This window comes from Mytilus trossulus, chromosome 4 (genome assembly GCF_036588685.1).
Source record: "Mytilus trossulus isolate FHL-02 chromosome 4, PNRI_Mtr1.1.1.hap1, whole genome shotgun sequence".
Lineage (NCBI taxonomy): Eukaryota > Metazoa > Mollusca > Bivalvia > Mytilida > Mytilidae > Mytilus > Mytilus trossulus.
The window spans coordinates 11,618,721-11,762,038 of record NC_086376.1 but is presented as its reverse complement, the minus strand read 5'-3'; the positions used below and the strand labels follow the sequence as shown (position 1 = coordinate 11,762,038).

General features: G+C 31.5%; 8 protein-coding genes across 14 annotated transcripts; 6 read left to right on the top strand and 2 right to left on the bottom strand.

Moving 5' to 3' along the window:
• Nucleotides 1-6,524: 6,524 nt before the first annotated feature.
• On the top strand, nt 6,525-14,811 carry LOC134714689 (methyltransferase-like protein 25B). Its single transcript, XM_063576166.1, has 10 exons — nt 6,525-6,657; nt 8,255-8,370; nt 8,840-9,125; nt 9,643-9,803; nt 10,588-10,621; nt 11,543-11,940; nt 12,500-12,624; nt 13,200-13,332; nt 14,063-14,250; nt 14,643-14,811. The coding sequence occupies exons 1-10, from the start codon at nt 6,547-6,549 to the stop codon at nt 14,717-14,719; spliced, it is 1,629 nt and encodes a 542-aa protein (XP_063432236.1). The 5' UTR covers nt 6,525-6,546; the 3' UTR covers nt 14,720-14,811.
• Nucleotides 14,812-21,190: 6,379 nt separating this feature from the next.
• Nucleotides 21,191-34,319, top strand: LOC134714688 (cytoplasmic dynein 2 intermediate chain 2-like). Its single transcript, XM_063576165.1, has 12 exons — nt 21,191-21,309; nt 23,792-23,876; nt 24,099-24,237; nt 27,022-27,101; nt 27,683-27,735; nt 28,868-29,049; nt 29,369-29,511; nt 30,325-30,404; nt 31,540-31,724; nt 32,580-32,737; nt 33,263-33,471; nt 34,117-34,319. The coding sequence occupies exons 1-12, from the start codon at nt 21,251-21,253 to the stop codon at nt 34,247-34,249; spliced, it is 1,506 nt and encodes a 501-aa protein (XP_063432235.1). The 5' UTR covers nt 21,191-21,250; the 3' UTR covers nt 34,250-34,319.
• A 2,246-nt stretch (nt 34,320-36,565) lies between these two features.
• Nucleotides 36,566-42,080, top strand: LOC134714687 (mucin-2-like). The gene is made up of 3 exons (XM_063576164.1): nt 36,566-36,695; nt 39,014-39,209; nt 40,192-42,080. Exons 2-3 carry the CDS (start codon nt 39,015-39,017, stop codon nt 41,695-41,697), a joined length of 1,701 nt encoding a protein of 566 aa, XP_063432234.1. The 5' UTR covers nt 36,566-36,695; nt 39,014; the 3' UTR covers nt 41,698-42,080.
• A 6,140-nt stretch (nt 42,081-48,220) lies between these two features.
• LOC134714686 (uncharacterized) lies at nt 48,221-58,233 on the top strand. 4 transcript variants are annotated; one of them, XM_063576163.1, is made up of 6 exons: nt 48,221-48,497; nt 49,622-49,877; nt 50,555-52,259; nt 55,062-55,143; nt 55,722-55,923; nt 57,299-58,233. In XM_063576163.1, exons 2-3 carry the CDS (start codon nt 49,623-49,625, stop codon nt 51,284-51,286), a joined length of 987 nt encoding a protein of 328 aa, XP_063432233.1. In that variant the 5' UTR covers nt 48,221-48,497; nt 49,622; the 3' UTR covers nt 51,287-52,259; nt 55,062-55,143; nt 55,722-55,923; nt 57,299-58,233. The 4 variants fall into 4 exon arrangements, with proteins under 4 accessions (XP_063432233.1, XP_063432231.1, XP_063432230.1 ...); XM_063576161.1 differs by having other exon boundaries at nt 48,223-48,509; XM_063576160.1 differs by lacking the exon at nt 48,221-48,497 and adding an exon at nt 49,366-49,399 and having other exon boundaries at nt 50,555-52,254.
• A 10,781-nt stretch (nt 58,234-69,014) lies between these two features.
• Nucleotides 69,015-78,829, bottom strand: LOC134714685 (E3 ubiquitin-protein ligase RMND5A-like). The gene is made up of 9 exons (XM_063576158.1): nt 78,601-78,829; nt 77,781-77,926; nt 77,147-77,284; nt 76,091-76,191; nt 75,402-75,568; nt 73,926-74,091; nt 73,117-73,219; nt 72,262-72,416; nt 69,015-71,644 (listed from the first exon to the last, which is right to left on the bottom strand). The coding sequence occupies exons 1-9, from the start codon at nt 78,734-78,736 to the stop codon at nt 71,581-71,583; spliced, it is 1,176 nt and encodes a 391-aa protein (XP_063432228.1). The 5' UTR covers nt 78,737-78,829; the 3' UTR covers nt 69,015-71,580.
• Nucleotides 78,830-83,303: 4,474 nt separating this feature from the next.
• LOC134714684 (fatty acid desaturase 6-like) lies at nt 83,304-85,984 on the top strand. The gene has a single exon (XM_063576157.1). It carries the CDS (start codon nt 83,387-83,389, stop codon nt 84,458-84,460), a length of 1,074 nt encoding a protein of 357 aa, XP_063432227.1. The 5' UTR covers nt 83,304-83,386; the 3' UTR covers nt 84,461-85,984.
• A 1,412-nt stretch (nt 85,985-87,396) lies between these two features.
• LOC134714683 (U5 small nuclear ribonucleoprotein 200 kDa helicase-like) lies at nt 87,397-129,075 on the bottom strand. The gene is made up of 44 exons (XM_063576156.1): nt 128,871-129,075; nt 126,040-126,203; nt 122,379-122,550; nt 121,832-122,021; nt 120,734-120,792; nt 120,169-120,267; nt 119,699-119,854; nt 118,921-119,020; nt 118,386-118,603; nt 117,552-117,672; nt 116,835-116,890; nt 116,327-116,464; nt 114,973-115,128; nt 112,975-113,145; nt 111,648-111,706; nt 110,855-111,113; nt 110,280-110,429; nt 109,720-109,781; nt 109,277-109,457; nt 108,744-108,848; nt 108,116-108,218; nt 106,976-107,307; nt 106,263-106,343; nt 105,890-106,080; nt 105,257-105,554; nt 104,424-104,494; nt 104,069-104,169; nt 103,537-103,710; nt 102,905-103,065; nt 102,344-102,442; nt 101,935-102,063; nt 101,423-101,614; nt 100,959-101,213; nt 100,351-100,553; nt 99,868-99,941; nt 99,013-99,089; nt 98,475-98,699; nt 97,620-97,707; nt 97,108-97,229; nt 96,551-96,694; nt 95,155-95,331; nt 94,591-94,751; nt 93,312-93,393; nt 87,397-88,594 (listed from the first exon to the last, which is right to left on the bottom strand). The coding sequence occupies exons 1-44, from the start codon at nt 128,913-128,915 to the stop codon at nt 88,349-88,351; spliced, it is 6,447 nt and encodes a 2,148-aa protein (XP_063432226.1). The 5' UTR covers nt 128,916-129,075; the 3' UTR covers nt 87,397-88,348.
• Nucleotides 129,076-129,250: 175 nt separating this feature from the next.
• Nucleotides 129,251-141,378, top strand: LOC134714682 (tetratricopeptide repeat protein 1-like). Of its 4 annotated transcripts, none has more exons than XM_063576152.1 (7): nt 129,264-129,341; nt 134,268-134,369; nt 135,073-135,503; nt 136,982-137,155; nt 137,756-137,941; nt 138,427-138,481; nt 139,647-141,378. In XM_063576152.1, the coding sequence occupies exons 3-7, from the start codon at nt 135,171-135,173 to the stop codon at nt 139,772-139,774; spliced, it is 876 nt and encodes a 291-aa protein (XP_063432222.1). In that variant the 5' UTR covers nt 129,264-129,341; nt 134,268-134,369; nt 135,073-135,170; the 3' UTR covers nt 139,775-141,378. The 4 variants fall into 4 exon arrangements, with proteins under 4 accessions (XP_063432221.1, XP_063432222.1, XP_063432224.1 ...); XM_063576154.1 differs by having other exon boundaries at nt 129,268-129,341; nt 135,062-135,503; XM_063576151.1 differs by lacking the exon at nt 134,268-134,369 and having other exon boundaries at nt 129,251-129,341.
• Nucleotides 141,379-143,318: the final 1,940 nt, after the last annotated feature.

Sequence of the window (143,318 nt, the reverse complement as noted above, 5' to 3'; positions counted from 1 at the left end):
AAAATAAATCACATATCCCTCTAGCATTTACTTATTGTAACATTCATGATTGGTAATAAGAAAATAGTTTTTTCCTTCAAATAATTTTGAAATTCTCTGCCGCAACTAGAGACTACTACGGGTGTTTAGAACTATTCAGATTTCTTGATGATTTTTGTTGTGGTAAAACTACTTTCAAAACGCGTTTGTTTTTCTGTGTTGGTGTAATACTATGATTGGAAAGGGCCATACTCTTTACTTATAGTATATTTTTGTTGCTGTGATGTGCAAGTACCCGGCCACGGCCGATCTATGTTTTTTATATGTATTTCTATTTGTATCCATCTGATGATTTAAGCCTTTTTGAATTGATTTTATAGTTCGTTCTTATGCTGTACTGCAACGTTACACCACTGTCCCATGTTAGGTTAGGGTATAGATCCCGCTAACATGTTTCACCACGCCACATTATGTATGTATGTGCCTGTCCCAAGTATTAACGGAGCCTGTAATTCAGAGGTTGTCGTTAATTTGTTGCTGTGTATGTATTTCTTTTTCTCTTTGCCAATGTGACAACTCTCTCCACAAGAGACCAAATGACACAGAAATTAACAATTATAGGTCACCGTACGACCTTCAACAATGAGGAAAGCCCATACCGCATAATCCGCTTTAAAAGGTCCCGAAATGACAATGTAAATCAAATCAAACGAGAAAACTAACGGCTTAATTTAGTTCAGAAAATGAACAAAAAACAAATATGTAACACATAAACAAACGACAACCACGGAATTACAGGTTCCTGATTAGGGACAGGCACATATACACAGAACTATATTATAGCAACTATTCCATTGAACTTGAAATAATGGTACCTAGACAAACCGAAAGTGAAGTCGATTTGAAACTAAACTTTCATAAAAAAACAAATTACTTCAATTTTCTCTATGGGAACATATGAGTCTTTTGTATCATCATGCATACAGCACACGTCTATGGAGTATATATCTCCAAGTTATAAGAATATACCTTAGATTTCGTCTCCAAGCATGCTTTTCTTAATAAAGAGTTGTTGCTTACAATGAAGCTACTTAACCTAGGGTTCTTCTTAGTAAAGTTGAAATCACCTTTATAAACTGACGCCAACATTATTTAGTTGACCAATAGTTTGTGAAACATCACCGAATGCGACTTTGTACTAGTCAATCGATCTGTTGTTGTATTTTATTTACTTTGCTGATTGAAAAGAGTTACGATGGATCTGAATGTTTATCACTTTGCTATTTTGTTTAGCGTGGTGTGTGTGTTCTCTTTGAACTATTAAATCATCAACATAAACATGTACCAAACAATTAAGTGTTGTATATGTATTATTTCAAAGAGAACAAGGTTTGCAAGCTTGTCTTGGTCGCTCAAGTTAATTCTGAACTGTACTATGGAAGTAGATTCATAAAAATGATCAGTGTCACAAATACTAAACTTATACCATTCAGATCATCCTGTGTTTTTAACCTAAATAAGCTATAAAATATTGCTAAGACTCGTCCACCTACGAGATGATTAACTGGTGTGTTAAGAAGTTGATATATGGCCTTCTTCAAGTATGGTATAAATCATACCTGCAGCCAAGGACGTATATCTTTGTTATTGTTTTGGTTTCTTGTTGGGTTTTTTTTTTGGGGGGGGGGGGGGGCTTATAGTTTTTTTTTAAATTAACCCTGTAGCTTAACAGTTTGTAATATATGCATGCATTCTTCAAACACCTTTTTCCGATATTGAATTTTGAACGCAAAATATAAAAAGAGGTATTATAGCTAGGTTAATTGTTCAAAATAGTCCAACACAAACAAACTGACAAAATGTGAATATATAAAATATGATAAATGTTTGATTAAAAAAAGAAAAGCCAGGGGCATGTTGACCGAAAGCGTCCTATGCACTATCCTGAGACATATCGCAGGAGACGATTTAAGATAGACTGTCCAAAGACATGCATGAGCATGTACATAGAAGACCTAGGATGTACTTATCGCTATCTTTTAAAATGCTGGTGTGGAAGTAAATTGCAGAATAAAAATTCATAAATTAAGATAAAAATTTTAGTTCTTTGTGTACAATTTGGAAATTAGTATGGCGTTCATTATCACTGAACTAGTATATATTTGTTTAGGGGCCAGCTGAAGGACGCCTCCGGGTGCGGGAATTTCTCGCTACATTGAAGACCTGTTGGTGACCTTCTGCTGTTGTTTTTTTATTTGGTCGGGTTGTTGTCTCTTTGACACATTCCCCATTTCCATTCTCAATTTTATTTTTATACATGTGTATATATAATAATCATATTTTTAAATGATGACGAATAATGTAAGTATTAGCAGTATTATATTTATAGGTTTCATAACGAGTGAGAATTAGATATCGCTTGATATCAACTCGAGTTATTTAATTTCAATATAATAATAAACGAGCCTGTGGCGAGTTTGTTATTACTATTTAAATTAAATAAAGAGAGTTGATATCAAACGATATCTAATTCTCCCGAGTTGTGAAACCTATTTCTCTTATGGTAAACATGCTTTTTGTGCTTAATAAAAAAAATCCGCGAAACGTCGACCCAGTCGCTTGAACATAACTGCATTGTGACGTCATATGTCCTGTTCGTCGTCAATCTTCAACATAAGACTTTTTGAAACATTTTGTACGCTTCAGAATGTAATAATATTTGAATAAGAATATATAATAAGGTGAAAAGTGTGCGCATTTTCTATATTATTGAAGAAATCGCTTATCTCCGTTGCAATGGAGGAAATGTACATCATTGTGACCTTTAACTGTCAACAATGACCTAAAGAATAGCCAATGAAAATGCCGCAATATCGTTTCAGGAGGTTTCGTTGGCCAATCAAATTAACGCATTTTTCGTATCACTTTTTCGTATCACACTCCGGACAGTGTGATACGAGAATTATCTATTCATTCGAGAAATAGATAACAGGCCCCAACCATAAGAGAAAATGATTTAAAAAGTAGTAATATCATGATTTTACATTATTTTAAAATTATAGGAAACAGCAAAAATACAGCAAATTTTTTTTCACTTTTCAAGAGTCCAATAGGCAAATCTCGTGAATATTATAAATACTAATATGTTAAACTATTTCTGTATTGCCACGAATGAATGTGAACAAAAGGAGGAATCCTACCTATTCAGATGCACAACAACAAACTCTCTTGATAAAGAGAAAAAGTCTAAATGATATAAAGAGAAAAAGTATAAATGATATAAAGAGAAAAAGTATAGAAAAAGTATAAATGATTGTTTTCATTAGTTGTTATTGGTTTTGATCTAGCTGTCAGTAAATGCGAGTTCTCTTAGATCTGTGGTAAGTGGGTTTTTTCAGGGTTGGGTTTTTTTTTTTGGGGGGGGGGGGGGGGGGGGTGAACAAATATGCGTCCACGTCCACTATGTTTTTTTGTGAGATGTGTTTCTCATGATATGTATCCATCTGATGAAATATGCCTTTTACAACTATTTGTATAGTTTGTTCTTATGTTGTTTTGTTACACAACTGTACCATGTTAGGAGAGTGCTCATCGGCATTTTTAATCCTGACACATTCTTTATATATGTTCCAAGTCAGGAGCCTGTAGATCAGTGGTTGTCGCTGGTTCATGTTTGTAATATTTATTTTTTCTGAAACTGTTTTGTGATGAATAAGGCCGTTAGTTTTCTCATTTGAATTGTTTTATAGTTGTATAGCCCACCATGTAGTACGGATACCCACAATAATATACTCTCAGTACCATACATTTCTCGAATGTGACTATATTTTAATTTTGACATTACTTTAAAATCGTGAACTCTTAAATTATTCTTCGTTTTGTCAAGTGTTTTTCGCTGATAACCCGCGTTCACTCGGATTTAGAATGCCCGAGATCATGCAGTAAACAATTTTTGTAATGAAAATTCTCTAGAATAAGTAGTTATTTTTTTCTTAATTATAGTTTCTGTGTATTGATCCAGTACTCTCTTGAACTGCGACTACTCATTAGCAGATGGGGGTCCAAGGATTTGATTCCCCTTTTTAGTTCACCTGGCCCAAAGGGCCAAGTAAGCTTTTCCAATCCCTTTGCGTCCGTCGTCTGTCGTCGTCCGTCGTCGTTAACTTTTACAAAAATCTTCTCCTCTGAAACTACTGGGCCAAATTTAACCAAACTTGGCCACAATCATCATTGTGGTATCTAGTTGAAAAAATGTGTGGCGTGACCCGGTCAACCAACCAAGATGGCCGCCACGGCTAAAAATAGAACATAGGGGTAAAATGCAGTTTTTGGGTTATAACTCTAAAACCAAAGCATTCAAGGGGTAAAATTGTTTATCAGGTCAAGATCTATCTGCCCTGAAATTTTCAGATGAACCGGCCAATCCGTTGTTGGGCTGCTGCTCCTCAATTGGTAATTTTAAGGAAATTTTGCTGTTTTTGGTTATTATCTTGAATATTATTATAGAAAGAGATAAACTGTTAACAGCAATAATGTTCAGCAAAGTAAGATCTACAAATAAGTCAAATTGACCGAAATGGTCAGTTGATCCCCTTAGGAGTTATTGCCCTTTATAGTCAATTTTTAACAATTTTTCGTACTTCTAAGTAATCTTTTACAAAAATCTTCTCCTCTGAAACTGTGTGGCCAAATCAAACCAAACTTGGCCACAATCATCATTTGGGTATATAGTTTTAAAAATGTTTGGCGTGACCTGGTCAACCAACCAAGATGGCCGCCACGGCTAAAAATAGAATATAGGGGTAAAATTCAGTTTTTGGCTTATAACTCAAAAACCAAAGCATTTAAAGCAAATTTGACATGATGTAAAATTGTTTAACAGGTCAAGAGCTATCTGCCTTGAAAATTTTAGATGAATCGGAAAACCCTTTGTTGGGTTGCTGCCCCTGAATTGGTAATTTTAAGGAAATTTTGCTGTTTTTGGTTATTATCTTGAATATTATTATAGATAGAGATAAACTGTAAACAGCAATAATGTTCAGCAAAGTAAGATCTACAAATTAGTCGAAGTGACCGAAATGGTCAGTTGACCCCTTTAGGGGTTATTGCCCTTTATAGTCAATTTTTAACCATTTTTCGTAAATCTTAGTAATTTTTTACAAAAATCTTCTCCTCTGAAACAACTTGGCCAAATAAAACCAAACTTAACCACAATCATCATTGGGGTATTAAGTATAAAAGTGTGTGGCGTGACCCGGCCAACCAACCAAGATGGCCGCAACAGCTAAAAAAAGAACATAGGGGTAAGATGCAGTTTTTGGCTTATAACTCAAAAACCAAAGCATTTAGAGCAAATCTGACATGCAGTAAAATTGATTATCAGGTCAAGAGCTATCTGCCCTGAAATTTTCAGATGAATCGGACAACCTGTTGTTGGGTTGCTGCCCTGAATTGGTAATTTTAAGGAAATTTTGTTGTTTTTGGTTATTATCTTGAATATTATTATAGAAAGAGATAAACTGTAAACAACAATGATGTTCAGCAAAGTAAGATTAACAAATAAGTCAACATGACTGTAATGGTCAGTTGACCCCTTTAGGAGTTATTGCCCTTTATAGTCAATTTTTAATCATTTTTCGTACTTCTTAGTAATCTTTTACAAAAATCGTCTACTCTGAAACTACGTGGCCAAATCAAACCAAACTTGGCCACAATCTTCATTTGGGTATATAGTTTTAAAAATATGTGGCGTGACCTGGTCAACCAATCAAGATGACCGCCACGGCTAAAAATAGAATATAGGGGTAAAATTCAGTTTTTGACTTATAACTCAAAAACCAAAGCGTTTAGAGCAAATTTGACATGATGTAAATTTGTTTAACAGGTCAAAATTTACCTGCCTTGAAATTTACTTTATTCTGAAGCAATACAGCTTATAGAATATACAATTTTACAATAGTTTTTTAATGCATCAGTGAAATATATATTATAGATAGAGATAAACTGTAAAAAACAATAAATGTCGGCAAAGTAAGATCTACAAATAAGTCAAGTGACAGAAATTGTCAGTTGGTCCCTCTATGAGTTATTACCCTTTATAGTCAACTTTTAACAATTTTTTTTTAAATCTTAGTAATCTTTTACAAAAATCTTCTCCTCTGAACTACTGGGCCAAGTTAATTATAGATAGAGATAATTGTAAGCAGAAAGAATGTTAAATTAAAATGTACAAACGCATTATATACTTATTTTATATTTATATTTATGTCACGAAACGTTTCTTGGTGTTTAGAAGAATTTGATTCTAACCTGAAACTAAAATAGGCATACAATTCGAGACCTTCCTTTAAAATTTGGATGTCCTATTTAAATGTATTGGAACTTGCCGTACGTATACCCTCAACTTGTGAATTTTACGTTGAGTCAGACAAGGTTTTTGAAAAGCAAACAGTTGGTGCGCATATGTTAAAGATATATGAAAACCTCCGAAAGACACCAAATGTAATCTTGGCTCTTCTGTATAGAGATAAAAGAACAATATTTTCTCTAGGGTTTTCATGCATTGATATGGAGTTTGTTTGCTGCAACAATAATTCTGTTGAAAGTCTTCAAAGTTTTCACACGAATGCTATAAACTTCATAGCACTCTACAAAACAGTTGTCGATGCCTATGTTTCTGTAATTATCTTCCTAGTGTAACCATATTTTGACCCCCCCTTTTTGTAACAGATGTTTTCATGAATATATGAGTATTTCAATGCAATTTCTTTTATCTTTCACTTGTAGGTACTTAGGGATGGATGGCATGCCAAATCAGTTAACAAATGATTTGTGTATTGAAAATTCTTTACAATATAAAGTAGGGGGTCTAAGTAGATCATAGCAGAGGGTAAATAGTACATGTCTCTGATAGTCTAGCTGCGGAACCGTAGCTCTTAGGTCCTTATATTATTTTTTGACTATTTGCAGACCATCCGCAAATAGTCAAAAAATAACATAAGGACCGAAGTGCTACGGTTCCGCAGCTACTGACATGACTGATAGTACCAAGTATTTATTTACTACACAAATCCTTGATAGTACTAAATACTGAATTATTGTTAATTATGTACATGAACCACCCCCAAAACAATGTAAATAATTGAAAAAAAGGATTCTAAAACAGGGATTTTCAAAGAAAAAAAGGGGGACGGCTAAAACTATTCATCTTGTCCCCAAGTTATAAGTTGCCAAGTACTTTTGGTTTCAGTTAATCTTTCTGTAAATGCTAGCTAATATGACACATCAAGGAGTATGACAACTCTGCCATACTGTCAATAAGTAAATTTATACTTTTATTTAAAATAGAATCACTATGATGGGGTAGAGATTCCCTTTTATATAAAACAAATTACTTTGGACAAGGCACTATATAAAACAAGTTACTTTGGACAAAGCACTATATAAAACAAGTTACTTTGGACAAAGCACTTCATTTGCAAATTTATGCAGACCGATGTAAAGGATAATTTTTAGTATGCAAAATATGATATTTAATCTTTAAAAAAATGGCACAAACTCTATAATAAATTTGTCTGACAGTTTAAGATGACTTATAGACAATCTGAGTAACTTACATGTATTGGCAGACTAGATAAATTTTAAAATAATTATGCAATTAAATTAGAACTAAACATGATCGAAAAGCGTATAATAAATTGTGAACTCAACGACAAAAAATAAAACAGATTCAGCTTCAACTTCATTTTTTGAGGGCTTAAATATAATAAATTGATAACATCTAAGTACTAAAATGTTGTAAATTAGGAATCACATTGAACAAATTAATTTAATTTTATTAATATTTTTTTATGCAAATTTGCTTTCATGTACTTTTACATTGTAAAGGATACTGAAATATATCATTTAATCATTAAACAGTCCTAACTGTCTTTCAATACTTTGTCTTGGTTGACAATATTGTTTCCCAGTTGATGTTATACATGACCCCAGTTTAATACAATGTTTTGAAAAGTAATTTATTTAATAAAAAATGTATTTAAACAATTATTTTCATGGATATGGTATCATACCAATTTTTGGATTGAAGAAAACTTTCCTTATTATGGATATTTGATTTTGTGGTTTTGAATAGATGTCTGAAAACAACATTTCAGATTTTTTTTCATTTTTTTACCATTCAAATTCGTTGTCAGATGCGTATCCTTATTCCAAATTGCATAAACCAGTAACTATTGGAGAAGTGGATACAAAAAAATGTTAATCTATTTTTCAGAATTTTTTTGTTGAAGACCATTGGAAGAAACTACCAAGTTCATGGAAAGATATCTTGTGTTGTATGGAAACAGATGAATTGTCAGATCTTTTATCAGTTACTTCTAAGCATTGCAGGTAAAAACACAAACATTAGATGTTCAAAAATTCCTTTAGAATGAGGTTGAAATTATCAGTATGATTCAGCAGGAAGGCCATCATAAGTCGAGAAATATGTTTTCCATTCTCTAAATTTATATTGCCTCAATGCAACCAAATGTTATGAAACTTATACACAATACATATAACCACAAAACACAGATCAACTGTGAATATTGGCGGTGTCACTTTTACCTATCTAGAGTTACATGTATGCCTCTTTACAAATGGCAAAAATGCTGAATATTTTGTTTCAATTCTCTAAATTAAATTTGCCTCAACCAAATATTATAAATCTTATGAGTCTTGTTCAGTACAAAATATGCCTTTAACAACAAAACACAGATCCAAATTAAATTTCAGTATTATCTGTGTCCCATGGACACATTTCCCATTTATATTATTTTACAGAATTGTATTTTAATATCAATTCTTCTTTATTTTCCAGAAAAGTATTACCTCTCAGCCTTCTTAGCTTCAAATCCTGTACACAAGCATACTCATTAGGTCGCTCACCTGTCAATCTAGACAAAATAAAGCAAACATTCAAAGATAATGGTAGATGTGATGTCATGGAATCAGGTCAGAATATTCCAGTACCAGTTCAGTTGGAGGTACCAGATTCTATGAAGTCTAAACACAGTGTCCAGGATGGACAGTATCTCCAAATGAATCAATGTTTTCGTAAACATATCAAACCAAAGAAACAACATGAAATTCTCCAGCTGGGAAAGGTAAAAATGTTTGAATTAGTTCAGAGTAATGATTTGCTTAAACTTTGATTTATCTTTTTCTATTTAAATATTTTTTGGCTTTTTCAATGTCATAATCATAAAAGAATAATTAACATGTAATGTTATCATTTGTGGTAACATTGGAAACGTGACAAATAGCATGATATATGAGTGTAATGCACATGCATTCCTCATGTTTCCATTGCAACCTTAGTTTATTTTGCTATACATGTAGATTAAATACTAGTGTAAATAACTGTGTAAAAAACTTCTTATATCTAAAGATAGATAAGACAAAACAAATAGGATGCTTATTTAAACCTAATTTAACAGATATTTTTTTTTAATGAACAGTTTTGTGGTTTTGAAAAAGCCATCATTGATTTACCACCTTTTCTGTAATAATAGTAAATTATCTTTTGTTCTCCATTCACCCATTTTCTAATGTAGTACAATACTTCTGATTATCTTCTAATGTCATTCAGATAATACAATTAAACATTATTTTGATTTCAAGCTGATTTCTCTTCTAAGTCAAGCATCTGGTAGTAAACATGTTGTAGATGTTGGAGCAGGTCAAGGTCACCTGTCACGAATATTGACCTTTGGTCACAGTCTGAAGGTCACAACAGTAGAAGCATCAGGATGTCATGCTTCAAAGGCTGCAAAATTTGACAAGTAAGCTTTCTTATTGATAGAAAAGATAAAATAGCTTGTGCATATAAATTTATTATACTTTTTTGAATATGCAACAAACATTTTGGTTTGTTAAATTTTGTCTTGAAAACAAATTTCCAACATGAAAGCAAAAATACTGTTTTACTTTAAAAAAAAATTAGAATTTATAAAAAACACTTTCAATTTTATAATATAATGTTTTTTTTCTTTTCTATTTTAAGTTTATGTGGCTGTTTCATGATCATGATAACCATCATAGAACTATTTATTATAATGTTTGGTCTCTATAGGGTAATTGAAGAAAAAGTTTATATTGGTGTTAAATACTTACATGCCAAGTTTGTTTGTTGAATGCATCAAGACTAGACAGATGCAAAGAATGGTTTCTTATTTGAATTTTTCTTAAATTGGTAATTTATTTTTTATGGCCCCTCCTGCAGCAGAGATGGCATTAAATGTACCTTGCAATTGCCTCTCTTATTACCTATGTGTCCTGAAATTTTCTAACTATAGTTTGCTTCAACAAAATGTTATGAAACTTATACTTTTTGTAGAATAGCTATATAGATCTCAAGCATCTTTAACTACAAAAATAGACATCAGTCATAGCTCCTTATGGAGAATTATCTCATTGGCAATCATACCACATCTTCTTTTTTTATAATCAAGTCATACATATACCATATAAGAGTGCCTTGTCTAAATATCATGTATAATTGTATGTATAATGGAAGATTCCAATTAGATTGAAGCATTGTTACCCTGTATTTCCTTTATTTTCTAGGGATATGTCTTATACTATTAGGTCTCATTTAAAGGTATGTAAATTTATGTATACTTACATGATCTTTCGTTTTATACGTAAAATTGGAATTTTAAAATATTTTTGTATTCAGCTTCACAGAGATTTTATTGGCCTCCAAAAAAGTGTCTTTTTATCCCCAGTTTTAAATTATTTATCCCATATAACATATGTCCCCCTCTTCAGACATGCATCATATTTGGTTGTTTCTTTGTAGGAAGTCTATTTATGCATATGAGATCATATATGAAATGAAAATATTGAAATTATATCCACACCACTCATCTTTAATAATTTGAGAAACCTTTCTTACTTAACAAGAACCACTAGGGATATGTATGAGCACTCTCAAACATGTTTAACCCCATTACATACTAAATTTGCATAAAGAAAAAAAAATATCTTTTCAAAACTTAATTGTTAAACCAAAGGTTCCAAATTTGCTTTTACCTTTTTTGCATTTAAGGTGGTACCTAACACTACAGGGAGATAACTCTGTAAAGTCAGCTGAACGTTTTAATTACGTTGTGTTGTAAAAGGAATATTAAGCTTCTCAATGATCAAAATTGATGTTTGTCAAACTGCTATATAACCAGTGTAATTTTTCTGACAAAACGATTGGTTCAAAATTTTTCATTTTTTTATATTTTTGTTAAAGGGTCAAAGTAAGTACTTTGATAAAATTTTATGAAAATTAAACGAGCCAAAGTAATTTTAGTCCAAGTGTTGGGTACCACCTTAAATAAGAATTTAGATTGATTGATTGCTTGTTGGTTGCTTAATGTCCAGTGGCAAATATATCATGCATGTTCAAGATGATAAGAATTTAGAAAGTCTTGAGATATTAAAAGTTTAAAAGGTTTCCTGTCAATAAAGTACTGGAAGGAAACCTCAGAATCTCATAATAATCTAGTGATGACTTCTTGTGTTATTGCAGAGAAAGTTGAAAGAAAGCAAGACGATAGACACTACTGATGAAAGATGTGCTGTTGACAACATTTCTCTACCTAATCATGTGACTTGTATGATCCAACCAAATACCACACCAGGCGATTTCCTTCAAGTCATCAACTCTGAGACCAGTATTTCAAATGATGATAATCTGTGTCAGTGCCCAAATCATGGCCCAGATGATTCTCTTTTCCGACAGCAAACATGTATAAAATGTAATAAGAAAAGAGAGATTTCACATTTGGACAAAAGGTTGCTATTGACAGGGTTACATGCCTGTGGAGACTTAACTCCTACTATCTTAAGAGTATATGCCAGATGTGATGATATCCGAGGAGTGGCATCAGTTGGATGTTGTTATATGAAAATGTCCACAAAAGAAAGGTATAACTAAAAAATAACATTTACTCTTTTTTAACATTTACTTATTTGAATTGAATCTAATAGTTTTCAAATTTACTTGAGACAACTTTACATTTGCAGTGATGATTTTTATGTCCTATTTATGGGCATTATGTTTTCTGGGCTGTGCTTCTGTCCGTCTGTTCGTCCGTCTGTTTGTTCGTACGTCTTCGTCTCGCTTCAGGTTAAAGTTTTGGTTAAAGTTTTTATTCGAGGTAGTTTTTGATGAAGTTGAAGTCCAATCAACTTGAAAGTTAGTACACATGTTCCCTATGATATAATCTTTCTAATTTAAAGCCAAATTAGATATTTTCCCCCATTTTCACAGTCCACTGAACATACAAAAAGATAGTGCGGATGGGACATCCGTGTACTGGGGACACATTCTTGTTTTCAAATTTGTTACTACCATGTTAGATGTTTTATATGTTCATTGAGAAACAGTCCTTCAAATGGTTTATTTTGTCTTGAAAGATTTTTTTTACAGTTTGAATAGCTAATGTTTTACTTCTAACTAAATCATGATGTATATTTTTTGTAGTGCCAGTGAAGATGTAGGTTATCCTATGAGCATATTTGTATCAGAATTACCAGATCATCAGCTGACCTATGAAGCAAGAGAAATGGCCTGTCATTCTTTAGATGTCTACAGACAGAGGTTGTTAGGTATGTTGTCCAAGATAAAATTATTTTTCTAGATTTTTAAAATTATCGTTATGAATTCCAAGAAATTACTTCTTAGGTTGGTTTAGAGAGGTGGGGTATGTTTTAAAGTTTCTAAAATACACATTAAGCCTTTCAACCAGAGAAATAGAAAATGTTCTATCCATGATCTAGGCTTGTTTATAATTTTTTGCTTTTTTTCATAGGTACTTTATATTGTAAAAATTATCAGCCTATTGCTAGTTACATGCAAAGATTTCTAAAATTTTGCTTCTCTAACCACAAATTAATTGGTAGCATTGAAATTAAATTGATCAGAGTACTGTGTTAAAGTTATAAAATATAAAAATTAAAAAAATTGAGAATGGAAATGGGGAATGTGTGAAAGAGACAACAACCCAACCAAAGAGTAGTAAACAGCCAAAGGCCACCAATGGGTCTTCCAATGAGAAACCAATTACACTTAACTCAATGTTAAATACTTCTTGTAACTATTTAGAAAAATATGTTTTTTTTTATTTAGCATTATTTTAGTTATCTAGAAACCAACATAATGTAAGCTCTGTGTCTGTTTTCAGATAATCCACCTAATTTAAAGTTGCACTGTTATAGAGCTTTGCTTCAGGAACTAGTTCTTCATAAAAGACCTGACTTTGTGTTTGGTGCTACTAAGCTTACCATAAAGAAAGCAGAACAAATAGGATTTGAAAGGTAAGAATTTGATTGATAAGCTAGCCTACAATAATGAAAGAAATGTCTCAACCACTAAACCTGACATTGATAATAAGGTTTTGAGTTTTTAAGGGGGATCGTGGGTCTAAATCTTTTAATTTAATATAGGATTTCTCTATATTTTTCTATAAGTGAACTTTATCTTATACTTAATAGATTATTGAAATAAAAAAATATGCCTTCAAAAGAAGCATACTTTGTTGTTAATGTCCTTTTTTTCTGTTGATCTAATAGAAATAGCGGTTATATTGATATAAAAAAGAACTAAATTACAGAAATCGCTTAATTTTTACAATTATTTAGTTGATGTACAGCTTCTTCGAAATCAACAATAAAAAAAAAATATAGGTCACCGATGAGTTTTAAAAGCTATTTCAATTTTAATGTAAAAAAATGGCATTTTTGCACCAAAGGGAGATAATTTGGAGCTTTTTCAAGGCCATCTACATATTAAGTCACATGGGGCCAACAGGAATTGATTTTTTGGAATGACTTTTGCACCATATGATAAAGTAACAACTACTTAAGGTAATAAATAAAATTTGTAATGAAAAATTAATGTTTAATTTTTTTCTGAAAATCTTATACCTGCAAGCCTCCTTAAGTAGCTTAGATCATGTAAATATCATTGATATGTTGAGAATATTTAATTGGTTTATGATAAATCATAGAATAATCTTCATAAATAATATACCATTTAATATTTCAGATATGCCAAAATTGCATTAGATAAGCTTGGATTAGACAGTGAAATTGATTCAGACATATTAAAAACACTGCTTTGTAAATTATCAAACTGGAAAGATGTGGTAGCTTTTTATACAATTAGATTGGCTCTAGCACCTGTGGTAGAAACTGTTATTCTGTTGGATAGGATGTTTTACCTCAAAGAACAAGGTTGGTAGATTGGCATTAGTTGTGTGGTTCACATTTCAATTTCATCTTTCCTCAAACAAATTGATCTTACATGATTCAAAATGTTAATTTGTGGTAAGACAGTAATCATATGTGGATCTAGTCTAATATTTTGGTTTGCCCAAACCCTACCCAAGGTTAAGACAGTGGGTATGTAGGTAGGCATTTTCTTTTTTTCTTTTTTTTTCCTAAAGAAATTGAAGTATCAGTTGTTAATTAGTCTTCATACCTATCTGAGTAAAAAAAAATCTTCAAATCAGGACAACAAAAGAATTTGAGTAGGCAGCTTTTTTCTGGGTAGGTAGGGTTTGGGCAAACAAACCTATTTTTTTTATGGCCCAACATGCTTATATTTATATTATCTTTTATTTCAGGTATTTCTAGCTATTTGATTCCAGTATTTGATCCAAGTCTTTCACCAAGGAATTTCGCATTGGTAGCTTACAAGTGACATATACATTTTATATGATAAAAGTAAAAATGTAACGAGAAAGACAGGATTCTTTGGATATTATTTATAATAAAAGATAAGATTTTAGGAAAGTGGATTGATATTTTAACTCAGTTACAGATAAAATCTATATTTATATATATATAAACAAAGAAAAAGAAATATTGACAGTACAATTCAAACCTCCCCTGGCCTGCCTCATCTATATATAAAAAAAGGATGTAGAAACAACAAAGAAAAAACAAATGGTCTAAATAACATGAATTAGAACCTGCATAGTGTTATGCATATACAGGTACAAGCCACGAAGTGTACACACCATAAGGACATGTTTGTTTAAAGTTTGTATGCGTTTAAAATTTATCAATCTTTATAAATTTTAATACTAATTGATGAACAAAGCTTTTTATAATTTGCAGAATATCTGATAATTTGAAATTGTAAGAAATATGGATGAAAATTCCAAGATACAATTTTTTTTGAAAATTTGTATTGGTATTATTTATTATTTATTGTTCAGAAATACTGATGCCCAATAGTAAGTTTGTGGATAACCAATGAGACATGCAGCATCCCCACAATAACATAAGCAAAAGGGCATCTTACATAAAGTCAACAATATGACATTATAACATAATAAAACTACTGATAATGTTCCTGTCTTTGAACATGCAAGATGAATATGTGGCAAGTTTTATTTTGTTTCTGAGATGTCAACCTTTAACAATGAACTAGATAACAGCTACATATTTATCAACTAAAAAATACAAAATACAAACAAAAGAATGATAAAGAGTATGTTATGTATTGTATAAAATTTTAAGAATGCTGGCAGGTACTGAAAGACAAAGTTCATAGTTTTTAAAATATTTACCTTATGATTTGAAATCATGCTTTCGGCAAGCTTCTTTTTGTGGCTGCATGTCATAGATTTTATACAGCAACATCATAATAAGTACAAGAAGACACACTCTGGATAAATTTAGAGAACAAAGCTATACAGTAGTCTATGGATGCTTACCTTCTACATCATTTCGTCTCGGCTGGAGGAGATTTTTATCATTGACAATCATGTCACATCTGCTATTTGATATTAACATACTTTCAATTGAGAAAAACAAGGAAACATTTATGTCTTACTTCCAACTAAAAATAAGAAAATTCATCTGTATCCAAAAAAATAGTACCACACTCAGGGTTAAAACAATAATAGTATAGACATCAGAGTTACTGTGAGTAATGTCCCTTGCTAACTCCATGATTTGCTTAGAAAAATTTCATAAACAATTTGTACCAAAAAGCAAATAGAAGTAGCATTACCATATAATATAGTTAAGATTAAGAGAAATTTCATTAAATTATGATTTGGTGTTCAGGACAAGTCGATACAAATGTGTACTAAAGTGTGCAGATATAAGAAATTCCGTAGCCATGCATGTCATCCTGTAGTATACCCTAAAAATCATTCTGATAAAGGAATGAAATTAGAAGTGCAGAAGTACAGGATGTGCATGATTCAGGAGCAGTTGGTAATACAAAAGTGGGACAGAAGTAAAAACTAACTTACTGATGGACAACAGACTATCTTAAGAAAAAAGGGGGAGAATATAATAACATTAATCCAAGTCTTCAAGTTAAGCCATAAAAGAAACAAGTAAAGGACTTTGTGAATAACGTTACTATAAATTGTAAGATGTGAAATACCACATTTCATAAAACTTCCTGCAGGTGAAATCATGCTTCCATGTTGGCCTCAGCTGTTTTGTGTTCTTTGGTTAGGTTTTTGTCTCTTTGACACATTCCCTATTTCCATTCTCAATTTGATCCCACAAAAATGCAATAATGAGAACTTGTCTATCTGCAGGTTTATACTTTATTTAAATGGATTACCACTTGCTACATTTTCGATTTAGGATATTCTTTTTTATATGTGCATAAACTGAAATGATTAACAAGCTGTAACCTTTACATCTGAAAATTTGAATGTCTTCAAAACTATTGTGAAAAACCCATAGACTGTAGCTTTGTATTCATTGAAAAAAGATGAGTTTACCCAATAATTATATATAAATAAGCCTTGAGTTGGAATTGTTACATGACTGGTCATTCATTTTAAAATTTGATTGTGGCAAATATTTCATGTATATATAGTGTAAAAACATATTGAACATTAAAGTAGTTCACTGCAAATTTGTCTGACCGTAAGAAAGACTGGAAAGAGGCTCCCGAATGTTGGATTAAGACAGAAATGTTGCCATGCAACAGGCCATATATAACCTGGATGTGGGTTGTTACTATTTCAGACTGCCGCAACAAATATTTGCAGGTCCATGTAGCATAACTTCTTCAGCTTGCAATTCACTGTTGTGATAGTTGAAAATGGTTTAATGTTGTGAGAGTGTATAAATCCTCTTTTATCCCTCAAACATCTTTAAAATTTAAGCACATCAGAGTTTACAGTTCGTTTTTGATGGCGAACATTAACCGTTTAAGAGTTTTGATTTGTGTTGCGTTATCTATAGTCTCTTAGACTAATTTACTTTTATTTCTTTATCTCACACATGTCTTCGTTTTTGGTGTAAAGGTTGCATGAAATGCAATCAAAACCGTACTTGCCACTGGCTTGATTCTTATATAAATCAGTTCTCCTCACTGTCATTGGCAGCAATTATATTTAGCGATGTGAGTACGATAATACGAGAAATAAGACGAGTGTCACATGTGGAGAAGTATCTGCTTACCCCTCCGGAACATCTGAGATCATCCCCATTCTGTGGAGTTCAAGTAGTTCAGTCTTTCTGTGTTGTGTTTTGTATACTGTAGTTCGTCTTCTTGTCGTTTTTGTTTGTCAGCTTGTCATCGTGGACTATGAGTTTGGATATCCTTTGAATCTTAATTCCACCTCTTTTTTACATCTTTATTAAGATATAATCATTCTCCATGTCAAGCAAATTGAAAGTATTAGTTATATATGCGTAGATATTAAAGGTACAGAATGCAGGATATGCGTGTGTAAAACGATACTTGTCAAGAAAAGCATTGTATTTCATTAAGTTGTCCATAGTGTACGAAACTATCCGTTGTAAAGATAATTTAAACTACAAATATGGACAAAGGAAGATAACATCAAGTTGTTGCCTAAATAAGTTCATGGCGTAATACAATACAATGTTTATTTTAGCCTGAGTTCATAACTGATTCTTTCTTGTCGTTCTAGCTCGCTTGCTCATTTTTTCCCTGTTAATATCGACTATAAATCTGACCATTATGATTCCTTTGAAATCTTATCTCTTTCATTCACAATATAAATTACTCAAAAAATATTTCATTTTGCACTTTCGTTTTTTTTCTTCTGTACTATATAACTAATTGCATTTTTGTCAAGTTCCATTTAAACTTTATGAGAAGCAAAATGAGGCAAAAGTTGCATAAAAGACAATCAAAATCCGTAAGTCAAAAATAAACCGACAACACCATATGGCAAAAATTGAAAAGTAAAACAAAAATCTACACATCTAAAGGCAAAGAAACACAAAAAAACGAGTTGTCACTGGTGCTATGGAAAAGTAAGCAGCTTCTCTTTCGCCCTCAAGGTGGCAGGAAAATTGGTATTGCAAAGAAGACTAAGGACTGGATTGCGGCTACACCTTGAAAGTAAACCATATCATTAGTCATCAGTCACGCAAATATTCCATAACGACCAAACAACAAACCACATTGCATGACGTTAGTAAAACTTTCGAAGGGATGTGTTGACTTCAATTTAACCAATAGGAACCCTTTGCTCAATCGTTTTCGTGGTGGCAGAAACTGAACTATTGTGATAGGAAACCCAGTTTAAGCTGTCGAATATTCGTATCATCTGGGATTTTTCCTCCATATGAAGGTGCTACTGGAATTATTGCTTAAGGAAAATGATGAGTTTACAATTGGAAATAAACCCATCATATGTAGCCTTAAAATTTTGTATGCGCGTTCCGTTTGCAAAACACTCAGCAGTGACACTCGAATAAAAAAAGTAAAACTGAGGGCCAAACAAGATAAGAAGAGTTTTAGACGAAAAGCTTTAAGGTCCCAAAATTTCAAAAGGCTTTGCCAAACTCCGTTGATGTAATCTATTCATGGGGCAGATAATTCTCAGTATTTCGAAAAATTTAAAGTAATTTGTAAACATATAAGTTATAAATTATGACCATATCAATTCATGTCAACACATAACTGACTTTACTGGATTGGTGATACCTTTGGGGAGGAAACCTCCACCAACAAGGACATCGATCAAGTTAAAAATTGAAATATTCTTTTTTGTTCTAAAGTTTAAATGTTCTAAGCCGAACTTTATTGTTGATTCCTAGATGTAATTCAGACAATAAGATAGTTAAATGATGGTGTGACTGTCCTTGATTTCAAGTCAGTCGACGGAATGTATACGTTGACATTGTCACAAATTTAAATTGTCAAGTCGAACATAGGAAACAAAATTCTATAAACTTTCAATAATCCGGGATACATATATATTATATATATATCGTTGATTATCATCCATTTTGATAGATAATGATGATCAAATGGTTTCATACCTGTATAGGAAATTATAAGATATAATCATAGTATCGCATGCCTCTCCTCTTTAATGTTATTACATCTTAGCCGTTAGTGGCCTTTTAATTCAAAACGATACCATTTCTTAAGATGTTTAGCCAAAATCCAATTTAAATGAATGTTATTTCAAAATTATAATAAACAGATTGGACCACGGAGCTTTTTCAAGCAGTGCAAATTTTTTTGAAGATTATAGTCATTATACGTCGATAAAACACTTTCGTGGTGATAGAATGAATCTTAATTGGATTTCGAAATAAAACACGAAACGCCGGAAACCTCTTATTTTAAATGTGCTTCTAATAAATTGAAATAAAAATGTGTGGCACTTCACCGCACTGCACTCACATTTTTGCTACAAAACAGAGGCAATTTAACATTTTTAACCGTTTTGAATCCGAGCATCACTGATGAGTCTTTTGTAGACAAAACGCCATCCTGGTGTCTGATGAGTTTATTTACCGTAGGCTGTTCCTTCCTTTATAAAAAAAAAAAAAGGACTCAATGAGCCATCTCTCAAGTAAAGAGTTTTTATCAGTCTAAATAGTGACTAGGCATACGATACAGTTACAGGGGAGGTAAGTGACGTTGCTAACGTAAAATGTTATTTTCGCGACGTCAAACTGTGACTTATCGGGAAAAGATGCATTAATCGACTGATTTTTATCATTCAAACTCATTTAATTTGAAAACGAGTTCATAGACCCCTATTTTTAAAAACGGCAATTTGTTTCATTTCGCAGAGATTATGTGACCCCAATTTTATAAAACTGTTAATAGAGGATTTTTTTTTATTTTGATAAACATGCAACCAAAATGACGTGTTTTCCTAAATTCATGAACATTTGATAAATGTGAGTTATTTATTAAGGATACTAACAAAATACAGAAATTAACGATTATTTAACCAAAAACCATTTGTGTTTATCTTTTTATAACAAAAAAGTAATGTCGTTCTTTCGAAAAAGAAATTACGGCCACAAATCTGAATTTTGAGCAAATATACAAAATTTCGACCTCTTTTTACTCAAAAAGTAGCACATGAAGGTATATGTTTTTATTACATATTTGATTTAATCAGGTAACAAATAGCCTATATGCAAATTTTCGTGAACTTGTAAATACAGGATCAAAACTGTATCGTATGCCCTTAATTGACTCAGACAAAAAAAAACAATAACCCTATTGAAGTCAAATGATTGTTCTAAAGTCAAAATTGACATCAAGATATGTAGCCTAACTAGTCATGAGTCCGTTAAAGTTATAAGAAACCTCAAATTAAAAAAAAAGCATATGTTTTTTATAACTCAATGGATACTTTTCATTATAAAAATTATGTACGATATTTTTTTCTGAAGAATATTCTTTAATTTGTTCAAATTAAGAAGAAATTTACCTTATTTTAATTGTTTCCGACATATTTTCCGTATGTAAATTGACCTCCGTCAGTCCGTGTGACCCATCTCGTAAAAATCCGGTGATCGCAAATGACGCATAGATGTCACCTTAAAATAAACTATTATCTGATTGTACATATAAAACACGTGCTCAATATCCATACTTTTTTGTTGATTGTTGACAAACAGGTGACAATCGTTAAACTTCGGCTTCAAAACACGAACTTAAATTATACCTGCCATATTTTCACAACAACACTGTCTGACCGATTGAAAAAAATGACGATTATACGAGATTTATGCCAAAAAAAGGATAAAGACTATTGTGTAAGTTTAGAATGATGTTTGTATGCATTGGTTCAATTATTTGAATAACATTTTTTTCCACCGGTCACTCGTTTATTATGACTTTAAACGCACAATTCGCACGTTGTTGTGCTCTTGTATTTTAATTTGAGATTTGGTATATAGACATACCATTAAATAGCAATCTGTCTGTGAGTCCATCGTCAATATAAACAAACTGAAAAATATGTTTTCTGATCAAACATCTGAATGTGTTTCATTCCCGTCTTCATGGAAGAGGGAAAGGTATTTGTGGTAGCAAAGTTAAATACACTCATTCCGTCTGATTCGGTATCGCATGAACATTCTAAAGACATTTTAAAGTCTTTATTTTCTAAATTGTGGACAAAATAATGCTTTAGTCTTTACCAAAATGATTTGTTCTTTCAAAATTTACATTTTGCAGCTTTTATGGGGTAAATCCCCTGCAAATAGTGACAGTTGGCAGGTATGAGAACACCTTTAAATATCCAAATTACTTCAGATTAAACATGAAACGTATCCTTCTTGAAGGCTAATCAAGTCATATTAAAAAAAGGGGGCGGGCTTCCAACCATATGTCCTGATTCAAAGGGGGTCTCATTGGGGGCTGCTGAACCAATATCCTGCTTACTGTTTTGTCAGATTCCCATATCCCACATGCACTATAATGTACGTATGCAATTCTCATTATTTTTTATATTCCTGTGTTGCGCTCATAATTTGCCACTAGACTTCATTTCCTATTTTCACGACACAATAATTTGACTTTCACGTGTCACACTTACAAAAAGTCAACAGTCTTGCGTCATGATTAGACCCCAATGAGACTCACTTCAAATGCATTGATCGCCCAATAAAAAAGGAGGTCCAGGCCAACCTTAAAAATATGTTTGTTTGCAGTTTTCCGACTGTACCTTCAGACTGAAGGGTCGGTAGGTAGGAAAAATATTTTATTTTATCAGCCAAAATACATTTTAAACAAGCAGTTACACTAAACCAAGTTTCTTGTGAAGATAAAAAAAACCATTCTAAAACAACAAACACTGGACATGCTGAAACCCAACATCAAATGAACAGGCATTTTCAGAAAAAAAACTTTTTAACCAAAACTGAAACTTTAACATAGTGTCATTATCCAATTTATGACATAACATATGGTATAATTATTAAATACTGGAACACTTATAAACAAGGAATGTCATTATGACTAGAACTGTTTTAAAGAAATATATTCAGACATGTATGCTTCTTGACTAGAATGTTTTCATGAGTAGAGTATTTTCATCAGAAAAATGTATATATTATAGATTTATAAGACAATTATTAAAGTGTATTTTTAATTAAAAAAAAATAACCATTGAATCTTCCTTAATTTAAAAAAAAGTATTAAGACATCCGACTGTTTTCATATTTCTAACAACATTTAATTATATGTGATAAGGTTATATTTTTGCCAGGCTTTAATGAAAACCAAAGAAATCTAAAGTTTGGGGTGAAATCCACAGCATCTCATTAAAAGTAAATGGTCTGTACTGAAATGTTTTAATGCATAAAAAAAATTGACAGCATAGCTCCTGAGGACATGTTTTAATTGAATTCACACAGGCCACACAGTTTGGGTATATTTAATATTGTAAGAAAGAGAATAGTTGCAATGAGTGGGACAGCCCCCCTTATCCTAAAGGAGCATACTCATTGCAATCAAAGATAGATTTAATATAGAGAGAGTATATTTATTTTACAAGCTAACTATTCATTTTCTCTACATCTTTGTGTAGTTAGGGTTGCTTCTTATTGATTTGGCATGATCTGTATCCATTAACATTTCAAATGAGCCCTTCCTCCGTACAGGCATGTTTACAGATATCCATGAATGATGAAGATTTAAGTCACGGAGGAGTGGTTTCATCTTTGTCGTCTTCATGATTTGTCGAAAATATGCCATACTTCAAGCTGCTGTCGAATTATTTAACCACTGAAATTGGTTCCATAAAGTCAGGCTCCACAGATTCTGTACCCGATTTGTTTGAGACAGAATGGTTATCGTGTCAGTTATGAATATCCTCTGCATCATCGTCAATGATATCATCACACATCATTACATGTGCCTGAATCTGTATAAATAGTTTACTAATAAACTTTTTTGTTTGTTATTTGTCTTAAAATTGACACGAGACGACAGCGTAAAGTACTCCTCCGTGACTTCATGGATACCTGTAAACAATTTCCATGTGCTTATCATTCAATGGTCACATGAATGCTTGACGGGAAGCTAAGAAAAACCGAACTTGAAATGCGTAATTGACCCAGACTTTAAATCTTTTCCAGAGAGGACCCAAAGTTCCGGATCGCGTCAATAGAGGTATTAAAAAAAAATTCTTCAAATTTAAAGCAATAAAATTTTCACAGTCAGGAGGATTTTCAAGGGTCGGTCGGTAAACTGCAAACAAACAATATTTTAATTTAAGCCCCAATCCCTGGATCTGTCACTGCTTCTCTAGTGAGACCTAGGTTATTACTTATTGATTAAAACATAAACAGCACAGGCACTTGTTTCTATCCTTTGGCAGATCCACTATCAACGTACATGTATATTTATGTATGTAGTGGATTTTCCCATGGATAGAAATAAGTGCCTGTGATGAACACAAACCCTATATATGGTGTTTATACCTGTAAAGAGGGTAGTCCAAATAAATATGACTATTGATTGTTGCATTCATTTTCCTTCATATTTCAATTGTAGATCCCTAGCTAACAGTGGTTGTCAGACAGGAGATTTAATTACAGAGGAAGTTGCAGTTCAATCTAGGAAATATAGAGATCAAAAGGTACATTTATGGTCCCAAAACATGTTTACATGTATACATGTACATGTATAAACTGGATTGCTGTTTTTTTAACCTTCAATTAATTTCAATGTAATGTGCAGATTATAATGTATATTACAAGGGTAAATATAAACAGGATTGAAATGAAATATCACTTGCTGGTTAAAGTAAGGAAATTTAATAAATGTTTGTACCTTTAATTATGGTTTTCATTAACATTAGGTTCAAACAGATGAAGAAAAAGACAAAGGGTTCCGTTTGGCAGATGACAGATCAGGAAACCTAGCAGATTTTCTTGCTAGAGTGGAACCATATTTATCCAAATGCCTGAACAAAAATTTGAGAAGTCATGCCTTTGATGGTGTGTACAAATAGGAAATTATGTCTTGAGTGGTTAAAATTACACCTCTATCTATATATATAGCTAGGAGTGGTTTTTATATGGCATACACCTTGTCTCTCTGTTCTTTTTTTTTCTAACAAAATATTCTCCTCATTTTTCACCTAAAGTATTACAGAGCCAAATAATTTCATAATTGATCACCATATATTTAGCATGACAATTCATGCAATTGCTTCTTCATCTTGAAAAGATAATGAGAAGTTGTATGATTCATTGATTGACAATGAGACAGCTGTCAACAATATCCCAAAGGAAAAGGATATATACAAATTAAGATTTCTATATATTACCTACCATTACCAAAAACATGCATTGTATGTTTTGCATGTTTTTATTTGCTAGTTTGCTTTATAATTATATATACAATAGATTGATCTGATACATAGTTTCATTAACAATCAAAGAAATATGTAAGGAAATCACAATTTGTGTTCAAATACATAAAAACTCAGATTTTTTTCCATAGAAAAAAACAAAAGAAACAGTTTGTTTTGGGGATACGATTGCTTATGCCCTCATGTCAACCGTTTTTTTCTAAATATTAAGGAACATTTCAGATTCTTATGATTTTTGTTGAGCCTTCGACTTTAGTCGAAAAAGCGAGACATAGCGATCCTACATTCCGTCGGCGTCGTCGGCGGCGGCATCCACAAATATTCACTCTGTGGTTAAAGTTTTTAAAATTTTAATAACTTTCTTAAACTGTACTGGATTTCTACCAAACTTGGACAGAAGCTTGTTTATGATCATAAGATAGTATCCAGAAGTAAATTTTGTAAAAATAAAATTTCATTTTTTCAGTATTTTACTTATAAATGGACTTAGTTTTTCTGCCGGGAAACATCACATTCACTCTGTGGTTAAAGTTTTTGAAATTTGAATAACTTTCTTAAACTATCCTGGGTTTTTACCAAATTTGGACAGAAGCTTGTTTATGATCATGAGAAAGTATCCAGAGGTAAATTTTGTAAAAATAAATTTCCATTTTTTCCGTATTTTACTTATAAATGGACTTAGTTTTTCTGCTGGGGAAACATTACATTAACTCTGTGGTTAAAGTTTTTGAAATTTTAATAACTTTCTTAAACTATACTTGATTTCTACCAAACTTGGACAGAAGCTTGTTTATGATCATAACATAGTATCCAGAAGTAAATTTTGTAAAATAAATTTCTATTTTTTCAGTATTTTACTTTTAAATGGACTTAGATTTTCTGCCAGGAAACAACACATTCACTCTGTGGTTAAAGTTTTAAATTTTTTTGATAACTTTCCTATACCATTTTGGATTTGTACCAAACTTGGACAGAAGCTTTTTAATGATCAAAAGCTAGTATCTAGAAGGAAATTTTGTTAAAATTTTGTACCTGTGGATCTGTTTTTTACTTATAAATGGACTTAGTTTTTATGCCCCACCTATGATAGTAGAGGGGCATTATGTTTTCTGGTCTCTGCGTCTGTTCGTCCGTTCGTCCATCCGTCCTTTCGGGTGTCTGTCCCGCTTCAGGTTAAAGTTTTTGGTCAAGGTAGTTTTTGATGAAGTTGAAGTCCAATCAACTTTAAACTTAGTACACATGTTCCCTATGATATGATCTTTCTAATTTTAATGCCAAATTAGAGTTTTATCCCAATGTCACGGTCCACTGAACATAGAAAATGAAAGTGCGAGTGGGGCATTCGTGTACTGAGGACACATTCTTGTTCTTCCAGTTAACATTACATACAGTCTGCAGTTAAAGTTTTTAAAACATTTATTAGATTCATAAACTATCTTGGATTTTTACCAAACTTGGACAGAAGCTTTTTACGATCAAAAGATAGTATCAACAGGAATATTTTTATTGATTTTTTTCCTCATTTTGTTGAGCCTGTGATTAACAGCAAAAGTAGGCGAGACACTGGGTTCCGGGGAACCCTTATGAATTTTCTTATTTTAAAAGGTAAAAAAAAAAAAAATTGATCTTGAACAACTTTTCATAATGTTCTTCTCATAATCTTCATGTTTGATATTTCCCTTGACTTATATGCGTGTTTTTAACAACACAGAAAATCAGAATTAGACAGTATTTATATTTAGTGTTTTTATAAATTTAGAAACATGTTAGAGGGAATTCCCTAGTTTTGAAAAAATGTGAGAGCTCTCTGAATTCTAATAAATCTATTTCTGTCATATAAGAACTGAAGTGGAGTTTTTTCTTATATGTCACCGTTATGAAACTGATATTTAATATTGTACTTCCATGTCGTAAATTATATTTTACATATGCAGTTGAATTAGTTTTGAAAATAATACTATCCAGCTATACATGTGTCAATGAAAACAATTGCAATCGTATCCCTAAGGCCTCAGAGCAATCTGCTCTTTAATTCCTGTGGTTTTATTATGTATACACTCGTGGTGTAGTTTAAAACAATAATCATTAAATCTAACCTATTTTAATGGGTCTTTGGTCTGACTTTATATATTTGTAAAATTGTTCTTTTTAATAATGAATAACACTGTTTATCCAAAATCATTATATGATTAAAACGAGAAGTACTGTATTTATCAATGAAACAATATTCAATCATAAAAAAAACAACCCACAAGACATGTAGACATGGTAGAGGTACAATATTATCTTCAAAAAAGACAAAAAATCTCCAATATGTCAAAATTAAAATCATGTAACGAATAAAGAATAATTGAACAAATTGATCAGAGAGAGAGACTATCAGTTTATTTATCTTTTGATTTTGTAGAATATAATGTAGTATGGGATGAAGATAATGCCTCTGTAAGCTGTATACGTAAACTGGAAAATGCTCAGTTTGAAGGACAGGTAATCATTAATTTTGAATAGAAAAAATGTATAATACCACTTTATTGGGAGAAAAAACCCATCTTGTAATAAAATTATACAATTATTGTCTGTTCATGACATTAAAGAAATCTTTGTAAATACCTTTGTTTAGCTGATCAATAAGAATTGTTATTCATAATACAATGCTCACATTTCAATATTTATACAATGTATCATTTGTCATCCTCCACTGATGATTCAATGATTCAAACTGTTTGTAATTGTAAAACACACATGTTATCAATCTGATGCTTTGGTACTTATATGTGTAAATTCTATAAGCTATATTGCTTTTTAATGAATGACTATTATTATGACAACTCCTTTATGAATTGCACATATAATACAATGTATAATCTATGAAATGTGTCTCTTTTCTATTGTTTTGACTAGAATGGTTTTAAGACAATTTCTCATCAAATTACTTTTTTGTAACAAGGTTTTTAGTATGGATATTATTTAAGCGCCTAAAGAATTTTTTGTTATTCCTGTTTGAACAATTTGGCAAAATTTAGTTTTCTTCTACTTTTGAGATAATAGATTTCTGATTTGATTTCTAGTTGCAGATAACAGGATTATCATGGAACTCCACAGGTGCAGTGATAGCTGCAGCGTATCCTTTAATAGATTAAATATGGAACAAATGAAAAGCTAAACAGAAGAAGCAATAAAAAAATTAAACATCAGGTAATCTCCATGAATATTTAAAAAAGAACATGTGGTATGATTGCCAATGAGACAACTGTCCACAAGAGACCAAAATGACACAGACATAAACAACTATAGGTCACTGTACGGTTTAACAATGAGCAAAGCCCATACCGCATAGTTAGCTATAAAAGGCCCCGATAAGTTGATAAGGTTACAATTATAATACTTGATAAAATGGAATCAGTTACACTTTTTGCCATTCTGATACTAATAATTTTGGAAGATTGGATTGTTCATTTCCATTTGATTAAGTTAAAACCCAGAATGTGAACCTCCCTTTACTATGTTTCTTTGCGAAAAATAAATACTCATTCATTCATTTATTCACATCTTTATTTCCTCTATTAAGATATTCAATGCATACTCCCTATTAATTAAAAGACAGTTAAAACAACAGTTTTTTTCAGTTTGACAGATTTTTAATAAACTTGTTTAAATACAATATGACACATTATTTATGAATTAGAGTTGTCTCCCATTCTATAAATATTTCAGTTCTGTAGTATGACTGTTGTCAGAAAGAGATTTATAGTGTTCACATTTACCATGAGCATTGATATTTGAAATATGTTTTTTCTTCATGGCAAATTGGTGTATGTTTTTGTGGTTTGCTTATTTGGGCTGTAAATTATATTTTTTTTACCACATGCCAAACTTTGCCGGTTAATAAAACTTTTAATTATCTACCTGCATAACAGAGTACAGTTAACAAAGAGAAAAAACTCTAGTTTGGTAATAGTGTGTTTTCCATGAACATTGTCAGTAAACCTTGAACATCTATGAATCAATTGTAATTGTAAATGGCCCCTGTGGGTGTATGATTGAATAATTAAATATTTAATTTGATTCTGGTATTAATCATCATAATTTTATTTATCCTGGGGTGAACAAGGGTAGGGTGTTATTTACACTGAGTTAATTAACCAATCAGATGGCAGTTTTTTAGCTGCATGAAAAATAAAAACTCATATTGCATGAATGTGACAAACCAACAGCTTTCAATTCTAAGTATTAAAGACCTTAACTACAGAAAGATATGGTCGTTATGACCATGAAGACTGGTGTACACACAAAACAGCTTTATGTACCTGGAATTTAGAGAGACGGACCATTGATGAAAATAAACCAGATACAATACTGGAGTTGTCATGTTGTTTAATGTGTGTAGCTTTTCATCCTACTAACCCTGCAGTTATAGCTGGAGGAAATTTTGATGGTAAGTTAACATTTTTAAAGATATTGAAATAAGTTCACATGTCAATCTTTGTAAATATCTTTTTGAATTTTCAGGAGTCAAATAATACCTATTATCAGAACTCAGCCTACATGTCACTTTATGAAAGAAAACAAAGCATGCTCACATTATTGAAGGCTGTACAGTCACCTATTATTGATAATATCTGTGTCATTTGAACATCCAATACTTGTCTCATTACCAATCATATGATACTACATCATCTTACACTAATATTGCTTTCTGATTTGTTACAAAGCTAGAATTGATAATAAAGTGTTAGTTTTGAAATTTTAAACAGGTGCAGTATTATTATGGGATTTAAGTAAAGAAGATGACATGTTACTAGCAACCTCAGAGACAGGAGAGGATTCACATCAGGAACCAGTTTCTAAAGTCATATGGGTACCAGATACAACCACATCAAAAAAGAACAAATTTATGGTAAATTGTTTTTTAAATACATTTGATTTACATTACTATCATAAAGTCAAAGAAATTGCATACTTAAAAAGTATGAAACAAAACATGACTGAATATTAATAGATAAGGAAAAACAAAGTTACTTTGGTATTTATGTCTATGACTTAAATATGGGTTCTTTTAATAATAACATTTAAAAATATAAGTTAACAAAGATCATCCACCATCAAATTTTGTGTTAAAGAAAAACTATTATCTTAACTCCATGTATTGTGAATATTATTTTGTTGTATTTTTATGGGGTGGGGGAGGGGGAGGAAGCATAATACTTGAAGCATTTGGAATTTCAAAATGTAAAAAAGAAAAGAATGATACTTGATAATAGAACTTTTTGCTGACCATTTTTCTTAAAGGGTGTTTCATGATTAATTCCTGTTGACATAATTGCAGGCATAATGACAGGACCAGAACCTATTAACAATAATTACAATAGGTAGATTCTTCAAAGTTAGGCGACAGTAAATTTTAACTTCCAATGAAAAACAATGGAATATTATATTTTTTTTCAGTTTTTATTTTGGAAAATTAAGTGTTCACCACCAAAACCGGTTTGGCCACAACATAAAAATTTCAAGTTTGTTTACAATTTTCACAGTGTGTATATACATGCAGATATGTTATTGTATGTTTAAATGAACATGTGTTCCCATAGTTGAGGACTTTATTCATTATATGTTGAAAAGTTTAGATTTATGAAGTGTCCTATATTTGAATTTAGTGGAAACTTAATACAACCATAATGATGTTAAATTTTACATTGTTGATTTTTTTCAGTTGATGAGTGTCAGTGGTGATGGAAAAATGTTGGTATGGAAATATGACAGAAAAACAAAGAAATTTGAGCTAAATAATGGGTGTGTAGTTATGATTTGCAATACATTTTTAATTTTGATTGACAACTGGTCCGAGAACACAATTAATTCATAGTGCATTTCTTTTAGAACATAAATGAAAATTAAAAAAATCCCACCTGCGCTTTCTTAATGAAACTTTTACAGTGTGTTGTACTACTTTTGGGACAAATTATATCAAAATTATGGAAAACTTCATCGTCTCTAACTCAAAATATGGACAATTTTATCTTTAGGGCGTCTTGAAATCTTTTGACAGCTTCGGAAGTGCTATTTTTCAACCTTTTTCACCTGGACCAAATCACTACTTTCCTTTAAAATTCTGGACCCAAATTTTTTTACAGTGTAATTTAACCCCCCTTCTTATAATTTGAAGCATTAAACATGTAGAAATAAATTTGGAAGGGGTTTAAAAATTAATGGCAAGTAACCCACTGTTAACACTAGGGACTATATTTGTGAACAACGAAAATCAAGGGACGACAATGGTGGTCTCGGACCAACTAAATACAAAAATGAAATTACTGGGCAATTACCAGTGTTTTTTTTTTATCAGAAATTGAGTTTTTTCTGGAACATTCTCTTACAGCAAATGTGGTTGGAAATATTGTTGCAACATAAGTTAGGATTAACACAATAGAGACAAGAAGGTACCGATACCTGAATAAAATAAAAGTTAGGAGATAGCAATTGTCAAATAGACAACTATCCAGCAATATAATGAAACAAATTTTATGCATATCAACTGCATTTGCTGTATGGTTCGATTATTTTAAGTATTGTTTCAAGTTTTAGTTTTGCTTCCAGTTGTTATCAGTAACTAAAGTTGAGATAGAGTCTTGCTAAAAATTATATATACAGCATTCCAATGGGGATTCCTATGGCTACACACTGTGTATCAAAAAAAGTTGGATCATTTAATTTCTCATCCAGATAAATTGATCTGAAGAAGAAGCCAGAATGTTGGATAAACCATCAACCTTCAGTGGAAAAACATATTCTTGCTTGTGACCCTATTGTTTTCATGCTATAAAGCAGAGATATTCAGATCTTGAAATGATTTGACTGTTAGTTTTGAGTAGCAATAACTTACTGATATATATTTTAATGTGTTCAACTTGTGTTATTTCTATTGTAGGTTTATTTTGATGTCATCAAGTTTACCTAAGGAGTTAAAGAAGACGAGAAACATGAGAGGAGATAAAGAAGTTGGCGTGACAAGTGTGTCATTTAATTGTGAAAATAAAGAAAGTTTTATAGTAGGATCTGAACCTGGTGCCTTGTTCAAATGTTCAATGAATGCACACGGGGAACCAGCAGGAAGTAAGAAAACAATAAATTTATGGTTATTTTGCTCCAAGGAAGGTCATTCCTATTTTTATTGTGACATGATATCTTTTTAATTTTGTCTTGAGGTAAACCTTCTGTCTCACAAACCAATACGCCATCTTCTATTCATATGATAATTTTTACATCTCTGTGATATATCCTTGCTGTCAACAAGTCCCTCTATTAATGCCAGCAATGTGAACAGCTTCATAATTTGTTATAACACCAAACAATTAAACAAAAATGTATATGATTATATTAAATTCAAACAAAAGTATACATATTTATACCCAAAACTAGTTCTTATTTGAGCTATTCATGAAAAAATTTCTGTAGAGATACTTCCCTTACCTCACAGAACAAAAAGTAACATTTGGCATGTGCTCAGTGTTCATCAAGCACAATTTAGGTTTGTTATATTGATGAAAGTATGAAGGACATTTGTCATTTGAAAGCTAAACTGTCTCTTTTTTCTTTTAAAGGAATGATACAATACAATACAATATTTTATTAGCACAAATGCATTTACAATAAATGGTAATGATCGAATGGATAAACAATTTGCAATACATGGGAGTAAAATACAAACAATTATATATATGTATATATATATGTGAATAAATGAATAAAGGTATAATGAAAATCTATTGCAATAGATTACTTATTGCATTTAAACAATTTATTACCAAAGAGGAAGATAATTTTAGTGCTACTACATAGTGATTAAATCTTAGTTTATATATATTTAATTATAGTGGATTGGGAAATTAGTTATTACAATATCAAATATCAATTTGTGAGTGCGAGTGTCTTAGCAATATTATATGAGATAAAATCTTCTAATTACAGGTCATGTTGTTTCATCTGTCCCTTTGCGATCACCTGTCACATTTACATATAATCCACATTATGGTCCAGTTTATTCAGCAGAGTTTTCACCCTTCCATAGGAATGCCTTCCTCACATCAGCAATGGACCAAACTATAAGACTCTATACAATGTTACAGGTATGTCAGTTATAAACGTAACCAATGTATATCAATAAGGAATTGAATCAGTGCCAGCAAAATGTATTGTTTGTGCTTAAAATGATTTGATTGCTTATAATAGAGTAAGTTTAGTTTATGTCTTGCCTGCAACAAAAGTGGAAGAAGAATGTTACTCTGGCAGCCCACCAAACTGCAATATGTCAAATGTATAAAAAGTAATCATTAGTAATACAGATTCATTTGTTTCAATAGATTGTACTAAATAAGACTATCTAAAAATGGACATTCATATACTATAAAGTATGTAATTGATCATTGTTGAAGTTCGTACATTGACCTGTAGTACAATACATCCTTGTTCTTTGGTCTTTGATGGATAGTTGTCTCATAAGCAATCAGACACCGTCTATTTATTTATATATATACTGTTAAGGACATTTTCTAATGAAAAAGATCATTTCAAATAAAGCTTTATGAAACTCTTCAGTTTAGAGAATCAAAAAATAGTTATAACTTCCATAAAATTTTCTGTTATCATTATAGAAACCACCTGTTTTAACAATAGAACCAGGAGAAGGTTTTGTGTTCTCAGCAAAATGGTCACCAGTAAGACCTACTCTACTAGCAGCTACAACAGAAACTGGTTACCTGTTAATATATGATCTTAAAGGAGACCAGACAGTTCCTGTGTTAAAATTAGAAGCTAGTACCAAAAAATTACCTGTTTATACATGTCAATTTAATATGAACCAGTAAGTTTTTAATATATTCAAAATCTTGTCCTTTTGAATACAAAAATGTATCATTCATGTCATTTCATGATACAATGTACATTCAGATGGTGATCTGCAATATGGAAATTGTCAATGTCTATTAATTTTCATATAAATAACATAGTTGTCAAGGTTAACATAGGTTGTTTTTTTCTGAGAAATTTTTCTACAAAAATGAAAAAGGATTATCATACATGAAAAAACATATATTTTTGGTCAAATTCTGCCTTCTCATTTACCGTTTTCCAGACATAACAAATAGGATTAGAGATATGTATATGACTCAGCAGACGTCAGTTTATTGCAGCTGTAATATCTAGAGACCTGCATTTCTCTATCTGTGGCTTCAGGATAGAGGATTAATTAAGTTCAATGTCAAAACAATTAATGTAAGCAAATTAAAAGATGTTATATAATGTCTAAACCCTAAAGGGAAAATGATTACAAGCAGTGTGTGATTTCTCTTTAAATTCAAAGTGCATAAAAAGAATATAAAAAAAAATCAACACAATATTTTTCTTTTTTTATGTCTGTTGTATTCCAGAAAAAAAGTCTTTATAACACAGTACATTGATTGCTAGAACTTTTTATCATAATGCTTAAGTTTTTATATTTTTGTTTTAGGCCTCAGTTGTTAGCTACAGGTGATGGTAGTGGTACAATTCATGTGTTCAGATTGAGTGAAGATTTAAAGTCACCACAAGCTAGAGAAATGGACATATTAAACAATCTTGTTGACATAGCTGTAGAACAATAGTTACATATACATATCTATCTTTTTCCAACTGTGATCTATTATTTATACAAATAAATCTTGTCAAAATGTAGTTCTTTGTTAAACAGTATTTTTATGCCCACTCCATATGTTTTTTCGTTCAGTGTGTCCTTTCATTTGTTGGTTCGTCTGTCTGTCACACTTCAGGTTAAAGTTTTTGGTCAATGTAGTTTTTGCTAAAGTTGAAGTCCAATTAACTTGAAACTTAATACACATGTTTCTTATGATATGATCTTTCTAATTTTGTATTCTTAAAAATGAATTTGATTTTATAAATGTAAAGAATTCTTTACAAAAATCTTGAACAGCTAATAATATAAGTTCACGATAGCATTTAGGACAAAAATCATCCAATACTAAATTTTGGATTTTAGCCTATCAGTTGAAAATCAGAAAAAAATAACCAAAAACAAAACAAAATCCAAGGCAAAACAGGTTATGTTCTTCTCATAAATGTTATGATGGTATGATACTAAACCCCTATCAGGATGGATTGTGCCTGATGTTCATATGATGAAATCATAATCTTTCAGTCAGTTTAATTGAAGTCTAGAGCTAGCATGTCAGTTAACTGCTAGCAGTCTGTTGTTATTTATGTATTATTGTCATTTTATTTATTTTCTTTGGTTACATCGTCTGACATCAGACTCGGACTTCTCTTGAACTGAATTTTAATGTGCGTATTGTTATGCGTTTACTTTTCTACATTGGCTAGATGTATAGGGGGAGGGTTGAGATCTCACAAACCTGTTTAACCCCGCCGCATTTTTGCGCCTGTTCCAAGTCGGGAGCCTCTGGCCTTTGTTAGTCTTGTATTATTTTAATTTTAGTTTCTTGTGTACAATTTTGAAATTAGTATGGCGTTCATTATCACTGAACTTGTATATATTTGTTTAAGGGCTAGCTGAAGGAAAGCTCGACATAGGGATAGTGATCCGGCTATGGCGGTGGCGGCGGCGTTAGCTAACTTCTTAATAGCTTTATATTTTAGAAGGTAGAAGACCTGGACGCTTCATACTTTGTATATAGATGCCCCATGTTACGTTCTTTCCGTCAGTCACATGTCCAATGTCCTTGACCTCATTTTCATGGTTCAGTGACTACTTGAAAAAAAAGTTCAGATTTTTTGTAATGTTAAATTCTCTCTTATTATAAGTAATTGGATAACTATATTTGGTATGTACCTACATTGCAAGGTCCTCATGCCAGTCAGACAGTTTTTACTTGACCTTGACCTCATTTCATGGATCAGTGAACAAGGTTAAGTTTTGGTGGTGGACCATATTTCAGATACTACATGCAAAAGGTCTAGTATATTCGGTGTATGAAAGGACTGTAAGGTGAACATAACCAACTGACAGGTGCCATCTGACCTTGACCCCATTTTAATGGTGCAGCGGTTCAAGTTTTTGTGTTTTGATCTGTTTTTCTTATACTGTATGCAATAATTCTACTATATGTTGTGTATGGAATGACTGTAAGGTGACTTGTCTAGCTGGCAGATGTTCTCTAACCAGAAAATCAAATGGTTGCTGCCTTAGGACTTTCAACATAATATCAATGATTAGTAAAAAAGACAAGACAATTCAGTGTGTGCACTCTTGTATTTAGAAAAAAATCGAGATTGTAAACATGGAACGGATTGCAGAAATATCTTGAAATATTGGTGAAATAATGTTTTAACCTCACATGACAGTATTGAAACATACCACATCACCTTAAACAGATATGAATACAATCACACAAAAGAAAACTATTAATTTTATTATTTTGTTTGATCAAAGTAAGTTGTAAGTTTTATTACTTGAAATTAACTGAAACGAACACTTATTATATTAACACTCTGATTAATCAAAAGACCATGTAAATAAATCATTGTTTTAGTTTTATACGATAATGTGGTAGTGTAGTTTATAGAGTAGAGAAGACAATCGCCAACGAAGACAACCTGACCTCCAAAGGAATTTGATTATCCTTTTTGTAAAGCTATTGGAGTTAGATTTACTAAAAATAGCCCATGTATTTGTTGTTCCCTTGAAAGGCTTACGGATCATTTTAGATGGCATGGTGAAAATATTACTTCTAAGCTTTTCCCGTTTGATTTGATTCCATGGTACAAAAATCTAGTCGAAGGCTATGGAAATGAAATTTGTAACATATGTAAGATTCTTCACGGTTCATTCTTGACCAGCTATAGATCAATTATTTGCACCTCGCGCTATGAAGTATTAACGACAATGACAACCGTGTCCAAATTTACACTGGAGTCTGTCACATAAACCGTAATTACATCATGATTAATGTAAAACCAGGTTATGTTTACCTGTAAAAGGTGTGAAAACAAAGATGAGGAGAAGATGTATAATAAATGACCATGTCAACCAAGAACAAGAAATAACAACTAAAACATAGGTGAAGAATTTTACAGGTAAGACCATTTTTCATTTTTCCCTTTAAATATAAATCACGTGATATTAAAATGAATATTAACCTCTATATTCTCTTGCCTCCAAGATACTTTTACATGTTGTATGTCGTTCGAAGACATTTATAATAGATAGGATCAAAAGATTGGCTGTAATATGCAAATTAAGTAACAGCTGGTATATGTTAAGCTTAGCTATGTTCTGTGCCTCGAAAACTGTGTTTCAATTAGAGCTTTGACTTATCAAAAAAAGGATTTTTAAAATCATATTTTATTCAGAGCTAGGGTCCGAGATTTTAACCGATGTCTACAAGACAAATGTCATGAGATTTTGCTAGAATGGAGAAACAAGCACATAGAATTGAAATGACAGTCACCCATGTGTGGGTTTTATTTGGATAAAAATTATCTGAAGACTTGCACACACACACACACACAAAAAAAAGTTTTTTTTAGTGAATTATATAGATTACAGCTTCAAAGCATTATTATTATTGGACACATACATGAGGGTTTGGATGGGGTTAAATGATTAAAGAATAATGCCCTAAAAAAATGAAGATTAGAGAATAATGAGCCAAAAAATAGAAGATTAGAGAATAAAAGGGTAAATTTTTGGAAGATTAGAGAAAAAAGGGGTTAATTTTTTAAAGATTAGAGAAAAATGGGGTGAAAATTAAATGTTTACAGAATAACAGACCCCCCATCCATACCCTCATACATATAGTTGATCATAGTTGTATGTTCCAGTATCGCCAATTAATCTGACTAGAATTAATCCGAAGAAGCCGCTTTAAAGAGTAGCACCGCTAATTTCTGTTATAAATTTACGTCTCAATATTAGAAGCTAAAACAAATTTTTACAATCTCCAAAATCGAACACACGGAAACTAGTTGTATAGGTTAATTTAAAGAAAATAAATGCCAAAATATGTAGTAGTGCGATATCTTAAAACTCTTCAGAGATGTCAGGCTATAATTTAGAACGCCAAAAACACTGGTTTCGTCTACATATACAGACTATATGTGGCTCTCCAATAAAAAAAAAAGATGGAAGGTTAAACCAAATTTGAACTACAATTAAAAAATGTAGTTAAAATTAAATTCAAAAGCCCAAAACTTATACTTTAAAGAACATTTTCAATGTCGACCATATTTAAAAGATTATTTATTTTTGCCCATTTGACATTTTTTCTGCATTTCCGAAACACGTTAACTGAATACAAACTGAAGAAAAAGTTTGTTTGATTTTCATTTTTACAACAAATTTCTTTTTCTGAATAAGAATTGGATACTTTTTATCAGCAGCAAAAAAATATGGTAGAAACTTGAGTGAATTTTGAAAAAGTGATGTGATTATCATCCACTGTCTGAAATCTTAAAAGAAAGAAAGACATTTACATGAGCGAGTGCAAATAAGACATAAGAAGCTTTTTTTAGATTCAAAACTATTTATTTCTTGTTTCATTTAGTATATGTATTTTCGACGTATGATTTACACATTCCGTTTGGACATGGATAAAATAATTTTGGTAAAAACAAGTATAAGGATTTGTAACATACATGCCAGTAACCAACATAATACGTAGGTAAAAATAAAGATAACTGTTTGATATGTGTATTGACAAAGTAAAAAAACAATAGCTCTTTATTATAAGTGCCAACGGGTATCATGATCTGGGATAGTACTAAAATGCGACATGGATTATATACAATTTATTGAAATCAATTACAAACATATGAAAAAGTCTTCTTTCATCTCCATAAAAATGTGAATTAGTTTTTATGGCCTGTTTGTCAAATAAAATACTATAAAAGTCACTCAAAAGTCGCAATTTACATTAAAATACTTTTCGTGTCAAAGGGGCTATTTTAAAAATCAGTACGTGTTCATAAGTAAATGTTTACATGGAAACAAATAAAACTCCTAATTTGGTTATTGCTCAAAGGTCCAAATCTAAATAGGCTTTTAAGCGGACAGTCAACAAAACATACATATGATAAAGTAAAATGTCTACGCACCTACTTTTTCCACGTCCATAATAATATTTATTAATTATGAGAAACAACTAAAATGACTTTCATACATAAACCATTTCAATACATTAGTATAACTAAAGACTTATGTCAGAAAAGAGACTAGACTCGCCAGATTTTGTAAGAAAGGAAGTGAAAAATATTTTCTAGATTTTTTAGGATTTTAGATTTGTATGTGACTAGCAATGCTGATTTTAGAATTAACAAATGAATTCAAAATATGTACATATTTAGTAGGATATTATAAAAAAAGAAATAATTAACAATTTTGTTTTGTTATTTAGAATGAAGTGGTTGACATTGAGTGTGATATTGGCTATTCCAACCGTTCACTGTTTTTACGGAGAGTTTATTGAGTTTGTGGAAGATTTACCATTACAATACCAAACAGGAGAATGCAAGTTTACCTCGAATGAATATTACAGACCAGGTGAACTAGGAATCCAGGTACTCTTGGATAAGCAAGTATTAGACTTCTATGTAAGTATGACTAAAAGCATATAAACCATGTCGAATTTTATATACTAGTCGATTTTGTTTTCTTGATTTTTTTTTGGATTTTTTTTTATATATGAACGATAAGGACAAACATTTGGGACAGTAAAAACACGTTACGATACATATGAAGAAAACCAAGCGAGTAGCATGATATGTATAAAAGTTATCACAAAAACGATCGAAGGAAAAATTCACAAAATAGCGATAAATATAAATACAAACCACACAACCCAAGCGTCATTATATGTAAATGCAAACCACCAGTATATTTACATATAAAAACAAAAACGAATGTGTGGTAAACGCATTTTACACCACAATAAATGAAGAAACATGTACTTCTAGCAACATAAATCAGATCAGTTGTGCCATTTAGAGTAATTACGTGCATGCCGGGTTAGCAGTCCCCCATCAATGAAATTGACTCCCAGATTGGAGGCCGATTTAAACCTTAAAACAAGGAAAGGGATACATGGTATGCAAGGTTCCCATTTACATAAGGGGGATACTTTGTTTTATCAGAATATCTATCATTCTTTTAAAGAACTGTATTTTTTTTAACAAAGAAAAAAATCGGAACCCCTTTGTTATTTTTACCGTCGGGGTTATCGATACAAATCCAGTTGTCTTAGAAGGCTGTACAGCTGGTGGGCGGGGTTAAAATTCCATCATTGTGATCATAAATTAATTCATTAAATAAGTGGAGTCGATCCTTAAAAAGGGAATGCTACAGCTAAATTTTCGTCAATCTTGAATGCGGCAAAGGGGTTTCCAACCATCGGTACCCATGGAATTCAGTGCATGAACTGATGATATCGAAGTACTCGGTGTTCATAATTGCCAATCAATTAATTTGTCACACTGCTAATCTACATCAGAAAGAATAATAATTAAAAAAAATACTATATTTTGAAAGAATCGACATTCCATTAATGTTTTAAACGTACATTTTCTTCTTTTCTAGACATTGGGTTATTTCAAATATGGAACAGAATATAAAGGATTTCTACAGAATTTAATAAATATTAAACATGTCTATCCTGGGAATAATATAATAAGATATGCGACAAGTTATTTCGGTAGAAGATATCTGCATGCGAAATGTTTTGCAACACCATTTTACTCTCATCCAAATACAACACCGATACCAACTACCTCGACTAAACCAACAACAAAATTAACAACCAGCACAACTACACCGGTAACAACTACAAGCAAACCTATCACAACAAAATCGACAACTACTTCAGCTATCACCAAACCGACAACTACTACAACAACAAAACCGACCACTACTTCTACTGCTACTACCACACAGCTGACAACAACTACGACTGAGCCGACAACAACGGAACCGACTACTACAACCACTGAGCCAACAACGACTACTACAGAGCCGACAACAACAACAACAACGGAACCGACTTCTATGACAACTACTACAGAGCCGACAACCAGAACTACAACAACGGAACCGACCACTACTTCTGAGCAAACAACAACTACCAAGCCAACAACTACAACAACTGAGCCGACAACAACTATAGCAACTGAACCGACAACAACTACAACAACAGAACCGACCACGATAACAACAACAGAACCGACCACGATAACAACGAAACCGACAACTACAACAACGGACCAGACCACTACAACAACAACGGAACCGACTACTACAACAACTGAGCAGACAACAATTACAACAACAGAACTGACAACAACTACAACAACGAAACCGACCACTACAGCAATGGAACCGACAACCACAACAACAATGGAACCGACAACCACAAAAACAACGGAACCGACCACTACAACAAACGAATCGACTACTACAACAACTGATGAGACAACAATTACAACAACAGAACTGACAACAACTACAACAACGAAACCGACCACTACAACAACAGAACCGACTACTAAAACAACTGACCAGACAACAATTACAACAAAAGAACTGACAACAACTACAACAACGAAACCGACCACTACAGCAATGGAACCGACAACCACAACAACAATGGAACCGACAACCACAAAAACAACGGAACCGACCACTACAACAACGAAACCGACAACTACAACAACGAAACCGACAACTACAGCAACGATCCCGACCACTACAACAACAACTGAGCCGACAACAACTACAACAATAGAATCTACAACATCTGAACCGACAACAACTACAACAACGGAACCGACAATCGCAACAACAACGAAACCGACCACTACAACAGCTGAACCGACAACAACTACGACAACGAAACCGACAACAACTACAACAACGAAACCGACAACAACTACAACCACTGAGCCGACAACATCTACTACACCAACACAGACACAACCCACAACAACAACAAAATCTACCACAACAACCGAATTGACAATTACTTCGACTACTGACCCTACAACACCAACTTTGCCAACAAGAAAACCACCACCAGAACCAGCACGATGAGACAACAATAGTTTAACAGAAAACAAACCTCTATGCTTCAGGTTTTTGTAAGATATCAATGTACATTTGATAGTGTTCAAAAGCGAAATCAAATTATGCAAAACAAGGGAATATGTGAGAGTTGTCATGTTGTTGTCTGCTTTATTTTATATGTGATATGTCTTTCAATTAAAATCTTATTTTGATAATAACATTTAAGTCACCATTAAATCTATTTCAAGAAAATGCAGAGCGCTTGCTTTAGCGTGTTTACAAAAGACAGTATTATATAAGCAAACATAAAATATATTATATACATTATACAATGCATTTTCAACTGTGCATGCTAAGCGCAACTACATTGTGTGTAGCTTTGTTGGTCGAACGAACACAAAACGCGTTGTCAATACTTGAATTTTGTTTATACAGTGGAATATCAAATAAACGATAACTAAAGAAAATTCACTCTCCTTATAGTTGGCACGGTAGTATTTGTATTCCAGAATTTAAGTTGCTCTTTTGTGAACCTAAGTCAATGTATCTGAACAGTGTGATTGGACAAAAAATACAGTATCAACTGAACACACTTTCCCAACCTGAGGGATGAATCAGGTGTAAAAAAAATATGAAATAACTTTACAAACAGATGAAAATGAATTTTTGAGATTTTTTTTTAAATTGTGTATTCACTGCATGAAAAAGCCCTGTAACACTAGTGGCCTTAGATTTTAAAAAATAGCAAAAAAGAAAACGGTCATGATACACATTCAAATTCATTTCTGAATAGAAAAAAAAGAAGTACTCCAGTTAACTGTGAATGCAGATTTTTTTTTGCAGTGTTAGAAAGTAGTGATAATTATAAAAAAAAAAGCTATCAGTATCCCTTATGGCCTAGGTAATACTACCGTGCCACCTATAATAGAGTCGAGAAAATCAATAATAAAACAATGCTGGTTTCGATTCTGATCAAAAGTTATTGCCAAAAAATATACGATAATTAGCATGTCCCAGAAAGGCCTTACTTTAAAACGTTATAAGAAAATATAAGGATTTTCAGTAAAACCAAATATATGTTCGAAGATAAAACACGAATAGTAATTCTAGGTTTATCTTCGAAAAACAAAAAATCACAAAAATACCGAACTCTGAGGAAAATTCAAAACGGAAACTCCTTAATCAAATGGCAAAATGAAAATACACCAAACGAATGGACAACAACTGACATGCCGGGATGCAAAGGTACAGAGCCACGTCAAAAAGGCAAATGGACAAAGCATATAAGAAAAAATGAAAGATAAGTATACAAAAATATAAAAGAAAAAAACACAATAACGGTATGTACATGTACACAGCCATGTCATATGTAACAAAGAAACACACAAAAAAAACATATAGACAAAGCATATAAGCAACATTGAAAGATAAGAATACAGAAATTATCATAGAACAATAGCATAATGACGAGATGTATAATCCCAAAGCCACGTCATAAGCATACAGAAAAAAACATATACGGAAAAAATGAAAGACGAATACAAATATCATAGAACAATAACACAATGACGGGATGAATAAGTACAGAATCACGCCAAATGAATACCCCAAAGAACAGACAAAACAGTAAAAGTATTATTCATTAAGACAAATATATAAGAATACTATAACATGTTAACGATAACCAAATTCAGTATTCAGAATATAAAGACAATTGTGTATTATTTGTGAAGTTGATACGGAATATTTAGCAACAATGTATTGGTACCTTCCGGTGAACTTTTTAGGAATAGGTCTAGAGGTTCTTTCACATAAGCCTGGTTCACCAACGTTCTGCCCAGACACTGGTGACGTTTTATGAAGTCTGAATAGTTGCTGCATGCTCTTGAATACCAAACTAGTTGGGAAATGTATATCCCATATGCAGGTGAAGTTGGTATATTGCTTCTAAGGTGGGGAAAATTGAAAATTAAAATCGTTCGTTTGTCAAAGATTCTGGAGTCGATTTCATTAAAAAGGCTTACGACTAAGATTGGTCTTAAGTCATGAAGAAATGAGTATACTAACGATCAATTTAATTTCTAGTTTTGATATATATTAATGCAATCAGAAAAGTTTGGGCTGTTAATGGAAAGAACATAATCAATATACCGTTATCTGAAAATGGGGGGGGGGGGAATGACCAGGACTGGGTTGCATAAGTTGAACGTTTTGTAAAAGATAAGTGATACTTAACTTCTTAAATATCAATTAGATCATTTTATCTTATTGTTTTAACAAATGTCTGAAGGAACCCGATTCATATGAAAATAAAAAGAGGTCGGCAAGGAGAGGCGGCATAAATCGTTCCCATAGGAATGCCGACAATTTGTGGGAAAAGTTCAACAAAAATGTTGCCAATAAGAAACTCCAGCATACTGATAACTTTTTATGAGCGTCACTGATGAGTCTTATGTAGACGAAACGCGCATCTAGCGTGCTAAATTATAATCTTGGTACCTTTAATAATTATTTACACCACTTAGTCGATGCCACTGCTGTTGGACGTTTTGTCCCCGAGGGTATTACCATCCCAGTAGTCAGCACTTCGGTGTTGACATGAATATCAATTATGTGGCCAATTTTATAAATTTCCTCTTTCCAAAACTTTGATTTTTTTCGGAAAAAAAATAATTTCTGAATCATTTATACGGTTTCCAAATTTCACTTGTGACCAATCCTTCAATATAGTCTAGCAATCTGCTTCACGAAAAGGGGTTTTGACTGACTAATGTTCTTGTTTTACCTAGTTTGGATAAGAAGCTTAGGAAAACTGTGTTGTCTTATGCAAATGTTAGATTTGTCCATGTCATTAAAAGGGGAATGGTTTTACACATCTAAAAAAAAGGGTAATGAGCTACCGGTATCTTAAAAATCGATTTCTTCATGTATTTGTAATACAGTTCTTATAGCTTATACTCAGTTATAGCCCTTTATAGTCATATACATCTACGAATAAAGACATTGCTCACCAAACTGGTATCTATGACCAGTTTATTTCAGTTTGGATTCAATTGAGCTTTTTTCTAAGTTTATGGTTGTAATTGTTTATTTTACAAAACCACTGCACATATAAAATAAATCCTAAATTTAGAAAACGTTCTTAAACGACAGTGGTGCAATTTCTTCATGTCCTCTTTCCGTTTCTAATTTCCTCTCGTAAAGGTATCAAATTTTATCGATAATTTTGTGATAATGGTTTAATCTGTATATAAAAAAATATATTTTCAAGTTTGATCAAATCAAAATATATTTATTTAAAAGATGTTGTTTTCATGTCAGTTTAGGGCTTATGATATAAATGATGGTCATACTTATAAAAAAAATTCATAAGTGCGATTAATGTTAAGGTACAACTAAAATCGCCAAAAGGCATCTTTATTGGAAATATTGATTTCTAAATGCCATTGTGTGTGTGTGTGTGTGTGTGTGTTGGTGCGTGTGTGTGTTGGTGTGTGTGTGTGTGTGTTTTTTTTTTTTTTTCTTTCTTTTTTTTTTTTTTTTATCAAAAATTGAAATACCAAATCAGATATCAAATAAAGGCAACAGTAGTATACCGCTGTTCAAAACTCATAAATCCATGGACAAAAAACAAAATCGGGGTAACAAACCAAAACCGAGCGAAACGCATTAAATATAAGAGGAGAACAACGACACAACACCGAAACGCAACAAACACAGAAACGGACCAAGCATCAGACAAAACACCACGAGAATAACAAATATAACATGAAAACGAACTTTTATATGAATTCTTATCAAAAGGGATTTATATCTTTTATCTTTTTGTGTTCCGTTTGGTCCTATCCCAGAATAAGATAGACCAGTTGCTTTCTATGTGTCTTCATTAATTGTTAATCTTTCCTGTTAAGTTCATTTTATGTAATATCCTTTTGGCATGACACGGTACTTTTGCATCCTGCAACTGTGTTGTTGTGCTGCGGCCATTTTTTGTATTCTTGTCATTTGCTTATATGCTTTGTTAATATGCCATTTTAAAAAAAATCTTTGTTGAAATACTGTGATTAAGATCATACTACAATGTAGACTGCTGTACCATAATTTCTAAATGTTTACCTAGTTTTTTCCTAGTTTGTCTGTTTTGTTCACATATCGTTGTCAATATGATGAAGTTTTATGCGATTGTCATACAAGTGTATGGTTAAGCTAGCTATGAAGAAAATCCAAATTGTCTGCATAGTTAAGGAAATGTACGTACCAAGTCAGAAATATGACAGTTGTTTCAATTCAATTGATGTGTTTGATCTTTTGCTTTTTCTATTTGATAAGAGACTCTGATTTTCCTTGGAATTCGGTATTTTTGTAATTCTACTGGTTTGTACCTCCCAATTTACAACATTATGTTGCTTTTAAGAAATTTAACACCACCAACTTATACTACTGCCCCAGTTGTACATTTCAACAATCAAATTCGGTAATGCCCTAGCCAAACAATTTTGAAAATCAAACCGTTTACACATGAAATCGAATGCTGATAAAGATCAGTATTATTTGTTATATAAATTAAACAAACAACTTTGCAGGAAGCTGGTCGTATGGGCCGTGGGAAAATTTCATTAATAGTTTAGGTTGTTAAGCATCATATGATTTTTTTAGAACATAAAACAAGCTATTATTTCAATTTTACATAAATGAAAATAAAACACCATTGAAATGCTAAAAAGAAAAACGTAAGAAACAAAATGCATTGTCAATATGTAATAAATCAAAGTGGTGAAATAAACTCATTATATACTAGTATAACAGGATTGAAATTTGGTGATTACGCCAGACGCGTGTTTTGTCTACACAAGACTCATCAGTGACGCTCGAAACTAAACAAATTTAAAAAGGCTAAATAAAGAACGAAGCTGAAGAGCATAGGGGACCAACAATTTCTAAAAGCTTTGCTTTGCAAATTCAGCTAAGGTCATCAATTCCTGAGGTAGAAAAGCCTTATTATTTAAAAAAAATTCAACATTAATTTATAATCATGACCATAACAACTATAGCAAGGATAAGTCATGTCAACACAGAAGTGCTCACTACTGGGCTGGTGATAAACTGGGGATATACAAAAACTCCACCAGCAATGGCATCGACTCGCCGGGTGGTTGTAAATAAAATTAAAAAAATTGTTTACGTCAGACTTGCGTTTCGTCTATAAAAGACTCATCAGTGACGCTCGAAATTTAACAAATTTAAAAATGCCAATTAAAGAACGAGGTTGAAGAGCATTGGGGACCAAAAATTCCTAAAAGCTTTGCCAAATTTAGCTTAGGTAATATATTATAGAAAAGCCTTATTATTTAAAAAAAAAATCAAAGTTTTGTTATTTTAACAGTTAATTTATAATTATGATCATATCAATGATAATTCATGTTAACAGAGCAGTGCTAAAAAGCATTGGGAACCAAAAATTTCTAAAAGCTTTGCCAAATACAGCTAAAGTAATCTACTCCTGAAGTAGAAAAGCCTTATTATTTGAAAAAATCAAAGTCGTGTTTACAGTTAATTTATAATTTTGATCATTTAAATGATAAATCAAGTGATGACTACTGGGCTGGTGATACCCTCGGGGAGTATAAACTCCTCCAGCAGTGGCATCGAATGGCACAGTACTGGCATGCACAACACCTTTGTCGATAACTTAATAATGTATTGCAATAAGCAGCTAATGAAAAAAGACCAACATATACAGTTACGTCTGTCATATCACATCCAGAAAATGACACTGAAAATCGATATTCGTTTCTTGTTTCGGTTCATGTAGATCATTCTTTAGTTATCTATGTTGTGTTTAGACTGTCGGTAAGATAATCATTACATAGAGTGTTCCGCTCTCATCCCATGTGGAATTTAATTACCCCATATATCGTATTAGGTCACTAGCACACAATATACTAATAATAGTAGTTTACGAATTCCTACCACGAAAACAAATTGCAATACCTCCAGACTGATTATCTTTCCCCCGCACACCGTTCCTCCTTTACAAATGTAAACGGACAAACAATTGAGTAATGACCCCATATATATTTTATGATATAATTTTATAAATACCATGATGATATTATTTCTATAGACCCTTTAGTATTGAGAGTCAATAGATCACTGAACAGATTGTGTGTTACATTTAAATATAAATGATAATAAACAGTTCTAAGGCTTAGTTCGCTAACCTACTGAAAGAAGATGTTTTAATTAATTATTCAATTTATGAGTCATATTTAAGGAAAAATTATTCTGTCAAAAAACTAAACTTTTACAAATGACAATTTCTACAAAGAAGTGTTACTTCTATCCCACTTGTAAGCAAGGCTTCATCTTTAAAAGGGTTCCGCAATATGATTTATGTATTTGTATTCTGAAAGCATGTGTCAGGGATATCCGCTTTACACTATGCTTTTCAGTACAAGTTTATTTACGTTTTTATATATTATTTATTTATTTGTCACGTTGACTAAATGCATTACGAAATTTTTATGAAAGATGACGCGGTTTGGTTTAAATAGGAAAGTGGAGGTCTGCAATTCACGTCACCTTTCTCCAGGTATCCAAGTTTATTTACCTTTCTATTTATATGAGTTACATATGACAATGTAAGCTTACTGATCCGGAAGACCTAGAGGCCAATGTGTATTGGACTGATAAATGATTTGAGGTGATGGAATTTACCCGTATAAAGGAGCGTAACAAAAGAAAGTGACATAATAAATTTGAGGAAGAATAGGCTATTACTACTAAAGTTCAGACACAACAAAAAAGGTATTCACGAAACACTGGAGGTAAGAAGCTCGGTAAGTCCTGGTTAATGCATATAAATATATTTCTGTTTCTTCTAGTACTTTGTTAGTTTGTGACTTAATGATGCGTTTGAATAATAATAATAATGATAACTGATAATTATGATTAATAATTAATAATAAAAATAATAAAAATAATAATAATGATAATTATATTATTAATAATAATAATAATAAAAAAACAATATAATAATAATAATAATAATAATAATAATAATAATAATAATAATTATAATAATAATAATAAAAATAATAATAATAATAATAATAATAATAATAATAATAATAATAATAATAATAATAATAATAATAATAATAATAATAATGTAATTTTCATTATTTTTTTATTATTTATTCCAACTTTTTGTATATCCTATTTACCCCCAGCAAAATAAGTTGAAAAATTATTCGTCTAGGCTTTACAAATTTTACTGAGTTGTAAAGCGACACACCGTCCAGGGATGCTGCGATGTTCAGTGGCATTCTTTGTGTCTTATTGATTTTTTAAATTATATCATTTAACTTATTTTTTATTGGTTCATTTTGAGTTATCTTTGGTTAGAGAATTACTCTCAAATTGTTTCCGAATACCTATATGTTAGTATTTTGCATGCATTGACCACACGATTTTCTTTGGTATGTGTATGTCATAGCACAAAATATCGTCTTTCATCTACCCCGTTAATTTCCATTTTCGTTTGAAAGTAATATGGTGCTTAATGCTCGAGGTCAAGTTGTATCTTGACCATCTAATAACCTTTTTATCAGATGGTCATTACAGATTCATGCCATGAGCATTATATTTAATATAAGTAACAGGTGCAATCTAAGATTTTTATTTATCTGGATAGCCATTGCAGGTTATGTAGATGGTAAAGCAATATGTAAGTTACAACATTCCAGTATAAGTTCTGATTGATAACTATGATATACAATGTCGGCATGGCACTATATATTACTAAGATTATCAAAATGTGTCGCCCATTATATTGAAATAGAACTTTTAAACTTTTAAAAGTTATTGTTTATGTAAACTGGTTTAACTATGCATAACAATAACAGATAGTGTTGTTTTTCTATTAACAAAATGACATTTATTTTTGTAGGATGGATTTAAAGCACGTGATATTTTTGGTTTTCTTGATTGTACCTGCTGTGTCTGATTCTATCTTCGATGATTGGTTTGATTTTGATTTCGATTCCAGTGAAGAAGTAAATGACTTTTACCCAGTCATAGATGATGACTTATGGCCTACTATGAGATATTCGACAGGAGTATGTTATTTCAGGTTGGATCAAACCTATCATCCCAGAGAATTTGTGGCAACTATTAAATTGGATTCGATGACGTTGGATATGACGGTACGTAATTTTACTGAATCATCTGTAAAATGTAAAATCCCAAAATTACCTTACTCCGAGGAAGATTCAAAACGATGAGTCCCTATTCAAATTGCAAAATAAAAACGTAAACACATCAAACGAATGGATAACAACTGTGTCTCTTGTGTAGAGTTGTCTCATTGGCGGTCATACCAAATCTTTTAATGTTTAAATTAAGAGCACAGCACACGAACATACGCAAACTGTGAAAATCAGTTAATAAAAACTCTGCAAATCGTACAAAAAAAATCTGAATATCAATCAGCACACATTAACGAAGTATAAAGACTAAGTTTACATAAGTATCAATCAACAACATGCTTTCACGACTGACTAGCTAAACAGACATATTTAGATATCTTTTAATGTAATCAAAACGAAATCAATGCTTAAGCGATAAAGACACTATTTCAAAACTCTGTGGTTCTCTCTGGATACAAGGGCTCTGATTAAAAACAAAATCTTGTCGCTATTAAATAGCCTATGTATCTTAAGAAGTGTGAACACCAGCATACATATATGTAAACTAGTAAACTAGTTTTCTGGAATATTTTACATGTGTTAAAGAGAAATAAATAAACCGGAATGTTGATAAATAAGTCTTATTAATTGATATCAAAATAATTGTGTTTATGGTATTGTGGCTTTTTTTTCAGGCAAAAAATTATCAAACTTTCAACCGAGATGCTCTTGGAATGGAATACAAGTTAACAAATTTGCGAACTCAGTACAAGGGATTTCGATGTGTAAGATTTAAAATTTCGCATTTTGGATGGAGAGTTCCAAATTATTGGTGTTATATGTCAACTGGACCAACAAATCTACCTCCAACTACACCATCATTGACATCAACATCAACTTCACCACCATTGACATCAACATCAACTTCACCACCATTGACATCAACACCAACTTCACCACCATTGACATCAACATCAACTTCACCACCTGTAACATCAACATCGACTAAATCCACTTCAAAATCATCTACACCAGTTCCAACAACGACGTCAACTACTCAACCATCCACAACAACAGAGCCAACTACACAACCTTCATCATCGACATCAACAACGACGACGACGTCGGCAACAACAACAATCAATACGACGCCATCATATAGTTCATCAACAGTTACAACAGTGGTAACACCTACAATCCCACCGACAACTTTACCAACAACCACTATTGAACCAATAAAAACAACTTCAACAAGGACAACAACACCCGTGTCAAGTACTTCAACTACACATAAACCATCACCAACCACAACTATGTCCATCACTTCAACAACACAGAAAACATCTCCAACCACGCTGAGGACTTCAACTACAACTTCAACAAAGGTTACATTACCAACAAGACCACCACCACCAGAGCCAGCATAATGCCATTGAAATGATTTATTGCAAACATGTTTTGTTGTAGCTCAAAGCAGAAAATTGTACGTCAGTTGGTGTTTCTTACAACTAAGATTCTGATGAAACTGAGTAAATACATTATGAGTTGTACAATGACTACAATGAAAAATAGCTGGAACTGTTTATACGATCTAGCCTTATCTTTGTGCATGATATGGTGATATATCAGCGAGTCAAAGACTGCGTGTATGCTTTTAGTTGAAACCGTGTATTTTATGTGTATTTTACAAAGACTATCAGAAGATACCATGATTTATAGTTAATTCTTGTTTATACGAATATCCATGCACATGTGATCAAAACCATATTTCATATTTCTTTTGCTGTAAAGAAGAAAAAAAGGATATATAAAATTCGTCTTTTATATGCATTTCACTCTTTAACCTTTTTAAGAGGTTTTATTATATTTACATACTTTATTGTAATGTTTTTGTATGTACGCATTTGTTGTAAGTAAAAAAGGCCTTATGTCTCATACCACATATAATATAAGATTGCACATAGTTTGTTGTGTTTTTTACATTCCTATTGAAATAAAACATTAAATCGATTATTATATACAGTGTTTGTCTAGTTAAACATATACATTGTTTGTATATTATTTATTGGTGGGTATATTGTAGATTTGTTACTTGTTCTGGCGTTTGTTTACAACACTCTGAATTACAAGATTTTTTGTGATCTTTTACGTAATACATAAAAAGCTGAATTAGATTGTTGTCAAAATTAACTTGTATTGGCTGTAAAGTCATTAACTTTTACGATCATCCGTATTGAAGTAATGCACATGATATACACTCTTTTTATGGTCAGTCTTTAATAAAGTGTGTGGTCCGGTAGGATGGAGTGCTCGACAGTTGACCGCTTTAACTTTAAGTTTTATTCGCATTTATGACTGCAGTATCCATTGGACAGCAATTCACATAGTTAAACAAGTATAGTAAATATTGCCAATATTTGTCGACAACTTATGATATATATGATCTTTTTTAAAATTGCAATTTAAATTTACATGATTTTATTACTAAAAATTTTAAAAGGAAAAATCTATTTTATTGTTAGAAATAGGAATCATATAATGTAAACGTCATTCTGTTTCTTAATTTCTATAAACAAATTACAAAAAGAAAAAAAAGACAATAAAGGTGAAATTTACCAACTGGTTTAACGCTAAACATTATTTTGTAAATTGCTTATGATTCACTAAACCATTTTATGTATTTGTCCCTGTTTTGTATCTAAAAATATGAGTAAGAGTTTAGAGTTTAATAAAACAAAACACAAGTCGTGTTCTAATACACCTAAATTGGCTCAATTGGTTATTTTTAAACATTCGGGTCGACGTCTTATAAGGGTAATTTTCTTGGAATTCACACAGACTCTAAGTTTATAACGGATTCTAATTACACACGCTGTTCATCAACAAGGGTGTACTGCAAAATCTTCACCAGGAGGGGAGAAATGACTGATATCAAAATTACACAAGCTTTCTGGTCGCTAATCTCATTGATTAACCGTTAGGTGCATGTGTCTCAACTAACAAGAGAACCCGGGGTCGCTCCGTTCGGAGGTCTGGTATGTTTTACTTGATTAGTATGTTCGAAATGGATTCAGGATATCGGAACATCGGTAATATAATCAGTTGCCTTATGAAATTATTTCCAGAAGCACCATGCTGTCATGAATACGGATTTATAAGTTGAGACCAATAGTAATATGTGCAAGATATTCTTTATATAATATGATGATAAAGTTAACTGTCTTAACAAATAGGTTTAAATTGACCATAAATGTACACATATTAACATACCAAACAAATCACATCATACCGTACACATCAAAATATTATTTATGTGTCCAGCAATAAATTACAAAATCAAAGCATGTCATAGAATAAAGGGAAGTCGTGTTATGATACATGACCCTAGATAAGGGTTAGTGTGTTGTGGGTCAAGATAGTACTATCCGCGTGCATAGGTTCATGTTACATGTATCCCAAAAAACACGTCATGTATTTAAAATCTGAAATCATTATAAAATTATCGGTTCAAGTGAGTCTTTTTTTTTTTTTTTTTGTGCGATTTTTTTTAGACTTTATAACCAGTCTTCATAGATACTTTTGGGAACTATCGAAATTGAATTACTTTTATATAACTTAACTATAATTTAATGAGCTGTTCTGATTTTTTGTTTTGAACTCATGTTAATGTTTCGTCCTCTTATTGTTTTTCTTCATAGTTTTGACTAATACAATATAATACAACATACGGTATATCTACTCGTTTATAATACAATAAAAAAATGTAAAAAGCCACGTCAACGTAAATTATTACAAAAATTTCAATACGAATATAATTTAAGAAACAATCCCTACCCCGGCCCTTAATCACACACAAGAAAAGAGAAGCATGGCAAGTTTGAAGGAGTAATTTCGGTAAGGGCCATATTTGGCCCCAATTATAAAGTTCATAGTTAAAAGACAATGAATGTTTTAAGTTGCCTTCAAAAGATAGTACTATCCGCGTGCATAGGTTCATGTAACATGTATCCCAAAAAACACGTCATGTATTTAAAATCGGAAATCATTATAAAATTATCGGTTCAAGTGAGTCTTCTTCTTTAAATTTTTGTGCGATTTTTTTTAACTTTATAACCAGTCTTCATAGATACTTTTGGGAACTATCGAAATTGAATTACTTTTATATAACTTAACTATAATTTAATAAGCAGTTCTGATTTTTTGTTTTGAACTCATGTTAATGTTTCGTCCTCTTATTGTTTTTCTTCATAGTTTTGACTAATACAATATAATACAACATACGGTATATCTACGCGTTTATAATACAATAAAAAAATGTAAAAAGCCACGTCAACGTAAATTATTACAAAAAATTCAATACGAATATAATTTAAGAAACAATCCCTACCCCGGCCCTTAATCACACACAAGAAAAGAGAAGCATGGCAAGTTTAAAGGAGTAATTTCGGTAAGGGCCATATTTGGCCCCAATTATAAAGTTCATAGTTAAAAGACAATGAATGTTTTAAGTTGCCTTCAAGACATGTTAGAAAGTTAAACAGAACTGTTTTTGTCAAAGTTTAATTCTAACACGTTGATTTTTATATCCAAAAAAGTTCATGATAAGGGATTTTGGTGAAATTTGACAAAATCAGCTAGATTTCAACCAAATAAAGTACCAGGAAACATAGAGCGCAGGCGTCGACAAGCTTAAGATTCAAATAAAACATGTGAAATGTCTTCACAAACATTATTTTAAAAGATCTTTGTTGTCGACGTATGCGCTCTATGTTTCCTGTCTAATAATCTATGGAAATTTACCCATTTTCATTGACTTTTCGTGAAAAATCAATAAGAGTACAACTTGTGACGTCATAATGAAACGCAGAAACGTAAAATTTTCAACAAAATGGTTTATATCCTAGCTAGTCAATGTATTAGCTATAATTTATCATAATATTGGTCGATAAATCCGAATTTGAAATTTACGCTAAAAAAGTGGGCCATTTTATGACCTTATCGAACATACTCCTTTGTTCTTTTGTAGTTCTTCGATATACCTATAGAAAAACAAATATCGAGTATGAAAAATAATGGTCTGATTTTTGCCGCATATTTGTCAAAGTTCCAAAACTGAGATATGCTCAGCAGATGAATGTCATCTAAGTCAAGTGTGTCATTTTTGATAAATGTTGTTAAAAAGTCCATTTTACCTGTATAAAGGTGTGATTAGTGGGATGAGGATAACAAGTCATGGTACCATAGTCATAAAAACCACGGAGGTAAGAGGTGGACATCATATAAGGTAAGGTGGAATTGTATGATAAATCAACAACATAATACATGGTCATTTCAATAAAGAGTAAATAATTTAATTTTCAACAGTATTGATTTTCTAGATCACTAAAGTTTGAATTTTTAATACATACGACTAATTTTGAAATGTTTTGCACTAGTTAACAAATGAATCCCAAATTTTGGTGATTTCTTTTTAGATTATATTCAAAACATCATAGTGTGTAAACATCATTTGGACTATTCCACAAAACCTAATTGTCCAGTTCAGCTGTAGAGTGATGAAAAAAAAAATATACATTGTTGTTATAGGTAATTTTACATCAAATGACTATGAGGGAAAGGGAATTGAAGAAGACGAAGTGCTTATAATTTTTATTTAAATAACCAACAAGTCATACAGCCGAAATGTGCATGATTGAAAACGACTTTTATGCATATTCACAACAAGGATGTGCATAAATCAAGGTCTACATTATTGTTCATATAATCATAGATAATTTAGATGCATAGTGTTGTGGTTATGATTATTTAGTACAAATATATAGAACGGTTTGCATGTCAAAATTTTTCTATTTTTATTTTCAGAATGAATATCAAATATGTGTTGTTACTTCTTGTAAGTTTCGTGTCTGGGAGTTTCGGATTTATTGGTGAAATGTTAGATTCTATAGAGGATATACCAGTACGATTTGTCTCAGGAACATGCTTTTTATTATTACATAAAACATATGATCCTGGAGAATTTGAGATGCGTATTCGGTTGAATAAACCCACCATCGATCTTTATGTAAGTATATACTGGATTTTGAGCGTTCCTGGAGAAGGTAAATCCAGATAAGCGCACGCAATGATTAACCATTAATCAAAATTGATAACTGTAATACACAGTATTGAACTGTGAAGCTGAATAAATGATATAATGACAAAACTGTTTACATACCTGATAAAAAGCTATAAATATCCATCTAGACTAATTTAAGCATTTTATTTAATGAATGTTGATTAAAAAGATTAGTATTCAATGTACAACAGAGATAGATTATTATGTGCAAGCTTCCATTGGTAACTTCATTTTGCTGAAATACAATTTAATGTATTCACTAATTTTCCTTAATAAATCGTTTTATTCACATACATGTTAAACAAAAAATACTTCCTATCCTATGATAAATTTGAGTAATTAATTTACATGTCATTTGAGTATGGTCCATTAGATTTTACGACTAAGGTTTACCACAAATATGGTTACTGGTCTGGTTTAGTGACCTCGAATTGATGTAGGCCAGTGTAAGCGTTACAACTCATAATGTGTTTTTTTCTCTTTTAAATTGCTAAATATGTAAATACATACAAATTCCAACACATGGCATTTGTTTCATTTCTATATATAATCGATTGTATCTTCCAGTACCTCAAACGGACTAAAAAAAATCACCGGGTTTTGTTTTATTTTACTTTTTAAAAGAGAGGCAGTAAAGATTTAAAAAACGCAAAATTAAGAGAGAGATTTTAAATTCTAGTAAAACGATACAATCATTGACGAGTGATTATTAGCGCTAATGCAACTTTCCCTTATAATCAATATTGAATATAAATGTCTTATGCTTTTTTAGTCATATCATTTTTATTATTATTAATACACTTTGACAAGTCACTTCAATCTAAAGATTTATTACAAATGCCCTAATTTGAAAGCTTTAAGCTGACTTATTGTGTATATAAATACATATTTTCGTGTTAGAAGTATACTTGGTGTGTCATTTACCTTGTAGCCTTCTTATTAATAACATGTCTATATGAAATTGTTTTCTGTGATGCTTTTAACCTTTCTTTAATAAAATCTCAACTTTCTGTCATTGTTTTAGCTTATACTTAATTCAACATCAGGAACTCGTGATGCTATATAGACACGTTCCGTATCAAGGTTATGTCTGTAAATAATATGGCAAACAGATTTAGTAATGTTTTACCATTAATTTATCATTATTATTGACAAACATTATGATCGTCATAGTCGAAATATCTGATCTATTACAAATGTTGAAAAAAGCTATGCGACAGTGAAGTCCTATGTTACTTAACTTATTTTAACAGTTTCTTTTGTAGTCGTAGTATATATTAAGATTCGTTTCGATATTTAAAGTTAACTATTTATTTTTCAGTCTTCAGACTTCTACTCGTTTGATAGGCAGTATCATGGTATGACATACCGGATAATAAACTTAATACCTTTGAAATCAGGACTTGCTAGCGTTAGATTTACTGTTGGCTATTTTGGATCTCGTTATCATAGTCCACGCTCTTGGTGTGAAAGAATAACACCTGTACCAACTCCTACCCCTAGGCCAACCCCCACAAGCACAACACCAGTGTCAGTCACAACAACGGACCGAGCGACAACAACAACGTTATATACACCAAGTTTTACTACAAGTACAGTATCGCAATCAACTACACCAACCATAACAGTTCCAGTACCTACTACACCAATCGGACAAGACACAACATCTACTACTCAATACACAACGTCTACCGCTCAAGACACCACGTCTACTGCCCAAGACACGACGTCTACTGCTCAAGACACCACGTCTTCTGCCCAAGACACCACGTCTACTGCCCAAGACACCACGTCTACGCCTCAAAGTACAACTCTACCTATTATCACAACCACTTCTTTCGGTACCTCAACTCTTGGTACAGCGCCACCACGCCCAACTCCGGCTTGAGCTTTCAACCATTCATTTGGAGTTTCTGTGACTTTTAGTCCTTGTCAGCACAGGAGGATAGATGTCGCTACAAAACAGCCACGGTGGTGTAATGATAATATACTTTAGTTGAGATCATTTCACGTCTAATTTCGTGTTATGTTTTGCCATCACTGAGCTATTATATTCAAAGCCTTTTTTTAACAATATGGCAGATGTGTGCTTTATTTGATAAATATATTGTAACCAGAAAGTTAGGCAGCTATAAAATATTTCAGTTAAGATCATGTCACATCATATGTCATTGTTTCATCAGCTATATTATTTTTAAAACGTTTTACAATGATTGCCGAATTTCATTATACTTAATAAATGAATTATGATCCTCATATTGTTTTCAAATGCGTGATCTCTTTTCCTTTTTCAGATAAATTGTTATATATAAGGAATACGATTACATGTCCACGTCTGAGTTCATGCGATTCCCTCCGTTTTTGTTATTACTTTATTGATATCTTTTAATTGTTTTAAGAGATTTTAACATCGGTTAACTATTGTTGCCCACAATTAAACGATAAATAAACACACACACACACATCAATAACCATAACTGGTCTTGGGTGCTTCGAAAACTTGATTTAAAGTCGGTAAGAAGTCAAATGCGGAAAGGCACAAATTTGTTGAGAAACATTGTAGCAATGATAAATTGCACAATATGAACGCAACACAATTACAAAAAAAGACATCTAGAATTCATTTATAAATACAGTATGTGGGGATTTTGTGTCATTAACCGATACACCATATCTTTTCTTTTCCATTATATCATTTAGACGAGTTCGTCTCTAGTGATTTTAGAGGCCGTGGCTTGGTGTATATATATTTTTTTAAATAGATTATGGCGTATTCATTCTTGTAATAATTTCTTTTATTTGTGCTTTTTAATTTTGGTAAGTTTGAAAATGGTATGTAGTTCCACCGAATAATGATCGATACATTTGTAAAGTTATTTTAAAACTATAGTCCTGGTACCTGTGATAACTATTTACAACACTGGGTCGAAGCCACTGCTGGTTGACGTTTCGTCCCCGAGGGCATCACCAGCCCAGTAGTCAACACTTCGGGGTTGACCTGAATATCAATAATGAGGTCATTTTTACAAATTTTCTTTTTACCAAAATTTGAATTTTCGAAAAACTAAGTATTTTCTAATCCCAGGCAAAGATTACCTTAGCCGTATTTGACACAGCTTTTTGGAATTTTGGATCCTCAATGCTCTAAATTTATACTTGTTTGGCTTTATAAATATTTTGATATGAGCGTCACTTATGAGTCTTATGTAGACGAAACGCGCGTCTGGCGTGCAAAATTATAGTCCTGGTACCTTTGATAACTATTATATTTTTCTTGGTGTGCCTCGTGACTGTCATACTTTTGTATTATACGACGTTTCTGTAAAAAGTAAAATAAAAAATACTGAACCCCGAAGAAATTTCAAAAAAGAGTCACTAATTAAATAACAAACCAAAAATCAAAAGCTAAAATACATCAAAGGAATGAATAATAACCGTCATATTCCTGACTTGGTACAGGCATTTTCTTATGTAGAAATGGGTGAATTAAACCTGGTTTCATCATGTATGGTGATATTGTCCGCTATTTATGATGGTAATAGCTTTTTTTTTCAGATATTTATATATTATTCATAGTTTGTTATTATTATCACGCAGCTCTGATCTTCACGATTAGCAGATTAGCGCGGCATCTAGAATAGAATTTTGCTTAACGAAAGTCAAGTTTTTGCACCATGCATTTAGATTTTCCTGTGCATGCAGTGATGTTTTGACGTTAATTGATACCAAACATTCTTTTTTTCCATTCAGACAATGGTTGATTCGCGTATACTAGAAGGTTAAGTAACATACAAAAACTTCAAACCTTAACTATTTGGTCGCTGTTATCAAAATCTAACTATATCAATGGGATACATTTATAAATTATTGTACTGTTTAAAACAAAATACAAACTTGCTATTAGTGGAACCTTAATGAGGCGGTCGACTTTACTTCTTTTCCGAAACAATAATTTTTGTCATACAAATTAGTTTTTTTTTCGATATAAGTGTTATTATGAACAGAAACTGTGCTGTAGCAAATTAAACTATGTATCACTGATGGTTTAAAGTATGCATAGTTTTTAATTACTGTTTCATTATAAGCATCAATTGCAAGTTTCTAAGCTGTTTAAAAATAATTTCTATAAGCTAATGTTAAATTTACTGTTCAAACATCTTTCAACTGTGAGAAACTAGATCCTGATTCTCGTATATATGTAAATATATAGGTAATGACTGAATGCTGATTTTATTATCGACAAGAATTCAGAATTTATGAAGTTTTTTTAAGATAATAATTTTGATGAGGTCTGACTATACCTTTAAGTGAAAAGGAAACGCATTTAGGAAACTGGATAATGTACCATAGGAACCATAGTTAAACATGAGTTGTTCTTTTTCTGTAAAACAGGTCTATATTAAATTCTGTGCACCCATGAATTATCATTGATATGGTCGTTTTTAAAAATTTACCGTTGACAACATTTTTGATTGTTTTAAATACTAAGGCTTTTCTACCTCAGGAATAGATTACCTTAGCTGTATATGGCAAAACTTTTAGGAATGTTGGTCCTCAATGCCCTTTAACTTCGTACTTTATTTAATCTTTTAAACTTTTTTGGGTACGAGCATCACTGATGATTCTTTTATTGACTAAACGCGCGTCTGGCGTAAGTACAAAATTCTATCCTGGTATCTATGATGAGTTTATTTACAACCACTGGGTCGATGCTCGTGGAGTTTTAATTCTTCGAGCGTATCACCAGCCAAAAATTATCATTGATATGGTCATTTTTATAAATTAACTGTTAGCAAAACTTTTGAATATTTGAAATACTAAGCCTTTTCTACCTTAGGAAAAGATTCCAGAGTTGTATTTGGCAAAACTTTAAGGAATTTTGGTTCTTAATGTTCTTTAACTTCGTACTTTATTTGGCCATTTAAACTTTTTGGATGCGAGCATCACTAGTGAGTCTTTTGTAGACGAAACTGGCGTCCGGCGTAAGTACAAAAATTTAATCCGGGCCTTGCAGTCATAAAAAAATCGAGTCTGTTTTTTGTACTCATACTCCAAAATCAACCAATCAAATTGTTGGATTTCATGTTTCGAGCATGATTTTTGTGCTCCGAGCAGTGAGCAAAGTTTTATGACTTCAACCCCTGGTATCTATGATGAGTTTTTTTAGAAGCCGACGTATCATTTCATCTTTTTTTTTTTTAAATAATGAAATAACACCAAAAACAATTTCAGAAGGAAATTAGAAATTAGAATGATCAAATATTGTGCATGTCACCCTATGTGTGGTTATTTCAAATAAAGCAGTTTTTGGTATACATGTATATATGAACTTGGCAACCACACAACTACGTCAAATTTCATTTATATATGTATTACTGTATCGGGTCTGCAAATTATCCTTCAGTTACAATAAACTGTCCAATTCAAGTGAAATGTGTTCAACTATTTTTTCTTTGTTGTAAACAAGATGAAACTCAGTGCAAGTTAACAGAAGGTACATGTCTTTCTATAAAAAGTAATTTTCCAAGCAGCAAAAGCAGATTTCCTTTGAAACATGATTTAAAGTAGTCTTGTCTCATTAAAAACAATAAAGAAAACAAATTATGTTTACCTTCTCCAATTTGTTACTTTACTAGCTGTGAGGTAAGAGTCTAAAATAAATTGAAGACTATAATCTTGTTTTATCTATTATACATTGCATGGAAACATATTTCGTACTTGAAGAGGTATGCAGTATGTTTGAATTGGTCATTTATTTTTTGTTTAATATACTGTTGTTATAAAAATCAACACGTCAGTAAAAAAAATGTGAATCAGGACTATATTTAAAAAGGAATGATTATGATCGTCGATGAAATGAAAAAAAAAAATGTTATAAAAAAAGAGAAACAGTTCTGTTGATGAACTCTATTTCTAATGTTTAATCCGCATTTTACTTTTGTAAACTTTAAAAATATATGCATCAAATGGAAAGTAAACAATTTTATTCAGAAGAAACTATTCTGCGATGAATCCTTATTGAGTTTAATGGAATTTTTCAAAAAGCAAGAACAAAGTAACCAACCATTCAAACAAAAGAAACAAACCAAACCAACCAAACGAAACAAACATACAAAGACGAATACTATTATATCATTAAACTCATAATACATTACAGAATTACAGAATGTGTTTGAGGTTAACTTTTCTATTGATTGTATTCTGTATACCAATAACAAATGGTTTTACTGCTGAGTCATTGGAGTCTATGGCGGAACAACATCTCCAGTTTGTTGCAGGAAGTTGTATATTTCATTTCGATTCATCGCATAAACCTGGAGAACTACATGTGGTTGTCAAAACAGACAGACCTACGTTAGATTTATATGTATGTACCTCTCAATTCTTTCTAAAATAAACAACAGGGACTCGGTTAGCAGATTAAAATTTTGTAAATCAATGGGTTTTTTTTGTTTGTTTTTTTTTCTTTCTATTTGTTTTACTTTATTAACGTATTTGACGAAGCCATCTATATTTCTTTGTTTTTTCTAGCAATGTGCAGTTTACTATCCATATCCGTATACTGAATCCTACACAGCTACTTTTGCATAGGTACTATTTCTGTACTTGAAAATCTGTAGTACTGGAAATTTACTTGTAATATTTAGTACTATTTCTTTACTTTAAAATTATGGTAATATTTAGGTACTTGTATTTTCTAGTACTTAGTTTGTACTCAAAATATTGGTACAAAAATGTTCCCAACAATGATCACAGTATTCCATGTTTGAACATCATAACTTCATGCGATTTGAAAAAGACAAACGTTCAAAATGCTGAAAATGTACCGTGCAACCAAAAATCTGTAGTACTTAAATTTCAAGTACAAGTCAAGTATGTAAAGTACAGGTACTTAAATATTACAATAATTTGTAATAACACAATAGTACTGAATATTAAAAGTAGATTTCCAGTACTACAGATTTGTGGTACATGAATAGTACATAAATAGTACCTATGCAAAAATGGCTGTGTAGGATTTTTTCAGTATACGGATATTGATAGTAAACTGCACATTACTAAAAAACACAGAAATATCGATGGCTTCGTCAAATACGTTAATAAAGTAATACAAATAGACAGGAAATACTACAATAAATATAAAAAAACATTGATTTACAAAATTTTAATCTGCTAATCGAGTCCCTGTGGTAATTTCCAGTCAAATAGTTATTTCAATTAAAATATATACTAACGCCAAAATCACGTTTGTTATTTTTACACACACCTGAAGCGTTCATGACCAGATGAAACATTTAAGCAGTAAATTGTGATATAATGAGATAATTAAATAATGACACAAGTCACATTGTTAACCAACATAATAAATCTATATTTTGTTTGTTTTTATTGTGATTTATGTCATTACTCTACAACATTTCAATATCAAAATAAAAAACACAAACTATTTGAAAGACAGGAAAAACGTTGATCAAGGGCTTTCGCCTAATCAGATAATTGAAACAATTTTGTTCCTTATGGTCAAATGGTAGAACAGATGAAAATATATTTTCAGTGGACTAATTCGCATAATTGTCAGATGACCTTGGTATATTTCATAGTGTTCGTTCTTTTCTGATGTGAAACCACAGATGCCTGTGTGTGAAACTATTGCTCAACGCTTGATGATAGAGACATACGTACTAGTCCAAGTACATTAAATAAAGGCAACAGTAGTATACCGCTGTTCAAAACTCGTAAATCTATGGACAAAAACAAAATTAGGGTAACAAACTAAAACTGAGGAAACTGTTTATGTCATCTTAGTTTATTTAATTTATTTAGAAAATACATCATGTGATGACAAGTCTGATAGATGCAAGGAGTATTGAGCCAATACCGGGATTTTATCCCATTATAAAGTCAGGTGACCTTGGTCTCTGACCATGCATCAATAGGGGTTCAATCTAGCATATGCAAAACCATTCACAAAGTGTTACAAATGAGGATGATCTTGAGAAAGATGCTTTAAATGTTTAGGTTTGTTCACATCTGTTTGGGTCAAGGGCGTTAGACATCAAACCAATATTATACTATAGATCTAGACCTTGTATCTATATAGTGTCATAGATCAAACCAATCTTATACTATAGATCTAGACCTTGTATCTATATAGTGTCATAGATCAAACCAATCTTATACTATAGATCTAGACCTTGTATCTATATAGTGTCATAGATCAAACCAATCTTATACTATAGATCTAGACCTTGTATCTATATAGTGTCATAGATCAAACCAATCTTATACTATAAATCTAGACCTTGTATCTATATAGTGTCATAGATCAAACCAATCTTATACTATAGATCTAGACCTTGTATCTATATAGTGTCATAGATCAAACCAATCTTATACTATAGATCTAGACCTTGTATCTATATAGTGTCATAGATCAAACCAATCTTATACTATAGATCTAGACCTTGTATCTATATAGTGTCATAGATCAAACCAATCTTATACTATAGATCTAGACCTTGTATCTATATAGTGTCATAGATCAAACCAATCTTATACTATAGATCTAGACCTTGTATCTATATAGTGTCATAGATCAAACCAATCTTATACTATAAATCTAGACCTTGTATCTATATAGTGTCATAGATCAAACCAATCTTATACTATAGATCTAGACCTTGTATCTATATAGTGTCATAGATCAAACCAATCTTATACTATAGATCTAGACCTTGTATCTATATAGTGTCATAGATCAAACCAATCTTATACTATAGATCTAGACCTTGTATCTATATAGTGTCATAGATCAAACCAATCTTATACTATAGATCTAGACCTTGTATCTATATAGTGTCATAGATCAAATTTATTCGTTCAGTGTATGACTACTTGTTTTTGGTCGAGTTGTACCATTTCAATGGATATTTTATAGTGTGTTTTTCTATATTGTAATGTTACACTACTTGTTCTTGTCAGGGTGAAGGTTGTTGCCTGTTAAAACGTTTAAACCTCCTGCATTTATTTTTACACCTGTCCTAATCCAAAAACATTAGCTTATTGTTCAGTGGTTGTCGTTTGTTGATTTGGTTTATAAGTATTTCTCGTTTTTTTTAATGGACTTTGATCCGTTGGTTTTCCTATTTAAAGTGATTCACACTGGTCATTTTGGGGTCCTTATAGTTTTACATGTTTATTGTATATAACATCTTTTTAACTCTTTTACTCTCCCATTTTTCAGTCTAAGAATTATGTGTCCCTTGGGAGGATATTCTATGGAATGTCATATATAATAGTTAACCTGAAACCAGTTAGACCTGGAAAAGGAACAGTGAAATTCACCATTGCATATTATGGTCATCAACTTTACAGTCCAAGAGCCTGGTGTGAGAAAATAACAGAACAAAAACAAGAACCTGTTACAACTTCTGCATCTGTCATGCTATCCCCAGGTCCAACTAGACCAGATCTGTCTTGAAGAAAACATTTAACAATGTCCAATATTTTACATAATATTGCATGTATATCTAAAATTGATATATATATATATAAGGATATTAAGTCTATAATTCACGTTATTCCTAATTTTAGCAATAGTAAATCAATACAGTTCTGATGTCACCATGTTGTTGTTGTTTTGTATCTTTCTTCCAATGTCTAGAGAACTAACATTATGGTATTATGTCTTGTGAAAGAGAAATATCAGAAGTCTTATTAATAACCTTTATTCTATCTTACAACTGTTAGGAGCGTTATTAATAAAAAACAAAAAACTGTCTGCAGGTCAAACAGACCATTTTAGCTTTTTTTGCATATTCATTGAATTGCATAAAGACTCACTGTATGGGAAATAATATATTACCCTGTCTAAACTTCTTTGACTTCTAGCAAATATTGAAATAAATCTTTTTTATCGTTGAGTATATTGTCTTTCCTTAAATCAAAATCATTAGATGATTTTTTTCGAAATTAACAAGTCAAATAAAGTTAACATCCTCTTCTACAGTACCAATTACCTGGTAGAAAAATGTGTATAAAACTAAACAATTCAACTGTTTGGCTTAGATACTTTAGAAATTGTATGCTCTCAATATTTCATTATGTTGGTTTGAGATGCCTTTGCTATTTTATTTTTTTGGCTAGAAGTATTTATATTATATGATCTGATTTACAAAAGGACACTTTATGAAGTAACTTCGTGGATCAAACAATAAATCTACCAAGAGTTACAGTCAGCAATGAGACAGTTACATGAACATTAAAAATCTTTCAACGACTCTCCGTAGACAAAAAGAAGACTACTGGATTAGACAATTGGGAACTGCAACACCGTATGGCTGCAATGACAAAATTGATGGTATAGGTATTCTATCAAGTCCTTCGTGTAACTCGGTGAATGTGATGAATATTTTCAACTCGACTCCCCGACGTAGACGTAGTCATGGCCATCGTCATTATACATCACCCTCTCTGCATGGTGTCACTATTAATGACTTGCTGCCATGCATACAAAAACCGTTAGGTATTCATCACATTCGCACGAAACTTTATTCATTACCCCTTTCAAAACTTCATTCTCTGTTCAATTCATGTTTGGAATCCACTGTTACAAACCCTCATTCAAACCAATACAAACTACAAGCTATAATTTCGGATATTGCTAGTCACAGACTTTTCAAGCCAGTTCGCATTGGAAAAGATGAAAAAGAGAAAAGATCTTTTCTAAATCTTTCCTTTGCCAACAAAGGTCTCGATGGCGTCAACCTAGGCAATATCCTTCATCATAAATTAGTTCAATCGAAAATACCTCCTTATTTCAAAGACCAGTCTGTACCAATTATTTCTTATACCTATACCAAACCTATTGCAACTAAAATTTTCAATTACAAACGCGTTTTGCAGGATCTCGATATTGACGACTTCGTCTAAACCTCCTGATTGCACTTGTGCTAGTTCCCAATTCACATAAAATCCTGCTGGTCACGTTATTACCGGAGACCTTAACATTGTTAATAACATTCTCTACGAAACGTTTTATCGAAAGGTCCGAAATATCGTAAGCCTAAATCCATCAATTGGAAATACAACTTTAAAATTCTGATGGATTCAGTCGAGGATTATGCCAGGCAATGGGCTAAGCGCGAGAAGGAAGACGTAGACACTCTATCCGAATGGATTAAGGCAGTGAGGTCGTTAATACAAATCAGAATTAAGAAACTGAATGGGTCCATCAATGCCCATGCTACGTCAATCTTCAAAGATCCAAATATTGCTAAACACCTATCTGACCTCCATGATAAATATGTTGTTGTCCCCGCAGACAAAGCCCCAAATAACATTGTTTTTTTTCTGTAAAAGTCATTACATTAATTGCTTGATAAACGAATTAGGTATAGACAATTCACTTGGAAACCCAACATATACCCTCACGACACTTACCAAAGAGGAAATCCTGGTATTTCAACCAAAGATGAAGAACTGGATCTTCCATCACTGTATTGGATACCTAAACTACATAAGTGTCCTTACAAACAACGGTATATTGCTGGGTCTTCCAAGTGCTCCACGAACCCCCTTTCTAAATTATTAACATCCATCTTATCAGCAATCAAAGACGGGCTTCAAAGTTATTGTGAAACTGCTTATTCCAGAGGTGGCGTCAATCAGATGTGGATACTTAAAAATTCCAAAGATCTCTTAGAGTACATACAATCTAACTCTCTTTCATCTTGTAACAGTATTAAAACATTTGACTTTTCTACTCTTTACACAAGTATTCCACATTCCAAACTAAAAGACAAATTAAAAGAGTTGGTATTACTTTGCTTCATAAAAAGAATGGCCAACGTAGATACAAGTATCTTGTCTTAGGGAGGGATAAATCCTACTTTGTAAAGAATCACTCTGATTCAAACAAAAAATTCTCTGAAACCGATATTATCAAGATGCTTGATTTCTTGATTGACAACATATTTGTTACGTTCGGAGGACGTGTTTTTCAACAGACTGTCGGCATCCCAATGGGAACAAACTGTGCCCCTCTACTTGCTGACTTGTTTCTTTATTATTATGAGGCTGACTTCATGCAGGAACTTCTTAGGAAGAAGGATAAGAAGTTAGCAATATCCTTTAACTCTACTTTCCGCTATATAGATGACGTTCTTTCACTAAACAATTCAAAATTTGGTGACTATGTGGATCGCATCTATCCCATCGAATTGGAGATAAAGGATACTACAGATACAGTTAAGTCGTCTTCATATCTTGACTTACATCTAGAAATTGACAATGAGGGTCGGTTGAAGACAAAACTTTACGACAAAAGAGATGATTTCAGCTTTCCAATTGTGAACTTTCCATTTCTAAGTAGCAACATTCCAGCAGCACCTGCATACGGGGTATATATCTCCCAATTGATACGATATTCCCGTGCTTGCGTTTCCTATCATGATTTTCTTGATAGAGGGTTACTGCTCACAAGGAAGCTATTAAACCAAGAGTTCCAAATGGTGAAGTTGAAATCATCCCTTCGTAAATTTTACGGACGCCATCACGAGTTGGTTGACCATTATGGAATAACCCTTTCACAAATGATATCGGATATGTTCCTAACGTCGTAACTACAATCCCCTTCCCTTTCATGAATTTGACCTACCGTATTAGACTATTTACCGGATTTGTAATCACATAAGCAACACGAGGGGTGCCGCATGTGGAGCAGGATCTGCTTACCCTCCGGAGCACCTGAGATCACCCCTAGTTTTTGGTGGGGTTCGTGTTGTTTATTCTTTAGTTTTCTATGTTATGTCATGTGTACTATTGTTTTTCTGTTTGTCTTTTTCATTTTTAGCCATGGCATTGTCAGTTTGTTTTAGATTTACGAGTTTGACTGTCCCTTTGGTATCTTTCGTCCCTCTTTTAAAAACAAATGCTCAGAAACATAAAATTGACAGATTTTATAGTAAATACTTAAGCTTACATAATATGCTTAAATACTCAAAAAGAAGAGCATTTATAATATAAATAAACACATATACTTTAGGACAGGTTTATTCAAATGAATTCACAACTATATATTGTTTGTTTTGTCTATAAATTAAAAAAAATACACATCATAAACAAACTTGTATATGTTTTATTCCTGCCAGTCCCTGATTAAAAAGTTGCATTGTGTTTTGATGTCAATTATGAAAAAAAGACATCACAAGTTATAGTAAATCAGTAATGAATAATGGATCACATTGTGGAAGCAATAGTGAATCATTGATGGATAATGGATCATAGTTAGGTGATTCATAAGCCATACTAATTCATGGATAATTAATCACACTTTAGTGATTCACAAGCCAAACTAAATCATTGATGGATAATGGACCACACTGGGGTGACTCACAAGTCATTGTTAATCATTAATGGATAATGGTGACACACAAGCCATAGTGAATCATTGATAAATAATGAATCACACTTTGGTGATTCATAAGCCATATTAAACTATTGATAGATTACGGATAACACAATCATGATTTACAAGCCAAACAAACCATTGATGAATAATGGATCACAAAACTCTTATTCACAAGCCATGGTAAAACATTTATGAATAATGATTCACACTGTAGTGATTCACAAGCCATAGAAAATCATTGGTGGCTAATAGATCATAGTTATGATTCACCAGCTTAAGTGAATCATTGTTGAATAATGGACCACACTGGTATGGAAGCAGTAAGAATATAAGACAAGGACATCTGACCAAGTTAAAACAAACAACACACTTGAACTGAAATCAAGCTGTTTTTATTTATTTAGTTTACTGAATTCCATGATGCCTGAACTTTACAGTTTTTCTTAAATATTCTTTAACATGTGGAATATGTAAAGGCAAATTATATGGACAGTTTATCAGAAGTTAAAGGTCAGATTTCCATGATTTAGCAGTTAAGCATGGGTTGCTACCAAATGAAATGTTTTTTGCATAATATGCTTATGTGAAGACCACATGTGAATAATGATAAAGAAGGGGGGATATTAATATCTGAACTACAAGGCATTAAGTCAATATAACTTTTAAACGTCTTCTTACATTAACACATGATGATGTAATTTAACTTCAAGTCAAATCAAAGACAATGATTACTGGTTTATGCTGGAAAATTGTTCCAATTAAATTATTATAGAAAATGTTAAAACTCATGAAAATACATAACTCTGTGTTTACTTAAGTAAAGTAAATTTCTTAACAGTGCCTTAATTGATATCCGCAGTGAAACCCATACCTTATAAAAAGTTTTTTTCTCACCAAAATAATTCACAAACGCTTATGAGAACACAGCTGCTTGACCTTAGAAATAAGGGAATATTTTCTCAATGAAAAAGGAAAAACTCATTTTGAAGTATGTCAGAAAATGTCATGAATAACCAAGTCATCTGATTAATAATATTGTAATATTTTACCAAACCTTTCTATACAAGAAAATATGAACTTTAAGTAGTTTATTTTTTTGAATGAAAGTTTAACCTTCAGACCTGCTGATGGTTCTACATAATGCCATTCTATAATGTCTAAAACAACAAATGATTGAGTGCAGTAGTTTATTTTTCACTAGTGAAATCTTGATGAAGCTACATGTACTCTTTTTCATATAAAAGCTTCTAAATACCACAATAAAAAGTTATCAAAGGTACCAGGATTATCATTTAGTACGCCAGACGTGCATTTCCTCTGCATAAGAATAAACTATTCAAATCATGTTTTAAGACTTACCATCACTATCTATACCATGGTTGATATGGACGAAGATATTTATGGCTTCACAATCTAAGATTGTGCACATTTTCCACACAATTTCTATAATTTTAAATGCATTAAAACTATAAAAGCCTAAAAAGGGTGAGAGAAACAATTTAACACTGTCACCAATGCAAGGCTTGTAAATCTCAGTAAAAATCCTTGGCTGCCTGAGATTTACCAAACTCTTTACAGTGTCAGGTTCATAATTTCTTACAACAAAATGACTTTTTAAAAGTTATCTTAGTGTTTTGTGGAAAATTAGAAGATCCCTGTGTCAATTGAAGGTTTTATTTTTTACAAATTGCCTTCAATGTATGTAATGTCATATACAGAAATTAAAAACATATTATAAACAAGAAAAGCATTGCTTGTTGAATATAAATTAACAAATAATTCCACATATAATAATTACAATATGTAATAAATATATCCAGATTGTATTTTCATACAAACATTAAAGTAATATTTTCCCCTTGTTCAAATAACTACAGGTGATATTTTACTTGCAGCTTGGTTGAGGGCAAGTGATGTTATTTCTAGGAATCCACTGTGTAATTATATATTCTTGCATTAAAACTCCTGAATACAAATGTCATTATGACATATGATTTCCAATAGAAAAGTCTGTCATTTGTATTATACTGTACTTTTTTTCAGCAGGTACAACTCATAAATATTCAACATGTGAAATGTTAATCAAGCTTCCAACAAAAAAGATGCCACTGCAGGGTTTGTCCATACTTCCTGATTTTCATTATACCAAACGATAAAGTCTGTATTGGTTGCCAAGAGCATACACACAGTGACTAGAAATACACTTGTCGAGCATCTGAAGGTGATTGCTCCACAGGACAGTAAGGACATTTCACCCTAAAATGTATTGATAAATATATTACTTCCTCTTTTTCTCTTTAGTTGAATGCAATCTTTCTCTTGGGTTGCAATTTGTATTTAAATATTTACACATTCATACTAATCAATTGAAAAATAATAATATTTCTGTGTTCCTTGTTAAACATCAAGTTTTTTTTCTTTTCTTACATTCAGATACTCTTCTACATGTTTTGTTCTTTTTAATACAGGGCATAATTATATGATGTCATATAGGAAAAGCTATTAAAAGGGAAGTAAGCGATGATCTGTTAATGCACAGTGTTTGTGTTTTTACTGATTAAAAAGCCAAATTATTAAAGTTGAATAACTAATAATATCATTGAGAATGTACTACTTAGAAACACATGTAAACCAAGTAACATTATGTATCATTCAGGATATTTTTACTAAGATCCAAAGGAAATTCACTGCAAGAACCTATCAGTCAGGATGTTATTAAACAGAACCTTTGGAAAGTAACAGAACAGGAGCTATCATAAGGTTGTACTTACTTAGAACCAATGGGAAGTCAAAAACAGAACCTATCATTTAGTATGTACTGACATAGAACCACTGAAGTCACAGAACATGATCTATGATAAGATTGTACGTACTTAGAACCACTGGAGAGTTTGGTTAAAGCATCTTTTGATATCACATGACCACATATTAGTCTCATTGGCGGATTGGTATCTGTACTCTGTTGACGTAGAATTGGACAGGCAAATACGGAATGGTATCGGAAATCAGTTCCCAAATCTATCTCAACCTGTCAATACAATATATATCAAGCTATTCTTCAGATAAACATGAAAAGAACAGTTTAATTTTCTCAAATAATATAAATACATTGTTACAATTGTACATACACAAAAATACTTGTGGTTTTCCCGTTTGAATGGTTTTACACTAGTAATTTTGGGGCCCTTTATAGCTTGTTGTTCGGTGTGAGCCAAGGCTCCGTGTTGAAGACCGTACTTTAACCTATAATGGTTTACTTTTTAAACTGTTATTTGGATGGAGAGTTGTCTCATTGGCACTCACACCACATCTTTCTATATCTATTATAAAAAAATAATCTGAATCAAGTCGTCAATTCCTTTTTGTGATTTGTATTAAAAAATATTCTCTTTTTTTTTCTCTTGTTGTTTCCTTTTCTTTTATCAAAGCCAAATAAAAACTATAAATAACTTCAAATTCAGTAGAATATAAACAAAATGTGTGGTATGTGGTATTGTTTCCTTCATTTTTTTTTACCCATAAAATAAGATTGCAAATTCATTTATGACTCTCTTTATCGACTTTAATAAAACACTGCACAAATAAATAAAGATAACTTTACTGCATGTGTTATTACATAGTAAGAGAGATAACATTGATTTAATAAACAATCAAATTAACAACCATATAGAACATTTTTGGCTTTTTTGATGTTTTTAGATACATTTTTAATCATTAAATCTACAAACCGGCAGTTCATCTTTATTACTCCATACACCTGACACTTGTCTTTGCTGCATCACTTGTTTTATATTCAACAATGGTGGCAGAGCAATACAACCTGCTTTAATGCTGAAATATAGCAAATTATCATTACACAACCTGGTTTAATGCTGAAATATAATAATGTATTTACTGCAGCAACATAGAGCTGTAACACTGTAAATTCTCATTCCTTTTCACACTTTATTTTGAACAAATACTTATAAATGCAATGTCAGAAAGCCTTCTCTGGGTGATATCGTTTCATCGATTAAACCTCTATAGAACTTTTGGAGTTAAAAATCATCATAGTTGAAAGACTTTTACAGACACCTGAATTACTCCATTGATTTTGATAGCTTGTTGAGGGAATATTTTAAAATGTAAACCCTTAACATTGTGTAGGTGTTAAGTGGTAATTGAGGTGTGTGCTTAATTGCTAAAAATCACTAGACACTAAAAATATCCAAAGACTTCTAGAAATAAGACAAAGGATACAGATTCTTTATCTTATTACTGTGGATTCATTTTTATTCGTTGGGATATCAATTTTCATGGGTTTCGTGGGTACAGCTGAACTACAAATTCAAATGTTAACAAATAACATATTAATATGGCCGGGTTATTGTCTCTTTTTTCAATTTTAATAATAGGCTTTGTAAACAGAGATTAGCAAAACCATGAAATCAAAAACATCCATGAATATGCAAGTTCTGAACAATCCCAAAAAAATGGTACCCATAAAAATAAATGAATCCATAGTATTGTTTTTTATGATGATTACTCATAATCATACCTGACACTTAATGGACTCTCCATGGACATGCCCATCAAGGTACATGCATCTCTTGTAAAAATATCACAGATTTCATCCCAGTATATGGTAGAGAGAAGATGGCTATACGATGAATTCTGTATTCCATGTCTTAGAAATAACAAACTTCCCATCAATATCTGTATATCTGTAATATAAGAGGTCAAGGATTGAAAAGTTTATGGCCAACAATTGGCTAGAGCATTAACTTATGTGAAATTTTAAAGCAAATTGTTCCAAAAGAAATACAGTAATGAGATGGGATCATGAAAAGTTAAAAGTATGCATTAAAAATTGTAGAAATTTAATTAAACTCTAGAACTATTCTTATTAACATGTTAAACAATGTTGAGCTACACTGCCAACTAGAAAAACTTATATGCTGGCCTGATGGACAGACATACAAATATACAGACAGACAGACAGACGGAGTACAAACCTAAGATCCCCTTCTAATTCTTTGGTTAGGAACTAATAAAAGCAGGTTTGTGTAAATAATTTTCAGTTCGTTAATTGGCAAATTATCTTTTTAATTTACATTAATTGCAAGTTCTTGAAAAAGTCTGTATATTCATTCTTAAGATTTTAGCTAAGCTTGTAAGTTTTTCAAAGTTACAGATAATTGTGTTGGTGAAAGGGGATGTACAAATTGAATTACGAGGGGAGATAACACATAATTTTTTTGGAACAAGTGAGCTCCAAAAATGTTACTTTTTTTCTGAAATTGCCCCTAAAAGCCAAGTGCAGTGACAAAATAGTATCTTTTTATTTTCCAAAAGTATTTAATCAAATTCAATCAACAACTTTTAATATAATAGTTTACATATGCTACATTCCATTTTATAATTCTCACATAATATGAGAACTTTGACATCATATAACCAGTAGCTTAAGGGGGTAGACCTTGGTCCAGGGAGATAACTCTTTAATTCAGTGATGCGTTTGTAATAGTCAAGTTTTATTAATGTATTTTAAGCATTTACCTGAAACAGATTGAAAATAATCTATGTATCCTAGAAGCTTATAACGTATTTATGAAAATGGCTGACACAAACGTACTGATGATTTTAAGAGTTGTTTCCCTTAACCTAGGACTACCACCTTAAAAGCAAGTCTAATACCTCTTATTATGGTCTTATGGAAAGCAAGGAAAAAAACTACTTAACAGCAAAGTATAAAAAAGTCTATCATATTTTGTTTACACTCCAATAAAACAACAAAATTCATTACAAATTTATAATGATGAAAGAATGGTGGTCAGATCAAGTGATTAATAATGTATAAACCTTTGAGAAATCCTCTATTTTTTGTATCACAATTTTTTTTTCGACTCCAGTCAATTTCTTTTTATTTTTTGGGCTTGTTGGTTTATCTTATTGATGAAAAGCCTATGTCTCTTTTTTTCATTGCAAATAATATATATATATTAATTACTATGAAGTACATGTGAAGCAATACCTCTAGCATGCTGATCTGCAAACTTTTCAAAATTTTTAGAATAATAAAGTGCAGCTAGTTGTGCTGAAGGTCCTTCTTTTATCAAGTTTATAAACTTTAATCTGTGCAGCTTAAATTCCAATGAACTGTTCATTTCCCTCAATTTAACTGCATGAGTATGTGCCCAACTGAAATACAAAAGTTAATATAATAAGCAGTTCACATAAAAATTTAAACAATTCTGCTTGTTTCATTTTTTTTTTTATATTAATCTTTTTTTCAATAAAAAGAGAAAACATATAAGTGGAGATAACTCTAACTTTCCATTAGGTTTTTTATTCTGCTTTCTGAAATAATATCAATTGGAATCTTTTCATTAAAGTTTGTCTTTATTTTCATTTTATATTTGCCTTTCTTTTAGTTCACACTAAACCGGTACACATGTATACAAATGTAACTGACTTAGCTGTTGCCACAACAAATATATTTTTACTCTGCTTATTTCAACTATTTTGTTCAATATATTTAAAACTACCTATAACTTTGAAATACTTATAGCTTAGTTATTCCAAAATCATATGTCTCATTTATTCCAAAATTATATGTAAATTGTACTTTTTTATATAACTGTTGAATTTCTCTGATCAATTTTTTTCCATACATTCTGGAATGTTCCACTGGAATGTTTTATTCAACCTGACTAGACTTACCATAGTGCTGGATCAAGATCATTCATTCTTAAGGCACCAAGTATTCTGTGTAATTCCATAAATGGTTCTTTCTTATCTTCAGCAATGGCAAGGTCAGCATCCTATTAAAAAATAAGATAAAATAAATAAATAATAATCTATTTTATTATTGTTTCACTTATTGATTGACCTACATATTATGCAATATTTCATTTTGTATTCTTATTTCTCATTTGCTTCCACAATCTAATTTTAAATCCATACTGAATTGAACTAAACCTCGTAAATGATCAATCAATGTTTTTCTAAAGAAGAATATCTTAACTGCACCCATACTTAACTAGTTAATAAAATTGATTTTTTGTTGTTGTTTTTTTCTGTTTTATAACAGTATATGCATATGTGTTTTTATATGAAATGGATGTCTGCAACATATTTCAATTTCTCGTGTTTCACTGTTACGCTGGACAAAATGCTTAGTTTTATAAAAGTTTGTGTTCTGAATGATAAAAAGGAGTGATTTACACATTCATTGAGGTTTACTGGGTTACGCTGGACAAAAAGCTTAGTTTTATAAAAGTTAGTGTTCTGAATGATAAAAAGGATTTACACAATCATTGAGGTTTACTGGGTTACGCTGGACAAAAAGCTTAGTTTTATGAAAGTTTGTGTTCTGAATGATAAAAAGGATTTACACAATCATTGAGGTTTACTGGACTTGACTCTTTTGACTTAAAAGCCTCAAATATTTCAATTCTTCATTCTTATAATATATTGTTTTAGACTATTTTTCTTATAAATAATATTTTTAGACAACTGTAGCATTGCATGTATAAACATACTATTGTTCATTAATCTGTATTTTCCTAAATGATATAATTTTTTGCAGTGAAAGTTAACATTTTTTAAACATAATTTCTTTATCTTTATGAAACTGTTAAATAAGTGTACAGATGTTATCAGTTGTCATCACCTAAACTAGAGCTTTAAAATCTAAAATATTAGAATTGGTTAAAGAATTAAGGTGGTGACAACTATCAAAATCTACTCACTCAAGGATAACATATCAATAAATACCTCAACAATAGAGTCAGCCACATCTAACATTCCTTGCCTCATGAAATGTTCACATACAACTTCATTTAATAACATAGCTTTCTCTTGACCCTCAAATGCTCTATCAACTATCACTGATGAGAAGTCATTTACAAAGTTCTGAAATTAAAGGGAATACTTATTAACTTGATACAATGTAATTAAGTGTACATATTACTTAAATGATTGTCTAAGGTGACTTTGTTTGTATGTAATTGAACATTTTAGAAATTACATGAAGAAGGTGCACATGGGACAAAGTTGAAGCCTATGCTTGCATATAACTTAATAAAGAGACATACATCTGTAAAAGTAAAAGTAATATACCCAAATTTGAAATTGATCTAAGTTTAGTGATCATTAGCATTGTGTACTAGTTTCATAATATTAGGTTGAGGGAAACTATGTCATTAAAGATGTACACTTTGCAGAGTTCGCAAATTTTTTTTTCCTGGTGGTCCTTGAAGAAAATCTGCTGGTCTTCACTATTAACTCTATTGAAAAATACAAAAATTGTGCCAGTCCTATGCAAAATTTTGGTGGTAAAATCCTGATCATGAGGACCACCACATTTTGCGAACTCTGACATTTTGTCTAGAACACATTTATAAAATACCCTGTCCACAGATTTTCCAACTTTTGAGACAGTACTGTGAAGATCTTTGTGCTCCTGGCCATATCTTGACACAGCTTCTTTAAGCCTTCTTAAAGTCTGGATTAGAATCAGTGATTGTGTGGCTGTCAACTCATGGTCTTCAGGTCCTTTCAAAATTAAAAACAAAGGTCATTTCAAAATGCTTACAAAAATACATTTTTTCAAATACATTGTAGCAGTAAATCTTTGATTAATAATTTGTAATGTAGGGATCTAATTAGGTCCCTTTTTAACAAGATAAAGGGATTACTTTAAATATCCCAAAAGAATATAATTATATGCATAATTACAGACAAAACATGAGCTCTGGTGAGCTCTTTAACCGACTATCACATAAAAAATCATGCAGCATCATGCTTCTTCTTCTTCTTGTCTCCGTATAACTTTAAGCATCCTTTATAAGATCACCACCATGAGTTATGATGTATAAAGGAAGCATTTAAAGCCTGTATCGGAACAGATTAATGTGAGCATTTGCCTACCCAATTCCCCAGCCAGGCTGTGACGGGTCTTATTACCAGAAAGTTTACCTTCCCTAAGCATAATACAATATCACAAAATAAAAATACAACATGCAAATACCGGCCTGCAAATACTACCAAATAAAAATGAAAAAACATGCAATTGTAAATGTGATGTAAGCTAACTGCTCTCTTTGATAAGAATTCTTTCAAAGCATTTCTTATCTGATAAATAAGCTTTATTCAGAGTAGGAAAATTATTCAAACAGAGACAACATAAGCTCCTAATGAGCTTTTTACGGACATAAACTCAAGCACACCTTCGTTCAGTTCTCTTTGAATGCTCTGAATGGAGTTCGTCAGTTCATCTAAGTTATTCGCATAATGTTGGTTTAAACCTGTAAATTTTTCAAGAACTTTGTTGACTTCTTTTTCAACAGCTTGGCAAGCATCCATACTGTCAATTATCAAACACAAGTTTAATAGAAAAACACCAATCAGAAATATTTTCCTTTCTTTGTTGTCATTTTATCGTCACCGGAAATACGAAATGAAGGTCAAGGTTATTAAAAATCTAAGTTAATACCAACAACTATTGTTTTATGGATAGCAAGAACGGACTGTCTGTTATTTACAGAACTTTTCCTGGAGCCGATGCAGACAATAAATAATTAAACTGATGGTGGAAATTAGCTACAAATAAATTTTAGGAATCGTATTATAAAAAAGAGTGGTTCTAGATAAATTTCAATATGAAAATCCCACAAACTATATGTCAGTGACCCCTTTATAACTCAGCTTTTTAAAAGAATTCTATGATAATACTTCAATAGTTTGTAAAATTTTGAAAAGTTAAGCATAAGTGCAAAATTTAATTGGCCTTTTATTCAAGAAAACCTAGAGGTATTGAAAAATATTGCTATTTATATAAAATAAATGTTTGGAACTGAGAAAACTATCAATATAGTATAGATATTGTTTCATTAAACACTTTGAGATTATTAATGATATATATATATTGTTATGCCTTTTTATGTATATGGCTCTGATCTGGTTATAGATTAACATATAAAAAAATAGTTAAATTCATTTTTATGATTTGAGTCAACATTATTGTAACAGTTATAAAAATCATTGTAATACATTGCTTTGCTCTTCATGGGCCCTTTAATTGGAATAAAAATATCTTATCTTGTAGTCATGATCACAGGGTCATACTTTTTTAAAGGTAATTCTGATCTATGTATGTCTAATACGGGAGAATTTTGCTCTCTACTTTATTTGATAATTTTCTAGAAAAAAAATCAATGCAAGAAAATATTGAATTCAAAAGAACCGCTACCACCGGAAGTTTTAAAAATTATAAATAGAATAATTACATGTATTACTGTCTGTGATAGAATTCCTGCTTAAATGATGAAACATAATTAATCTGTTTTTGTGTCACAGCTAACAGATCTTATCATCTTCGCTAGCCAAGTCGGTTACGATCCACTCCCGCTCTGATCAATTGACCAAAGGAGACATAAGTAACTCCAATTTATAAAAAGAAATCCCTTAATAAGGGCACTAGCTATAATCAAATTCTCATATTTGATTTATATAACAATGTTAAAAATTTCAAATTCCAAATAATAAAAAGTCTAAAATAAACAATACACCGGGCATGGCCTCGACTATTATGTATCTAATCAGAAATTGACAAATGTAATTGTTTATCAAATTTTTGTTCAGGAATACATTCAAAAAGATATAACGAAAACAAAACGATGAAATGTAATCCATTACTGAGGTCAATTAAAAGAAGTTAAGACGATGGAACAGATTAAAGCTTAATGCATTAAAATGTATTTTAACTCAATTATACCTATGAGACATACATATATACCAGCGCTGCAGCTGATTACTTACCTGGGTATTCAGTGTATAACAGGATACATAAAAATAGCTTGGTTTCCGTTGTAGTAACAATTGTTGTAATATACGTTTATAATGTCTTTAAAAAAAAAGACTAAGGTGTCAACTCTTCTGGTGCGTAGAATCAGGACTATGGCTCTAGAAACAATTCTGTTGCTCTTTATGTTTGAAAAGTCTTCTAAAAAATAATCTACAAAATAGTCTATCCTTTTTTTAAACTGAGTTTTACTACGCGTATTGCTGTATGTTTGTTCTTTTCTATATTGGCTAGAGGTATAGGGAGGAGGAGATATCTTAAAAAACATGTTTAACCCCGCCGCATTTTTGCGCCTGTCCCAAATCAAGAGCATATTGCCGGCTTTGTTAGTCTTGTATGATTTTTTTTATTTGACTTTATTTTATATATTTCGAAGTTTTGTGTTACGTCCATTCTCATTAAACAAGTATATACATTTTTTAGCGGCCAGCTGAAGCATGCATCCGTGTGCTGGATTTTCTCACTGTATTGAAGACCCAGTGGTAGACTTCAGCTGTATTTTGCTCTTTGGTCGGGTTGTTGTGTCTTTGACACACTCACTGATCTTGACGTACAAGATGTCTGCATGTGTATTTTTATTTACGAATTAGTTCCTTGTACCGATGATAAAATTTAGCAAATGTTTTGACTAGTTTGTGATATCGAAAATCCTATTGTAATAATTTTTCAGTAGTACATAGATTTCTTTCGCTAAATTCTAATACGTTGTTTCTAACATGAGCGAATCGTACAAGTTGGGATTTAAAAACATTATATTAAAGTTGGGACGAGGGGGACGACACCATCAGATGATCTTAAAATGGATAGGTAACAATAAAAATCATCTCTTTTATCGTCAACTTTGGTATTAAGATTCCCGTTATTTATATACATATCAAGATCCAGAAAAGGGCAGTGTTCATTCATTAGCTTTATTTAAAGTTAATTCAACAGGATAAATCTCTTTAATATACATACTGAATTCGTCATTATTGAGAGCAATTGTATATTCCAAATATCTAAAAGTATTATTTAATTTTTGCATCAGATGTTGTTTTAATGGGTCTATGCTGATTTTAGTCATAATTTGTAACTCATAACAATACAGAAACAATATAAACGATAAACGATATACATGCAAAAGTTAGGCATTTTTTAAGTGTTATATGTTGACAAATTGTGATCTGAAACTATTATGTAAAATGATTTTTTTTACAAAATGCAATGCCTTTGAAAGTGATGAACAACTCGGCGAGCACTTTATTCTACGAGAATAACTGAATTCAACGGCAGGTATTTAAAGAGCTAAAACATTTGAAAATTAATTTTACTGAAATGTTGACCGCATGGCTCGAGGGCTGATATTGACCGAGGGCTGATAATACATGCGATATGAAAAATGACATGTTATGATCTTTTTATCATATGCTTCAACACGGTAAAGAAAAATTAACAGATTCATGTGTTGATCCTTTTACGTGGTTCCCGAGGTTTAAAGAGTTAAGGGCATACGATACAGTTACAGGGAAGGCAGTGACGTTGCTAACGTAATTTGTTATTTTCGCGACGTCAAACTGTGACATATCGGGAAAAGATGCATTTTTCGACTGATTTTTATCATTCAAACTGATTTAATTTGAAAACGAGTTCATGGACCCCTATTTTTCAAAACGGCATTTTGTTTCATTTTGCAGGGAGATTATGTGACCCAAATTTTATAAAACTGTAAATAGAGGATTTTTTTTTAATTTTGATAAACATGCAGTAATAAATGACGTTTTTTCCTCAAATCATGAACATTTGATAAATATGAGTTATTTCTGAATAAAAAATTGCATATTTTTTTGCATATTTATAAAATATAGAAATTACCGATTATTCAACCAAAAAAAAATTGTGTTTATCTTTTATAACAAAAAAGTTATGTCTTTCTTTCCAAAAAGAAATTACGGACACAAATCTGAATTTTGAGCAAATATACCAAATTTCGACCTAATTTGACTCAAAAAGTAGCACATGAAGGTATATTTTTTATTACATATTTAAATTAATCAGGTAAAAAATAGCCTATATGCAAATTTTTATGAACTTGTAAATACAGGATCAAAACTGTATCGTATGCCCTTAAAACGTTCACGGACGTCGGACCCAAAATTTGCCCCGGATACATTCAATATGAAATCTTTCTATCATATGCCTCAACAGAAAAAAAAAACAGTTTCATATGAACGAATCCACAAAAAAATAATTCAACAATATACATGTACATAATTATAAACATTGTTTGGAAAAGTCATTATTTTAAAAGAAACTTTCTAAATTATGTTTCAGAAAGAAAAAATAATGCATTTATTTAATAATTTGTTTGTTTGTTTGTTTTTAATTATATTTTTCTTTATCATTTTACACAATATACTTTCCAGTTTTCAAATAATTGTTTTGTACACTACTTTGAAATGTTTTTCACTAAAAACGTAGCATTGAGGTGTATTTTCCGGAATTGCCCGAGTATCACCGGAATGCCATGTGATAACGTTACGGAAGGGCATGTGATAACAATCGAAGCATGTGATAAACTTTTCATATCAGCCCGCTAAGCACCAATTCGAAAAATATGAAATTAACGTCAATTTAATGCTATTATCATACGGTAAAAATTATATGTTATTTAGTCTAAGTAAATGATAAATGTAAATAGCACACAACTTTAAACTTTGATATAGTTTTAAAATTCACAATTCGCATTTGTTGTATCACACATAAATAAAACTCTTAAATTTTAGCACCTCTACCAATAAGAATTATCCTTGATTACAAGTTGGAGGCACAGCTCCTATGTATAATTGAGGATCATACCTGTTCAGAACAGAACAGAAGAAAATCTGAACACATGAACAACAATTTATATTCTACATTCTGTAAATAAATAATATTAAATGTAGGTACTGATGTTAAAACATTAAAAGATGTTGCTATAAATTAAACTAAAGATATGACTCAAGTTAAAAGTCCTAGAACGTCCGTTCTTAGTTGGTTTCCATTAGCCTTTTTTTCGGTGATAGGTTATATATCTGTTGTTATCAACCATCATCACATGACTAGAAATTGATTGATGTATCAGCTGTCCCTTAATTTATTACTACTGCCGGGAGATTTCTTGCCATTCGTTCAAAATGTCTAAAAGTAGACCCAAAGCTAGCAAGGAACTCAAAGTAATCGAAGGAAAGGACGAGAAAAATGTTTATGATTATGTTTCTCTCAAAGAACTTCCAAACTTTGCTGAGTTAAACCAACAAGTAACCAAGCTTGTAGACAGCAGTAGTTGGTGGGACCGGCATGGAGTGGACTGGATGATTCTATTTCTCAGTTTTGGACTTGTGTTTGTTGCTCTTTTCTTAATGAAATCAAGCAATATACAAACCGTTGCGTTGGGAGTATTTGTCCTTGGATGCTGTCATTCAACTATAGCTATTAAAACTGCACATTTAGTTCAACACGGTGCACTTTGTAGTAGTAAAGCGCTAGGCACATTTATGGTCTATTTCGTTTCTGATCTTTGTGGGTCATTTTCTGGAGATCTGGGATATGATATCCATATTAAGGTTCATCATCCACACACAAACATCATTGGATTAGGAGATTCTAGCACATGGAAAGTACCATTTGTACCAAGCTACTTATATATGTTTGTAGTACCTTTGTTTTTACCTGTTGTAACTATACCTATTGTACTAAAAGACATATGGGGAAAATGGAAAAGTCTACTGACATATTTAATACTGATGCCTCTCGGACTAACAATTAATTTGTACCTTTTAATGAATATATCTGGATTCTCATTCTGGGGAGCAGTTTTGTGCACTCTTACCTACAGGGCAGTTCTTGCCATACCTTATATTCATGTCAACATTTTCCAGCACATTGGATTAGCAATGTACTCGCCCAAAAGTCGTCCAAAGCGGATTTATCAGATGTCTACTGGTGTACTCAACCTTCCACGGAATCCTTTCTTAGATTATACCTTTGGACACGCAATAGTAAGTTGCCATATAGAACACCACCTCTTCCCTAAGTTATCGGACAACATGTGCCTAAAGATCAAGCCACTGGTGACTAAATTCATCAAAGAGAATGGTCTTCCATACTATGAAGATACTTACATGAACAGAATGTGGATGTTCATAGAACAATACAATGAACTAATGGTCAATGCCCCACCCATCAGTCATTTTGTAGGGATTCAATGATCAAAAGTTATTTATTTACAGAAATTATATTGTATTATTGATGTTGAGTTTTGTATTAAGTGCTGTTTTTGTTATTTTTCTATGTTTTAAAACTGTTTACCATGACATTATACACAGATGTATAAAGTTTTGTGATTTTTTTTTACTTTTAAGGCCAGTCTATAAAATATCAAGCAGACAAAAAACTACTATGACAGCATTATGTTTTAAAACAGAAAAACAGAGCATACATGAGATGGGCAATAATTACAGCATTGACATGTCAGATTAGAAATGGTACATGTGCTTCAAATCCATCTAGTCTTATTCATAGTTCATTTGTTTGATTATGATGATACTAAAACCCACAATTTGAATTAGGGAAGCTCATTCCAAGTCAGGAGTATGACAGTTGTTGTCCATGTTTTTGATGTGTTTTTGTAAATTTGATTTTGCCATGTGATTAAGAAATTTCCAAATTGATTTTCATCTGAGTTCAGTATTTTTGTGATTTTACTTTTTTTGAGTAAAGACCTATTCATGAAAAGATGGGGTCACTGAATTGAAAGTGTCTTAAGATTGTGATATTTGAAGGAACTGATGCATTATGTTCTTGCACTAACAATTAAGAAAAAAGTCATACAAGTACTTAAAATTAAAGGAGTATTTTTTTCTAACAACCCACTGTATCATTTCCTTAAACTTCTTTTACACACATTTCAGGTTTAGCTTTATTTGTATTACAATAGGTTTGGTAGAGCTGCTTATACCTTGCCAGATGAATTGTTTTCCTGAATCAATACAATACTTACTTTTTGTACATATAATATTTGTTCACATTTATCTTCTTGCATACGGGTAGCTGTAAAGTCATGAAAGTCATGTACATGATATAGTAACATTTAAAATCAATAACAGGTAAAATATCTTATTTTCATGTCTCTTTTGAATAAAATTGCCAACTATAAAAAAAAAAAAAAAAAACATTTTTGATGTCAATGGCATTAGTATGTAAATACATGGAGCTTGAAACTATATGCAATTAATGTATTCAAAGTTTGTTTTTGCTCTTTTATCAAATCTGTGTTGTCATTCATTTTACTTATTTCATATATTTTATGGTTATGAACAAGCTGTCCATATTTATATTTATATTAATGAATACTGTTGTTCACTAACAGATTCCAAATAAAGATTTTGAATTAAAAGCATATAATAGTGAAATTTACTGATTACTTATATCCAAAGAAAGATTAATACAATAGAATACATGTACACACTCATCGTTGTATATTTTATAAATCTTATGTCATAAATGTATTTTAAGAAAGGAATTCCATTCTTTAACTAAAATTACCTTGTATTTATAAGTATTTAGCTGGACCAGGATAAACTGGTTAACTCAATGAAATGTAACCCACTAGATATCTATAATTTTCTATTATTTTTATTGTTGTTTGATTGTTTGATAATCAGTTGTTCATGTTTTGATATTTTGTTATTAAAGGTTGTAATTTTTTAATGAATAAAACCATAGAAATTTGACATTTGTTTTCTTGAAATAAATATATTTTTGTCATCTTATTCTGATGAATAACATGCATCACAAGTGTCTCTTCTACCTAAGTGGTTTCATGGTCACCTAAAGTGCAGATGGTCATAGGATTGGTTAAGACTTGGTCAAAAACAGATATAAGATGAACATGACTGACAAACTGCAGTACATTGAGGCCAATCAGTTCAAAAGAAACATAACTGCATAATTTCTTGTGGATAGGCACATCTACACAGTATGTCCTTATTATCTACAAAGTTTCATGAAATCCTGTTGTGTGGTTTAAAAATAGTTGCCATATTACAAGAGCAGGACTGATGGACTAGTATATTGAGGCAAATAAGTTCACAGGGGCAGAGCTCCTCGAAAATAAGTTGATTCATAATTTCTTGTCGATATGCACATCGACATAGTTGTCCTTATTATCTATAAATTCTGTTGTGTGGTTTCAGAGGAGTTGCTACATGTACGACAAGAACAAGACTGAAGGATGGAGGGGCAAATAACAACATATCCAATGCAAAAATTGTGTGGGGTATAAAAATTAAGTTTTGCTGCTTCTCTGCTGATCACACTGCATTCAGAAGACAGTTTGGGTCAGTCAAAAATTTGTGTTTTGGTAGGATGACACATCTTCCTGCCAACATAAAAGAAGGAGATGTGGTATGATTGCCAATGTGACAACTAACCACCAAAGTTCAAATAAGGTGGATGTAAGCAATAATAGGCAACAGTAAACTGTACAGCCTTCAACCATAAGAAAAACCCATACACTTATGATACAGTATGGTTGGCTTTAAAAGGTGACGACATGAATAATATGAAAAAAATCAATTGAGAAAACTTACAGGCTTATTTATAACAAAACAAATTACAAAAAAAACACGAACATGAACCTCATGCTCCTGGCTTGGGACAGGCACATAAAGACTATGGCAGGGATTAAACATGTTTTTGACGGAGCGCAATTTTCAGACCACAGAATAAAGACAAGACAAGACAATTATTACAACTTAGGCACATATATGGAGCTACAAGAGGATAAGATAGCTTTGTTAGTATACAACCATAAAAAAAACCTTCAGCATTTAAGTTGGCAATATCCATATAGATAACACGCATTAAATATATGCTAATAAAAAATCTACCAATCTTTTACAATGCACAGTATTGCAACCAAGGGAATTGAAATAATTTTTAACCCCCTATATCTTTGAATACAAAGCATTGCGAGGTTAAAACTGCAAAGAAGTATATCATTTACTTTGATAATGAATTTTCAATTGTAAATTTTAACGTAGTGTAATGTTATTCAAAACAAATCTTTTTAAGGGTCAAGAAACCTCATTACAATTTATAACTTTACAATAAATTAAACTTCATATACAAGAAACACTTTAAACAGATTTTCAATGTTATTTATTATAATATACATATATCAACAATACAGCACTGGAATAGAATGATGTAGGTAATGAAAATTCCAGTAGTAGTGACCAGCTGAATACGAAAAACAATTAAATGACATGTTAAATGATAATAAACTTTATTTGTCAGAGATTAAAATTGCACTCAACATTTCACTGAATTATTTGTGTGAAAAAAATGATTTTTAATATTTTTAGTTCAATAACAAATATCTTAACATAACTAACCATAAATAATAATCTTCATATATTTTTTTTCATGTTCATGATTTATCAAACAGCACAGACTAGATATTTCTTTTGGAAACATAATTTAACGAGACGAAATTTATGTTTTTATGATACTTCATAACTCTCATATCTCACTAAACTGATATGAAAGCAATTTATCATGTATAAAAAATTATATTCATTATATTCACACTTCAAATTTATTTACATAAGTGAAATAACAAAAAAATATAAAGGAGTTCACAAATAATTGCTTAAATTTTCAATTACACCATTTTTATATCAACAGATAAATCTGTGCTAAGTACATCTGGTCGTATACTCTCTATCTATGTTTACATATTTACCAATGGTCATCAATATTGTAATAAATTATCTGAATACATTGTCAACAATCAGATCAATACACACAGTGACATTATTTACGTAACTTGGTCATGTGACAAGTTATGCAAATATAATCAAGATGATCTACATGTTAAAGGTCACACATTGTCATTATATATTTGAAATTTTTAAAGTACTTAAACATGATTGAGAATGGTTTTAATCTGTCAATGACATTGAGAGGATAATCTTATCAATTATTTACAGGTTTTATCAGTTTGTCCAAATTTCACTGTTGACCAGACATATCTCTGTCCATCATCGGGGACATACACCAAATTTATATCAGTTGTCTTACTTTGTCACAGTTTAATCACTGTCACTATCACTCTCGTCACTTTCACCCTCTTTGACATCTATGCTGAACTTGTACTCCTGATCACATCCCATGTAGGCATCACTCATATAGTATATAACATAGTTATAATGTCCAGGAGAGGGCGCCACAAAGTCCAACTTAATTTTGGCTTTCTGTTGTAATGTCAAACGTTTGATAGATAACAGAGAATTATTTTTGCTGTCTCCAATAACAACCCACCATCCTTCTTCACGTTTCTGGAAAAAATAAAATACTTATAATATTGTTTCTTCAACAAATTTCAAAATCAAAATAATCAATATTATAAGGGAACCATGCTTGCCAAAAGGCGTATGTTTTCATGATTAACAAGTTTATCGACCTTTTGCAACTCCAATGGTCATTGGACAATGGTCAATACTGAAGAAGTGCTAATCAGGTTATCTTAAAAAATATGTGACCAATGAAAAACAACCCTTCCAAAAACTATCAAGCATTATGGCTAATTATGGCAGGTTATTGTCAAAATATATAACTATACAGAAATGTACAATTTAGTAATGATGTAACAACATAAGAGTAGCTCCAATTGAACTTTTTGTTATTTTTCATATAAATCCTGTGAAAGAACGGAAAAAATATGTAATTTATCAAATCTAGGATATGCTAAAACATGTTATTAACAGCGTCTTTTGATGATTCAAAGCCTGACATGGACCTGGATATTAATATAGATTTAGTATTCAGCTGATAAAAAGTTATATTGTATCCTGCAGATACACAACAGCCCGTGTGGATTTTGCTATTTCCACCTGCCCACCCATGACCACTCTAGCTATATTCTCTTTTTTTGTAAAAATATTGATTACAAATGCTTATCTGCTTTTTTCAAGTGATTGTACTTGCAAATCTTTAGATTAAACAAAAGAAATTGCATGCCCACTCCTATGGGTGGGCAGAGTGGACAAGGTAGAAATTTTGCCCACCTGGTACCCACTCCCATGGTGGGCTGGTGGACAAAGCAAAACCCACCTAAGCTGTAGTGTATGTTTACAGGATTAGTTTTCCTTTCCAATAAATTCCAGTAGAATTTTCTTTAGTAACAGTAAGCTTTATTCAACTGATTTATATGTTATGGCAAACATTTAACCTAATGATATAACCTGAATTTGAGCTTCTAGTGTGGATTTTTTTTTTGTCTCTATTATTGGGCTGCTTGTTTGTTATCTATATCAGCCTAACTTGCATTAAAATGCGTTAGATATTTTTTAAAAATAAAAAATCTTTATCTACATATTCTCTAAGAACTTAAACAGTTCTCATCAATATTTTTTTTTTATCTCATTGTTTGTATTGTATAACGAAAATTATTGATGTTGTAATGTGTTCTTTAGGGCACACAAGTGGAAATGAAATATCATCTTCTTCTTACAATGCTACATTAAATATACCCCACCCATGAAACAAACAAAACTGGCCATGGGGGCTAATATAGTTTAGACTTGGAATAAGGGCAAATCAAAAGCTACAATATCAAAACTACTATACAATCAAAGCGCTGTAAGCACTGTAGGCAGTTAACCAAAAACCAAGGCAAACCTAATTATGAAAACTGTGGCAATGTTGCTTCAACTTTTTTTTAAAGATTTAAAAGAACAAACATTAAACATTCATATATAATTGTACATTTATGTTCACTTAATGAATTAATCATTAAGGCAAATAATTTATATTTTATCAAGGTTTTCAATAGCAACACACATGACCACGAATGGTCATGAGACTTTCACGAGTCAGCAGTGGTACACGTTTGCAATGATTGCAGTTCTTCTAGTTGATCGTAATTGTTCTTATTAGTTGACTGTTAGTAGTTCAAGTTGACTTTAGTACGAGTTTGTAAAAGTATGAATGGAGTTGCTTCCCTGGAAAGAAAACTGAAGTTTGTGTTGTACAGTACAAATGTTTTGAGACACAAATCAGACAAATGTTTACTACTACAGGGATCAATGGTGAGGTCTGACTGACCTGTCCATAGTAAATGTAAATGACTCCCACCTTCACCCCAAGTCCATGATGTCTAAGTTTGGAATAAATGACAGGTGTTAGGGTCTAGCAAAATGATATGCATATGTGTCGCCTATGAGATTGACCTTGTATGTCATTCAATCTTTTTTTGAAATGACAAACAGGATTGAATATGGTTTAGGCGTTGGTATCTCAATCTTTTACAAGTTCTCAAAACACACACAATAGGGTGTGGGATGACCCTAGGGACTACCCCTATTTTTCATTTGATTTTTTATGTTGTCCCATACATGAATATATATGGTTTATGGGGGGGGGGGGGGGGGGGATCTCGACTGTTATCAAGTTTTCAAACAGGAGGGGGTGGGGGACCCCAGTGACTTCCCCTATATTTCATTTGATTTGTTATATTGTCCATTACATGAATATATATGGTTGAGGGGTAGGGATCTCATCTGTTTCCAAGTCATCAAACAGGAGTGGGTAGGGTGACCCTAAGGACTCTCCCTATATTTCATTTGATTAGTTCTCATACATGAATATATATGGTTTTATTTAAAGGTGGGGATCTCGACTGTTTCCAATTTCTCAATAAGGTGACTGCAGGGACTCCCCTATATTTCATTTGATTTAGAGTTGGGGATCCCTATGGTCACTGTACACCCTCCTGTTTGAGAACTTGGAAAAATTCTAGATCATCACCCCTTAACCATATATACTCATGTATAAGACTATATAACAAATCAAGTGAAATATAGGGAAAGTGCTTGTGGTCACCCTACCCCTCATGTTTAAGTACTTAAACATGAGGGGTAGGGTGACCACAAGCACTTTCCCTATATTTCACTTGATTTGTTATATAGTCTTATACATGAGTATATATGGTTAAGGGGTGATGATCTAGAATTTTTCCAAGTTCTCAAACAGGAGGGTGTACAGTGACCATAGGGACCCCCTTATAATTCATTTGATTTGTATTGTCCCATACATAAAATGATAAATATATATTGTTTAAGATTGTGGATCTCGACCGTTATAAATTCTCAAACAGGAAGGGGTAGAGTGGCCCCACGAACTCCACCTATATTTCATATGATTTGTTATATTGTCCCATACATGAATATATATGGTTTAGGGGTGGGGATCTTGACCGTTACCAAGTTTTGGTCATTTTGGTCTCTTGTTTATAGTTGTCTCATTGGCAATCATACCACATCTTTTTTTTTATATAAGAAACTTCCAGCTATTTTAACTGACCTATCAAAATTGAGAAGAAAAAAATACCCCTTGAAATTGCAGTAATATGTTTAACTTGAAAAACATTTAACATGCATTACCAACATTTATCACTGATATAAAAAAAAATATACTGTTATCAGGAACATATATATTGTTAGATAAACTCTGTTCCCAGCTGTCACATTGTATTGGATTTTGACATTAAAATTGGTGTACAAAATATTTTCTGCTTTTTCTTTCTTTTACATTTATCTTTTGGTTTTCAATTCCAGTGTTTATATTTATTTACCATGCATGTATTTTGTCACCTGTTTGGATTTTTTTTGTTGATAGCTAAAAAAAACGGAATTACCCTTATCCGCTTCCGGAATCGAATCCGATATTGTAATCTCGCGGCAGCCATTTTATTTTCAATGTTGTTTTTTGACAGACAGTGAGATACGATTTTAATCGGATTTACACATTATTTATCGTCGATTTTCTGTATAAAGATAGCGGTTGAACACATTGGACATAGCTGTCATGAATAGTAATGATGAAAATAAGTTTGAGATTGTTTATTAGAAAACTTTGGTAAAAATGTTTGCAAAGTTATTTTTTTATTTTCTTTCAAGGTCCGTCGGGCAAATCGGGCGTAGTTAGTAACCAAATAGAAAGTCCGACTGCAAAAGTGGAAGGTCCCAGACCTCGGACCACCGCTTATTTGAACCCCTGCGTCCAAATTGAAAAGATACGAAAATTTCGTCTTCTAATTCAAAATTGCCACCAACAGCGTAATCAGTTATATAGACTACTGACGTATATACACGTAGTTGACTACGTATTGACGACAAACAATATTCCTACGACTTTTGCAATTTGGGAAATCTTAACTCAGTGATATTGTTGGCTTTTTTCAAAACTACCTCTACCCTTTTTTATTGGGAAAATATGCATCATTTTTATCAAATTGGGAAATTTATAATAAACCATGAATTTGACTGGAACCTCAATTTGCAGACCCCCTTTCAAGAGGTAAACCCTCATTTGAAATAAGACCCCTTACTGTCAGCGATGATACATAAATGGACCCTCAAATCTGGACATATAGTCACTTTAGGCATGAAAAATGTTTAAATGATTGTATTTCAGTTTGTATTCATGCACAATTACTACTGAGACTGCACTGTTTGGGAAAAAAGATGTCTTTTTGGGAATAATTTTAAGCCATTTTTTTTTCAAATTGGGATTTTTCTCCAGGGGAATAAGCCTGTATTCCCCATTAATTTAGGGCAAACAATATCACTGTAACTACTTGTCTTTAGAGATTTTCGGCGATGAAATATTTCATACATTTGTTCTTTGACATCTTAGCCAAAAGCTCAGGGAATAAAAAACTACATAAGAATTCCTACTGTGCTCTACTTCCTATGTGCAACTTCAAAACTTTTGGGAAAATCGATGATCATTTAAGGTTTTTCTGGTCATATTTTTTGTATTTCAAATGATAAGTATGAAAAAACTGTCCAATAAGTTATAAATAATATAGTAGCCAGCTAGATGGTAATAATGGCATGTATTTCAGCATTTATTGGGTAGCACATAAATCCAGGGTGCTCGCATAAGGCAGCTTAACTGCCTAAAATGACTTTAGTAATCTAAGCTTATTAACAGCCATTGTCCAAGTTTTGAATGATAAACCTCTGAAATAACATAACTTAGTATGCTTACCTGTGGGAAGAAGGGAGCTATGACAGGTCCTGCTAACTCATCTTCTCTTTCTAATGTCACCTGTACATTCACAGCTGATCCACTAGTAAACAAATACAAAGAGTATTATTACATGTAACTCTTAGACATGTTAGAGTCAGCTAAAGTTTTTAAATTCTCTTTGAAAAACATGAAATATTACTAACTGAAAATTAGGCGACCAACATCCAATAGATTAAAATTCATTGTAAAACATACAACTTCATACTAGAATGAATTTTCTTTTATTTGTGAATTTAACACTTCATGACTTGTACCTTTATACTGTTGTACCTTTATACTGTTGTACCTTTATACTGTTATGGTTAATTTTAGTATTTTTGTGAACTTTATCTTAAACATGCATGATGTATTTGCCACTGAACATTCAGCAGCCAACAACCAATCAATAAATCTATTTATCCTGCAATTTGGTGTCCTACTATACAGATACAGCCCTACAGATATCGCTATGCTGTATCTGTATACTATACAGATATCGCTTTAAAGCTCCGCCCACTGCCGGACTGAGTATGGTTTGAATCTGTTTGACCTCAGGATGTGTATTCCCATAGCATTCCAATGACGATGACAAATGTCGATTTCAAAACTTGAATGTGTATAATTGTGTAACTAATACAAAATCAACCATGTCAATTTCAGCATGCATGTTTAGTGAAATTCCATGTCAAGTCTGAAGCGTAGGACAACTCGTACAATTCTGTTTCAAATTGGACACTGTTTTGTTATTTGTTTTTTCTATTGAAATAAGTTGTTAAGTTAAAATAGATAATTATTCACCTTGAGCGATGTATTATTGTTGACCATTCGCGATTCTTTTTTTGCGAACCCGTCTTCAGCGTAATGTGTGATTTTGATATTACAATGCGGGCCCCAAGTGTTCACAAATCGAAAAATAAATGCTAAATATGTTAGTTTTTGTGTCTTTCAAAACACAAACAATATACAGAATTAATTGCAGGATAAAGACAATAACTGTTTAGTGTCTTTAAATATCAGCTGTATTTGTACTCGGCTCGAAACAGGTGTAGTAGCTCGCTAAAAGCTTGCATACACCTCGTTTCCCAGCCTCTTACAAATACAGCTGATATTTAAAGACACTAAACAGTTATTGTCTATATAATTTACACTCAATCTGTTATGAAAGAAACTGTACAATCATCTTGAACTTCTAATGTGACTTCTGTTCTGAGTGTAAGATACAGATTTCAGTGTTTATCTATGGATATGTAAAACTTACCTAGAGATACTTTCCTTATCTTGAACTTCATATGTTAATTCTATGTTAGGATATCTGTTACAGAACCTGGCAACATCAGCCATTTGTGCCTCCGAAAATGATAAAATGGTGTTACGTTCTTCATCTTCCATCTCCATAACATCAAAAATACTCTCTACACCCTGTTAAAACAAGAAATAAATAAACTCTCTATACCCAGTCACTATAAGACACCAATACATCCAAAATACTCTCTACACCCAGTCAAAGTAAGTCAGAAGTACATTAAAAATACTCTCAAAACCCTATAAAAGTAAGACATCAATAAAAAAAAACATAAATTCTCTACACCCTGTCAAAATATGACATCAATACATCAAATATAAATTTTGTAGTTAATTCAGAAATTAATGTGAGTATGCAAAAGGGCAAGTATAAGTCTCTGAGAGCAATATTCTAATAAACATTTAAAGTGATAATAAATAAATATTGTGGTAGAATTAGTGAAATTAGTAAATCAGTTGGTAAATATCAACGACATGGCTTGTATATTATCTGTATATGTAATAAAGGATATGACCTTACCTTGTCAATACATTTTTTGACAATTTCTGTTGTGAAGTGTGGTAACTGTTTGAGATATGAGTCTTTGCCCCACATGGCCTGGGTAACCATTTGTGCCAGTTCCATAGCAGCTAAAGCAGGTGTTAACCATCCATTACTACTAAGTACATCAACACAAGCTTGGATCAAACGTATAGCCTAAAAAACAATAATTATTCTTTACTTCTGTCAGATAGTCAACTTTCTATTTCTTTAGTAAAAATATATTTTACTGAATGATTTTACTGTATGGTATTTCAATTTCTCAAATATTTAATCCATTTATAGTTTCCTAGACCTGTTGATAATTTAATACAACTAAACAAGATATAGGTGTGCTAGTGGTTTATGCCACAGGGCAGTGTTATGCGTCAAGTGTGGTTGCAATTCAATGATTTGTTAACTACCGCTGGCTAGCATACTTGTTGTGTGAAAAGAAAGCCGAGTGCGTAAGTCTTTCCTGCCAGTACATAGCCTCTACACTACCAAGACTCCTGCAGTGCCTCCCCGCGACAGTACACGTAAACTGGGGTCTAGCACCTCAGGCTAAACTGCAGGAGATCTCGGAGCAACAAGGGCCCTAAAGATGCAGTGTGTAGGCCCACCGGTGTGTGGACATGCCCTAGCACTCATCAACCTTGTCCCAGCTATGGGTAAATAGGCGGTTAGATGAGAGTCGTAGCCCAGTAAGGCAACTCATCTAGAAGAGGGTAAACTTCGAAAACAAACCTGGATAGAAAGGATTCATTAGCTCAGGACAGCAGCCCTTCTAGAGGATGGAAACCTTGACTACAAATTCCCTGGCCCTCCAGGTTGGAGTGTTGGGCATGGGGTTAACTCCCCCATCCTGTAAAAACTATCAGTTACAGAAACCACAACAAATGAAACTAGATTGTGGCCTTATGTCCCACTGGGGATGAAGAGGATAAGTAAGTAGACAAGATATAGGTAAAAAATATATTTCTTACTTTCCTCTGAATCTGCTTATATTGAGATACCACAAAAAAAGGCAATCATGGCTGATGACGTTAAAGAAAAAGAACACATCTTTTTGGGATCATTTGGAAAGAAAGAAATATTGTCCAAAAAACAAGTTAAATAGATTCCACCATAGAGACTTGTGCAAAGCAATATTTCTCCCTAGCGGAAAGTTAAATTTCAAATATTTAGTATGCTCTGCAAGCCTCCTGTTATAAATTATAAAATGAATTGTATTGAGTGATGAAATATTATATTTAATTTGATGCAGAGGTAGAATTCACTTTTAATATTATTTTTCATGAAGAATGGTATTGTAGTAAGTTTAATAATTTGATTTCTGTAAATCGCAAAATTTTTGACTGAATGAATAATAAGGGAAATTAAAATAGATTATTACCTTGCTGAGAATATCCTCTGTATCTTGTTGTAGTTCAGCTGATAACTGCATCCTAGATAGATGTGCTTGTAGGAGGAGATTGGTCTTCAGATGTGGATCATTGTACTTAGGATTACTAGGTTTGTTAGGTAGTCTGGAGGAAAGCTGTAACAATACAAATCATCATATTACTGAGTTTGTTACACAGTCTAGATACAAGCTGTAACAATAAACAAGGAACACCCAATCAGGGCTGTGCCAGAAAATCCCCCCATCTGGGAATATTTATTTACAAAGTATTTTCTGGAACAGCCCTTAGTAGTACTGTATGATTTACTTATCATGATTGAATTTGATGCTGAAAATGTTTATGGTCATATTTTTACTTATTTAAAAGAATCAAAAGTAAAAACTCAATGAAACAGACAATATTTTTCTGCACTTTTTAAAGATATTGATTGTCCAAAGACTGAAATATACAAGAAATCTTCTCAAAACCTTAAAAGTATTCCAACACTTCTCATGCAAAGATTTCGCCTTTATCTCAACATGACTGTACATTGTGTTGCTAGTTTTACCTGTCTCAGTATATTGTCTTCATGATGTCTGATAGGAATGTCTTCATACTCAGCAGCATTAGATATAATCTCCAGTAATCCTTTGATCTTTGTCTTGCCATTCAACGACATACTGAAGGTCTCTACAATAGTATTCAAAATAATTATTATTCTTATTCAAAAATATTACATCTAATTTTTATTTGACTGATACTGTAAATTCAGAAATTATTGTGTGCATTTATTATTGCGATTTTGTCATTTTACACTTGAATGCGATTTTAATTTTTACGATTTTGAGAAAAGTCATACTTAATTCAGTTAAAATATTACAAAATGCGAGTTTTAATTATTGCGTTTACAACTCAGTCGCATTATTCGCAATAATAAAAACCTCGCAATCATTTCTGAATTTACAGTAGTTGAATGAAGATACAGTAGAATCAATTATGTATTCTGTGTTTTAAAAATCCAAAGCATTTATTTCAGCTTATGGCCATTGTGTATAACTAGAAAACAGCTTATCCTCTTACCTATAGTAGTATAGTTGATGTAGTAGTAGGCTGCAATCATACCAAGATTGAGTGGTGTCACATCCATTTCATCTTCAATACTGATACACTGAAATTGAGAAATAAGAAATGCTGATATACACTTTTATCTTAAATTACAACTGGATTCATTTTTTTATTGCTGTAAACATGGTCATGTGTTATTAATTAAAATTCAAGTAGACATTCATCAGGAATTGTCAATTTATTCCCTGCTTGTGATTTTAGAGTTTTGTCCCTTTAAATGGTTTACATGATAGAGCCCCTCTTTTGATCGTACCAAGTCATTATCTTTTGGTGGTGGGGTAAGTAACTTATCATTCAGTATGTGGTAAAAATACCCTATGAACTGTTGGGTTTCTAAAAAAAAAACTTAAAAATCCAAATGTACATTTCATTTTCAGAAACATCCTTAAATAAGATTACCTCTTGTATTCTGATCTCTGACTGTTCCAAGTTACTGAAAGAAATATCTATCTGTTCAAACTCATTATTATGTTCATGTTTGTGACACCATTACCTTTGACTGTTCCAAGTCACTGATTGTATTTTCCACTAGTTCTGACATGTGATAAAAAAAATGACTGTTTGAGACTTCCTTACCTTTGACTGTTCCAAGTCACTGATTGTATTTTCCACTAGTTCTGACATGTGATCAGACAAATGACTGTGTAAACTTACCTTTGACTGTTCCAAGTCACTGATTGTATTTTCCACTAGTTCTGACATGTGATCAGACAAATGACTGTGTAAACTTACCTTTGACTGTTCCAAGTCACTGATTGTATTTTCCACTAGTTCTGACATGTGATCAGACAAATGACTGTGTAAACTTACCTTTGACTGTTCCAAGTCACTGATTGTATTTTCCACTAGTTCTGACATGTGATCAGACAAATGACTGTGTGAGACTCCTTGTAGATTGTAATAATTAGGATTCTGTGTCATCCTCCTGTACAGGAATGTCCATGTAAGATAATCTACTGCATCCTGTTTATTTTCTACTGTCTTGGTCACTATTTCAGCACTGAAGTGGTCGTGTAAACAATGATCAAGATGGCTCTACAAACATATAATGACTTTAATTATATTGGGGTCAGTACGACTAAGGTGAAAGTATTGTAAATTAGGGCACATTGATTTCATTGAATTTCATCTTTGCGTAAAACTATATATTTTTTTTTATCTAAATTCTTTAAAGAATACAAATTTTAATTGAATAATAAAAGGAGAAAGAAACCCTTAATAAAATGTGTGTTAAATAAACCCTATAATTTGTATAGAATAATGAAAGTGTTTTTTAATGGGTGATGGAAAAACATGGCATCAATCATAAGGTTGATTAAAAAGCTATGACATAAAAGTCTATATTTACCTCTACTGGAAGTGGTTCATACAAAAACTTCTTGAAGAATTCTTTCTTTGTATTTTGACAAAGAATAACTGCTCTGCCTAAAAAATTTAAAATAAAAATCAACATAACAACTTTATAATGATAACCTAAATATTTCAAATCAATTGAAAAGTTGAAATAGTTATAATCAGTATGTTTTTTAAAATAAAACAAGAATGTGTCCAAAGTACATGAATGCCCCACTCGCACTATCATTTTCCATGTTCAATGGACCATGAAATTGGATAAAAAATATAATTAGGCATTAAAATTAGAAAGATAATATCATAAAGAACATGTGTACTAAGTTTCAAGTTGATTGGACTTCAACTTCATCAAAAACTACCTTGACCAAAAACTTTAACCTGAAACATGCACTTTCATTTTCTATGTTCAGTGGACCGTGAAATTGGGGTCAAAAGTTGAATTTGGTTTAAAAATTAGAAAAATCATATCATAAGGAACATGTGTACTAAGTTTCAAGTTGATTGGACTTCAACTTCATCAAAAACTACCTTAACCATGAACTTTAACCTGAAGCGGGACAGAGGGACGAACAGACAGACAGACAGACGGACGAAGGGACAGACGGACGAACAGACGCACGGACCAGAAAACATAGTGCCCCTCTACTATCGTAGGTGGGGCATAAAAAGTGTGGAAAACTGATTTGCCGGACTGATGAAGAACAGATGGACAGACGGACAGAGTGCAAACCTAAAGTCACCTTTGACTTAGTTGGTAGGGAACATTTTTTTTGGGTTATTTTTAAAGTATATAGTTTATTGCTTTCTCTAGTTGTATACTGTATATTTTGGTCAAAGATGATGACCATACCTTCTTGGTCTGTCATTGGTCTGTTAGCTCTGCCAATCATCTGTAATACATCTGTCACTGGATAATCTTCATATCTGTAATAACATTAAATAAAGCTGTTTTACAAATATAGGGTCATGAAACAAATGCATGAAATAATGTTATATTCTGAAGTGATTTCCAAGTACAATTGTTGGACAAGGTTGGATGAACAGTTATGAATGTCACTAAAAAGTATTGGCTGCTTGGTCTTGGTAAAATATTTCACATTGCATGACCACACCAGAAAACAGGGAACTGTTAACGAATGAGGCATCTAAAAATTTTTATACTCTGATAAGGATATCCACTGTGCAAGGGTTCATCTGGCAAATGGGAGAAGTCCAGATAACTTTGTACTAGAGGCAGTCTTCCTATACTCAAGGTCTTTTAGGAATTACTTCAACAATATTTCTACATAAAAATAAAAGAAGTTAAAGAATCATAATAAATCAATATATTTACGAGTGAGTTTTTCCATCATAATACTGTGTATCCATGACTACTACCAGATGTGCTGCCACATTCATTCCCCATGATAGATTCCGTGATGAAACAACCACCTGAATGGCTCCACTACTAAACAGATGTTCCACAGCCTTCCTCTCTATGTCTGCTAATCCTTCATGAAGGTAGCCTACACCATTACTTAAGGTCTCCTTCAATGTCTGAAAATATAAAGAATCGATCCTTGATCTTAAAATTTACTTTTATTTACAATGAAACAACTGTCATTAGACCATAAAATTTAAACAAACTCTACAGTATGGGTTTGCTCATTGTTGAAGGACATAAGGTGACCTATAATTGTTAATTTCTGTGTCATTTAGTCTCTTGTGGAGAGTTGTCTCATCGGCAATCGTGCCACATTTTTTTATATCTATCCTAATATAAGAAATAATTGTTCTCAACAATTAGATAAATATTGCGTGACCACAGTCAGTTTTGATCAATCTTTTTGATATTAACACATCTTTTTAATCTTATGTTTCGAGGTGATGCTTTGTTGACCATGATAAAATCTAGTTTTTGTTAGGAGCATACATTTACATATTGTAATTCCATTTCCATACCTTGTCATTGATTTTCTCTAAGAAAGGTTGTATATCTTCCTCCTTGACATGTAAGAATCTACTGCGAACAGATTCACTGTCTGGGTTCATCTCAGCAGCACTAAATGTCAATATATCTACAGCCGTGAGACGGGTCTGTTTTCTCGAGGGGACAAACAAAATGACTGGTTTCCTGGGAGAATGTCGTACTATAGCCTGGTATGCTGGCTTGGCCATAGCAATGATTCTTGACTGATTATGGCTGATGTTAAAACCCTAAAAGTAAAAATAATAATGATATGTATCAATAATATTATTCCAAATACAAATTAAGAAGATGTGCCATTGTAAATGCCTATTTCTTATTTATAACAATCAAGAGATATGTCTTGTCTGTTTGACATCACAAACTTCAACAGAAGTTGATTCCCACTGTTACTGAAAATATGTCAAAATCTAATGTCACTAAATTAACGTCTAGATACCTGTATGTGTAGTTCTAGTGGGACTGGTCTAACATTAGGATGGAAGTTGAAGAACCCTGTTGTACTACATCCTAACCACTGTGAGATATCTCTAGCATTGGACAGTGAAGAACTCAGGGATACAATTCTGATGTTTCTCTCTAGTTGTGAAGAGATATACCTCATTCTAGAACATATTACTTCCAGTATTGGCTGAAAAAGATAATATGGTAGGTGAAACTTCATAAAATTCATGAATTTCAATCCCTTAATTATGATATCATATCTTTTGGCTTCTCCATGTAGAACTTTATATATGTATTTATAACAATATCATTAATAATTGCATCCTTTTGGTAACATGTCTTTTAATAATAGCTAAATGTCTTATGATAATGCAAATGCAGGCTGCTATAAGTGAAGGACCTAAATGGGTTACACTATATGGCAATCGACTAAATGATAGAGGCATGCTTAAATCACAATCAAATATATTAAACTTATTACAGAGATTCAAATAATCCCCAACTTACCCCGACATCTCCTCCAATCAGATGTAACTCATCAACAACAAACAGATTGATGTTGTGTACATTTTTTCTCTGTTTCCATCTCCTTGACAACACATCCCATTTCTCTGGGGTACTGATAATTATGTTACCCTGAAGTATAAGATATTTATAAGTATAATGTTATAAACATTGAATGCTTTATCAAAATTCACTTTGTTGTTCAGTATAACAACTGTTCTTATATAATGAATTGAACATAAAAGATGTTTATATCAAGTCATCAATTTTTGCTGGATGAGAATTCAACATTTTATGAATATTGAAGATCTTACAATTGGCTTTAAGCTCCAGTACTTAAATAAAATTAAAATTGTTTGTAGTTATTGCTTACAATAACTGTCACACTTTATAGATATATTGCTGGACATACCTTGGCTAATAGTTTGAGATCTGTCGCTGTTTCTCCAGTCAACAAAACCACTTTCTTACCCAACTGTTGCCCAAACTTAACCTGCCATTCAATGTACATCTACAACAAAAATATAAAGGGATCAACATCCAAGTATTGATCTAATTTAAATAAGTACCAATGTACATGGAAAATAAATCGTATTTTAACACATATTTAGCTGCCAGGTCTAGTTTTCAATATATGATAACAATTCTACATCTAAACCTATATCACATGCTGTGTATTGCTTATCTTGTTATGAATACTTGTAGAATAAGCATACTTGAGTATATAATGAAGTGAAAAGTACATGGTAGAATTTGTATGGCATGCTGTACCAACCCTCATGACATCTAATAGTTTGTTTCAGGTGACTTGACCTCAGGTCTACGTTCCTTCCAAATGGGCTATTATATAGTTATGACACATGGTATTATTTAAACAGCTCACTATAAAATTATAAAAGAAATAATCAACTCAAATGATTGTTTTTTGAAAAAAAAATATATCACTGTATATCAGGTGACAATAAAAGCTTACCTGTTGTGCAAGGGCTTCCAGTGGGGTAACAAATACACATCTTCCATCTGGACTCTGTGAAAACAATCTGAGTAAAGCAAATTCTGCACAGATTGTTTTCCCACTCCCTGTTGGTGCCCCAACAAACACATTGTCATCACTGTTGTAAATGGCATTAAAAACTGAAAGAAAAGGCAACAAAACATTCTTATATTTATCATATTAATTAATATTGCACTAGAATCACGTCTTCCAAATCAAAACTGCTGAACCTTAGGCACACAACAAAAAATCCAAATAAAAAATATTCCTAATTTTCAAAAGGCTGTATACTTAATCAAAAGATTAACATTGCTTCGTAAAATTTGAGTAGTGAATATTCTTACTGTTTAAAATCTTAGTCTGCTCTCTCTAGGTCATTGCCTGTATCATGTCTAAGTACATTCATAATAATGTACAAAACAACACTATTTCTTTCATATACATAAAACATATTTTGTGAGTCTACTTAAAAGGATTTCAAAAGCAAACTCTACAATGAAGTATGGAATGATATTGTTATGTTCCTGTTGTAATAAATAGCAGGTAACACCTGTTTAATCTTTTAATTAGTTAATTTAGGTCTATTTTAAAATGCATAATCTTTATCTTACCTTGTGTCTGGATGGGATTAAAGAAAGGGAATTTATCACTGTAGAGAGTTTCAAACTGTGGATTCCTGAGAGCAGAGACAGGAAGTGGCTGTAGATCTAACAACTCTGTAGGTGGTGGATACTTCTCAGGAAGGATTAAATGTCTGAAGGATACTGGTAACTGGGTCTCAGCAGCTGAAATCATTTATATTTATAAAACTTTAGAGCTTGGCATATTGTATGTATACTTCTGTATCCCTGATGTATTATTGCACATTTTATTGATTTTTAAATGGAAAACATAACCTGGCTTGTTACAATGAATAAACACAAATCAGTTAACAGAATACTTTTGTTGCACTGGAAATTAAAATCACAATTTTCTTAAGGTGTTCTGTTCTCAGGTTCTTAACTTTATTGCACAAGTCAAGCACATACAATACTTTGTGAAATTTAAGGATAGGTTGCTCTCACTGACATTTACCAATTAAGTCTTAAACTTTACAACATTCTTCTTGATGCAATTTTCTTTAAAAAAAAAACCCACTCTTACCTAGCCACCTGTCTGACACAACTCTGATGAAATATTGGGGTGGTAAAGGTTCAAAAACTGGGACAAAGAATTTTACCACATGTTCATCGCCTGCAAATTTGCTGAAAAAGAATAAAACAATAGTTATATATAATTTTTTCTTTGGCAAGGTGTATATTTCAACAGAACACATTTTTTTGGGGCAAATATTTGAGCTTTGGTAAGATAGTCTTTTCGCAAAAAGAAAATATAGACAAATCTTATGTTTTCAAACATATGATTCTGTAAATCGAAACTATAAATTTTATCAGAACCGTCATCTATAAATTGACTTGACAGCGAAAAAAAAAACATATGTGCACAAATGTAAACTTACTTCTTCAATAGAAAGTATTCATGATGTAATATCACTTCACTGTCAACATCTTCTACTAAAATCCAAAATGCCTACAACATAAACAGGTTGATTGTTAGTTATTACCAGTGGAAATAAGATAATATAATAAGGGTGGTAAAAGGGTTATTTTTGTGTCTTGTCATTTTTATTAAACACGCAGCCGTTAAAAAGGTTTGTTATTCACTGTGTTCTGTGAAATTGGTAAAAAGATCAATGTGAAGGACATTTTTAATTGTTCGTTCATCGTGAAATGGCAATGTTATTTCCCGTTCTTCCGTGCAGATAACCCTCAAGGAGGCTTTTACGTCCCTCTATAATGATGGAGGGGAAAGGAATCAATCCGAGTAAAGTTTTTATGATATACACTGTATATGTGTTTTATTCTACATAGTACATACACAAGGAACTATATTGTAATACACACGTTTCACAGTTTGTTGTAAAATTGCTTCAGAATGATTTTTTTAAGAGTTTGAATAACTATAAATAGCTGAAAAGGCTGGTAGGCAAATGGGTTTAGATGATATAAACATCATGCTAGCTACTCGTTGATTTCTACACATTTATTAAATTTCATAAAAATTGTGTTGATATATGATACTAAAAAAGAAATAATTCATTTGTAAATCATTGAAAACTTAATATTTGTGATCAATGAAATCCATTATTTTAAAAAGCAATGAATCAACAAAATTAGCATATTCTTGGGATACAAATTACTAGGAAGTGGAAAATATGATCCACAAACATTGATGCAAATGAACATAGCTGACTTAACAGTAATTTTAAATTATTAAATAATGGTACTGTACCTCTGACTGTCCATGTATTTTCTCTTCCCACTGGAAGTCAGGTGCTATTGTTAGTTCTACTTTTAAGGTAGACCTTGTAATTGGTTGTACATGAACTGATAGATCAAGCTTAGGGAACTGATGCACATATTTATGTATTATCTTTCCACTCTTTGCCACTCTGACAAGTTCTCCAATCTCATGAGGATTTAAATCATACAGTCTCTCAAAAGGAAAGTTTTTCTTCTCTATTTTCTTGATAATTTCTATTGGCATCTTCCTGTCTACAAACTGTCGTAGAGGACACATAGACTGCCACCTGTAGAAAATATTTGAAAAACAACATTTCACTTTGTTGACTCAATAAAAAGAAGACTTTTGTAAAATGTAAAATATATTGTAAATAGCCGTAAGATTTAACAATCCAACCACATAAAATGTACAGAGTCTTTCATTCTGTGATTTCTGTTTTTGCTGTCTACCGTATGTGGTTTTGATTTATATACTTTTTATGAGTACCTAAGCTAGTTACCCAATAGTAGTCAGCAAATTTTCTATTCCTTTTCCAAATCATATGGTATCTCTTTTTTCCTTGTTAATTTGAGGAAAATTTTAAATACATGTTTTGAACATAGTTATGTAATGATGACTTACATTCTTTTGTTGACCATTTTACATAAAGCTAGTGCTTTGTCTGTCAGCTGTGCCCATCCTCTATGTAGTACAATCTCAAAGATAGCTCTAATTAATCTGCCAGCTGATTGGGTAATAAATACCATATCAGACATTAGGGCAAACCCTTCTAACTTAAGCTGTGAAATGTAGGCTTGGAGTAACACATTCACCTAAAATAAAAATATGAAACATTATTCCATTCAAATTTGAATGTTATAGGAGGCAGCATTTTTTTCATTTGTATTAAATTATCATAAATATTAGCATTAAACAAAAACATTAAAACCATTTCTATTTAAACACCTTTTTTTTTTATTGAATCTCAAAACATATAAAACAATAGTTGACTTACTTTAGCACTAGATTCTTCAATACTTTCTTTGATGGGTATTGGTACTCTTTCTAACAATTTTAGAAGTTCTAGTTTTTCTTCCTAAAAACAAACAAAATCAAATTATCTACAACATCACATTAACAAATAAACACCTGTGTATCTATTGAAGAAATAACACAGAATATATACGGCAATTTTAAAACCATAAAAAATATACGCAGTCACTAATATCAAAATACAAATAAAGGTATGATTTTCTATAAATAATAAGTAAAACAAAATGTGATCTTTCTGGTTATCAAACCAAGCCTTATTATTAAAGCTTGACTGTATTTCTTTTTTTATATATCATCAAAATCCATATTTGGTCTATTTACCATTCTACAAAAATTACATCTGTTTTTGTGTGATAAAAACTTATGACATAAAATATGTGAACTAAGGGAGATAATTGAATGTTGGAACATTAGGTTTGGACTTATTATGTGCATTATAATTGATACACAAGGTTTAAAACATTACAAAAACAATAGAAATACACTTGGAAAGATCAACTGAAAATTGATATGTGTGATTGCTTCTTTGATTTTCCATTTCTACATTAAACTTGCACTTCCATACAATTGAATAACTGCTTAACTATCAGAAGGAAACAAATTGTCAGCTGAAACCCTTTTTAATTTTTAGATATTAACAATTTCCAAGTTAGAAAATTTTATCCATTTCCTTACCTCCCTGACAGCAATGTACTTGAACTCTGAAGACAAAGAGAAAACTCTGAACAGTTCTATCTCACTAAGTGTAGGTTTTAACAGTTGGTTGTATGTAGATACTGTCTCATTTGTAAGATAGTAGTGACTAGCTATACGTCCTAACTCTGTACTTAAAAACTGTCCTGTCTTCTTGTCATACTTGATCAAGTTATTTTTATCCAGTGCTATAGCGGCTGTATGTATAATATCTTTACGTCTCTGTTGTAACAGTGGATCTTCCTTCAGTTGATCATGGCTGACACCATACAGAGATGGAGATCTTAACATTCTGATGTATAAATAGGTGTATCCTGCAATATATAGGAACTGGCTTTAACAATGATATAAGTGCTATATTAAACACAGTAGTGTAAAACATTTTTTAAATATTATCAGCAGTTAAAGATATTTAAAACAATCAACATGATACCGATACCAGAAGTTAAAGCACTTCCAGTGTGTGTTGGGTAAATGTAAGCATTCTTTGATATAGTTGTTCTAGTATTTATCCCATTACATTTTTGTATAAAACTTTTATTCCAACAATATTGACCTATAAAAAGTGTTTTAAGAATTTTTTATAGCATTTTTTTTCTCCGAACTAATGTTATTCCATTAGAAAATAGTGCTAACATTACCCCACAGGATTCTCATGTCTCTGTCCTAAGTCAATTGCTTTCACCCATTTGATTTTTTGGTGTCAATGGTATATATTTGCAAGTAAACAGAATTTATTCACAACTTGCCTTGACTCAGATAACTTAGAGCTTGATTTATTGTATGGACACCAATCTATCATTTAAGATGTTGGTTTGTAGATGATGTTGCTAGGGTTTTAAAAAGTGGCTTGGTTGCTGCATGGACACAAACCTCAAATTTTCTATTAAAAATATGCTTAAATATATTCATAAAATAAATGAACCATTAGTTTATAAATTTTCTTATCATCTATCTAATATTATCAATATTTCTGTCCAATATTATCAATATTTAAATAAATTAACAATCAGGATTACTCTGAATTTATTCTTAATTGTTTCTCAGTCTCTATTAAACTCATCAGACAGTCCAACACAGAGAGGACACAGTGAATAAGGAATATCATGTATTTCTACTAACCTAACCAGTCCACAGCATCTTTGACACTCTGAACAGTACCAAGCACTACCTCAGCATTCAACATGTCTGGTAACTTACTGACAAACTGACTTTCTATAGGCAACTACAATATATAACAAAGCAAGATTTTATCAAAATAAGTCACAGGAATAAAATAATCAAAAACAAGTATAATTCATATTGACATGAAAATAAATGTCAGTAATAATTGAAATGTATGAAGTCTGAATGGTTTCTTTTTATATATAGTGGTTGCAGAATTCCATGCTTTACCCCTAGTAATCCATAAAGTCAAATCCTATTACATTCCTTAAGATTAATGTAAGCAATTCTATTATCATGGATAATTGTAATCTTGCTGTAAAGTTTTTAACTCAAGTTCATCACTGAAAACTTTTCCACATATGTCTTGTGGGAAGTTCAGCAATAAAAGCAATGTTCGTTCAAAATATTCTTCAAGTACTTTATGAATATTTTTTGTGTACATGCATATCCCAAAAATATCATTTCTTATCTAACTAATTGACAGAAATAACTTCCTACTTTATGAGGCCTATGAAAATTCAAACTTCTAAAATTTAAGATATTGTGAAGTTATTCTGTTTGTTAGTAATACAATGAGTCCTACCTGTTGGTTCATCAGAGACAGGTAATACTGTAGTTCACTGTGATTAGTGATCATGATACCCTCACCCTTAGTGTCATACTGTGGACGTCCTGCTCTACCTATCATCTGTTAAAACAACAAAAGTAAAGGATTATATCTAAGACATTCCTGACTTAACCTTAGAATATTGTGTAAAACAAAGAGAAGAATCTATGATTCAAGTTTTATAAATGTAATTTACGATATCAGGGAAACATTATGTTTAAAACCATAAAATATATTGAAATATTATTATGCAAATTCATATTGTATTTATAAACCATCATCACAGATACACAAATCTCCTATTTAAACATAATTCTCAAAATCCACCAAAAAAACAAAATGATGGAGTTCCCCAAATGTTGATTAAGATTCCCATCTTAGATTTCATCTAAAATATTCATATTTGCAGCCTTCAAAATCATTATTGAATTAAAATTATTTTTTTATAAAGCATGCTACCATTCAGATCCCCTTAAAAGGCTGTTTTTAATTTACTCCACTACACATACCTGCATAACATCTAGAGCACTGAGTTCCACCCATCTGCCTTTCTCAGGGCTGTATATCTGTGTTCCTTTAATGATTACAGTATGTGCAGGCAAATTGACACCCCAAGCCAGAGTAGATGTAGATACTAACACTTGAATATGTCTGTCTGCAAACAAATCTTCCACCAAGATACGGTCAACTCTAAATAATACATTAATCAAATATAATGATTTAGACATGGAGAACTTTTAAAATAGCTCAAAACTTATTCACTCATATTTATGATCTTAGGTAAAAATCTTGAATTTTAGTTAAGTAAAAACCTTATTCCATTGTCAAGTACTTTTCCATATATTTATGTTGATGCCAGTAAGTTTTCTAAAGCTGTTGATCTATTTTATAATTTCTACTAGAATAACCTCATTCAGAAGCAAAAGAAAATAATAGCATATTTGTAACTTACTTGGCCATTCCAGCATGATGTATTGCAAAGCCATATGGTAAAAGATCTTTAAGCTCCATATTCTGAAATCATAAACAAATGTAACCCATTAAGTATTTCTCTTCTTATATCACAACATCTTCAAACAATTATACAGGTAAAGTGCCATATTTGGCATAGTAATTTCATTGTAATTCTGTGTGAAAATAGTATGAAAATTGTTATTCATAAAATTTACATATTTTTCTAATAAAACAGCATTTGGTTTTAAACTTTTTTTGTCCATTGGTATTTAAATGTTGACATAAGTTATTTTGTTGTCTCTGAACTCATTCATTACTTGGTTAGATTCAGAATTAGAATGTTAACACACCATTAGGGCACTTGTCCATCATTGAAAACTGTATGACCTCCATAAACCAATTTTGCTCAACTTGTATTGTTGAATTTCTGTCTCCTTGATATTACTTGCTTCTCATTTTATTATTCAAATTTGCAATTCAAGGCTACAAGAATAATTTCTTTAAGCCAAGAATCAAGTGAACATTTTGTCATTTAGCTTGACTGTCCCTGTAACCTACCTTGACTTGTTCTGCTTCAGTTCTCAATACAGCAGTAGAAGCGGAATATTCTTTGAGGAACAATCCTAATGTATCTTTCTCTAAACACATGTCTCTGATAGCTCTTGCTGTTTTACCAGTCTCTTTTCTTGAGTGAACAAAAATCAGCAACTAAAACAGAAGAGTTCATTTTAATTTTATCACACAGATAAACAAAATTTGAAAGAATAATAATATATAGCTGAACTAGCCAAAAAAACTTTTTCTGTGTTGAAAAAAAAATCTCAAAGATCTTTTAAAACTGTGTATATGTAAACAAAGTAAAAAATTCAGGAAGTTCTTTGCAAGATTAAAATTACAAAGGAAGATATGACCTGCAGAAGGAAAATATCAAAACAAAAGGTTGGCTTCAATATCTACAGTTATTAGCTAATGCCTCATTTCCAGATCATTTCCTAGAACTTTGTGTAAATAAAACATTTCCTATTTTTTAAGTCTTTTAAATGTTTTCTGTAATTCTATCAAAGGGTAGAGCCTCAAACATGGAGTTGGAGTAATTTGTGACGAGAAAAACACAGTAGAACACATTATAATACCTGATTTTTCCCAGCATGCTCCATTACTTTTTCATAGACGATATCATTCATGATCTGAAACCTTTTGACCGCCTTCTTCTCTGTGATACCAATAAACTGTTGTTCCAGCGGTACAGGACGGTAACAGTTGTCAAAGAAGTACAGACCCTCAGCAGGATCTACACGGAGGAAAGTAGCTACATCTTCATAATTAGGTAGTGTAGCGCTAAGGCCTACTAATCTCACATCTTCCTGGGTCGTTTCTACATTACGAATTGTTCTGAAACAAAACCAATGGTATTCTTTAACACGGAAATTTAAAATTTGATATTAAACACAGTTTGAATTGTTTTAAAAAAAAATACAGGTAGTTCATGAAACTAAATATAACACCATGGATTTACATTGCCTTCCATAAAACTAGTATTTAAAAAGGTTGTTAGGAGTTTGAAATACACATTCATTATTTTTTGATTGTACAGTATTATTCTAAATCTTTCACTACTAATATAAATCTGAATTCATTGATATCTTCTTTTGATGGGATTATTTCATTTTAACATGTTTACCAGGTGAAAATATAAATTTGGATACAAAACAAAATTTTACAGGGCCATTAAAGATAAGGTTATCTTTCATTCTCCATTTAGAATAAGTTACAAAAAATAGAGAAAAACAAAATATATTTTTTTCTTAATTGTATTTCAATGATGATAAGAGTTAAACTGTTATAAATGATATTTTAATCCCTCATCCTTCAATAATCCATAAAACATCTGTTCTATTATCTTGTTTTAATATTGAATGTTTTTACCTGGCAACAAGAGCTTCTAGAACTGGTCCTCTGTCGTCATGCAACAGATGGATCTCATCCTGAAAACAATAAATAAGAGATTGGTGATTGATGGTGAACTAACTATGCTTGATGTCATAATAGGTGTAACACCACTAATTCGGGCCCGGCCAGAAAGCACATACCAGAAAGTAGTACATATTGAACACAAAATAGTTCCTACGCATGGACATAACTTTCAAAATGTTTAGAATATTTTATTAATTTTGGTATCAAATGAAAGCTGCATGACTGGTGATCATTGTAGAACAATTTTTGACTGATAAATTTGAATAATAAAAAAATGGCATGAAATTTTAAAAAGGAGGGTACATTTTGCCTTTTTGTCAGATCGCAAGTACCTGTTTTGGTACATCCGAGGTTCTGGGAACCAGTTCTTTCTTATATGCAATGTAAGGTATGTTGATTTTTTCAGTACAGGACACCAGAAGGTGTTGCTTTGACATGCAATGATTGCCACTTTATTTGAACTTAAAATAAAAGAGGTGTGCCTGATTGAAACGGAGGAATTTAACATAGAAAGCAATGGGACCATGAATTAGTGGTGTACTTCCAATAGACATAACCTATAGAAATACATAGCTAGAAGTCAACTGTATTTGTAATGTACATTTTGTAGGGCTAAAATATTTTTATGATGTGCATTTCAAGCATATCTATTGCTTTACATATTTTTCTTGTTAATCATTTATGTTTCCCACTAAACATCCTTTCTTATTACATTTTTTTAATACAAAAATCAATTCAACTTTTAAAAAGCTTTTTGGTGAACAAGTGTTCATAAACATCAGTTTAACAAGTTGTATATAAACTGTTTATACAAAGAGGAATTGCTTATAATGTAAACAAACTTATTTTCACAGATACTTTATTTCATGTTAAACCCTTTCTATCCTTTTTCACTACTATTCTATTTTGCAATTTTCAAATATACCGGAAGAAGCTGAATCTAAATTTTTCATATTTGTGACAATTTACATTTGTGGCATTTTTCTACTTGAACAAGATGCAAAATTAATCACTTGCTAAAATAAGTTGGTTAACAGCTATTCCATGGGTTGATACAAATCTTAAAACTGTGTATAAACTGTGTATAAACTGTTGAGAATATGTGAACTAAGGAAGAAAACTTTGCATGTTATAATTTTTAATCGATCTATAGAATGTCCAAGTATACAAGTGACACGTCACAAAGTCTTTATGTAACATTTATGTAAGCAGAATATAAGAAAAAAGTGAAGTTCCTGCATTGTGTTGGTGCCGTATTTACAACATAAACTGTACTTACAAATATCATCAACCTGACAAGCTGTGTGTAAGACCTTTCTCCACCTTTTCTTGTTATAATGTCCCACTTCTCAGGTGTACATACAATAATCTGGGTTTCATTTATTTGTTCCTTGGTAAGCTGGTGGTCTCCAGTTAACTCTGCCACTTTAATTTTATAATGTTCCAATCTCTGTCAAAGTATAAACCAAACAGTTAATATTTCTAAATTTCCTTGTGATTAGCTTCCATAAGAATTTCAGCATAATTAAAAAAATATCAGTATACAAGATTGTTATATAAAATAAAAGTAAACACATCCTGCTAAAATTACTGCTAAGTTTTATGTTTTCATTTTAGTATTTGTTCCTGCCCATCTTTTCTCCTGCAGATTAATCAAAATATCATTATTGTTCAAAAAAGTAACTTGTATGCTTTTAAACTCATTTGCCCTTTGCAATACAAATGTTTTACTCTGAACTATATGAAGTATGTTAGATACCCGGTACAGTAGACTCCACCTAATCGGATATCGGTTAAACGAATATATCGGCTATTGTAATATTATTACAGAACACCAAACCATTCCCTATACATTTCAGTCAAAATACATCGGATAATCGAATATCGGTTATAAGAATATATCGGCTAATTGGATAGGAATTTTCATGAAAAATGTGTGAAAACCATGTTCAATCGAATATTTTGAAATAATTCCATATTTTTCTTGACAGGAAATGAAGCCGGTAGTTGCGCCATTACTAAGTTTAAGAAAACTTCAGTACAGAAATGTTTCATTTCATTAATAAAAACGATCTTTTGTAGTCAAATAAAACATTATTTTTCTCGTTGTCTTGTCTATTTTATGAATCTGGTAATATATTTTGCCTAAGATGTGTTTGTTATGTGTTTATCCAAATGTGATCGTTATCATTTACTTCACAAATAAGGACACGACAGAAATGATAAACAGTGTTTATTAAATATGAATGAAATGTACCTCTTTCTCAACAATTTATTAAAATATATATAGAACCCCGTGTAAAAATAAGGAATCGTGTGTCAATAGCATATCCCAGGTGAAATAGAATTATGTAACTTGTACACACGTACGCCATTTTCCTAATTTACATAATATTCAGCTTTTTATTTTGAACCACGAGGCACGACAGATAAGATAGAAAAGCAAATTAATTTAATCATCTTGATGTCCAATTTCATAATCATAAAAATAATTGTATTACTTGAAATTGGAAATGTGTTTTATAAATAAAAAACTGTAGAAAATTAGATCCGAGTATTCGTAGCTATTAATAGATTTACCTGTGGCCTACTTCCGAGAATTCATAGCTATTTTTAGCTTTTACCTGTTTAAACACACAAATGAAACAAATCACGCAAAAACAACAAGTCTCATTATTTAAGAGGTTCATATTTTATTCAGATAATCAACACATAATTAAAAAATTAATAGACTGACAAATAAACAAAATACATTTATATAATCATCTGATCGATCTATTACTCAATCAACCGAATTATCCGAACTTGTACCTGAAAAAAACATCGAGATTAGTTACAAATTTCCATTAATAAAGCAGCTATAATAGCTATTGGTATCTTAGGGTGGTGTCTGTCAATTTTGACAAAAACCTTGGAGGAATATACGTTCATCGGCTAATTGAATATATCGGACAATCGGATATTTTTAGCTGACATTTTGGGTATCTGATTGGCCGGAGTCTACTGTATATGAATTGGATAATATGGAATTTTATTCAACTGTCATAAAGTGAGAAGTTTAGCTAGCTATAAAACCAATTTTAATCCACCATTTTCTATATAAAAAAAATGCCTGAAGTATATGCAATTGTTTTCCATTCTTTTGATGTGTTGTGCTTTTGATTTTGCCATTTGATTAGGGACTTTCCGTTTTGAAATTTCCTCTGAGTTGTGTATTTTTGTCATTTGACTCTTTGTATATCTACATGTACATTAAAACTTTAACCCATTCATATACCTTTCCAAAACTGCCAACCATTTCCTGTACTAAAGATCTCATTGGAGCAACATATATAATTTTGAACTCATCAGTATTGATTGTTCCATCTGGGTTTACATGTTTACCAATCTCTCTAAGCATACACAACAAAGCTACATTGGTTTTACCAGCTCCCTGTTAAAATACATATATGTAAAATGCATTAATGTGTAAAAAAATATCGACAAGAATACTGGTAAAATAAAATAAGTGGTCTTAATGCATCAAATATCATCCTTTCCTAATTTGAAAGTTTAAGTGAAATAGTTTAACTTTTTTTTCAATATCAATGCAGCAGGTTTTATTTATTATCTATTTTTTATGGATTTATAGGCTGGAACTTTATAAAGGCTTTGTTATATTTGCTACTGTTTTTCTAGCAGCCTTCGATAAAAGAGTTACTGTGGATTCATTTCTTTTTGTGCGTATCAATTTTTCATGGATAAAGAAAAAAAGATGTTTCATGGTATACTTAAATTCGTGGATCGCTGATTACAAAACAAACAAAAAATTCAGTGACGTAATTCATGGAATTCTTTTTGATTTAGGAGATTATATAACCTCCTTGGTTTGATCAATAACAAAACAAACAAAAAAGAAGGAATTCATTGAAAAAGTGTTGAATTGTCAAAATCCTCGCTTGGTCATTCTAGGTTAAAGTGTTCATTGAAAGTTTCTATTACAATAATGGACAAAGACAACTAATTATTTGTTTGTTTTACAATTTATAAATGCTTGTCGGAATTTTATAAGGCAATCAAAACTTTATGATTGAAAGCTCATTTCCCCAATCACCATAATAATAAACAGTCATATAAGTAAAAGGTGTGAAAATAAATGTTCCTGTCATAAACAAACATTACCTACGGGCAATATCCCTGTACTTAATCCTATTGATTTTCCATCACTAGTAAACCAAACTATGACACAGTAATTAACAATGAATTTTAAAAAGTAAATTATCACTGAGATATTCAATACATTTATTATTGATTTAATCAAAATACTTGTATCTTCTTTCATTATTAACAAAACACGTATTATGTTACAATGTTTATCGCTATTCAACACTATACTAGAACTGCATAACATAACCGAAAATAACATACAACTCCATACACATTTATCGGGATTATTCTTCGTTGAATTCTTAAATTCGTGGTTCGCTGTGACCCACCAAACCCACGAAAATTGGTATACCACAAATAAAAAGGAATCCACAGTAAGAGATCCATTAGGATAAACTGGATATAAAATGAGGAAATAAAACACAAAATTTAAAATGTTGAAACAGTTGAGGTCAATATTTCTAATGACCAGTAAATCTACTTACAGTAGGAGCACACAATAGGATATTCTGGCTGGACTCAATGGCAGCTTTGAATAGTCTACTCTGTATTCTGTTTAAACAATTAAATCCATCAAATGCTGCCTGGGCATACTTTGGTAATTGGTCAATAGGGACTAAAGACTGAATATAAAGAAAAATCAATAAGTAAATACATTTAAACAATAAAATATCTGGATCCTATTCTAACTTTGTGAAGGTAACACAAAGCTCTTGTCTGACAGAACAAGACAGCACATACATATTAAAATCATCACTGCATAGATGCCTATGATAATTGATTTAAGAAATATAATAGACTATTAATTTAGAATTTTTGTATCATTTAAATAAAGGCAATACAGGACTTTTTGTCAGTGGACAGATTTTATGTAATTTGCAGTTCCAACTGCAGAAATGAGTTTAGTTAAATAAATAACATAGATTTGAAATTCATAGCTAAACTGCCCAAAAACACATTTATATACCCAAATGTCCTATTATAATGTATTACCTCATCGGCTTCAAATGTCTTTGGTTTAAGAGCTGGAACATGTACTTCCTCATATCCTATAAAAAAAATAATGAAATTGTTCCAATACATTCTTTGATAAAATCTGTATTAGCAATGTGAATGTTGAATGTGATATAATACAATCATTCAAATCAATTACAGTCAATACACATATGCTTGTGAACTATCAAAATTAAGGTAAATACCCTACACATCATTAACTACAGATATAACCACAAATAAAATGTCATAAGCAAAAAAAAAAGATAAAATTGAGAATGGAAATGGGGAATATGTCAAAGAAACAACAACCTGACAATAGAAAAATATAACAGAAGGTCACCAACAGGTCTTCAATGTAGGGATAATTCCCGCACCCAGAGGCGTTCTTCAGCTGGCCCCTAAACAAATGTATACTATTTCAGTGTTAATGAACGCCATACTTATTTCCAAATTGTACACAAGAAACTAAAATAAAATAATACAAGACTAACAAAGGCCAGAGGCTCCTGACTTGGGACAGGCGCAAAAATGCGGTGAAAAAAATAACTGAATGTCAGTTTTATTAAAGACAAGGTCAAATAATTCTTGATATACTTCCTCCTTTTTAGTGTTTGTAAGTGCATGAAGTTTAGATTATCTTTTTTAGCTAACATACTCTGAGAAAAAAAATGTTGAAAAACTGTAATAAATGGTGATGCTATTTAGTAATTGTACCTTTTCTCTGTTTTCTGTATGAACCATCAGGAAGCTGACATCTTTTATTGGCCATAAAATGACTCCCCTGAGCAAATGTCAAATCATCTAGATCTAAGGTTTGCACATATCCCAAATTTTGCTTAAAAATAAAATTATAATATGCTCAACTTTCAAAATATAAATACTTGTATAATCCTTAATATACTTTATGGCGACGTCATCCATTAATGTTGTTGTGTTTCATTGATTATTTTTCAACAAAACGCCGCAGAAAAAGTCCAGCGTCTGATAAATTCGTTATACGGTTAACTACTGACCCCCTACGGATCCATAGAGGGTGAATAAAATTCATAGGGGACTCAGCCTCTGGCCTCACCCCCTATGGATTTTACTAACCCTCTATGGATCCATATGGGGTCAGTAGCGAAATATATAACTTATGATATTTTGCCGTATAAAGCGTTTGGTTAAAAACAATTTAGTCAGCAACATTTACCATCTTTGAAAAGATAACTTTACAATAATTTGAAGATATAATGAATTTATTATTTGAGGCTTCTAATAATACTACCACAGATTAAAATAACCTTCAACAAATCATGCAATAGAATCTTTACATTCATTAGGACATACAGCAAAGCTTATGTTCAGATTCCAAAGAAATTTCAAGGAAATGAAGATTGATAGCAAAGAATCCAGCACTGGCTTTATAATTGTAGTCTCTTTTACACTTAAATGTTGTTTTTCTACCTTTATTTCTTCGTTAAAACTTCCTTTCTCAAATTTATTCTTAAAAGTGTTACAACTATCAAATTTTGAATGTTCAAATTATTGCCCATTATATTATGAAACCTTTTGTTCATCTGTATCCATAGCTTGTATATCAGCAGCTACACGTGATTGTCTAGCTTGTTGACGTCTAGCTCTCTCCTCAGATACAATGTCTTCTTTGTCTGTAGCACCTAATGCATGTAGGAATTTAGCCAGCTCTGGATCATTTGACATTTTCTCCTCTATTTTCTTCTTCTCAGCCTCAGTCTGTGCAGAAGCCAGTAATGTACAGTAAAGAACTGAAAAATATCAATAAAATTCTTAATTAGAGAAAACTGTACCATAAACTGCTTAAATGAAAGATATTAGAATGTGTAAATAATACAACATTTTAAAACAGGTCCTCTAGATCATGTTTGTGATAATTTTTTAGCTCACATACAACTGACTTACAATGGGAAGACAAAATAGACATATTTATCCATTTTCCCATCTTTTTCAAATTTTTTTTGTAGCACTGATATTTTTCCCCGACACCTTACTTTATCCATTTATAAAATGACTCTTAACTCAATTAAATGTATGTGGGTTAGACAACAAAAGAAAGTGAACTTACTCATGTTCCTGTACTGTCTGATTGTTTTGATAAAGTCGAACTGAGTAAATCCCAGTAATAATACCAACTGATTCTCTACTTCTCTGTCATCACTGGAGGTCTGAAATTATCACGTAAATTATAGTCGAGATAGTATCAGTATTAGAAGAAAAGATGTCATGCCCTTTATAGCTTGCTGTTTTCGGTGTGAGCCATGGCTCCATGTCGAAGACCATACTTTGGTCTAAAATAGTTAACTTTTATAAATTGTGACTTGGTTGATGAGTTGTCTCATTGGCACTCATACCACATCTTCCTATAGCTATAAACATAATGGCAATATCCCTTCTTTTTCCAAGTGTAAAGAATACTTTAATAAACATATAAATCCATCAATATTTCTTTGTTCTTATATAAAAAATTATAAATGGTTTTGACAATGTAGTGTCTTACACAGGTATATTTAAATACAGATCACATTCATGTGTAAAGAGGTAAAATTAGTAGACAATTTCAAAAGATTTCACTTTTTTTTTTAAATTCTATACATTTTAAAGAAATGTCAAGGCCAAAAGGCATTTATGAATTTGAAATAAATATCATTCCTGGAGTTAAGTATTCTCAATTTTACCTAAAATAGATAAACTAGGATTGTGTCTGGTTTCCATTATAAAGACTTGCTAATGCAAGTACCAGATTTCTTAAATTATTTCTTAAATCTTACAATGATATGTGTGCTTAATATCCTTCATATTTGTGATTGAAGTAGCAGCAATTTTCAAATGTTATATATCCTTACTTTCAATATATCTAAGATTTCTCCAGCTTTAGTTTGAGCCATCGTAGGATCGTCAGTATAACTTTTACTGAGTTTTCTCTGTAACCAGAAAGCATCAATATCCCGAGGATGGAGTCCTGATTCAGATTTACCTGCTTCTTCACGTCTTTTTTGTAACTGAAATTCAAAATTGGGTTAACTTAGTTGATAAGAGTTTTCCATTTTCCAAAGAAGTATTTGACTACAATTTGTAATTTATAACATTTTTATAAGTTTTTAACATGAATAATATTATTGAACCTTTTAAAATACATTTATCATTTCAAGAAAATACTAAAAATATAACCTCAACTAACATTAAGAAAAATTATATTGAACTGATAATGAAACAACTTTGTCATAGCTATTAAAAGTTTTCATTTTCATTCTATGAAATTTCATTTTGACTCATTCACTGACCATTGAAATGACACTTAAAAGATTTTACTTACGTTAGCTGTTAAAGTTGCATCCACTTCAGCTTCTACCCCTTCCTCATCATCATCCTCAGCATCTTCTTCTTTTATCTCTCCCACAACATCAAAATCATCCTACAGAAACAGAAATACACACATATAGATAATTTTTCATCATCAGTCCAAAAAACAATACAAGTTCAGCAAAAACAGCCTTGCCAACTAAACCAAAAGAAAACTCAGATTATAGGGCCTGGGCAAAAATAAAATTTTCCTGTTCCACATATGCTTAGAGGACAAATAAGGAAGAGATATGAATTATAATATGATATATATTAGGTTAAGTTAGTGTTATAATGTTGCATCTGCCTTAATTCTTATTTTATCTGTTAATTTTGGACAGGAGAAAAACAGCAATACCAATTCTTTATGTTTTGAAAAACAAAAATTCTTTTAAAAGGTTTGCATGAGAAAGATGTCTTGTTCAATATCTATCAGCCTTCCACAGTCCTTTCATAGCCTATCACATTTAGTTACACCTAACTAGAACCTATATTTTACTGAATCTTATCTCTGCACTTATCATCTATCTAATCCTTACCTCATCTTCAGATTCTTCAAATTGTACATTAACACCATAGGTCTCATCAATGTTGTCATCTATAAAAATAACATGTATAGACTTCTAATTAGAATTAATAAATCTATCTTTATTCTAAAAATTTGAGAAACAAAATGTAAAGTTACTGGTAATGAAAAATTGTTCTAGCACTTCAAGAATAGAAATAACTTGTGCAAATATGCACAGAACACAAAAGGAAAAATCTTGTCAAACAAACTATAACTACTCTTAAAATTTCCATTAAAATGTATGCATATCAAAACATAAGTTAATTTAGAAGAGTTCTTGATGCAATTATGTACATCACATCAAATAGACCCCAAAGATTACTTTATTACTTGATCAATATATATGATTCAGGTCTTCGTTGATGAATTCTTTAAAAAAAAAAATAGAATTGTGATATGTATGCAACGTACTGGTTCATGTTTTTAAAACTAGTTTCATTCTGTTTTGTGTTATTTCAGTAGCTGCCATAACATATTTAGACATCTAATTTATGAAAATATAATTATGAGGTCTACTTTCCTCCATGTTTTTTTTATTGCACACACGATTTGCATAAAGATTTTTCAATAAAAGGCTGAAAATATGGCTTTAAAGTATAAATGCATTGCGAAAAACAAATATTTCATCAGATAAATTAAAGTTGGATTTAATATTGGATACAAATTTGTTTGGAGTCTGATGCAGACATTTCCTAGTCAAAGCATTCCAACTGATGTACCACACAGGTATCATTATGGAGTAAAGGGTTTACAGTTAGTCTGTATGAGAAATTGTTTTATGACAATGAAACATGCTTTACAGTTCCACCAGACTGCATTGAGTGTGTAGGTAATGGTAATATCTTTGGTTAGCTTGCTTGCTAGCTGAACTGTAAATTACCCTCCTTTAACATGTTTAAGAGTAGACTAGTCTGACAGATAACCAATCTATCTGTTTGTAGGACAAGGCTAGTAGGAAAAAGGAGAGTAGTATACCTTACCTAATGACTTCACGGTTTACCTAGATAGCAAGTTTACCAAATATTTTACCTTTACCTACAAACTCAATGCAATCGGTTGTAAATATTACCTGTCTGCATCTTCTCTTCTTGTCCCCAATCAGAAATTTTCTTGCCAAGATTTACTAAGAGAGCAAACCTTTCGTCAGCAATTTCACCTAACAATGATTCTACATCTTTTTTCTTTTCTTTATCTTTCATTCTGTCATTCTTCAGTACAACCAAGACTTCATCAGCAGCTCCACATAGGACATCTCTTGGCTGAAATATACAAATATATTTATAAGAATTCAAACACTAGTGTCTTTTAGTGGTTATACGATAAATGTTGGACAACCAATAATATTTGACACAGGGATTCAATTAAGAAAAGATTGTTATTTTTTCAATGAAATCCAGTTGTTTCTCTATTTTATCCAAAACAAGAACTAGTTTTTCATTAGTTTTGACATCAGAAAACACTTTTGAACTCATTGTATTATTTGGATTTCTTTTCAGGTGTAGTAATCTAGCCTAACATTGGTCTAAGTGCAAAATAAATGTAGAAAATTCTTCTTCCAAAAACTGTCAAGATTATTGGTTACTTAAAACTTTTGTAGAGTATTTTGAATGACCTACCTGATCTCCAATTGCAGCCTGTATAAAGCTAAGGATAACTTCATAAGTTTGTCTTGTATCCTGTGTCTTTGGTCGATACTGTATCCCTACCATTTCATCAATACCCTCAGACAACAATGTTGTTCCTTTCATTTTAAGCATGTCATGCTGTGCTTCATCTCTTTTCCTACGTCTGGAAAATACAACAAAATATTTAGTCCTATATCTTCACACTATATTTTCTTTTCTTTTAATTAGATGGCTATGATACATAACAACTTTACATCTACCATTACATTTCTTAAATCTTAAAATTTTGTGAAGAAATTTTAATAGGATACACACTTTACTTTAATATTAAAATTTCACAATTTTTAGATGTTTAGGTCACTTGCCTTCTTCGTTTTCTGTTCCCCCCCCCCCCTCATAATCTACATGGTAGACAAGTCACACAAATTACAAAGTCAGAAATACTGAGGTGTTTTTACCACCAAGCATATATTACACTTAAGCCATATTTGGCACAACTTTTTTAACATTTTTTGTTGTTTTTAAGGCTTTTCAACTTGGCATTTGATTTTGCCTATCTGTAATAATTTGAGCACCCTTGTGTATTCAAATTTCATACCATATTTTAATTCATTATCTTTGATGAGTTTTTAAACAGGTTTAACAGTATTGTTTAGTGAATTGTTATAGAGATCATTTGCATAAGTTTTTTTAAGCTAAAAATTTGTAAGGGTTCCGCGGAACCCAGTGTCTCGCCTACTTTTGCTGTAAATTGCAGGCTCAACAAAAATGAGGAAAAAAACCCCAAAAATATTCCTCTTGATACAATCTTCCGATTGTAAGAATCTTTTGTCCAAGGTTGGTTTAAATCCAGGATAGTTTATGAATCTTAAAATGTTTTAAAAACAACTGCAGACTGTACATGTATGTATGGTTAACTGGAAGAAAATCTAAGTCAATTTAAAAGTTGAATACGGAAAAAATGGATTTATTTTTTTACAAAATTTTCTTCTGGATACTATCTGATGATCATAAACAAGCTTCTGTCCAAGTTTGGTACAAACCCAGGATAGTTTAAGAAAGTTATTAAAATTCTAAAAACTTTAACCACAGGGTGAATGTAATGTTTCCCCACAGAAAAACTAAGTCCATTTAAAAGTAAAATATGGAAAAAATGGATTTATTTTTTTACAAAATTTTCTTCTGGATACTATCTTATGATCATAAACAAGCTTCTGTCCAAGTTTGGTACAAACCCAGGATAGTTTAAGAAAGTTATTAAAATTCTAAAAACTTTAACCACAGGGTGAATGTAATGTTTCCCCACAGAAAAACTAAGTCCATTTATAAGTAAAATATGGAATTTTATTTTTACAAAATTTATTTCTGGATACTATCTTATGATCATAAACAAGCTTCTGTCCAAGTTTAGTAGAAATCCAGTATAGTTTAAGAAAGTTATTAAAATTTCAACCAGATGCTCCGCAGGGCGTAGCTTTATACGACCGCAGAGGTTGAACCCTGAACAGTTGGGGCAAGTATGGACACAACATTCAAGCTGGATTCCGCTCTAAATTTGGATTCTGATTAAATAGTTGACACAGCATAGGTTTCTGACACAGAATGAATGTATTCAAATGAACTTAAAATTTTTGTTTTCTCTTAGAGCAATTCACTATGCTGTTGAATATTAATCCTCTCAAAAAAATGTTTGAAGAAATTTTCTTTTTATTTATGAAATTTCAAATAAGAAAAATTGAACCCAATTTTTTAATCTCATCCCCCTTTCCCTTATTCCAAAACTAATTTCAATTAAAATATTCTAATGGAGTTTGCAACAATTACTACTCATTTAAATACATCATAAAATATTAAGATGTAAAAAAAACTGCTTGTTATCACTGAATGGTAAAGATTATTTAAATTTATCAGTTGGTAGTAAAAAGTGAATATACATTGTATATAACAAAGATTTAAGTTGATTCTGGACAAAGAAAGATAACTCCAATTAAAAAAAATTCTTGCAGATATTTCTTGCCTATTATACTGGACAAAGAAAGATAACTCTTAATTATCAAAAAATTTGCTATTTCACAATATTGTGAAATTAGATATTTCTGCCATTGCACAATACTGTGAAAAGACTTGCTATTGCACAATACTTAATATAATAATTTTAGATCCTGATTTAGACCAACTTGAAAATTGGGCCCATAATCAAAAATCTAAGTACATGTTTAGATTCAGCATATCAAAGAGGCCCAAGAATATAATTTTTGTTAAAATCAAACTTAGTTTAATTTTGGACCCTTTGCACTTTAATTTAGACCAATTTTAAAACTGGACCAAATATTAAGAATCTACATACACAGTTAGATTTGGCATATCAAAGAACCCCAGTTATTCATTTTTTGATGAAATCAAACAATGTTTAATTTTGGACCTGGATTTGGGCCAACTTGAAAACTGGGCCAATAATCAAAAATCTAAGTACATTTTTAGATTCAGCATATCAAAGAACCCCAAGGTTTCAATTTTTGTTAAAATCAAACTAAGTTTAATTTTGGACCCTTTGGACCTTTAATGTAGACCAATTTGAAAACGGGATCAAAAATTAAGAATCTACATACACAGTTAGATTCGGCATATTAAAGAACCCCAATTATTCAATTTTGATGAAATCAAATAAAGTTTAATTTTGGACCCTTTGGGCCCCTTTTTCCTTAACTGTTGGGACCAAAACTCCCAAAATCAATACCAACCTTCCTTTTTTAGTCATAAACCTTGTGTTTAAATTTCATAGATTTCTATTTACTTATACTAACGCTATGGTGCCAAAACCAAGAAAAATGCTTATTTGGGTCCCTTTATGGCCCCTAATTCCTAAACTGTTGGGACCGAAACTCCCAAAATCAATACCAACCTTCCTTTTGTGGTCATAAACATTGTGTTTAAATTTCATTGATTTCTATTTACTTTAACTAAAGTTATTGTGCGAAAACCAAGAATAATGCTTATTTGGGCCCTTTTTTGGCCCCTAATTCCTAAACTGTTCAAACCAAAACTCCCAAAATCAATCCCAACCTTTCTTTTGTGGTCATAAACCTTGTGTCAAAATTTCATTGATTTCTATTAACTTACACTAAAGTTATAGTGCGAAAACCAAGAAAATGCTTATTTGGGCCCTTTTTGGCCCCTAATTCCTAAAATGTCGGGACCAAAACTCCCAAAATCAATACCAGTCTTCCTTTTATGGTCATAAACCTTGTGTTAAAATTTCATTGATTTCTATTCACTTTTACTAAAGTTAGAGTGCGAAAACTAAAAGTATTCGGACGACGACGACGACGCCAACGTGATAGCAATATACGACGAAAATTTTTTCAAAATTTGCGGTCGTATAAAAACTTTAACCACAGAGTGAATATTTGTTGACGCCGCCGACGACGGAATGTAGGATCGCTTAGTCTCGCTTTTTCGACTAAAGTCGAAGGCTCGACAAAAATCACGAATATGAGTTTTACTACTCATAACATGCATATTTCACTTCATGTACTGTTGAGCACAAATCCTAATAAATAGGAGAACCTTAAACCAATACACCTTAGCTGGTGTTTGTCAGTTTTGTACTGTGATAAGTGGTTCTCTAGTCAAGAGATTTATATGTACATACTTGACTTTTCTTTCTTCCATCTGTGGTGGTCTGGTCCTCTGTGCCTTATCACCCATTCTTGTGCCAAGTAACTTTCCAGTAAGAGAAACAACTTCTCCTGTAGATTCATCACGAGCTCTCCTGTCAATCAGTGATCTATCTGCTTGCAATACAAGATTGGAGTTCTGAAAAGCACACAAGTTTCACTACAATTATTAATTTAATTTTTTAAATTAGAGAGTATGTAACATGTTTTACCCTGAATGAAAAACATTCTACAATAAATTTCGGAATGGATGGACACAATGATGCCCCTGCTTGCATTAAATGTTATAAAGGAACATAACTTAAGAACTGTAAAAGTGACTCTACCCAAATTTGTACTTGATCTGAGTTGATGGTAATAAGCATTGTGTAAGTTTCATAACATTTAGTTTAAAAAAATTAAAGATAGACAACAGAAACAAAAATTCAGCTCTTTTTCCATTTGTAAAGGGGCATAACCCTAGAATAGCAAAAGTTATGCCACCAAAATTCAAACGGTCTGAGTTTGAAGGTTATAAGCATTGTGTATACATTGTAAGTTTCATAACATTTGGTTACAGCAAACTTAAGTTAGAGAATGGAAACAAAAACAAAAAATTTCCATTTGAAAAGAAAGCTCAAGAAGACAAAAAGTGACATACCAAAATTTGAATTTGATCTGTGATGTGTGGTAATCAGCATTGTGTATAAAATTCATGAAATTCGGTTGAAGCGAACTAAAGTCAGAGAATGGAAACCAACTTGGGGATGTAGACAGACAAGGGTAAAACTTAGAAAAACTAAGACCTTTCATAAGTAAACTATTGAGAAAAAGTTTTTTATTTTTATAAAATTTACTTCTGGATGCTATCTTATGATCATAAACAACCATTTGTCCTAGTTTGCTAGAAAATTTAGAAAATCCAGGATGGTTTAAAAAAGTTATTGAAATTTAAGGTTTATCACCTTCAATCAGGACTAATATGGCCATATAATTTACAAATGTACACCACAAATTTTACTCTAAGTATAGACCAATATATGCACCTGCAAAAGTTTTAAGGGATGGCAGGAACTAGATAATTCAATTTTGAATGCATTTTTTGTTTAAAAAAATTATAAACTTTTCTGGATTTTGCTATTAATTTTTTTTTCATTCCTGCAGATGGTGCCAAAATAAACTACATTGGGAGAGAGGTTTGAGAATCTCCCCTCACATAATATATGTTGTAAGTTGTAATATTGTTCAAATGGACAATAAATGGGCAATAAACATCTGTAAACAATAGGTGATTTTAACTGTGTAACTGAGTGGAGTGTATCAAATGAATCTCATGAGTTTGTTCATTTTGCTATCTTCTGCAGACTGGAAAAAAGTGAACAACAAAATCCAGGTAATATTTAGATTTTCTGAAGCTTAGGCTACAAATAACATTCTCTTTTATATATCTAGTTCCTGCAAAGCTTTACAACTTATCTAGATATATCAGTTTGTCAGTACTCTGTTTCGTAGTAGATTTTGGGGTGTAAACACGCTCATATTTTTTAATTCCTTATCATAAACCTTAAAAAACTATTTTCTATAACCACAGAGAAAATATTTGTTGAAGCTGCCACCCACAGAATGTAGGAACGCTATGTCTTGTTTTTGCAACAAAAGTTGAAGACTCAACAAAACAAAAATGTTTATATTCATTATGTTAGTTGTATGTTAGTTGGCAAATATTATACAGGTTGAGACCCCCCCCCTAAAAAAAATGAAGGGTATCCCTTAAAATTATGACTTTATGAGGGACTGATATTGTTTTGACAAAAATAGAAATTGACCAAAAGTGTACCCTGATTTCTTATTGATCAATAAGGCAGTCATCATGATGAACTTTTAGATTTAAAGGCCCAGAAGTCAATTTTTAGTTGGATTCTATTGGCCTGTAAGCTGTTGTAAGTGGAATCTTGGTCCGTTTGCCCTGACGCCTGTTCGTCCAGGTCCATTCGCCCTGATTTTTATTTTTTTCTTATTGTAATGTAGTCGCATAATTTTATAAGCATTTGAACAAAATATGTTAAAGTTTGTTGAAAAATTGACAGAATATTTATATTGCCCCAATCAACATGATCAATTGATCATTTTTCCCTTTAATTTGCAAAGTAGAATACTGGAATACAATATTTTTTAAAATTATTGATATTTGTTAACAAAATGATTGTATTCAGTCAATCACGAATGTATGCAGTATAAGTCAGTCTACGAGAGTACAGTTTGTACATCATTGTTTTTATTAAGTTCAAGCTTCTTTTTTCTAATTGGTGAGACCGCAATAATCAGTGATCCGAATTATTTTGTCATTGAACAAAAAGTCAATAAACAATCCTAAACAAGCCATAACCTTTTAAATATTTCCATCTTTCCATAAATTTCAAAATATATATACCATAGAAATATCTGAATAAGTTAATTCATCTTCAATGCACTGGATATTAATATTTCTTATCAGGGCGAACAGACTCTATGAGAACAAACTCAGGGCAAACAGACCCAGGGCGAAAACGGACCTCAACCTTGTGAGTTTTTACAAGCCCAATCGTTTTACAAGCCTGGGCTTCTGTGCCTGTGGTTCAGTGTGAAAACTGTAAGGTCAGAACATTTTAGGCCTAAAGGTCTCTTACCAGTGTTAATCTAATAATCCAAATAGATAGCTAAGATAACAGTCTTCATTAAACCACATATATATTAATCGCTGTTAATTTTCTAAATAAAATGCTATCAGTCGGTAGAGTTTAACAGACATAAGACATAATTGTCTGGGTCATTTATCAAATTAACTTACAGCCTTGTACTCATATTGAAGCGATCTGGCCGCTGCATCAGCCATATTGCCTCCTGTTGATCCTTATTTAAAAATTTGAGCGTTTGTTTTCTATTCCATGCGGCTACGTTTGTATTTCGTTTCGCTTTTGTTCCAGACGCTAGATGGCAGTACACTTCCGGTTTAAAGTTCCGGATCGTTTTGTCTTCCTTGTTTTGAATAAATCAACTGTTATACCCCTCATCAAACTGTTTAATTCTGAAATGAACACTGAATCATTCAATAAAACTATTTCTCAGTTTTTTTTCTTTCAAAAGAAATTCAGTATGAACGATCAAGAACTCTTCTATGTTTCTTTCCCGTGTTTGATTTAAATTTAGAATATCGTGCGTCAAATCATTCAAACGTTTGATAAACCTAATGTGTACATCTATTTTAAAGCTCAAATCTAACACCGACAAATTGAGAAAAAGAAAGTACAATAATTTGCAGGTACATGTATGCTATTTCAGGGACAGTCCTAAGACTTATATTGCAAGTCACATAGTCGAAACTATTGATTTAAAATGATTAAAAATAATTAGTACAATTAAACAGATAAATGGTAATGTGCAAAATATTCAAATAAAACTGAGAGAAGACTGTAGGCTGTAGCTATCCTACAGTAGTCTAAGATCGTTCATCTTGTCAGTTCGTTAGGTATTTGTGTTTGAACTTAACAAACGGGGAAACTCTGCTTCCGGCGTAGAAAAAACAGTACAGAATACGTTTGTTCTGTTCTTTTGAATAAAAAAACAATTCAAAAGGTAAGTTTTTACTGTTGTTTTTCACTGTTGTTCTCAATTATTGCTAAAAAATGCCAATTTTCTAATGCCTGTTTCAATCCCGACTTCCGAATGTCTGAAGAACTTCACAAAATCCCACTGCCGGCCTCCATTGCTTTGTGTACATTCCATTCAGCGTCATCAATCTTGTGGCAGTCAATACAGGTCAAGCAAATCGTATTTTTAGGAATTTTAAAATGACATGCTCCTTACGTCTTACGCGATTTTCCCACGAAAAAAGCCCAACCAAAATGAAAGGAAAAATATGTGAACAAACGATGTCCATGCCATAATTTTGTACAGGAATGTAGAGTAGATTAATAAAAAACAATTTACATTTATTTTTCATAGGATTTTCTTTTCATTCATAATAAAAAGATCAATATTCTAACCATGATGACTGTAGGTCAATATTCATACAAAATTCCATTGATGTCAAAGAGGATGGCAAAAAATGATATATCCTGTTGAATAAAACCCAAAAATATTGCAAACTATTTTGAAGCAATATCCCACAAAGAAATCACGTAATTGCCGTAGACTGAAAAATCCCCTAATTGACAGTGAAGCAATTTGATTGGGTATAACGAACTGACATCACATGATTTTGACGCCATTGAAATTTTAATGTAAACAAACAAGGTCAGAAGGTTCAGTATATGGAAGAGCATCGTACATTTAGTTACTGACAAATAATTTTGAGTTACCAAGCTTGACAATGCATGCTTATAAAAAATGAAAGCTAAGTCTACAGAAAAAATAAGAAAAAAATAGCCTTAGTATAACGACTTATCATTACACCTGGATACAAGAACAATCAAGGATTTGTATAGTAAGACTACTTACTATACCAATCCTTGTTACAATGCAGCTATTTAGGACTTAATATGAGACAGGCATTACCTGTGAATGGGGACAAAGTTTGTTTAAATTAATTTTTTGGTAACTTAAATATTTGTTAAAAAAAAGAAACGGAAATACCGTAACGTTTTTGATTTTGGTTCTGTTGTTAGGGATTTTACTTGTGACGTTATTTAAGTTATGACGTCATGTTCAATGTAAACAAAGAAACGCAATGCATCAGGTAACAGTGGGAAAGCCACGGATTGGTAACGTTTATTCATACCAAAGACAAAGAATGATTAAAAATGAAATATTGGTATAATTTGTGTTCCTTGAGTTCCTATATTTTACTAGACTAATCAAAGTCTCACGACAACAAGACCGGAAGAAGGAAGTAGAGTTATGTGTTCTGTGCAGATCCGGAAATAAAAAAACGCGACAAAAAAAAAATTGAACGATTTTGAGATCATTAGTCATGTTAGTACATTTTGTACTTGTAATGAAAAATTTGTGAAATTTTCCCAATTTTTTTTAATTTTTTTTTTTTTTTATTGAATTTTCTACTGTAATAGGGGACTTCGTTCCCATATAATTGAACAGGGATCTCCATGGCCTGTTTTACAATGGCGTCCCCCATCGTTCAAATGTCTTGCGCCATTGTCAAATGACCCGTGCCATCATTAAATTGTATTCTGCCATCTTTCAAAATTGTCATCGTTTTTATAGCCCATCGCCTTTTTTTGTAGCAATTTTAATCAAATGCATGTAACTGCATAACCCTCAGGCTTTGTTTATTTTATAATCCAATACAGTTCTATTGCCTGAGGGATATATTCTGATTAAGATCGCTAATCACTTGTACCTGAGCTTGTACAGCTAGATCATCAAACCTGACAGGAGAATACCTGAAGATAGACGATTTATTTGTTGAATTATTCAACTAAGTTTCCGCAAACACTTATGCCAATTTAGATGAAATACATAAAATATTAACCCAGTTTCAAAGAAAACAGTTTTACAAGTCGAACACATGCTTTTATTTTGACTTACGCAATCAGCATCCCCCTCTAAGAAGTACAAAATAAGACGTAAAACAGTAATTATTATTTCATTGCAAATAACTCGAGTACTACTGCATTGAAACGATAATATCTAAATATAGAATTACTTTAAAAGTAAAAAAAGTTAAAACTTAATATTTCCTGTAAAGAAATATCGTATCGTAATTCCACATTCATTTCGTAGCTTACAATCAAATTGATACATCCACTTTTCTGGTTTCTCTTCAGACTCGAAATATGCATGTTGCATAGCATCAATTTGCACGATAAAGTCATTAAAAACCTTTAAATTTTCATTTGTTAAAGTTTGCTTTACAAATCTCTTTCACCGTTAACACAACCCGTACGAATCGTTTTGTTGTTGCTTCAATCAGCCATACCAGTAATGGGTTCATGACTTCTGAATTTGACATTGTACTTGAAAATTAAACCCCCATATATAACAATCACCCAAAATAGCAAGAATACTATATGGGGACCTTCATGACAGCTTTTTGTCATTCTCGACTAAAGGGGGGACCAAGAAGGCCTGGCCTTTGAATGTTTACCAACAACAATTATTTAAAATATTTATACTTCTAACATAATTTAAATAAGCAATGAATAGCATGTTCACCAATCCTAATGTGGAGGTATGAAATACTTTCGATCGCGCTACACTGTACGGCGTAGACATGGTTTGTGATGGTGAAAGTTCCTCCATCATTCATTTTTCATCCATGGATATCCCTGATTGGTATATAAAAATGATCTACATTTAAGTTGTAGAATAAGAGATTTTTAATGAGTTTCAATACATGTAGGTGCAATAAATGTAACCCTTGTTACACTTTCTGTCTATCCACCTTTAAGTCCTACCAATTTTACATTTTTATGCTTAAGTTTTCTTCATCTTGTATGAAACTTAAGCACAAAATTTTCAGCCATAGTTTGAAGCAGGGCAATGAATCACTAACTGTTCAACTTAGAAAATTGAGAAAAGCCTTTGATACCAAATTAGCAGGCTGCATCCAGTGTTTGTATCTGCAATAAGGTGATCATGATGGAGTAATTCATTTGTACATGATACATGTATATGGGGAATTTGTTATGAAGATGGATATAAAAAAAATCTTTAAATGCAGAAAAGAGCTGCAAGGATTATACTTGATGCACCTAAACTAACACCTAGTATAAATTTATTTAAAGAGCTAAAAAAATGGTTGAATTTCAAATCTAGAATTTCATATCATAAACTTATTCTTGTTCATAAAATTTCTATACAATAAAGCACCTGATTACTTAAAGGAACTCTGTTGTCCAATTGTTTACTTACATAGTAGAAATCTAAGGTCATCTGCAAATAATAATTAAGCTGTTGTATGACCGAACACAAATTCAATAAAGAAATCGTTTGCATATATAGCTCATCAATATTTTGGAATAAACTACCAAATGAAATAAAATGTTGTGAAAACCTTGACACTTTTAAATAAAAATGTGTAGATTTATTGACTGTAAAATGATTTATAACAACTCACTCAAATATTATAATGATTTTGTATTTTATGTATATATTCTGGACCATATGAGTATTTGTGTATGGTCATGACCATGTGGGTAAATACTCATATGGTCGAGGTAGTTAACAAGTTTACTTTTAATACTTAAAACTCTTCATATAACCCTTCTAGTTGTCACGTCACTAAAAAAAAAACACTTCCATTTTATTATAGATCTAGTATAGAATTAGATTAATTATAACAAGATTAACTAAATAGAATAAGCAGTTTCACACAGTAAATTTCATCACTAGAATGACTAGTCAAAACTATAGGAAACACATTTTATACCTATGGTCTATAATGATCTGTTATTAGGAATGAATGGAAAAATGCTGATTTTTGAAACTTTGTTTGATTAACAAGTACGATATTGGAGATCTGGAGCTTCTTAAAACACCGTAGACACATCAGAACCACCAGGACACAAGAAAAGCTTTGGTACTGTGTGGAACTTAAATGTCACTCTACGCATACATTTTTGTACATCATGTACATACAAAAATACAATTAACGATGAAAACTAACTTTGGCATTAATATTTAATGTTTATATAGACCTTAAAATTGTAAATAATACATTTTTCATGTAGTCATCATTGGTTTTTTGTAAAGTTTTCTAATGCATATTAAAAAAACCTACATGGTCCAAATACTCATATGGTGTGGCCCCTTAAGAACCAAATGAGTATATACTCATATATATGGTCGGACCATATGCGTACGGTCGGACCATATGCGTACGGTCGGACCATATGAGTATATACATATGGTCATGACCATACACGTATGGTCCAAATACTCATATGGTCCGGAACATATATATATATATATATATATATATGAATTTATTTTCTCTTGTTCTACAGACAGTTTATAGTAAGCATGAATATTACACCTACATAATATGATCAAAATTTTAAGCTTTGTAATATTTGTACTGTTTGTTCTTTAAGTGAGGTCCTCAAGGTAGATTAGCGGAAGGGAATTGATTCACCTTCCTTAAATAAAGTAATTACTAACTTACTAACTTACTTACTGTTTTATTCTCACTTCATATTGAAGGTCAAATAATACAAAGAGAAATTTAGAAAAAAAAAGAGTAAAAGTATTATAACATGATTAATGAAAATGTGAAGTTTATTTTCAGGAATAAGATAATAACTGTAATGGAGAATTTACATGTCTAAAGAAAATTGAAGTTGATGACTGTTAATAGTTTATTTCAAACCAAAAGCAATACAGCTTATAGGTATATCATAAATATGTACATGTATATCATAACAGAACATTTTAAATACAATCGGAGGCAAGACTACATAGTATAATTCGTTCAGAAGAATGTCATGAAAATTTTATATCTGTGGCGTATTTCAGATATTTTCCTAAATTAGATAACTCTGATACATTCTTTGTTGACAATAGTTGAACTAATTTGTAAACAGATGCATTTGTATAATAATACCTTTTTATATACATTTTTCTAATAATGTCATATTTTGGACATTTTAAAATAAAATGAAACTCATCCTCGATGTCACCCTGGTTACATAAGATACATAATCTTTCATTTCTTGCTTTTTTAATGAATCTACCATATTCAATATTTAATTTGTGTAAACACATTCTATACTTAGTTAAAAATCTAATACATTGTGGACTTAAATTTTTTGTCAAGTAAAACTGCAATTGAACATTATCCACAAGGTGTTTATAGATAGTACATTTTGATGATGAATCGAAAAACATATTTCTTTCTTGAATAAAATGGTCAATAAGCCTTTGTTTGAATAAAATAATGAATGCTTCTTTGCATACAACATTCTGTGCATACCACACATGTCCAAAACCTAGGCTAAGTAACATACATTTAACATTATAAACCCATGATGACTTATTGCCTGATTCACACTCGTCATACATATCATTAATGAAAATGTGAAGTTTATTTTCAGGAATAAGATAATAACGGTAATGGAGAATTTACATGTCTAAAGAAAATTGAAGTTGATGACTGTTAAAACTACCCTGGAAATTAAATAGAGCTGTAACAATGGATCAAAATACTAATTGCAGTAAACAGAATGATAATTCAAACTGTGATAATGAAACGGTTAATGTAACTAAACAAAAATCTGATAACAATGCACCACAAGACAATAATGAGATGACAGAAGAAATTAGTAAAGGTGTTGTGTCAGATACATTGACAGCAGATGAAGTACATACAGAAGAAAAAGTTAATGAAGATAAAGTAAATGATAATACTGATAGTGAGGATTCTTCATCAGAGGAGGAGTATGAATCTGCTGATGAAGGAGAAATTGAAATAGAAGAAGAGAAACTTAAGTTGGAAGAAGAAAAATTGACAGAAGAAGAAAAAAATGTAAGATGTCAGATAATATTTACAACAACACTCATCATGCTCCTTAAACCTGTAAATTCATGTGGTGAAAAATATATGAAATAGAAGTAATTTATTTGTACTTGTTCATGTAAAATAATATCAGATTATTACATGGGATTTTTCATATTGCAGGTATTATCAGCCCTAGGTTCAATATCAGCCCAAGAGCCGCATGGCTCGAGAGCTGATATTGACCGAGGGCTTGATAATACATGGGATATGAAAAATGACATGTTATGATCTTTTTATCATATGCTTCAACAATTGAGAAAAATAACAGATTCATATATTGATCCTTTTATGTGGTTTCTCAAATAGTGGTTCAAAGAGTGAAAAGTCCACGGACGTTGGGCCCCATATTTAGTACATTTGATATGAAATCTTTCCGTATCATATGCATCAACAGAGGAGAAAAAGCATTTTTAATATGGACGAATCGAGAACAAAAAAAAATCAACAATATACTTACTTACTGAATACCGTTTGGAAAGGTGAACTTTTTCTAAATTGAAACTTTTAAAAAATGCAATTATTTATTAATAATAATTTGTTTGTTTTTTTATTTTTTATTTTTTATAATTATTTTACACAATATACTTCTCAGTATCCAAATAATTGTTTTGTACACTAATTTGTAATGTTTTTCACCGAAAACGTAGCATTGAGGTGTATTTTCCGGAATATGCTGAGTATCACCGGAATGCCATGTGATAACGTTACGGAAAGGCATGTGATAACAATCGAAGCATGTGATAAACTTTTCATATCAGCCCGCTAACCACCAATTCGAAAAATATGGAATTTACTTAAATTTAATGCTATTATCATACAGTAAAAATTATATGTTATTTAGTCCTAAGTATATGATAATAAACTCTATTGCATATATTAGTAAAAGTCGATTTTTTATATCAGTTATAACTGTTATCATGGTTATACTGACTTTATTGATTTGTACTAATTACTGAAGTTGTAAGAAAAATTGCACTTGTTTATATCAATACTAAAGAAAAGCAGTGTATGTATTACAATATACATTTTTATATATATCAAGAATAAATCATTTTAGAAACATTGATATTGAATTAGTATTTTTTTATGATAATATATATAAATTACATGGCCATTTCACAGGGATTCCATTGTTTTGATTTGCATCACAGTAATCATGTGGAGTTTTAAAAGGAGGCTCTTAAACTCAACATCACTGTCTAATTCAACATCCATATCAATAGCAATTGTACAATGACATGAATGAGCATCAATATTTAAAACAAAAGAATGTGAACATTGATTCTACTTGTTATTTATTTGTTTAGTATTTGATATGTTTATGAAAAAGATTACTTCTTTTTTGTAGAGTTACAAGGTTGTCAAACTACAGAAAGAAGCATTTAATTCTTTATATCCAATTAACCTTATTACGTGTATTACATATATTTTTGTGGGTTTTGCAGCTAAAGAAGGCAGAAGCTCAGAAATATAAAGATGAGGGGAATAAAGTTTTTAAAGATGGATTCTATAAAGAGGCAATCAAATATTATAGTAGAGCTTTACATACCTGTCCATACTCATACTTCAAAGAAAGGTCAATTATGTATTCAAACCGAGCTGCTTGTAAACTTCATATGGTAAGAGTTTGGGAAAGTCCACTTCCTTAACAATTAAGATGTTCCTTAAATGTTTTGAAATACAATTAGATGCACATCACCAGATTCAGTAAGAAGCCATATCACTACATTTATATACATGTATCTTTTGTTTGACATTGTATGAAAACATTGCCCATGTTATACCAAAGCATTATCCATATGGTATGTTTTACAATATTTATACATGAAAAGGGTGATTTGAGGTATGTGAATGAGATAGAAACCCAATGACACAAACAATCAAAAAGAATTTAGAGTTCAATATACAAATAGTATATATAACTTTAAACTTAGTTGGAAAAATCCTTAGTAAGAACCTTGGTTATGCAGTAAAATAATACTTAATGTACATTATATCATGCTCAGAGCACCAAACCTGCTTACATAGAAATAATACATTTGATATTTTAATGTTGACCATTATTAATCATACTAATGTACTTTTGATTTTATGCAGCAATATAAAATCAAAGTGAACTGCCATTTTGTTCAACATTTTCAATATTCATTGTATATTTATGCAGAAATTGAAAACATAATTTTATTGTAAACCATTTCACCTGCTTCTTTTTATCTTAGGAAAAAAATTACGAAGCTATAAAAGACTGTAGTAAAGCTATAGACTTACACCCACATTATCTCAAAGCTGTACTTAGAAGAGCAGAATTGTATGAAAAGGTGGAGAAATTAGAGGAGGCTCTAGCTGATTATCAAAGAATGATAGAACTTGATCCTAGTCATTACATTGCTAGAGCAGCTTGTATGGTTGGTATATATCAAAAAGAAGATGTGGTATGATTGCCAATGAGACAAATATCCACAAGAGACCAATAGTTTTTTTTAAATTTTAGATACTAAAAAAAAATGGCAAACTAATTTGTTATCCTTCCAGCATGCAGTTCTCCTCCCCTTTCCACCCTTGTCAATGAAGAAACTTATTTACATTCATTCATACCATCTGTATGCTAGATAGATTTTATTTCTAATAGTTGTACTTAGGAATCACATACAATACATGTATGTTAAAAAGTTTTGAAAGAAAACTATCCTACGTTCATTTTGACATGAAACAAAACTTCGCCTGAAAACATTTTTATTTGAGCTTATAGATGACTTTTAGAAAAACTGTTTTTTTGTTTTTTTTTCTATAGACATGAGCTGAAAAAATATCCAACTGTTTATAAATGTACACAATTTGATCATAATGTAGGTATCAATCAATACAAATAACACATTTCTTTCTTCTCTAGAGACTTCCTGATCAAATAAAAGAAAAGAATGAAAAAATGAAGGAGGAAATGATGGGTAATTATAAATAGAAATATATACAATAGAAGTGCTTCAAATTAGTTTGATGACCCATTTATGGGTATTATGTTTTCTGGCATGTGTGTCCGTTCTTTTGTCCTGCTTCAGCTTAAATTTTACTTGGTTAAATCTTTTTGGTTGAGGTAGTTTTTGTTGAATTTGAAGTCTAATCAACTTTAAACTTAGAACACATGTTCTCTATGATATAATCTTTCTAATTTCAATGCCAAATTTGAGAGTTTTTATCCCAATATCACAATCCACTTAACATAGAAAATGATAGTGCAGATGAGGCATCTATGTACTATGGACACATTCTTGTTTGTTTGTTTTTTCAAAGAACAATGTAGAACACACTAAAAGCTTGATCAGCAAGATGAAAAATGTACTTCTAGTTATCCAAAAGGATTTGATTATAATTATCAATGAGATAGTTGAATTTGAATTGTTTTAAAAATTGTTTAATCGAAAAAAAAAGACCTCTTGATGCTAATGATGATGAAATTTAGAATTTTATTTGTTTCATGCTTCCCTCCATCATATTATAAATGTGAAACAAGTGTTATATAAATTAGTTTTCTCTTTTGAACTGTTTTACATTTGTCATTTTGAGGCCTTTTATAGCTGACTATGCAGCTTTGCTCATTGTTGAAGGCCATGCAGAGACCTATAGTGGTTAATTTCTGTGTCATTTTGGTCTCTTGTGGAGAGTTGTCAAATTGGCAATCATACCACATCTTCTTTTTTATATTTACTTATGTTTACCTTTTACATTTTACTAAAAGAAATTAAATTGAAAAGTTGTACTTAATGAAAATATTTAGACAATATTTCAATTCAAGATTGCAAAAACAAAAAAGGAAGAAGAAAAGAAAACTAGTGAAAAAAGACAGGAGGAAGAGCAATCAAACCTGATAAGCAATGAAAAGTAAAAACACAAAAAATGCTGAACTCCGAGGAAAATTCAAAAAGGAAAGTCCCAAAATCAATACATTTGTAGTTCAAACACATCAAACTAATGTATAACAACTGTCCTGACTTGGTACAGGCATTTTCTTATGTAGAAATTGAGGGAAGGTTTCTTCAGTTACACACTGTTCATCTATCATAAAAAGGGAATGCAAATAATAATAAATTGTTCAATGGTGTAATTTATTTGCAGGTAAATTAAAAGACTTAGGCAATATGGTTTTGAAACCATTTGGTCTTTCTACAAACAATTTTAAAATGCAACAAGATCCAAAGACTGGAGGATATTCTGTGAACTTTCAACAGAATCCTGAGTCATGACAACAGATCAACCTTAGAAACTTGGAGATGAATTTTTCTTGACAGAATTTACTTAACTTTTGTAAGCTCTAAAACATTTGTTCATTTTAATTTAAATTTGTGTGTAACGGTCATTCTTAATGCATGCTTTTTTTGTATGAAAGAATATAAGATCTTTAGGAATACATGAATTGTGTATTTCGGCTTTATTAATGATTCTAGTTTAAATTAAAATATTTTGCCAATGGCTCCTCAGACGATCAAAATTATGTGTAAATGTTTTTTCATTGTCACAATGCACTGCATTTGTATATCAAGTATATAAGAGGGTAAAATTTGTATATGTTTATCTATTTCTCTTGTAAAAGTATATTGAAATATGTAATTCTGTTAAATGTTAGAATGAAAGGCGTTGACATGTACATTGTAGTAGGATTTTATTTGTTCAACCATGAAATGAAGATTTCCTTTAAAAGGGTATTTAGTCTGGGTTTTATTCCAAGAAAGTATTGTTTTTATTTTGTTGTTTATAATTTAAGAACTTTATGTCAATTTCATGTTTAATTTTGGCACCTATGGAAACTATCATAAGGTCATCCATTATTTGGGTAGTTAAATATTTCTTTCATCAAAGCATGTCTTTGTTATTTTATCTGAATACATGTTCTATATCGAGTTTTCAACTAATAATCTTACAGTCATAAAACTACAGGTTGTCATAAACATACGAAAAGAGGAATCTTTGTTACCGTTTTTTGTCCTTCAATCTAACTATAAATTTTCTTACATAAAAAAAGGAAGAATTTTAAAATAAAATGATCTGTAAACAAATATTTATTTTGGCTGGTTGTATGAATTTAAAGAATTAATTGCATACAAAATATGTCTATAAAAGATTTAAGTTTTTTTCTTATGAAAGTTTGGTAAATGATCTGATTTTTTTTTTTGTAAAATTTGAAAGAAGAATTAGAACCAAACATTTTTGTTTTTTTGTTTTTTTATTTCAAGACAAACCATTGTTATTTTCACAATTACAAACTCTACAACTAAGACAACTGGGAAGATACCATACTTTGAATTTATGTTGATTATTAATTAGTGAATCAATCTTAGTAATGCTAATTTTTTCAATGGGATAGGAAAATATTGATATGTTATTTTCTTCATTTACTTCTCTTAACTTCAAGTTTTCAAACTTTTTAACCTAAAAGGGAAACTGTTTTTAACTCAGCAAGTTGCTGAATAGATTTATCTGGATAACAGTATCTTCTTTTTGATAAATATTTGTAAATTTGTGTTAAAATGAGTTATCTCCTCTTGAAATGTAAAAATCAGAAAAATATAGAGTTATCTCCACTTAGATTAGTGAGGATATGGAAATAGATCAGCCCACATAGCTTAATATAGTAAAATGGAACTACAAAATGCTTATTGTTTAATGTCTTTTTATTGATTATTTGTATTCATATATTTTTCAATCATTTATTTATTTTGGGGGCATTAATTTATCATAATGAAAGGGATAATTGCTTGTGAAATGTAAATCATGTTTGGATATCTGGGAATATGTCCATTTAAAGCATCATTATTTCAGCAGATAGTGGAATAAAAAATTCATTACTAATCTTTCTTGTTATTACTTTCTAGAAATACATGTACCGGTATCTTGTTTTTAAATCTTTTCTTCACCATTAAGTATTTTAAATCCACATGTGTGATTTCATTATTAATTGATGGATACCAATTTACTGTGGCTTCATCAAATTTTATTGGATTCATCAATTTTTATTGGATAACAATTGACTGTGGTTTCATTATTATTTGTTGGATATCAATTTTTATACAACCGCAATGGTCTTATATTGGTATGATGTTGGTGTCGTCGTTGTCTTCTGAAAACATTTTGTTTTCGCACTATAATTTTAGTAAAAGTTAATAGAAATCTATGAAATTCAAACACAAGGTTTGACCATAAAAGAAAGGTTGGGATTGATTTTGGGAGTTTTGGTTCCAATAGTTTAGGATGAGGGGCCAAAAAGTGCCCAAATAAGCATTTTTCTTGGTTTTCGCTCAATTACTTTAGTATAAGTCAACAGAAATCTATGAAATTTAACATAAGGTTTATGACCACTAAAGGAAGGTTAGGATTGAATTTGGGAGTTTTGGTCCCGACAGTTGGTCCAAAACCACAATTATCGTCCCTTGATTTTCATTGTTCACAAATATAGTCCGTAGCGTTGACAGTGGGTTACTTGCCATTAATTTTTATACCCCTTCCAAATTTATTTCTCCATGTTTAATGCCTCAAATTGCAAATAGGGGGTGAAATTACACTGTAAAAAAATGTTGGTCCAGAATTTTAAAGGAAAGTAGTGATTTGGTTCAGCTGAAAAAGGTTTAAAATCAGCACTTCGGAAGTTGTCAAAAGATTTCAAGACGCCCTAAACATAATATTGTCCATATTTTGAGTTTAGAGCCGATGAAGTTTTCTATAATTTTGATATAATTTGTCCCAAAAGTAGTACAACACACTGTAAAAGTTTCTTTGAGAAAGCGCAGGTGGGATTTTTTTTATTTTCATTTATGTTCTAAAAAGAAATGCACTACGAAATGATTGTGGTCTCAGACCTAAGTTTAGGAATAAGGGGCCAAAAAGGTCCCAAATAAACACTTTTCTTGGATTGTGCCCAATTAATTAAGTATTAGTTACTAGAAATCTATGAAATTTTAACATGTGGTTTATGACCACAAAAGGAAGGTTGGGATTAATTTTGGGAGTTTTGGTCCAAACAGTTTAGAAATTAGGACCCAAACAAGCATTTACTTGGTTTTTGCACAATAACTTCAAAATAAGGGAATAAAAATCTTATGAAGTTTTAACACAAGGTTTATGACCACAAAAAGAGAGTTGGGATTCAATTTGGGAGTTTTAGTTCCAACAGTTTAGGAATTAGGGGCCAAAAGGGTCCAAAGTTTAACTTTATTTGATTTCATAAAAAAATGAATTATTGGGGTTCTTTGATATGCCAAATCTAACCGTGTATTTAGATTCTTAATTTTGGTCCTGTTTTCAAATTGGTCTACATTAAGGTCCAAAGGGTCCAAAATTAAACTTAGTTTGATTTTAACAAAAAATGAATTCTTGGGGTTCCTCAATATGCTAAATCTAACCATGTATTTATATTTTTAATATTTGGGCCCGGTTATCAAATTGGTCCACATTGAGGTCTAAAGGGTCTAAAATTGAACAATATTTGATATCATCAAAAATTGAATTCTTGGAGTTTTATGATATGCTGAATCTAACCATGTATTTAGATTTTTGATATTGGACCATAAAAGGTAAATGTCCAATTTAAAATTTTTAAGTTTAAGTTCTTAGACCACATTCATTCTGTGTCAGAAACCTATGTTGTGTCAACTATTTAATCACAATCCAAATTCAGAACTGTATCAAGCTTAAATGTTGTGTCCTTACTTGCCCCAACTGTTAAGGGTTTCAACCTCTGCAGTCGTATACAGCTTTGCCCTGCGGAGCATCTGGTTAGCAAACACCTTGGTATGG

What these genes read in the sequence shown, in the direction of transcription:
- LOC134714687 (XM_063576164.1), top strand. Translation starts at nt 39,015, where the DNA reads ATGAAGTGGTTGACATTGAGTGTGATATTGGCTATTCCAACCGTTCAC. An exon ending in AGCAAGTATTAGACTTCTAT is followed by an intron (nt 39,210 to 40,191) that starts GTAAGTATGACT and finishes CTTCTTTTCTAG; the next exon opens with ACATTGGGTTATTTCAAATA.
- LOC134714686 (XM_063576160.1), top strand. An exon ending in CGATGACGTTGGATATGACG is followed by an intron (nt 49,878 to 50,554) that starts GTACGTAATTTT and finishes CTTTTTTTTCAG; the next exon opens with GCAAAAAATTATCAAACTTT.
- LOC134714684 (XM_063576157.1), top strand. Translation starts at nt 83,387, where the DNA reads ATGTCTAAAAGTAGACCCAAAGCTAGCAAGGAACTCAAAGTAATCGAA.
- LOC134714689 (XM_063576166.1), top strand. Translation starts at nt 6,547, where the DNA reads ATGGAGTTTGTTTGCTGCAACAATAATTCTGTTGAAAGTCTTCAAAGT. An exon ending in CTACAGACAGAGGTTGTTAG is followed by an intron (nt 12,625 to 13,199) that starts GTATGTTGTCCA and finishes GTCTGTTTTCAG; the next exon opens with ATAATCCACCTAATTTAAAG. An exon ending in GTTTTACCTCAAAGAACAAG is followed by an intron (nt 14,251 to 14,642) that starts GTTGGTAGATTG and finishes CTTTTATTTCAG; the next exon opens with GTATTTCTAGCTATTTGATT.
- LOC134714685 (XM_063576158.1), bottom strand. Translation starts at nt 78,736, where the DNA reads ATGGATGCTTGCCAAGCTGTTGAAAAAGAAGTCAACAAAGTTCTTGAA. An exon ending in GTAATAAAGATGAACTGCCG is followed by an intron (nt 72,417 to 73,116) that starts GTTTGTAGATTT and finishes TTGTATTGACAG; the next exon opens with GTTGAGATAGATTTGGGAAC. An exon ending in AAACTCTCCAGTGGTTCTAA is followed by an intron (nt 71,645 to 72,261) that starts GTACGTACAATC and finishes AATACATTTTAG; the next exon opens with GGTGAAATGTCCTTACTGTC.
- LOC134714683 (XM_063576156.1), bottom strand. Translation starts at nt 128,915, where the DNA reads ATGGCTGATGCAGCGGCCAGATCGCTTCAATATGAGTACAAGGCT. An exon ending in AGGCTGCAATTGGAGATCAG is followed by an intron (nt 122,022 to 122,378) that starts GTAGGTCATTCA and finishes TGTATATTTCAG; the next exon opens with CCAAGAGATGTCCTATGTGG. An exon ending in GATAAGGAAAGTATCTCTAG is followed by an intron (nt 93,394 to 94,590) that starts GTAAGTTTTACA and finishes TTTGTTTACTAG; the next exon opens with TGGATCAGCTGTGAATGTAC.
- LOC134714682 (XM_063576151.1), top strand. Translation starts at nt 135,171, where the DNA reads ATGGATCAAAATACTAATTGCAGTAAACAGAATGATAATTCAAACTGT. An exon ending in CTGCTTGTAAACTTCATATG is followed by an intron (nt 137,156 to 137,755) that starts GTAAGAGTTTGG and finishes TTTTTATCTTAG; the next exon opens with GAAAAAAATTACGAAGCTAT. An exon ending in TTGCTAGAGCAGCTTGTATG is followed by an intron (nt 137,942 to 138,426) that starts GTTGGTATATAT and finishes TTTCTTCTCTAG; the next exon opens with AGACTTCCTGATCAAATAAA.
- LOC134714688 (XM_063576165.1), top strand. Translation starts at nt 21,251, where the DNA reads ATGTTTTCTGATCAAACATCTGAATGTGTTTCATTCCCGTCTTCATGG. An exon ending in GAGAAGTCATGCCTTTGATG is followed by an intron (nt 24,238 to 27,021) that starts GTGTGTACAAAT and finishes TTGATTTTGTAG; the next exon opens with AATATAATGTAGTATGGGAT. An exon ending in ATGCTCAGTTTGAAGGACAG is followed by an intron (nt 27,102 to 27,682) that starts GTAATCATTAAT and finishes TTTGATTTCTAG; the next exon opens with TTGCAGATAACAGGATTATC.